A 128,513-nucleotide genomic window follows, 5' to 3' on the forward strand; every position below is an offset into this window, starting at 1 on the left:
GTGAGGAGAAAGCCATTATCTGCCTAACCAACAAGCAAGTGTGACCTCCTTTTGCTGGGCAGAAATTGCAGGATTAATGGCATGCATGCATGAGTGCCTAATCAGTTCATGCATGAGCACCCAGTACTTTTATGCATGAACATCCCATGAAATTATCCATGAGCATCCAATTATTTATTTCACACAAGTGCCCTAGAAGTTTATGCATTAGTACCCAATTAGCTCATTCATGAGTGCCCACTTAATTTATACCTAAGCATACAATTACTTCATGCACATGCACCAAATTTGTTTACGCATGAGCATTGAGATAGCTCACACAAGCATCCAATTAATTCATGCCTGAGTGCTCAATCAGCTCACACATGAGCAGCGATTTCTCATGCATGCCCCATCAGCTCATGCATGAGCACCCGTTTAGTACATGCATGAGTGCTCCGGTGGACAGAAATTGCAGGGTTCAGGTCACTAGGGGCATCACTGCCAAAACACCAGCTGTCGAGAGAAGCTTGTGGACCATCGCTGAGACAGAGTTAAGGAAGAGGGGGAGCTGTGAGATGAGGTGCCACGTGAGGAGCTGTGAGATGAGATATCTGAGGAGGCATGGGGAAGGAGAGACGCCTAGGGAGACGTGCAGCTGGAGGTGTGCTCCTGGACGGAGGCACTCCACATTGCTGGAGGGGTTCATCTCTGGGGGTCTGCAGCTGGTGGAGGACCCCCACTGGAGCAGTGATGGCAGCGTGCAACCCCAACCTCCCGCGCTGCTGACATCTCCCTGAAGGAATGGGGATGCACTGAGGGCAACCTACAGCATTTTTGCCGTAGGAAATGGAGACTAAGGAGGAGGGGAGGAGAGGTGCGTGGCTCGAGTTGAACCCAGTAAAGAGGGGAAGAAAAGTCTTTACTGACATGTTTAATTGGTTATGTTTTCTTTGCCTCAATACCTGAATCAGTGATTAGAAGTCTGTGTTAACTGGCAATTAAGTATCACATTAAGTAAAAATTCAGTGAGTTGGGATCATTGTGCTGACAACACGGAATCACAGAATCACAGAATCAACCAGGTTGGAAGAGACCTCAGGGATCATCAAGTCCAACCATTGTCGACAGGGTGGTATCAGGGCTAGACCATGGCACTAAGTGCCATGTCCAGTCTTGTCTTAAACACATCCAGAGATGGTGACTCCACCACGTCCCTGGGCAGCCCATTCCAATGTCTAATAACCCTTTCTGAAAAGAAATTCTTCCTAATGTCCAACCTGAACCTCCCCTGCCGAAGCTTGAGGCTGTGTCCTCTTGTCCTATCACTAGTTGCCCGGGAGAAGAGGCTGACTCCCACTTCACTACAACCTCCCTTCAGGTAGTTGTAGACAGCAATAAGGTCACCTCTGAGCCTCCTCTCCTCCAGGCTGAACAACCCCAGCTCCCTCAGCCGTTCCTCGTAGGTCAGACCCTCCAGACCCTTCACCAGCTTGGTCGCCCTCCTCTGGACTCGCTCCAACACCTCAACATCTTTCTTGAAGTGCGTTCACCTTGCTGTTCATGTTGCTTGTGCTGAGCCTGATAATCATATCCCTTCCCTACGCCTCATCTTCCCTGGAGCGGCGAGGACTAAAATGCCTCTTTGCTGCCCTGGAGGGATGGAGCTGCCATCTCTGCCCAGGGAGGTGGCAGCAGTGCATCAGTGCCACGGTAAGGCTCCTGCCCCAACTGACTGGAGGACTAAGAGGTAGGCAGGAGGGGAGGAAAAAAACAAACCCCTTCTTTGCTGCAGGCTGAAGACGGATAGCCAGCAAGTGAGCTGCATCTCTGATGCCACATTCCCACCCTCTGCCACTTCTTGGTGCGGGGTCATCTCAGGTGCTTCTCTGCGGAGAAAAGGACTCAGCACATGATCCAATGTGAATCAAGCATAAGCCGTTTATTACAAAAAAAAGCCCCTTTTTATAACATATTTGCTTCCGCACATGCAGCCAGGCACTGTCCATGCAAAACCCGATTGGTTGCCCCGCTTCTGCCACACACTGTCCACGCGCCCCCTGCAACCTCCCATTGGTCAGTCCTTTCACCATCCCCCTGTGCTGTAACATGACCCTGCAGGTGCCAAGTCCAGCACTGTTCACAGTGATGTCTGCGGTCAAGTATGCAGAGGCTCTGTGGGAAGCACACAGGAGATTGGCCTGTGGCCTTGCTTGGAGAGCTTGTTGACTTCAGCTCTTGATTCTTTCCGTTAGCTGCAACAATATCCCCCAACAATTCCCCCTTTTTGTTTTAAAAAGATCATGGATACAGCCATATTTCTTTCATTCCCACCATTTCCTCAGGCATCATTGGATCAGCAGATCCCATAAGTTCTTGAACCATCCATACCTTTTTCACTGCTGATTCTATCATGCCCGAGACACACCGCAACAAACAACATCCAAACAACAATATCAAAAATATTACCCGTGCCCATGTGCTAATAGAAGAAAATTAATAGCAGCCCTATTTTGCAGTGTAGCGTGCCTAACTGACACACTACAGCAAATTACTTAAGGCTGCAGAAGTAGCGTTGTTCTGTTTTGAAAGCCAGCATCCCAACTTATTCAAGGTACTTAACGCTCTAGCAGCAGCTGCTCCAGACACCAGTAAAGAAGCTGCAAAAAATTTTTAATGTGACCCAGACATTGGTTTTCGGTTGAGATGGTATCCATGCTGTAAGGCTTGCTATGAGAGTATATAGAAAACCAGCTATATACAACCCTCCCATCTTCAAGTGACTGTCTCCTGATTCTGAGTTACTTCTTTTTCCTTTCCCACGGTGGGAGTCACACACCTGGCTGGCATCCAAGGTCCTACATCTGTGGAAACACAAGCATAACCCTGTCCCCAGGTTAATAAATCATGTGGTCCCGTCCATTGCCCTGTTTGCAAATCTCGAATAAAGAAAGACTTTAACACCAGGTTCCATCGGCGATCGTCCTTTCATTGATCCAAAATGCATTACAACAGGAGGATCAGTTTTATCAGTTTGAATTTGGAGAAAGTTCAATACATATACTTCCTTGTCCAGTCTAGCTTCAGGTGTCTCACCACTCATTCCCCCTTTTTGTTTTAAAAGCATGCGTTTCAGAGTCTGATGTGCTCGCTCGATGATCGCTTGGCCCGTGGGAGAATGAGGGGTTCCAGTGATATGAGTAACACCCCATGCCAGTAAAAAAGCCTGAACTTTAGTGGATAGATAAGCAGGTCCATTATCAGTCTTTATCTGTTTAGGGATGCCCGCAGTTGCAAAAGCTTTCCGCCAGTGTCGAATGACGTGGCCAGCATGCTCAACTGTTTGCGCTGTAGCAATAATCAAGGAAGAAAAAGTGTCAATCATTACATGAACATATTTTAACCTGCTGAATTCAGCAATGTGAGTTACATCTGTTTGCCAAATGTCCAAGGCCTGCAGTCCACGAGGACTGGTTCCTTGTATCTGCATAGGTTGTGGTAGTTGTTGACAATCAGGACACATAGCCACGATATTCCGAGCATCGCTGTGTGACAAATGAAATTGTCATCATAATGCCCAATATCCTTGATGAAAAAACTCATGTGACATACATGCCTGCTGTTTAATGTCCTGTACCTGTACAGGCACTGCAGTAGAATTTGTGGGATCAGAAACCAAAGAGTCTACTCAGGCGTTGCCTTCTGCAATAAACCCAGGCAAATTAGTATGACTTCTTACACATAGAACATAAAACAATGCAGTTCAGACTTGAATTTCTTGCCACAGAGCTCGCAGCAATTCAAAAACACACTGATTACGTATATGCTCTATAACAGATCTGTCCAATTGTTTTACAATGCCAGCTACAGATGCTGAATCAGTAACCAAATTAAAGGGAGTGAGAAAATTTTGAAATACTTCTAATACAGCTCGTAATTCTACCACCTGAGGTGAACCCTGTTGTTGTACTACTATAGATTCCCATTTGCCCTCAAAATACCAGACAAGGCCCGCCTTACCTGTTTTCCCAGATCCATCTGTAAAAATGGTAATTCCATCCACAGGAGTGTCTGCGCACAACACTCTCGTGGCAATTGGAAGTTCCGCACTCAATTTTACAACAGGATGGGAGGGCAAGTGGTAAACAACCTGTCCCAAGAAATTCTCCATGGCTGTTTGCAAAGCAAAGCTATTAGCCATACACCACTCAAAGTATTGAGCTGCAATAGGAACGGTTAGTGATGCAGGATCTCTGGCCACAAGCTCCCGACATCGCATCCGTCCTTTGATGATAATCTGTGCCAGTAGCTCTGCAATCATGGGGACAGTTTTCTTTGTTTTCGAAGGTAGAAACAACCATTCCAATATGTGTAACGGATCTGACCATTCTGAATTCCATTGACCAACTATTGCATATGGAATTTGCCTGTAAAACAAAGTGATAATTTGTATTTCCTGATTCAAATCAATACGATGTATAAATTTGGAATGTAGTCTGCTTTCTACTTCTGTAATCAGTTGCTGTACCTCTCTCTGCAGTAGTCTGTCCCGGTGCTGTTAAATTTGTGTGCCCTTTTTTTCTACATCCATAACATTGTATCTCCCGAGTTCTAATTGCAGCCATAACTTGAGCCTTATGTTCCACAGTACCCACTTCTGCACATGCCTTTATCATAGCATTCAAATCTGGCTCTCCAGGTAAAGCTTCAATGATTTTTTGACAATCAGCATTATCATTATCCCTAGCTAATTGCGTAACTAGAGTATCTCGTAAACCAACATCAAAAACTTGCTTTTCAACTGCTTCTTGTAGCCTCTCAACAAAGGATAAATAGGGTTCCTTGGGTCCTTGTCTTACGGCAGTATATCTGCGTATTGGGGACGCCAATTGTGCAGTTTTTATAATTGTATTCATACCCAGCGCTTTTATTTGTTCCAGGATAAGAGGGTCCCATTGAGCCTGGTGGCTAGGATTAGCAAATCGACCCTCTCCCATTAAAACATCCACCCCATTACCATACCTAGGGTCATTCTGATTGAATTGAAAATTTATTATGGCTTGTGCTTCACATGCACTTCTCCAATTTGACATAAACACCGAAAATTGCACAGGTTGAAAAATTATCCTCCCTAGTTGCTTAAAATCCCAAGGATTCAAAGTATCCATTGACAAAAACATTAACATTTGCATACATGGGGGAGAATTCACCCCATATCGAGTGACATTTCTTTGTAGATCTTGTACCACCTTCCATGAAAAAGGAACATGTGAATGAGGCTGTCCTGCTGCAGGGTCATTGAAAATCACAGGATAAGCAGAAGGACCAGTACTAAAAGACCCAGATTCACCCGCTGCACCTCCCATGCCTCCCAGTTTCTCTACTACCTCCCACTCCCTGTCGTGAGCTGCCGATGATTTTACAGCCTCCCAGAATTTCCCAGGATCCCGAGGGAACACAGTAATCCCAGGTAAACTAAGTAATTTATCTGGTGTGGGCTGAGGGATTTTAATATTCAGCCGACTAAACGCCTGAGACAGTTCTTCATCGTCAGCAGGTGGCGCAGAAGGAGAAGGATGTGCAGCTCCTTCAGTTATCGTCGGGTTTGCTCCACTGAAGGGTGGCAATCTCGGGTTCGCAGAGGGTGGTCGCTTTATGTGCCGGGGCTTCTGTACTACCCCTTCGTTATCCGATTCTGGGGTGCCCGTGGTCAATAAGTCTTTATAATACTCGGCCACCGCATGAGGAGTGGTAGTTATCAGCAACTTCACCTTAACTGACAGTGCACTTGTAGATTCTTCTGTCATTACCTTCTTTGATTTTTCTTCTCCTGGAACATTTGTCCCTTCATTCTTTGGCGCAGGGGGAGGCACAGAAGTGCTGGGTACTAATACAGGAGGCCCCAAATCCTCCTTCTTTTCCTCTTTGTCTTGCTGTTGCTTTACTTTTTGTACAGTCTCTTTCATTACACGCCATGTCGTTAACAGTTCCACGGCAGCTTTATCTCCCTTTGTCGCTGCCTCAAAAAGGGCAGATCTTAATCCTTCCCATAGCGTTAAACTGAAGGCAGTAGTAGCAGATATATCACATCCATGCTTTTTCCCCCACAACAACATTTTTCACAATGAGGGGTCCGGGACACTTAATCCCCCGTTGTTTCAAGATAAACTGCCACATAGACAAGACCGTACTTTCTTCTTTAGTTATAGTACCCCCCATCGTGCCCCTGGTGGCTCACCAAATCCACGGTGTCCTCTAAGTCCTGGGTAAAGCAGCTCTGCCCGCCGCTGTTCCACCAGTAAAACCTTCTTCTGAACGTGTCTCGCCGGCCGGACGATCACATCGGGGTCACCAGTGGCAGAGAAAAGGACTCAGCACACGATCCAATGTGAATCAAGCATAAGCCGTTTATTACAAAAAAAAGCCCCTTTTTATAACATTTGCTTCCGCACATGCAGCCAGGCACTGTCCATGCAAAACCCGATTGGTCGCCCCGCTTCTGCCACACACTGTCCACGCACCCCCCTGCAACCTCCCATTGGTCAGTCCTTTCACCATCCCCCTGTGCTGTAACATGACCCTGCAGGTGCCAAGTCCAGCACTGTTCACAGTGATGTCTGCGGTCAAGTATGCAGAGGCTCTGTGGGAAGCACACAGGAGATTGGCCTGTGGCCTTGCAGGTGCTAAGTCTGGCAGAGGCTTTGTGGGAAGCACACAGCAGACAGGCCTGTGGCCTTGCTTGGAGAGCTTGTTGACTTCAGCTCTTGATTCTTTCTGTTAGCTGCAACAATATCCCCCAACACTACTCCACTGAAAAACTGGTTCTTTTCGGGACCATCAAAACTACTTTCAAGGTCTTTGTTCTAGCAGAGCAGTCTACAAACACCCCTCCTGGCTCCTCAGAGCACTGAGGGGCTGAGGAGCACAGTCCGTCAGGGGGTCACTGCTTCTGCTCAGTCCTTGGGAAGAGGCAGAAGTGCCTTTCCCTGCCTGTGCATCCAGCGCCTGACTTCATCTATCAGAGTTCAGCACTGACCACATCTCTTGCCATTGCTTTTTTTCAAGGGTTGCACTAGAAGCCGTTTTCTTTATTCCTGCCCACAGGAGTTGGAGAGGTCTCCAGCATGTGCAGTTTCTCTTGCAGCATGGGGCTGCACCAGGTGGCAGCAGGTATTTCTAGGAGGTGACAGGCTTTCATGCCCAGACCTTACAAACCCTTTGCCTTGGCTGATCCAAACAAATAAGGTGCTCACTCTCTTCTCCTGTTCGATTGACTATGCCCTGGGTATTTCCTACCTCTCAAGTGACGGTATACTATGCAAGTTTTAAACTGTGGTTGCAAGCCAAAACTTCCAGGTGAATAAATTGACACAAACTGCATATTACACGACTACTCATGCAATGTACGTAGGCTCTGTGCAACCTCACTGTTGCCATGTGCCTTCCAGCGGTACTTATGCCTCCCAGCTTACGCTTAGGGAAAGGATGTGCACAGCGGAGCATCGTGGAAGATACAGATACATATATAAAAAATACAGGTATGTATTTACATTAGGTCAGCTACTCCATAAAAAACATTCCAAGAAAAGCTCTGGCTTTAATTAAATGCAAAACAGACTTTTCCCTCTTTCAGAGAGCAAAACAAACTGCTTGACTCCCTTGGTGTTTACCAGGAGGTAGGAACATGCAGGCAAGCATCGACCATGCTTCCAAGAGGATCCAGTGCTCGCTTGGACAACAGTCTTTGAGCAGAGACAAGGAGGCTGAGCTCCATCCAGCTGCCCACCTAGCCATGCTTGCAGCATCCTGGGCATCCATAATACCTGCAAGGCAGGGGCAGAAATGACATGGGGTGTGCAGGAAACCCCAGCTCTTCTTGGGCAGCAGTCAAGGGCTGGGTGGGATACCCCCAACACTGACACCAGACAATTTCTAGATGTATGAAGCAGCTAAATGCCAGTCATACTGACTGCCTCCGAGAGGTGGGTGTAGGGTTTTCCAGTACTCGCTTCACTTGCTTACCGGTGAAGTTAAGACATCTCCCCTACTGGCTTAAGTAGGATCAGTTTTAGGTCACCACTAAATTCCTGAATATAATGTTAAGGAAAAAAAAAATACACAAATCTCAAAATATAAAATTAAACAAGTGTACCAGAGTCACACATAATTTCTCACTAGCAGGTAAAAGAGGGTTAATTTTTCCTTACTAGAAAGGTTAAACAGAGCTACAGAGGAACATCGCTTTTCGAGGGTTATTTGGCTGTGAATCTCTATCCACAAGCCCACACTGCTTTTTAAGAAAATGAAGCAGCTTTCACAAAGTGCTCTGCAACCCAGTTACAAAACCACAGCTTTAAGACAGAACTGGTTGTCGTCCAGCAAGGCAATGAATTTCAAGGTTCATCTATGAGACAACCACCCACAGAATAAAATCCTTAAAATACCAGATTACAGGTCTTTTGCAGCAAACGCACTCACATTCAGTGACTAGGAAAATCCCCTCCCCTCCAGTGTCCTCATTCCCCGTGTTTTAATAGAAGGTACTGTATCAAACAGAATAGCATTTATGTGCATATAGTGACTTAAAAAGAATAAGTACATACATACATACATAAATTAACCTACACCAATGGGACATAGCATCAGAGTTTTGGAAGTTCACTCCACACTTAAGGCACTTGCAAAAAACAATTCTCTTCCAAAAGAAAGCAGCAAAGCAATAGCTCTGCCAATTAAATGAGCTCTGCTGTGCATCAGGTCGTAACAACACTAATAATGCAGTTGAAAAAATTAGCTTCTAAGAGAACATTCATGCATGCAAAATGCAATTATTAAAAATGGTCTCTATACACCTGTACTAAGTTCCTGCCCGTGTGAAGGCTAGAAAAAAAGAAAGAGGTCCTTTCACAGCCACGTCACTCAGCAATTACAATCCCATGCTAGTCTCATGCAGACGCAATAAACTGAAGCGATCTCTCAGCCGAAGTGTTGTTGAGGGCTGAAGCTGACAGAAACATCCCCATGTTACTGATTTCAGCTAATCCACAACTGCTGCAAGCAGCACAGGCAACGTTCAACACTTCCAACAACGAAAAGGACACACACATTTTAAAACACACCAAGGCTGGGGGTGTTTGCCAGACCCTGCGACCACAGCACATCCCGCTGTGGCCGAGACAGCTCGTCCTACCCTGAGCCTGCCTCATCCCCTCCCCGCCCAAGTCCAGAGGGAGGACTGTGGGAATAAGGGTGCTCAGCCTGAGCCAGGTACCCTCACTGCGCTGGGCAGAACACACCTTTAGGTTGAAACACACAAAATTTTTACCATTATAGGCCAAAAAGGGTGAAATTAGAGTTCTTTCCCATAGTATGGCTAGCTCTTTTGAACCTGGAGAAATGCAAACAAAGATGTCAGGGCAGATTTGCTGACTAAGCAGATGCTGTGCAGAATTCACCACTTTGCAGATATACAGAAAAGTAGTAAGATTTAAAATAAACCCAAAGTTTATCTCTTTTGGCATTGCTATGCTGGCACCAGTGCTGTTCGGTAACTACCATTTTCAGCCTACGTATCATTTTTTTCATGGCAGGTGTTTTGCTTGGCAGTGTTTACCTTCCTCTGGCACTAGCAGAACTCTAAAAAAATCGGAGCTGCTCAGGTTGCCCGAGCAAAACAGAAAACAGAAGTAGAAAACCCAGCAGTCTATTAATCTGCTTCTGGTTTTATATCTTAGCCCCACAAGCAATTGCTTTGGCATTCAATACAATCATGGGAGTGAAAAAAAGCTCATGCGTGGGAGCAGAAAGAGCAGCTGGGAGTGCATGGGAACTTCCTGACACAGATCTGTCACCAATAAAAAAAAACCAATTTTTCCATGCACCCTTGCAGGGGCCCTGCTTGTCTTGTCCATCCGGATCTTACTGGCTTCCCGTGACCACCTGCTTCCAAGCTCCAGTCCTCCAGCACACGTCACACCAGCTCTCCCTGTGAACGCAGGGCAGCAAAGGGCTGGGGGCACAGCAGCCCTCCCCTCCTTCAGCTGACAGAAAAGACAAACAGCAAGACAAGGAAAACCGCTCTGCTTTTTCTTTCTTTCCTTCCTTCTTTCTTTCTTTTTCCTTTCAGCAGTGCATGGTCTCAGCAGAGGATTTACGTTCACTGGCATGAATAACTTGTGAACTTGAAAACTTAACACAAGCCCCTCTTTCAACCACGGTATTAAAGTGACCTTTTGAATTTTCCCCTTCTCACACATACAAAAGCTATTTTTCTTTGCATTTAAATGCATCAAAGACACATAGCAGACATAAGGGGAGTATTTCTCTCTGTTGCAGGTAGCCATTAGACAACCAAACATACTCACAGCAAAGGGGACAAGGGAGGCATTGACTCAGACAGAACGTAATGAACCTTTTTTTTTTTTTCCAAAACTGTGGGCTGTCTTCATTTAAGCCTTAATGAGATGATGGTGCACTTGGCTTCTCAAGGGCAGGTTGTACTTCATTTCACCTCTTTCAAAATTTGAGATGAGAGGTAGCTGATGGAGCAGTACCTGCTGGGGAGTACTCTTGTCCTGAGAAGGTAAGTACAACTAGGAGTCAAGGGATGCTACAGTTCCTCTCCTACAACACTCAAGCTGAGAGGATTAAAAATCCTTACACCCACAACAAAGAAATTTTGGAAGAGAACTTGAAAGAGCCGCTTGGAAGAACAGACGACCTGCAAACCCTGGTACTCACCCCCCTCCCTTCAAGCCATGGCACTGTTTTTTTCTGACTATTGCATTGTACAATTGCAGGGTGTTTTGCAAAACTGCCTAAATGCTTCTCTTCTAAATCCCAGTTGTTCTTCTACTCCCAATTGCAGAATGTTTTAAAATGTCTCACAGTAGCAACACAGGGAAGTACATGCAAAAAGTTAAGGATTTGACTTGACTGCACACTGTACATCTTACAGCAAACCTCGTACACCCAAAGCCTTGCAGATTATCTGGCGTCCGTTGAGTGCTTATAGCCCATAATCTTACACCAGCAAAGTGAGCTCCCGTTGGTAATAACTCAAACGCTGAAGGCACTGCCTTACTCACACAACTCTAACTTCCCAAACAACCTTATTTTACAGAGGTTGTTCACCCTAACATTTTTGTGAGAATAAATGAGGCGTATTAGGAATCCTTTCATGCCTTTTATTGGATATGTTTAAAATGTTAAAATGCCATAGTTTTGCACCTACAGTCTGACATTTTTCTGAAACCACTGAAGAAGTGGTTGAAACTTAGATCTGATGATCTTAGATAGATGAACTGATGAACTGATAGATGAACTGATGAACTCTGATGAACTTAGATAGATGAAACTTAGTCCTGAAAAACAAAACACCCTGTCACCTCTGTTTATCATGTTGCTCCAGTTACACATTAAAAAAAAAAAAAAATCAGCATGCTATTAGGCTTACTACAGTTTTGCCCGTCTATTCCTGCAGTACATACCCATGAAATGTTACAACTGGCAGAAAGCTGCTGAGGAAATTAAAGCTTTCTTATGAAGCAGTTAGTGCATAGGTTTAAGCGCAAAAGTGGTTCACAGGCTGGTCCTTGTAAAAGAAATACCATATTTTCAGCATTTTTTCTATGCTTAGACTTTCCAAAAAATCAAGGCAGATTTCTACGAAGATGTGGAGGAAACACACCAAAATGATTCATGACTGCTCTAATAGTACTTCTACTTGTTTAAATGTTCATCCTTCTCCTAGTTATGGCAGTAATCCCTTTTAGGACCTCACTGGCTTCCATCTCTTGTGTCGAACAAGTCCTGACAGCTGCTCAGAAAGCCCATTGTCATTTCTCCCCAGGACAAGCACCATGACACAATTGCAGAGATGAAACGATCGTGTTTCACACACTTTTGCCCCCACCCTGCACAAACCCGACATAGGGACAGCTCCTCACTTCTAAGACCCCTTAGGTAAATGAAAGACCATGTGAAGAACCACTAGGCAAACAAAAGACCCCATGCCTGGGCTTGTGCCTGAACCACGCTAGAGGCACCCCCTATTTGACCTGAGCCAGCGGCAGGCAGTGGCAGGTGAGTGATGGGCAAGCGGCACGAAAACCAGGGGAGGGACCGGCAGGCAACCGCAGTGCGCGTATGCGTTGCCACCCCGGACAGCCCGCCAGACATGGTCTGCCCGTGCTGGGGTTGGCTCAATCGCTCTGCCTTGGGCTACAAATAGGGGAGAGTCGAGCCTGGCAACTGGGGACTGGGACCCCAGGAGTAGGGCTGGAAATTTGTCACTCCGCACTGCACCATCCCCCATTGGCTGGATCAACGTACTTCTCCCCCTTCATCGCTGGATCTAGGGAAGGTGATCTTCTTTCCCCTCTGTTTCTCCTTTCCTGCCCCTATCCTACCTTCCTTTTTATTTCCCTTTAGAGATAGTGTTCAAGTGTTAAGACTGAATTACAACGAGACATGAATTTATGCCTGACTTGCCTTTTGCCTTAATACATAAAAAGCCTGGTTATCGTAATAAGAGTTCTCAGTTCATGGTTCCCTAAATGTTGTGGTCCTGGGTGCCTTCCCTCTCTTCCCTGACCCTCCCCTCTAGTTCGAGCAATGAACCAACCGGTGCGCCTCTTTTGCCTGGTACCTAATGTGTCACTATCCTTAGACATAAACCATTGACCCTGGGACTAAGAGCAGATCCAGCTGCACCTAGACTCCTCACTGGGAAGGAGTTTAGAAAGCGAGGGGGTCTGCTCTGATCCTCGTGACCCAACGGGAGGGCCTCCCTAAATACAATCTTCACTTAACAGTCACTTTGGCCAGATTACAACAAATGTCATTATCTTCCAGTTGCTGTACTTCTCTATCAAAAGAGAAATTTTGGGCCAGCCAGTGATGCCGACCTGATTCAAAAACAACTAAGTCATAGAAAAACTCAGAATTCTATCATGTACCTTTGTCCTCAAATGTCCTTAGAGAAGTCCTCCTTTTTTAGACACCTCTACTCCTTAGAACTTAATTTTCAGTTTTGGTATCACACTATTGGAGTGGACACACAATCAAAATGACATTTATGAGAAACCACCTGATCGGTACAACACAGCTCTTTCACAGCTATGAGTACTTTAGCTGCCAGTTACTTCCCTGCCTCTTTGCTTTTCACCAGTGATTTGCATTAACCAGGGCAGAGTTTTGCTGTACCTGCAAGATAATTATCTCCAGCAGATAACAGCCACATTGCTTCCAGTTAAAAAGTGAACGCTCTGGACACATGCACACACAGGATGCTATTTTGTAATTACCTGCAATTATCTGAATGTAAGAGGTGGCTTGCTGAGAACGTAACAGCGCAGCCTCCTTGCACCCATCACAATCCCATTATTTCACAGGAGCTCTAAACATCAGTGGCAAAAGGAATACCCTGCACTTTGTTCAATAAGGAATGCTGAGATGCTCCCATCAAGTATGCCTTCTTGGTGATATATCCATTATAATAATTCAAATCTCAAAATCAAGTCTGACTTGCTGAGCATAAGGGAATGCAAACCCTCTGCTTCTCCCTCGGTAAAGTTGCCCTTTGACTGTGTATTTTCTCCCATTAAGGAGCGCACTGTAGACTTAGGTCCCCAGCTAACTGAACAAATCCTCCGCCAGTTACAGCTAAAACTCATTTAAAAAAAAAAAATTATGTTGCTAGCAGAGTTTCTGGGCAACTAAAACTGCCAGGCCTGTCCATGGAAACACCCTACCCACTAGTTTTATTATCTTGTAAACTGAGACCATCAGCCTGCCCAACAGATGCTGCCTGTTTGTATACACTAAAGTGCTCTTATCCCTCCAGCAAGTAAAGATGCAAGTTCTGTCTCTTACAAATTACTGGTTCTTTTTGAAGAACTACATTGACAATGTTACCTTACAAAAGATGTGCAGGGAATCTTGCGTCTCTAACTTTAAGCACAAAGTTTAAGAGTACTTAGGTGATAGACATTTGAAGCAAAAACTAGCCCTGGGCTTCCAGAGGTGTAGCACAGAGCAGTGACAAACCCAACTCAACTCCCTTTTCTGCTATTCCTAAGCAAGGCAGCATGGTGAGAGCATCACTTGCCAACGGTGACGCCTGGCTGAGAAACTGCAAATTCCAATTACCAGACTGACACCCCAAGGTCACTAGAAAACATTCCTTCTCATTGCTCATGAGAGCTAAAAATGGAGAACCATTTGGGCTTAACTTCCAATACATCTGGAAACCAAACAGCTCAGCTAATAAAACACTTCATTGCTTACGTAGTGAGAAAGCAAAGCTGCGCAGTGACAATGACAGTGCACTGAGAGAAAGCTGACAGCTCTTCTTTCTAGCACATTTGTCAGGGAAGTATTCAGGTGCCCGCTTTCATGAGGCTTCAAAACAGAGCTTTGTTTTTCTAATACAACCAAATTCAATATTTGCATGTTACTTGGTTTCCCTGCTAAGCTGGGTATAGCCGTACCAAACAACCAAGCACTAGCTGGTGTTGTGCAACCTATCCCTACCCAAAAACAAGCCCAAGACGGTATTCAAGGTGTTACCCAGCTGCAGCTTGAGAAACAAAAAGTTACCTAGGTAAGTTCCTTCAATAAGTCTATGCAGCAGAGCTGAGCCTCTTCCCATAAGAAGTTTATGCACAGCCCAGGGTGTTCAGGGACATGGTAAGTAATCAAGAACAGGAGTTGCATTTCACAACCCAGCGTTACACACACCTACTCTAAATTCTTAATTCTCACACAGCATGTGCTGGACATGCCTAGTATGGAAGGGAAACTGGACAAAATTATCAGCTTCACAACATGTCATGGGTGAAGGAACGGAGACTAGGGACAAAAATTACATTCTTATAGTCAAGTGCATTTGAGAACTAGGCAAAGACTGAAAAATATAATATAAACACCAGTTCATTTTCAAGCCAGCTGGCCAGTAACCTTCCCTTCCAGCTCTAGGTTTTGTTACCTCTCAGTTTTTTTCCTATTTGTACCTTATCTTTCACAGCATCAGCAGACACTACTACAACAACTGGGTGTTGCATATCCCAAGAGGTACAACCAGACCATTAGACCACATGCTGATGTTCCCTACAGCTTTGATGGCGTAACGTCTGTTCTTGGCTGGAAACCTTTGACATCCAATTCCAGCTCAGAAGGACCATCAGGATATTATTACAACCTATGCCAACTTGACTAGAAGCAAACCTTAAGCAGGGTACAGGGTAAAACCCCTTCTTAATCTGTGTCTGATACTAGGCAGATTGTGCTCAGTTCCACATCCTTCAGCTGTAACGCAGAAGTGAAGTTACCTTTACAGCTCTACTTCGGGCTAATCATGAATCAGTACTGTATAGAGCAAACCTTTCATGTGTGCAAAAACCAAGTGCAGAAGCATTCAGTCAGATATAAGGAATTTTAAATGTTACTCTGCAGTAAGCCAGCCTGTAAAACTGGCCTAGTACTTTTGCTGCAGAGACAGAATGGCAGCTTAAATGCAGGTCTGCCATCTGGAAAGATGGACAGGCATAGACTCAAGCTCGGTTGCAGCAGCTTGCCCACAACATAACTTGCAGCATTTTCTACTGCTACTTCAACATGTAAGTGATCAACAAGTTCCAAATGTAATTAAAATCCAGGGTGTGCTTACTGATTATCTCAGTTACTCCCATGTCATATGCTGTTGGGAATTTTCTAGGATTATGACAGCTGCTAATGATAAACAGTAGGTACAATTCCTGCATATTTTCTAAATCAGAGTAGCCCAAGATACAAAAAATCATTCCTTGACTTTCACGTGGACCGTTATTCCCACTGAGTCACCCAAGTCTGAGAAATTCCGCAGCCATTAAAGTTCAGAGCATTATTACATGCTTTGATGTAGAGCTAAGTAGCAGACTTGTGCAGAGTGCCCAGGAGGCCGTTCAAAACTCAGAGGCAGGTCACCCATTAACACTGTTCTGTAATTTGTTACCAAAATCACACAGCAACAGAGCACATGAAATAGCAGCCACAGCTCGATCCACCCTGCAGCTTGTAAAACCTTCACTCCTTGCAGACAACCTCCCTCCACTTAAGTAACACATCCAACTCACCCCTTGCTCACTATTGCCCAGGGAAGGTCAGATTCCTTCATTCTGGTCCTTTATCCCTTTCTCCTCTTCCTGCAGCCAGGCTACTATTAAGTGTTCCTTGAAGTTCAGTGTCACTTCTATACTACACTTTAAAAAAAATTATTACATCTTTGTTCTGTAAGGCATTTAGCAAGAAGAGAACTTCCTTTGGAAAACAAGTCTCCTTTATAATCTAGTAGCACTTAACTAACGCCATTCCTTCAATGACACAATACCAATACCCGCTGTAAAACAGAAACTGCTTTTCTGATTCAAAACTTGCATGCATGTCTTTGGTCTTGCAACAAAAAGAGCCAACATACGTTTATACAAAAAGATTTATTAAAAAACCAGTAAGACACTACTACATCATGACACTGTCACACTGGGCTTTTGAACACAAGACTTGCGCTACAGTACTGAGGAAGAGGCATAAAACAAATTGATTCTTAAACATAGCAATTAAGAAATAAGATGGTGAAAGCAATTTTGTCTTAATGAAAACTCAATTAAACTTCAGAGGGACCCAACGTCTTACTTCCAATTCATGGACTTGATACAAAAATTAGTTTGAACTGCTACTAGCAGGTAGCATGTGCCACCTCAAATGAATCTTCAAATGAGAAAATACTGCGTCTCCATCTAGAAAAAAGAAAAGAGAAAAAAGTCATTCTGTGGAAATTGACAGCCAGCAGAAAAGTTGGTTTTTTGTTTTTTGTTTTTTTTTAATTAACAGACAACTGCATTTTAGATACCCCTATTTCCCACTCTATGTAAATATGGTATATCAACATTAATCATGTAAATATATGCTTTTTAAATTAAAGCTGAACAGGAGAGTCCATGAGCTGGAAATCCACATGTGCACCAAGGTTTAAGACAAGTTTTTCATTGTATGCTGTAAATTTACTTAGAAAATACTTCTAGGTTTAGATGTTACAAAACATCTATGATACCCATAACCACCACCAAAACTGTTTTGGTGGATGGACCTTTTGGGCCCAAAATCTGCATTTAAGAATTGTGCCGACCTACTATAGAATATTATTAGCTTATCTGTTAAGAAAATACAACTAAAAGAAAAGGTTACATTAACTACTATAGTAGGATTGTGTTCAGAAGCTAAGGAGAAGTTGACACAGCAGGAATTCAGCTCAAGAACTTCTTGCAATTACTGCTACCATGTCTATAAATGGGAAAAGCAAGCATTAAAATAGATTAATAAAATATAAAATTAAGACTGGAAAATCCAGAGACAAGCTGTATCCTTAGAAGAACAAAGTTAAAATTATTCAGTAAGCTGACGTATTTAACCATTACTGGGCCTGTAAAAAATGCATTAAAATTACATTACATATAGTTTTAAAAGCAAAGAAATAAGTGAAGGCAAAGCTTGAAGTATCCATTTTATTTTATAATGCTGATACAGGATGTTGGAAGAGACCATACCAAACGGCAGCATTCGAGAGCGTGAGCATCTCGTACCCTGTCCGCATTGAGCGGGCCTGTGAGAATCGTGAAGTCAGCGCGACACAGGGCCTGCAATGAAGTTCCCGCTGGCGGGTACAAACAAGGTATAATGTCAGAGTTAGTAGGCAATATTGTTTCGCTGCAATTCCTTAATTTGTACCCATTAGCAGTACTTTACCTGTTAACTTTACTGACTTGTTAATTATAGGGCAAAAGGCAAAAGCTTAAGAGCACCTGTGTTACATATCTTCAAAGTCATTACGTTACATTACGGTAAGCACGTCTGGGTGCTGTGAAATTTTAAAACATTAATCATTAAAATATCTTATGCAGTAGATTTGAAAAATTACTATTAATTACAAAAAAAGCTTGTAAGTATATATTTCGGACATACCTGTTTGGGGTGAGTTGCAAACGGAATAATTTAGTATGGTTTGTAGCTATTTTGATGACCACCTCGCCGAGATACTTTCCCGTAACCACTCTGCTGATCTAAACATAACAGAAAGCTATCAGATGGAAAGCTCCAGAGCCTACAGCATTTCCGAAGGAAACAGCGATGCCACCAGCTCAGGCAGCTTTCAAAGCCAGCTTCCCTCACCCCAACTCCTAAGCAACATGAAACTACTCAAAACTGTTTTCACCCTGCCCACAACTTCAGCTTCTCTAGAACATTAAGATTTATACCCGCCCATTCAACTGCATCTGGGAGAAAAACAACCACATTCACCGAAATCCTAGCTTATTCCAAAATGTCAAGTAGTTTTTGCCATACTGAGGCAGAGCAAATTTACCAGACGACTGGCAGGAAAATGCCCCCAGAAGACAGACTGCCTCCCCTCTGCTACTTTGCATGAGTGTGTAACTGTGCAGCTGCCTGCTGTCCATGTCCAAACTTAGCTTACAGCCTTGTCACCACCGTGGTAACTATAGTCTTTTGTAGATGGGTAGTTTGATCATTTATTACGCAGTCACTGCAGTCCTCAAATTTACGTTCTGATCTTGGCCAAGACGGCCACTTCAGGAACCTAAACAGTCTACAGAGCAAGTTTATAAGGAGACAGCTGAGGTAGGGGCTCTCTCTCTCTCACCAACTAACAGTGCTGTGTAACTAAAGCAGCTGAGGGGCACCTTCCCTTACAAGCAGGAGACATGTCCATGTCCTCATCTCCCAGGGACACGGAGCTTTCCAGCAGTACCACAGCCCCACTACATAACCAGTGTCCATACACACTTGACATAGTGAAGCAGAAAAAGTGGCGGCAGAGGGGTGTTTGAAACCAAGGACCCCATACGTAAGATGAATGCTGTCAAGTCAGCTGAAAGCCTAAACCAGTATGTTTTAAAGCCATCTATCTTTTATATCTGTAGCAGCAATTTTCTTACAAGCAGCAGATTAGGACTTTTTATAGTAAGTTCAGTACTTACTGCTATAGTCACCATATCCATAGTAGTTGTTGTAACCAGTGTAGTCATATCCTCCATAACCTCCATACCCTTGGCTGTTGTAGCCATAGTTCCCATACCCCTGATTCCAGTAGCTGCTGTACCCCTGGTTCCAGTTTTGACTGGGGCCTGCAACACAACATGCCAAAACTCAGAGTTGCAGGAGACTTGTTTTCATTCAAGCAAGCCGTTCATCTTCCAATACCACGGCAGCACAAGCTTACCTCCACCTCTTCCTCGAGCTCTTCCGACAAATCCTCCTCGACTCCCCCACTGCTGCTGCTGCTGGTACTGTTCCTTTGACATGGCTACTTTTATTTCACACTGGAAACAGAAAGTTAAAGTCAGATCCAATTAGCGAAGACAGCCCCCACAAACCATTCTTAAACTTACAGAACACTAAGCAGAAAATAGGATTTGGTCACCCTGGTGCTCTCCCTGAAAAAAAATGGATAGCTTACACTCTCCAAATTGAAAATAGTTGTAAGACACTGGCATTATAAAAACATTTCAAGTTTCCTAATTTTCCGCCAGTAGAACCAATTCTGAAAAGAGTGCTTGTTTCTCTGTACGTCTTTCTGTTTTCCCTTTGAAATAAACCTCTCAGGTCTATTTATGTGGGAAAAGTAAAATCAAATCTGAGTTACAAAAGTATGGTCAACGCTTTCACTCAACTCTGTTCTGAAGCTTCCACTACCTATTCATCCAATGAAGAAGAGGCCAGCCACAATTTGAGTTGTTACTAGGCTGAATTTCAACCAGGTTTCTGAAAGGAATGTAACTTCCACCAGGAAAGCCTAACTTCCCATTTCTTTTCATTTTCAGAAGCACTCTAAGATAAATTGACATTTTGCTTAAAACAACAAAATATTATTAAACACACAAAGATCAAGCTGCCAGGAAACATGGTGCAGCCTGATACAGAGGATCAGTGACACAGCACTCTGACCACACAGCTACAGCATGTGGGAGCTTCACAATGAAGAAACATGCTGCGGCCTGGCCCTCTCCTGGCACGGGGTGCAGTACAGAACATCACAAGAAACCCCTGCAGCTCAGAAGTTTAATATTACAGTAACCTATTCCTGGCATCTATATGAATACTTCATAGGCTTAATGCCTACATGTGAGAAATAATGCTTACAGGTATCTTCAGACTATTATCCCCAAACAGATGCAACAGATAATGTAATTCCCTCTATTGTCACTGTTCAGTTTCTCTAGGAAAAACTGTACCTACTTTACTAAGCCCAACATTGTGGTATTTCTTTTCCATTATTTTCTTCACTGGTTCCTCCTCCTTGAAAGTAATGAAGCAAAATCCACGCCTCTTGTTAGTTTTGTTGTCCATGGGGAGCTCAATCGATTCAACCTGGTAGAAGACAGTGATTTTATCTTTTGTCGTGCCATTCATGCCACTTAAAAATGTTTCTAATAGGTCATATTTGTTAACTGACATTATTTAGACTTGAAGATGATAATATGCCTCCTTCATAGGGCTTTACATCACTAGAAACCATCAACATCACAAACATCACCTTCACTAGAAACAGTGTTCATAGTTGTGTAAGAGATTTTTTTTCCTCTAACTCATAGTATCATTTGTCCATTCAGGAACTCAAACAAAATATGGTGCGCAAAGAATATTTCAGTTGTGCTGGATAAATAGTCTCAGTTTGACTTTCAGTTTTAACTCAGTTAAGACTGAAGTAACTAGGTGTTTCAAACCTTAAGCAGATATAAACCTTCAAGTTTCATATGAAAAAGATGTAGCTTTGTGCAAGTGCATCCACAATGCTGCTAAAATTGTATGTTAAACAGGACAAATTTTACACCTGACTACAAACACAGAGTAAAGTTCTCCTTACCTATGGCACACAAGACTTCAGCCTAGGCTAATAGTAGTTAAAGTCTATAGTCCAGAGTGAACTGTCTGTGAGGTAGTAAGATAGCAGGTATTTGACAACCGAATTCCCTGACAACAGAGTTGGCATGACCTGATGCCGGCAACATCTGAGAACTAATAGGGAAGCAGCAGCTGTACCAAGCTCATACAAGGCCAGCTTTTAAGGACTGCAGTGATATTTTGTTCATCTGCACCACCAAAAACTGGGGACGGAGACTATACCGTTGCACAGAATTTAGGCAAACTGTTTGAATCTGTGCCATAGCAGATCAGCTGGGGTGGCCAAAGAGCATCTCACGCAACTGACCAAAGCAGCATGCTCAAAAACTTTGCCTCCCATGCCTGTCTCAGTCAAGACTGTCAGACATCCCATGAATCAATTCCTGACTTATCCCAGCTCCTCCTTCGATTAACCCAGTTTATGCAACTCAAAGCCTGTAACTAATACCCTTATCATTAAAATTCTACCTACTAAGACACATGGAGCTACACCGGCCATTAAGCTTACAGTAGTGTCCATGCCGGTTGCATTTGGGGGCTGCTTTTTATTACTAAATTTGTGAAGACAGAACAAGTTCCAGAAGTATAAGCAGCTTATTTCACCATGTACCTCACCAAAAGCTCCAAAATATTCCCTTATTTTCTCTTCAGGCGTGTCTGGAGATAAGCCCCCAACAAAAATCTTTTTAACGGGTTCTTTTGTTTTCATGGCTTTAGCTCTTTTTGGATCAATGACCTTTCCATTCAGCTTGTGTTCCTTCTGGTCCATGACCTGTGGAAAATTAAAACACGAACTTACTCATGGTTCAAGTGATGTTTTCAGCAAGGCCCAGTTATTTTACTTAGTTTTTGTTAACGCTATCGCTTCAATTTCAATACTTGATTACAGCAATAATTTGTTGCACAAAACCAAACAGTTCCGTGATTTTGATCACTACCCACTGACATAGACAGTTCTGACAAAGCCTTTCAAGAGTCACCTGGAGCCACGTATCACCCAAGGCAAGCAAGAGTGCCGCATTTCTCAGAAAGTACTCTACAATCCCATCCTCAAACCTTATGAAGTAAAGAATCTGCACTTTAGGTATCACCAAAGGTCAATGAAGTTGAAAACTTTTCAGTGTGCTGTGTCAACAGCATTTTAGAAAGGTTAACAGCTAGTTCTTCCTTGGACAAAGCCCAAATCTATCAAAGCCACTGGCTCTACTCTAGGGCTTCACGTTGCAGCTCTGGAATGCAAAGACTTGAAGTTCTTTGCAAATTACTGCTTTCACAGTAGTAGGCAGCAGGCATTTATATATAGTATTTTTAAAGTGCTCAGGTCTAGCAGCTTGCAGTACACTCTCCTGTAAGTACCCAAAGCCATACTTTGGGAATCACTGCTGGTCCTGGCCACTGCATCACAAGTAAGATAGTTTAGGAAAAAAACATTTCAATAAGCATGTTAAATATACTGTATCCCAGAATCATGTTTAACAGATCACGTACAGACAACTATGCATACAATCATCTGAGTGCTGTATCTTTGCTACCTATAATTGAACATGTTGTTTCATTACATTAATACTACCTTATCTACGCTCTCCGATTCTTTGAAGAGTACAAAGCCGAAGCCTCTTGATCGCCCAGTGATGGGATCTAACTTTAGAGTGCAGTCTACGACTTCACCAAATTTAGAGAAATAGTCCTTCAGATCTTTCTTTGTAGTGTCCCAGCTAAGGCCGCCGATAAACATTTTCCTGTTAAGACAAGATGGTTAATCTGTTAATGTGTCTTACCCAAAATCCTGTACTGTCAAGCTTTATGAGCTCAGCTACCTAATGTAAGGAATAGCAGAATTTTATCAGTGACACAACACACACAGGCCTGCACTTTTTGAGAACTTGCTTAAATGATCCTGGCCAGACTAGATAAAGACTTACATGTACACAGAAGTTTTGCACCATCTTTTGCTGCAGTTGCTTACTCTGCTATCCCACGAAACTACAGAGAGTGACAAAAAGACATTTACTACTTCCTTGCATCCCCACCACTACTGACCCAACACAGGCTTAATTCCTTTTAGTTATCTGCAGAGCCCCCACACAACTGCTTATGAAACAAACACAGGCAGAATAGATTTATAAGGCAGTGCAGTTAAACAGAAGCATTTATGTGCTAGTCTGGACTGGACATATGCCAATATTAGTAAACTAAAACAAATACAGTTTAGTCAAGTCCCCTTCCCCAGAAAGCAGTAAAAAGTGAAGTACTAGATGGTCAAAACTTATCTTTCCTCCCAAAAACGTGATATAAACACCTGGCATAATCCAATACAATCACAAGAACATCTTCCCAATATACTACCTACAGGACCAGTGTTGCTGGGCAAACATGTACAGCAGATAATGCTGATCATGACTTGTATTTTCAAAAGCACACTGAAAGCTTGGAATCAAATCATGACCCTCCCATCACATTAGCAAGCCAAAAAAAAAGAAAAATAAGAAAAATCAAGAACCACTGTGTCTCGAGAGGAAACACTTCATGATTTGCATCAACTAAAAATCAAGCCAATATGCACACAAATGAAACATTCATAGTTATAAGGCATAGCACTTATGCACCTATTCAAAAAATTATTTGATTTGAGAAAAATCTCTTCTAATACTGATACAGAAGATTTTACAGCGAGCTCAAAACAAAAAGTATGATCCACTATGATCTAAAAACGTGCTTTCTACAAAGCTTTGTCCATTTTCACTGCATGAACTTATTCCCAATCACATGCAGTCACCAGAAAACCTGAAAAAACACTGAAGCGTGTTTCCAATTCCTCCACTTTCAACACACGTACAAACATTTCTACCAAACATGTACAATCGTGTTGTACTTCCACAAGTCAAACCCTCTCAAATCAAACGCTGCTCATGTGAACTAACTGTTGAATTAGCTGTGCTCTTACAGAATTAAGAAGAGCATTCAGCTTCTGACAAACATATCCAGGCTCCATACAGATGAGGCGGTTCAGGAGCCTCAGATGTTTCTATAAAAAGTCTTGAAGTCTATAAACAGGAGTACCTATTCCCCATCCCTTTATCCACTTTTCCCATTAGTTCCAGACCTCTCTTCAACAAAGCACCAAAAGCCCTTTCTAGTGTCACATCTTACTGTCTTCAGGACCAATATGGAAAAAATGGTCCACACTGGTAAACGAACAGCCTCATACCAGTACAGATAGTAAGTCGAAGGATACTTTGTGTACTTGTGTTCATCCATCTTTAAGGTTCTTTTTCATTTGTTTGTTTTGTGGGGTTTTTTTGGGGCTGCAAAACAGAACACATACAGAGGATGCAGGATCGTATTTCTGACACACGGGGGACAGTGATACTCTAGCAGTTACTACTGAACATACGCATGTGTATACTTGCTATGTGACACACAAAACACCTGTTTTACAGTTATCAACAAACCATTAACATAAACATACAAAACCTGTTTTATAGTTACTAACAAACAATCAACATTAACATAGGAAACTCTGCTTTATATCACTAGGCACATGACAGAACAAGAACACTAGTTTGAAACTGACAACCCTCTGAAGGTTGTTCTTCCCACCACGCAATAACTGCACAGAGCGGCAAAACATCACTGCTTCAGCTTGCCACTGCAGAAGCTGACAAACTACTGCTGCACTGCAAACTGAGGTCAGATCAAGGCTACAACACTAATGTAAGCACAACAAACAATTAAGGTGCCATGTCACAGTGCTGTCAAAAGCTTGTAGAACATGCACATTTCCCACACCACAGTTTGGCTAGTGTAAGTCACATCAGCACATACAGTTTTTCAAAATAAATTACCAGAAGTGTACTGGGAAAGCTTTCAAACTTCAGACTTAGCTAAACAGAGCATAGGCATCATCACGAGTAGTGGCTTTGGCCTTCCTCCAACAGGCTAGTCAGGAAGTTGCCAACATGTGGATTTCCCAAGTACACAGCTCTCACTGAGGAGATCTGATGGTACAAGAACCTGCGCACTACTTTTTCCTGGGAATACTGTCTCTAATTCCTAGTGCAAAGGAAACACTGATGTACCCACATCCAACAACTACCAAAGATGTGTGTTTTCTCACTACTACCAAGAGAGCTGTCAAAACACTTCATTTCCTGCATGGCATTACCCATAAGAACTGACAACTCAAAAAACGACTGAATTAAACTAAAAGACATGTAATCACTGCCCAATGTCACTGCACTACTCAGTGACAACTTTTTCTAGGCTGTGTTGACTTAAAAGAAGATGAGCTTCCTTATGAAAACCCTTTAACAGGTGTGTATACAAAGCCAACAAGTAAGCTCTCAGCTTCTCCCTGCTCTCAGCAACGTCATGGGTTATTACACAAGGAAGACACTCAGGAAGGTTTCATGCTAAGTCTCTACACGACACAGTAGCTAGTGTTCCTTTATCCAGATTACTTTCTTCCTTGATCAAAAACAGACCTGTTGAGTTTCTTATTGGCCTGACAGGAAACAGCATATAGCAGCAGCCTGTCCTGCAACTGGATTTATTAGACATAAATTTCACCTGCTATATGAAAGTGACACTGCACCATGCCAAGCATCAGGCAGAGAACCTTAGAAGGTTAAAAGCTGCCTTTATTCTTAAGCTGTTACCTAAAGCAATCTTCCTCACAGCAAGTTTCATGAGAAGAGGAGGAACGGTTTAGGGCGGGAAGAAGTCAAGGTGCCTCACGCCTCTCACTGACATGCAACTGACATACCATTTATGTTTGCAACACAGGGCAACACTAAGTGCTTGCAACCTGAGCGTTCAGCTACATTTGAGTTACAGTCCCTAACACATGCGCTGCACATGAACTTTTAGAAAACATAACTTCAAAAAAAAAAAGTTTGTAGGTTGGCAAACATCACACCAGATGTACACCTCAGGACCAGTCACTGCCACCTGCCGTGGAATTTGGGTTGCCGGGGGCGTGAAAATTTCCCCCCTTGGCAGCAGCATTTGGAACTCCGTGACAGCGCTGCTGCTGCTGCTAATTTCGAAACCGACCCAGAGCACGGTATCACCCCTGACTCCCTGCAATGCCGAAAGGCAAACCAGCTACCGACCCGGCTGCACTTTCCAGAGCACGCCAGGTCCCCGGGTCGCGTGTAGGCTGGCAGCCTTCAGGTGAGCCGCCAGCTACCGCCCGAGCCACTCCGCTCCGGGGTGAGCACCGGCCCGCCCCCGCCGCCGCAGCGCGGGTCGGCTCGCCGCGGTCACTGCCGCGCCGCGGGGGCCTCTTGCTCGCTCCTCACGCCTCGGTGCTCCCGGCAAACAGGAAGGCGGAGGTGCGCGACCAGCGCCGCCCGCCCCTGCCCCGCCGGCGGCCCGCCCCCGCCGGCCCGGCCCGGTACGTGACGTCGCCGCGGCGCCAAGTAAACAAACAGGGCGGCAAGCGGGGCCGCGCCGGTCCAGGCCAAGCCAAGGGCCGCCAGACTCCGACGCCCGCCCCAGCAGGACGCCACCAAGGAGACAAAAACCGCGGGGCGCCCGCGCCGCCCCCGCCGCTCACCCCTCGTCCTCCTCGTTCTTGCTGGCGTCGATCTTGGCTCCCTCCGACTCGATCCCGCCGCCGCCGCCTCCCCCGTCGGCGCCCCCCGCCCCAGCCCCCGCCAGCCCCTCAGGCTGCTCCGCCGGCTCCGCTGAGCTGCCTCCGGTGCCTGCCGCCGCCGAGTCCATGGCGAACTGCTGCTCCGACATGGCGCCGCTGCGGCTGACCCACGCCGGCCGGCCGGACAGCCGGCGACTGCCCGCCGCCCCCGGCCCCGCTGCCGCTTCTCCGCCGAGGCCCCGGCCCTGCTCGCAGCCCCGGCGACGGCACAAGCGCACCAAGCCCTTCTCCTTTCGCTCGCTTTTTTTAATGGCGCCGCCACCGACCCAACCTAAGATGGCGGACGGAAGGAGCGCGGCAGGCGCGGTCACGTGACACCGCCTCCCAGGGAGACGGCGCGGGGGGCGCTGCTGGAGCCGTCAGTTGGCGGTCGTTGCCCGTCAGCGCTGCGCCGCTGCCCTCCCGGGCGGCCTGCCGCCAGCCGCAGCGCCCTGGGGTTTTGTGGGAGGCCGCTCCGGAGCAGGGAACGGGGCGAGCAGCGGCTCGTCGTGAGGCCAGGCGGGCCGCCCTCCAACCGGCAGCTGCCGGGCACCTGCTCGACGCGGCTCTCCGAGCCTTGCGGGGACCCGAGTCTGCAGGACCGGCCTGCACCGAGCTCATGGGCACCTCACAACCTGCGGCCACCCCCTGGAGCATCCAGTGCCTGAAGGTACCAAAATGAAGCTTTTACCAACAACAACAACAAAAAAAAAGACAACAAACCAACACGCTTTTAAATTTGCAACATAAATTGCTACAGGTTGAAGTAAAACTTGACTCTTAAACAAGTGGGTTTTTGTATATTAACAAGTGTAATAGCAAAGCTATGTCCTAGTGGCAAAAGTAAAGCAGTGCTTGCAGACACCCAGAGACAGTGCTGGTAAAGCCAGCTTCTGCATCCAGCTGCACTTCAGAAAAGCTGAGTACAAAGTCACCTACGGCTCTGGCTTTTCCCAGCGGTCATGTGCTGTTCTTCTAGTTTGTAACCAATGCCATCAGCAAGTCGTCTCTCATCCAAACTAACTGGTAAGATGACAGAAACTTCCCCAGATCTAGCAACTGCTTAACCCATAGCAGTTATGGTATGCAGCTCTTCTGTATGACAGGAGAAGAAAATAAAAATACCCAGCTGCCTGTGAGAGAAATAAAAGAAACAAACACTGAAAATTATGGTTTGGAAACTTTGAGAAGCCTTTACCCAGACTTCTCCTTTTACAAGTTTGCAAGACCAGTCTCCCCTGTCAATTAGCTACTCACACTTCACTTTACTTTTCTAACAAGCAAGGTTTATTTTTGATGCATGACCAGATACTTGTGCTGAGAAAAAAAAACTTAAGGCAGACTGCTGCAAGCCTTTGGCCTCAAGCAGAATGTGTATGCTCACCTACCCATCCCAGCTGTTCTTTTCAGAAAAAAAGAACCTGCTGGTTGAGTTTCCTTTCGCTGGCAATGATTTGTTCAGACTTCTGTTCTTGCTTGCTAGTATACATAAGATGGGAAACCTGCTTTCTGATCCAGTTAAGAGGAGTCCAGTACAGGATCTAACTTGAAGGAATAGATCCCAACTTGTACAGAAATTAGTTGCAGACCCTAAAGTTCAAGAACTTGTAATCTCCTGCTTGGCGTTGGAATAGACAGGGAGCAAATGCTCTAGGGAAGTAAGTTACAGCCTTGAGCATTCTAGAACTTAAGTGCTTGAAAAACTTTGAAGAGTGATACAGATTTCACTCCTCTTGCTATCAGCACAAAAAAGATGCTGCTGTAGTTCTAGATCCCTCCTTTGATATATATGAAATTGGCAGTATTGTGCCACAGACGACACTCTCCTTTTTTCTGCAGGTGGCAGGAGACAACTCTGCTCTCTTCCACAGGTATGCTAACTCAAGGCACTATGGTGCTCTCTTAAGACGAGGGGGTTGTACTGACCTGTATACACAATAACCTTGTCTTGAGCCATTTATTATCTCCAGAAAGACAGCTGCCCTTCTATACAAGTGGAAGTATAGTTATACCATGTAAGCTGACAGCCAACAGCAAAACTACACGTTCACTTAAGTAAGCATTTATTAGAGAATCCTTTAACATGAAATTATACAAATAAAGTTTGTATAAACGCAAGTCCACACTGTGTCATAACATGAATGGCAAAAAGAAAGTAAAAACCATAAAAGCAAACTAGTTGACTGCTATGTACAGTTGGACACAGTTGTGTCGTACACTAAAAGTCTTTTACAAAATAGTCATTTCCTCTCACGAAGATCACGCTCCATTCACTCACGATGCGCTGCAAGATGGCTTTGTTGCAGTATCTCTACCTAAAAATCAAGACAAAATGTACGTCAGATCTGTGCGAGTTACTACAAGAATCGTTAAAAGGTCCATTTTCATGAACTGCTTTAAGTCTTCTATATATTCCTTTCTTCACTGTTAAAGATCATATGCATATTTATTAAGGTAACATGAGAGGTTTTGTTACCCATCATTAATTTATCTTCCCAAATACAGCCATTCAGCCCATTTAGGAAGCTACTCCAGAACAACACACATCCAATTTAGACTATTAATCAGGCTCTGGATAGTTTTTCTTCCAGTAGAAACACTGCCAAAAGTGTTTCCAAATATTTGTTTATCCATCGGAATGACTGCTGTGCAAACACAAGTCAGGTCAATTTAGTTCAAAAACAGTCCACGTGCATATGATCTTTAATGTTTTTCCAGAATTAAAAGTTCGTTTTGGTTTGCAGATTTCACTATTAGCTATAAAAAGAAAAAAGCAAGCATTAAATCTTAAAAGAATGCACACTTAAAATGAGGTTCCACAATTGAAATACAACACTAAACAGAAGACCAAATGATTAAGCTGTAAAGGCATTTATGTACTTTAACTCCTGTAAAAAACCATTTAAGTTAAGACACTTAATCTCCAAAAAGATTAAAAAAAGAAGCCAAAGTCTGAAGTTTTCCACTTTAATCTTTACGCTGGTACATGAAGTTGGAAGAGACCATACCACAGGACAGCGTTTTCTGGTGTATGCCTTGCGCTCTGCCTGCAACGTGCGACCCCAGAGATAGACGTGGTCAGGGTGACACACGGCCTGCAATGAAGTTCCCGCTGGCGGGTACAAACAAGGTATAATGTCAGAGTTAGAAGACAACATTCTTGCTTTCCTTAAGTTGTACCCATTTCAGTACTTTACCTGTTAATACTTCTAATAAGTTTAATTATTCCTCTAGACCACCTGGTACACAACGCAAAACAGAAAAACTCTTATGTTTTTCTGAGGTACTAAAGAAGATAAAGTCACATTTTTACAAAGTTAAAGATCTATAGACACTGTAGGCAAAGCTGGTTTAAAAAAAAGTATTTTTTTAAGTTAACAAAAGCTTAATTAAAGGAAAAGTCATGCTACACAAGTTTTTACTCTTCATTTGTCTATTGATCTTTAAATTAGATTAGACATACTCAGAGTGGACCTTGCACTAATGTACACACCTGTTTCCTCAAGTACTAGGTACTGCTTTAGTACGGCTGGTAGTTGTTTTGGTGATTGCCGCCACCACGGGATGCCTTTCCATATGTGCTTTGTTGACCTGTAGATAACATGGGGGCGGGGGGAGAAACAACCCAGAAGCATTAAGATTAATGTCTATCACTTCGAAGGAGATTGCTCCCATACAGTACACCACCAGGGCTACTCTTTAGAGCCATGTGTTTTGAGTAAAAGGTGTTACAGAACAAGTTACTAGAAGAGGCCCCCGTTTAAAGATGCATGCTATTATTATCTAGCATGAGACCTAAACCACTTACCACTGTAATCTGTGTATCCTGGCCCATATCCGTAATTGGGATAGTTGTATCCAGAGTAGTCATATCCTCCATAGCCACTGTAGCTTTGATCACTATAAGCGCTATTGTAGTTTCCATATCCTTGATCATAGTAGTTATTATATCCTTGATTCCAGTTTTGTCCCTGACCTGAAACCAAGTATAGCATTTCTAAGTTACAGAACTCAGTATTTCACTTCTCTCCTATACCACTTCATCTAACTTTCTATGGCAATCTTTCTATGCCAGAACTATTACCTGGAAGAATCCCCTTATCTTCCCAAGAACCCAAGAAAAATATTTTTCTAAAAAGAACTGAGGCATCTCATTTAGATATGAGAGATGGGTCATAAGATCTTATCACCCACAATGTTAAAGACAGACAGCAGGTAGTCCTGCTCATAAAAACAGCCAGGGAAAACAAAACAGCACAACACTGAAAGCATGCACTACAGCAGCTCCTGCTGTTTTCCTTTAACTTCCATTTCAGATCACTAATCGCCTGAACACCAAGTTATATACCACAGGATCAGCTTTACTGCACTGTGTTGGTTGCGACTGCTTGACTTTTTAAGACTGACATGCATTAACCTGTAACGTAACAGCTGATTGCTTCTCATCTATTTCTGAAGTGTAGCAAAGTGACTGTCTTCCTCTTTAGCAAACAGCTCATGGTTTCTCGCCCATGACCCAACAGTGTATCCCTTCACATGAAAGGATAACTGCACTATCCATTTAGCTATGCTATCAACTGTGGGTATACAAAAGCACCCTACATCCAACTTGCCACTTCACCACTTGAATGCAGGCAGAGCAATTCTTAAGCTTCCACAAGCAATCGCAACACCAAAATACCACTCACTAACAGGCTACTTTCCACATTCAATTTAAACATGGGGTCTGCACACAGCCCGAAACCTGGAATATCTACAGATACCTTAGTGTTTGATACAGACGCTTAAGCATCTACATTAATTTCAACATCCAAACCACTCACCCCGTCCACGCCCCCTTCCACCTCCTCGTCCACCAGCCGCATTGCTTTTTCCTCCTTTCTGTTGCTGCTGCTGTTGCCTGTATACCTCCTTGGGCTGTGCTACTTTGATCTCACACTGTAAAGACAAAAATTTTTTAGCTCATCAAGAATTTCAAGACCATTTTGTGAGCTGCTTTCAGGGAAGCCTACAGAGATGGTCTATTTCACATGCTAAGAACAAGAGCTTCCGTACCTTGCCTGAACCAATTTGATGGTATCTGCTTTCCAGTAACTTCTTTACTGGCTCTTCATCTGTGTACGTGATAAAACAGAAGCCCCTCCTTTCATTAGTCTTTGTGTCCATGGGAAGCTCAATGTTTTCAATCTGAAATCAAAAGTACCTACCAATAACACACAAAATCCGTAAGCAACTCTTTAAGCTGCCAGAACCATTTGGCAGTCTAATGTCTATGCCAACTGCTTTTGAGAGCTTTAAATCAGTCCATCTCAACACTATAAAATCATTAACATACATATAGTTTCAACAATCCCTAGTTTTACGTAATCCTGAGCCTGCTCTCTCCTCACAAATTCTTCTGTCTTAAGACAGAGGCAATACTGCACTTGAAAACCAGAGCGGTTCTTATATGCCATTATACTATACCTCGCCAAAAGCGCCGAAGTACTCCTTAATCTGTTCTTCAGATGTATCCGGACTCAGTCCACCAACAAACACTTTTTTTGGTGGCTCCTTCCCTTTTAGGGCTTTTGCCCTTTTAGGATCTATTAACTTCCCATCCAGTTTGTGTTCCTTCAGTTCCAGTACCTAAGAAGCACACAAGGAAACAAAGCCTCAGATCACTACAGTGACACAGGCACGCTTTGTACTATTGATCCACAATAAATCCACCCACCTTCTCCACGCTGGCAGCATCCTTGAAAAGCACAAACCCAAAACCCCTCGACCTCCCAGTGACCGGGTCTGTTTTAATCGTACAATCCACAACCTCGCCAAATCGAGAGAGATACTCTGTCAAGTCTTTCTTGCTGGTGTCCCAGCTGAGGCCTCCGATAAACATTTTCCTGAAACGCAATAAGTACGTACGAATACGCGCAAATACACGCGTGTACACACACAGAGCTGGGTGCACATGCACGCGTGGAGCACGGAGCAAGCCCGCTCGTGGCCGCCGCAAGCCAAAGGCGATCAGGAAGTCACCGCCACCCGGCTCGGCTTGCAGGGCTCGACAGCCGCGCCCGCTGTCCCAGGCCGCAGGGGCAGCACCGGGGTAACGGCAGCGGCTGTCCCGGCGCGGCCCCGCCGTTACACGTGGGCCTGGTCTGCGCATCCCCCCCCGCCCCCGAGCCCGGAGCAGCGCGCGCCCCCATAGGCTGCAAGTGACGTCACGCCCCCTGATTGGCAGCTCCCCCTCCCTGCCCCACGGAAAGTGGGTCACCGGCCCGGGACACAAAGGCGGGCGCGGCCATTGGCGTAGGGAGGTGGAGGCCCCACCCCGCCAGGTCCCGTCCCGCCCCGCCCCCCCAGCGCCCGAGCCGCCCCCCCTCCCCCGCGCGGGGCCCAAGAGGGCGGGTGAGGGAGATGGAGGCGCGACCCCCCCGGCCCTACCCGTCGTCCTGCTGGTTCTTGCTGGCGTTGATCTTGGAGCCCTCGGCGAACTCCTCCGGGCCGCCGCTCATCTCGGTCGACTCCTCCATGGCGGGGCGAGGGCGCCGGGGCTACTCAGGAGAGCGGCGGAGACAGCGGAGACCTGCACAGGCGAAAAAATGGCGGCGGAAGAGACCCGGGCACCGCCTGCGCCGCCCTTATATACCCACGCCGGCAGCCAATCAGCACCGCCCTCTCGCCTGGCGCCGCAGCGCCCCTGGCGGCTTCCGGCGGGCCTGCAGCACCCGCCCGCCTCTGGGTGTCCGAGCCGCGGCCCGGCTGCTCCGGGTGCGGCGCCGGTACAGCCGTGCCCTGCCGCGGGTCCCGGGCTGCAGCGTGCGGCCGCCATCCGCGCCTGCCTCGCACCTCCGCGTGCCCAGTACTCCCCGCGCCCTTCCCGCCGCGGGCCCTGGGGCGAGGCGGGGGTCGCTCCCCTGGGCGGGGATGGGGACCGGGACAGGCGGGCTCCGGCGCCGGGGCTGGGGTGGGTGACATGCAACCCAGAAACCCCGTTCAGGAGGCGGCGGGGCGGGGCCGGCGCGGCACTCCCCGCCTCCGGGGCGCCGCCGGCGCTGCACTCACCTCCCGCGATCCGCGGCGGCAAGGCCCCGGCCTGGTGCCCCGCGCAGCCGCAGCCGCAGGGCGGAGCGCCCGCCGCCGCAGCGCTATCTCGGTGCGCCCCGCGCCGCACGTGCCGCCGCCGCCATGGGCGTGCTGCCGGTGCCGGCGGAGGTGCGCGCCATCCTGCTGGACATCGAGGGCACCACCACCCCGATCGCCTTCGTCCAGGTGAGACCCGGCGGGGCGGGCGGCTGCGTCCTCCCCACGCGGCCGGGAGCCCCGCGGGCACCGCCGGGGGCCCCGTTAGCATCGCCGTTATTATCATGATCCCCCCCAGCCCCGGCAGCCGGGTTGGGCATGCCGCGCCGGCCACATTTATGTGACTACAAGTGCCCGTCGCTGGCACGGCCCCGCTGCAGGGGGGAAGCGCCTGTGCCGCGGCTGCGGCCCTGCGGAGGGCAGGCCTGAGTTTCGTCCAGAAGCGTAAAACCGCGAGACATTTTCTATGTTTTTCTGAATAATGCTCACGAGAACATGTGTCTCGTTGTACTGATCGCCTGCCTCTTCTGTGGGCAGGGGAACAGAGAACTGCTCAGATCCAGGGCAGTTCAGTAAATGACCTTTTCATGGATATCGGGCAGTTGGAGCGCGCTCAGCCGCATTTAGGAAGAGCCCTCGAGCCATCACTGTTGCTCAGATGGCTGGAGCTGCAGCACCTCACCCTAGTTTGCAGAGAGCCTGAAGTACTATCTTGGGGTTATCCACTGCCTTTTCCCTTCAAAAGGGTGGTACAGTCAGATGCCTCCAGTGTCACCAGAGATGTATGTCCTTCCTCCAGCATGCACAGGACCAGTATAGGGGGAGGGTAGCACAGAGAGTGCAGCTGTACATGAGGAGAATTGTACTAACAGCGAATATGTATGAGTGGCTTCCCTTGCCTAGGAGAAGGCTTAAGACTGTTGAAAATGTTGGTTTAGGTGCAGGGCACTGGGAAGTCTGCAAGGCCAGCAGGAGCCATCAGGACAAACACTGTAAATGTGCTATTAAAATCTGCAGTTCTCCAACCACTGTGGGTCCCTCCTCTCCAAGAGGTTTTGGTCCCTAACCAGGCTTTTGTGCTTCACAGGAGGGAGCAATTTGCTTCACAGGAGGGAGCAATTTGCTCGTACTTAAAACACCAAGTGGAATTATCCCTGCTCCTGCCATTAACCTGTATTTCCCCAGGAGACACTATAGCTTTTGGTGGATCTTTTTTGCTGGTAGTTTATGAAGGCGCTTTGTGACCCACATGATGTGCAGAGGGGTGAAGGCTCTTGCGAGGGTTTCTAGGTGTTTCTGCTAACACAGTTTAACAAATGAACAACATGACCTACATCTTTCCTGTCCATGTTCTTCCAGTGCTCTTGAAGACACTTCAGGTCTAGGTGGTGTTACAGCTGTCTTCCTCCCCTCATTATCTTTTGATTTCAACAGTTTGAACAGCTCAGATTTCTTACTAACATCTAACAGAGCAGTGAAGCTGGTTATACCCACCTTGAATACGTTTTGCTGTCGTGCAAATAACTTGCAATACGCCTGAGATGGTTTCCTACCCAAAGTCTTTTTGTTGCAGGGAGGCCAAATGAGTTACAGTTCTCAATAAAACTCAGTTTGCTGGAAATCCTGAAAATGCTTGAAACAAGTTATTCCACTTGGACTTTCAGTTAACCTCCTTAATTTCTATTTCCCTTTAAAAGGTCCACTGCTGGTTCTGCAGACATTTTATTCTTTAATATTAAAGGATTTTATTTAATCCTTTCTTTAGTATTAGAATTATTGAATATGCAAAGTAAGGAAAGAGAATGAGCCAGCTGATGAGTGGATTAAGGAAAGATAACAGAAGAGAGAATATTTGGTGGCCCTTAGTTAGAGGTCACCAAGTTTTCTCTTTTGCTAGGTCCACCCTGGCAGAGAAAAGTACATGGTGGGGGAGAGATGTAATTAGATAAACTACATCCCCTGGGATTTGCCACATCTCCTGTAAAAGAGCAGGTTGTCACTGAACTTTGTGACAGTTTGCATGGACATTGAGAGGAAAATTGACTCTGGTTGCTTGAAATCCTACAAGCGCTAATTACAGCATGCAATGTGGGTGTCTACTGATGGTAAAAATACCACCGTTTCTATACTGGGTTTAACATTGCTGTGAGCAGTTGTGAAGGCTTGGGAGGGCTGTCAAGCTGTGTTTGCTGACAGCTGTTTCTCCATCCCGCCAAGCTGTGTTGGGGCAGCCACATCTGGGGCTGGACATCGCCAGGAGCCCGGCGGTGCGGTGATAGCACCATCTCCTCGGCACGCACGGGAGGTGGACAGAGCGATGGGAGCTGTGCACAGGCAGGCTCGGGTCTTCTGCTAGCCAAGATAAAAGAGAAGCGGGTGAACTTATAAAGGTCAGTAACAGCCCCAGTTAAACCCATCAAAGAGTTTGCAGCTGCCAACTTTTGCTGAAGGCTGAAGTCTCGGAGATGGAGGTATTTCCTTGCAGGATGCAAGGAGTCTTTCTTCCGCACAAACTCATGGCCTTTTAAACTTAGTACTTCATTGCCTGGGATCATTCATGACATCCATAAACTGTCCATGACTCCAGCTGTCATATGGATGTCCCCTCTTGGACCACAGACCGATGCATTTGCCAATGGGCCAAGGCTTTTACCCTTTTAAAATCCACTGAATCACAGAATACACTGCACTTTCAGAGCCTGTTTGGAAGTTTTTCTTTGCCAGCACAAGAGCATGAAACACTGCTTTTGGAAAGCAACTGGGACCTTTTGACATCTGAGTCGTAAGGGAGGTTAAACCAAGTCAGTGGGTAGGTTGCATTTCCCAGTGGGTACTCTTTAATTTCCTCCATGGTTTAAAAGACAGTTTGAAAGCAACGAAGCTCAAATAAAGGAAATGAGAGAGTAACTGAGGATATTACAAGGCATGTTGATTTCCGTAGACAAGTTTGTGGTAATTTTCCAGGCATTTAAGAGATGTTCCTTTCCCCTAAATTTACATTGTTTTTAAAATATACAATGTGGGAAATGCAGTGTTGGTGTAATAGAAAATTCTGCACTTCTGCCACCACATCATGCTCTCAGGACCACTGTTTTCTTAATTCAGTAACAAGTTAAAGGTGACATACAGTGAGGAGAAAAATATCACTGGCCATTTTTTGAGGAGAGATGAGCTCAGGTTAGTTTCCTCCCATCTCCTCCCCATCTCAGATTTTTCCCAATTAAGAAAAGCTTGGTTCTGTACCCAAAGGAAGGAGCTCCTTGCCCTTCCCCTTGTCCTGAGGCTCTTCCTGCACCCAGAGATGCCATGGCGGTGGCTGCTTGTGGCTTCTCAGTTGTGAAACACCACTAATGAGAGCAAATTGTAATTATTTCTGGTTGCCCTTGGGATCTCCGGAAAGGTTTGTAATTTTCCTGTGGCACTTTTCCCTAACTCCGTTTCATTTGCAAGACTGTCCTATGAAGCTCAGTGTCACTGGACTAGAGTTTTCTTTTTAAAAAGGTCCTCTGTCTCTGGTGAGAAGCTGAGATGTGTTTTCAGAATGACCTTCATTAGGACAAGCACCCCATTAAAAATAGAGTATTATAACTTGTCAGTTTGGCGTACATACACAGTCAGCCATGTACTCCTCAGCTGATGGGGTCACATCTGCCATTTGAGACATTTTTTGGCAAACCCCAGAAAAGTTATCACCCACCTTTCCATCTTGGGATTTAAAAGTTGCAGCTACATAAGCATTTGTGCAAAAAAAATCCACCTGCACTAATCTTGGCCCAAGGTTGGTTCTGACCTGTAACCAGGCAGACACCCTTGGAAGGTAGTTTCATAAGCTGCGGTACTGTTGGGGAAGCTCGAGTGGGGAGAATAACTGTACATACCAGCATGTGCAAATGGTTGCTTTAAAAGCAAGTCAGCCTTACCTCTGCAAGGTTAAAGGAGCTGCCTGTTTTTCTTGTGTGCTGCTAGGAGACCTTGTTCCCTTACATCAAAGACAATGTGAAGGAGTATCTGCGCACTCACTGGCAGGAGGAGGAGTGCCAGCGGGACGTTGGACTTCTGAGGAAACAGGTTAAGTAACGGAGCTACACCGTGTCTCTCCAGGTTTTCACGGCATGCCTGAGACTTGAGGTCACTAAGACTCCCCTAGTCACCCAACATGAGCCCTACCTCTCTTTGCCCCCCACAGAGGCTGGTTGCCTCGATGGGCTGATTCTCCCCCACCCAAAGCCTGGAGTTGTACTTGGGGAGGGCTGGTCCTTGGTAGGCAGCAGCTCAGCTGCTTCCCTCAGCTCACCTTGGTCTTCATGGCCCCTGAACAGGCATCGAACCATGGCTTTTGAGTTTCATGCCTGCACTGTGCCCTTCTCTTGCTGAAGCCACCACCTGTGGCTTCCAGGTGCCTGTTTGGGAAGCAGCGTGAGGGATAGCAGAGTACTTGTATCACACAGGGCAGCGTATCCTGCCTCTGTACAGGGACATGGCATCAGTTTGAAACCTGTGGCTGTCTGAAGCCAACAGATACGTTTGCTTCTTTGCCTTAATTTCAGTACTTAAATACTTAAGAAAGTTATTTCTCATTAGAGTATTTACAATACAGCTACAGTAGTGCTAATTGTTGGGTTTGGAAAGTACAATCCAAGCAAGTGTTTCTAGACACTACTGATGTCTGAATTTCCCATTGAGAAAAGCATCAAACAATGTTGTAACTCTTCATGTGAAGAGCAGTTCAAGCTGTGTCCTGCACAGAGGCACGTTGCTGCAGGTGTTAGACCCCTTTCCTAAATTGAGATGTTGAGACTGCTCTACCTCTTCCCTCACCTCTTTTTATCATGGGTAATCTTCAGGCTCAGGAGGACTCCAGCTTGGACGGGGCCGTGCCGATCCCTTTGGAGAGCGGAAGCGGGGAAGAGGAGCTGGAGCGGGTCATCCAGGCGGTTGTAGACAATGTGCACTGGCAGATGTCTCTGGACAGGAAGACGACAGCGTTGAAGCAGCTGCAGGGTCACATGTGGAGGGCAGCCTATGCAACTGGGGACGTCAAAGGAGAGTGAGTAATTGTGTGCAAGAGTAATTGTTTGCGAGAGTAATTGTGTGCCCCTTTCCCTGCGGCAGGTATGGGGTGCATCTTTCCTAGATGTCTGTTAGCAGAATAGCTCCATCAGCCATTCCTGGAAACAGCCCCACGTACAAATGCAAATAGGATTACTGCCTCTGTTGGAGAAGCCAATACATTCAGTCGTGACTTAAGCCAGACCACTGCTGTTGTGGAACCAACTCCAGACACTTCATTTCAAACTTGATCCTGCAGTGAGCTTAATCTTTGGATCTAGGGAACCAAAAGCTTACAGTAACCTTGGGGCTGACCAAGTTGTCTCAGTCCCCACTGGGAAGATGACAAGGGGGTGAAAGTGTTTCTGCTTAAGGAATAATCGGCAGGTACATGCTGGGGAACAGCCACTTCCAGCCATCTGGGCAGGGTCCATAAAGGAGACAGGGTCTGAGAAACAGAACAAGGTAATGGGGGCATGACATGGGGCAATTCTGCTCCCATGACTAGTGGAACATTCATCTGGGACAACTATCTTCTGCATTAAAAATTCAGAAAATGTCTCAATATTTCTCTGCAGAGATTACTTGGTAAACCAAGACTCTGGGCAGAAGTATGAACTTCTTACCGTTCTCCATCTTGCATTTTCTATCCCTGAATTGCACTCACATTTTGGAACAAGCCTGAACAAGCCAGGGTTGCAGGGTCAGGTCCTTTCAGTTGTTTCCTCCTGCTTTGTCTCTTACCTGAGCATTTCCTGCCTTTCCACTGCTTTTTGTCTTCAGGCTCCTCTTTATGCTTCAGCCACAACACAAGGGTGCATAAGTAGGGACAACTGGAATTAAGCCTGATTTTCTTATTTAGGTCAAGAGGTGCTTGGTTAAACTATGCATTTCAGGGTCCTAAGGAAGTAAAACAAACCCTTAAGTTCACAAAGTGTTTTGCTAAAGGAAGAATGAGGAAGAAGAAAAAAACCTCACAGAAAAATGTAAACATCCACCAGAGAAAGCAACAAAACCCAAAAGCAAGTCAAGATGGACAGACATCCTGTTGGTTTTCTTTTTAAAAACAGAGCTAATCGTCTTACAGTAGCCCAAAAACTGTAGAGCTAGCCTTGCTGCTTGGCAGCATCCAAGGAGTGAGATTGCTAAAGTCTCCCCCTCACCCAGCTGTATCTGGCACATCAGTGTCTGAAATCCAGGCACTGAACTCAGCCTGTGAAAACATGAAGGTGGCTGGGAGTTTCTGCAGGTACCGTAGAACCTCAAAATATTTTCAGCTGACACCAGAGACATTTAATAAGTAACTATGAAAAAAAGTGAACTTTTTTCAAAAAAATCATAACATAACAAGGCCCTGCGCAGATGGCTGAGACACTGCAGATGAAGAAAGGGCCAGCTGATTGCTACAAGTCTGCAAAACTCAGTCCAACACCTCCTTTTGCATCTATTTGGAGTCCTCTTTCTTCAGGCATTCAGATGCTCAGATCCCCTTTTTGGGGCAGTACCTTTGGGCCTTGGCCCAGGTGGCCACACAGAGCTGTGCAGTGCAAGTGGGAAGGCTGTGATTTGGACTGGGATGAAAACTCATTTCCCTGGGGATCACACCTCCACTCTCCATCCTTTTGCCATATCAAACTCAAACCCCCTTCCTGCCCTTCCGAGGCTGTTTATGGCCTTTCCTTACCAACGATCACACGTATTATTGAGAGACTTATTGTCAGCCTCACTTTGTCCCTCTTGATCATCCTCTAGCCTTCAGTTTCCTCCAGTACATGGGTCATCTTGTAAATGTCTTTTGCATACAAAGAGCTTTTACATACATGTAAGTGCAGCCCTGGAGAGGTTCTGTGGTATAAATGAGTATGAGGGAACCAACAGAAATGTCCATTAGCAGTTATGCAGCAATTGCCTTGGCTTTGATCCTCCTTCCCCCTCTCACAGCTTTGCTCCCTGCTGCTGGGCTTGTCTTCGGTTGGCCACTAACCGGGAGTTAGATGGAGCTCATATTTTGAGACTCATCAGCCCATTGGTGGACCAATATCTTGCCTTCCCAGCACTCTGCAAGGCCAGAAGAATAAGGGGAGGGATGCTGCTGCCTAGTGAACAGGAGCTGGTTCACCCTCTGCAGTGCAGTTAAGCCAGGGACATACCTGGCCCACGGGTAGTACTGTACAACCTGACCAAGTCGCTGAATACCTCTGACCTCAGTCACTTACGGGACAATCCTTTCCCAAGTTGTTGTCTGGCTTCAAACAGTTCTCACAGTGCCGCTCATTTAGCTCCTGCAGCTGTAGCCTCCTCTTAGCTCCTCCCTATGCACAGTCAGAGCCTGAACCTGTGGGATGGGTTTGCCCCATATGGATGCAGCTTGTGGCCATAGCTCTTACCACCAGGGAAACCTTTGTAGCTTGCAAGGCAGGTAGGACTCAGGATACAAGAGCTTGTCTTCTCTGTTCTCTCCCTTATTGCTCCCTCACAGAGAAAAGCGTCGGGATGCCATTTTCCCCAACATTTTCTCCCCTCTCCAAATTGAAGGGGTTGGAGAAACTCCTGCCAAATGTCTGAAACAGCTCATCAAAGCTGCTGTCTGCATAGCAGTCAGTGAGCTGCTCCATTAGCTGGAGCTAAGAATGTATCACCTGCTGCTGAAATAGACTCCCTGGTTGCAGAAGCCCTGAGCAGATTGAGAATGAAGTCCCCTTGCAAACTAATGGGACAATTGTCACAGTGCCTGGCTAAAAATGTCCCTCCAGGTGCCTCTGGGTTTGCCCTTACCTTACCCTGTTTTGCTCCAGAATCTTCGAGGACGTGGTTCCAGCCATCCGGAAGTGGCGGGAAGCGGGGATGAAGGTCTATATCTACTCCTCAGGCAGCATTGAAGCCCAGAAGCTTCTGTTCGGATACTCTACAGAAGGTGATATCCTAGAGGTAGATAACCTTATCACTTTTCTTACAGCTTCTTCCTCTGCAGAGCACTTCCCTCCCACAACTGCCCGTGCCGTAGTGCTTCATGAATAGAGTCTGGTACAGGAAGGTGGGGCAGTGGGTTTGACCTGCGGGAGTTAAGCTCAGCCAGTTGAGTATGCTAGCATGGCTGCATAGGCCCCTTGTTACTGTGGTAGAAAGGAAAGGGGATGTCTCGCTCAGAAACAAGGTTTAGCCCTGCTCTTCAGGTGGCACTCAGCAACTGCCTTTGCTTTTCTCTCTCTTTCAGCTCTTTGATGGCCACTTTGATACCAAAATAGGCCCCAAGGTAGAAAGCGAGAGCTACAGAAGGATTGCCGCCAGTATTGGGTGTGCCACCAACAACATCCTCTTCCTGACGGATGTCCCTCGAGGTAGGTGGCCTGCCAGTCCTGCTGACTCTCACCTGTGCGAGGGAGGCAGGGGCTCTTTAGACACATGCTGCTGACTTGTCACAAGCACCCCAGAAATGCTGCAGCCCACCTTGCCTCAGTGGCATCCCCCTAGCTGCTGCCATGCTCCTTCCTTACACATCCAGGCTCTCACACAGCAGTGGGATATCTGTGAGCAGTACTGCAGTGAGGGAAAATAGGTCAAGTAGAAAACCTACCCTTTCACCAGCAAGCAAGGAGAGACTGTTAAAGCAGAGTGGAGCATTTGCTGAAGCAGTTGGCATGCCCCATTTACAAACAAGGTCAGTGTTTTTCGTGACCTGTGCTCAGGGGAACAGACGATGTCTGCTGTGCTGCTACGTGGCACATGCAGTGGCTGGTTCTTTGTGCCACTTACCATTAGGTTGTGTTCAGCAGCAGGAAAACATTGCTCCTAGTTGCCAAGACTTGACCCCTGGAAAGCCAGGCTTGGGAAGCTAATTTAATTTCCTGCCTTTGCTGGAAACATCTTTCTGGCAGAGATGGCACTGGGTTGTGATCTCAGCCTAAGCCAGCTCAGCCCCCAGGAGTTAGCCCTTACCTCCTCCGCAGCCCTGGCAGCAGAGCTGGTGGGAGCTTGCAGTTACCTCCTTTTCCCTGTGTCATCTTCCTGCAGTGTCTTGCTGTGCTTGAGGAACAAAGGAAGCCTGTGAGAAGTGACTCCCAGTGGGGGGTGTTGGACTTGCCAACACCACAGCCTGACCACAGCCCAGCTTCTTCATTACAGGAATTGAGCTGCCGGTGCGTGCTGCCTGCATGGTGCCTTGGACAGCCATCAGCTGGGAGAGGGGAGGAGGTGGCAAGGCAGCCAGCTCCCATCCACTCACGTTACATGGCAGCTACAGGTCTGCTAGGAGCTGGTCCCTCTCTAGAGCCCTGCAACGCCACGTGCAAACACTGCTCTCTCAGTGTCAACCTCTAAAAGCACTTTAGTGCTTTGGGGCGTCTTCAAGCCTTAAAGACCCTCATGTGGAGAGGTTGGTAAGCACATCTCATCTCCACTCTCCCCACCTTTGTTTGTTTCAGAAGCAAATGCAGCTGAGGAAGCGGATACTCACGTGGCTGTGGTGATCAGACCAGGCAACGCAGGACTGACGGACGATGAGAAATCATATTACAGCCTCATCTCATCTTTCACCGAACTTTTCCTGCCTTCCTCCACTTAGGGAAAGCAGTGCACGCACAAAAGACTGTGCTTCACCTCAATTGTCCTTGTGTAACGTTAGGTAATTTTGTCCGTAATCAGAATTTAAAACCAAACCCACATCATGTCTTGGACCTGCAACTAGGGCAGGCAGGTATGGATGGAAAGTATGGTTCCTTATGCAGTAGGACAGAGGTCTGCAGCAGCCAGCTGGAGCTGGGAACAGGGTGAGGAGCAGCACCCGTGAGCCCTGCTGTTCCTCCCTTTTCCCAGCTAGCAATTAGCTCAGGGAATGCTTCCTTCAGACTCACCCAGTGAAATCTGGTATTGAGATGCCCACCACATGCTCCATCATTTTTAGAAACAGTCTGCAAACAAGGTGTCCCAGAGGGACATGAGGGGATATGAGCTTCTCCCTGCAGATGGGGTTGCTGGCTAAGTCAAAACTTTCAAAGTTAGGGGGGGTTAGGATGCCCAAAGGAAAATGCCAAATGTGGGCTATAATATGTGGTTTGGGCTGCCACAGAAAAAGCCAGCTCTTGCTGCAGGCAAGCTCTTTAGACCAGGAACAACTTAAATCTTGGGTATATCCACAGCATGTCTAGGTACAAAACAGTACAACTTGCATACGGAAGCTGCTTGGAGCCACACAGCCAGCCTAGCAGAATGAAGTAGAGTCAATATAAATATAGCTTTAAAAATTAAATTCTAGACCCACCTCACTGGTGCATCGTGATGCTGGGCTATGAGATCCAACTGGCCAAACACCAAAGTCAGCTTGGCCAGGAACCCGTGGAGCTTCTCAGTAGCCAACATCACCCTGTCACAGTCATAGCACTGGTCAGCTGTGAGCAAACCTTGACAAACAACTGCTTCTGAGGGACACATCCTGCTGCATTTAATGAGAAATAAAACCCTGACCTTTTCACCCACCCTACCTAAATTGTGCCAGTTTATATCAGATGGTCATAGAGCTTTTCCTAATGTAGTAAATAAAAACACAACTTTGCTTTCATTGTGTTCACTCCATCCCAGTATTTAGCCTTCCTGTCTATCACCAGTGATCTCAGCACCTAAAGGCAAATCTTTTTTTTTTTTTTTAAACCTCTGAATACTTTTTTTCCTGCTTTTGCCATCTGTGGTCCTTTCTTTTAGGCAGACAACCCTGTCCTGCCAAGGAAGCTGTGTCACCTCCCCTACCATCTTACGATTTCAATAGGGGCTCGGGGTGCAGAAGTGAGAGCCACAGCTAGGTTATACCTAGTAATAGTGGAGGCAGAGGCAGTCTGAAACCCCAGTTCCCTGCTGCTGGCACTTCATGCATGGGTGTCACTTGCTACTTAACTCATTTCTGCACGGCTGCGTTTGAGCTTGCCCTCACAGACAGCCGAAACAGAATACTAACGCGCACGTTGCCTTCCTGAGCTCTGATTTACACCTACAGGCTTCCCTGTTGAGGGAGGCTGCTGTGTAGACAACAAGCAAGAGACAGGCATTTGCCAGCATTGCCCTTTTAAAACTTAGATGGTAGCAGGTAAGGCTGTGAGGCAGCTAGTCTGGATGCCTTTCTGAGCTGTGGTATGAGTGTGATCCTCCTAGAAAGAGCCTGATAATTAGCACTGTTACAGTAAGTGTATCTGCATGGCTGAATAGTCCCTGGCTTCTTTAAGTGTTAATTTTAATCATGACACTGTAAATACCTTTTGTTTTGCCTTTGCCATCAGAAAGCTATGGATGGGGTAGGGGACAAAAATAAAACTCACTTTCTTCATAAAAGCACTTTATTTAGTGGTCATATTTCAGTGTATATCAGTTGTCATTTAGTTGTACTGAAATGTGCTGTTAGAAATACACTAAGAAATGTACAGTTATCACTAAAAACCTGAAGTTCAGTTTGGATTGCATATAGGAAAAGGAGAAAAAAAAATTCACAAACACTTTTTTTTCCTTTGATAAAATTACAAAATATAAAATGATAAACTGAAAGTATTAATTTATTTTAAAAAAAAGTCACAGTGGACTATTTGCAGTAAAACACTCTTAAAACGGATCGCTATTTTGTGCTCGATATACACTGAATATGTGTGCCCATGTGAGAGGATCCCCACCTGCATCTTCTCCAGGCTGTCCCCTCCTGCCCTCACCTAGGAGGAGCTCCCCAGATGGGCTGCTGGGAGCCCTGCGCCTTACGCTCCTGTGTCCTTGGGCCACCCTCAGCACGTCCCTCCAGGAAAGCTGCCCACTAATGACACAACTACAAGGAAGAGGCCTTCAGCAGTCCAATGACAACCCTCTGTTGGCTGGAGATGATCTGGATTTATAACACTGGATTTATTCTCTGCCTGAGAACAGATTTTGGCCCACAGAAGAAAAAGTAAAGGGCTGGCTGAAAGCTTTCTACTTACGCTAGGTTTGGACAGAAGTTTTTCTCAACTGTTTCTCCTTTCAGGAGAGGCCTCTGACCTTTGCAGAAGACTGAATGCCCTCGTCCCTTTTCCCTCTCTGTCACAAATGTCACGGTACGGTACGAGTTCCCCTTCAAATGCCTTCTGCCACTGTTTTAATTTTTGCTTATTTTCCTGCAGCTCAGACAAGATGCAAACCTAAGCTGAGCCTGACTCGTGGACAAAAACAGGAGCCATGGTAATGAGAAGCAACTCCCATTGCTCCTGTCCCCAGCCAATACAGCAGCCTTCCCAAAATCAAGTTTTCAAACAGGGGCTTTGAGCTCCTACTTTTTCTTTGAAAACAGACCTTCTGTTTGAAAACCCCCCTTCAGGGAGGGAGAAGCCCATCTGGTTTTGCTGTTCCCTTCCTGCACCTCCAGCCCTCTGGCCACATCACCCAACCTCCGGGGCAGAACTGTTTCCCTGTAACTTGGAAGCCCACTTAAACCTGTGGCAGACTCCACTCAGGACAGCTGGCCACACTGAGGGGTCCAGAGGCCAGGCGTAGTGTCAGCATGTCTGAAGTTTGACTTCTACATGCTCAAGGAGCAAAACCAAACCCTATGCCAGAACCATCTACAACGGTTCTGTTCACATTGTAGATGAGCCCAGTGTCTCTAACATAATGTTTTCCCCCTCAGTGAACAAAAAAAAAAAGCTTTTGAAACATTACACATGATATGTGGTGGAAGCACTACACACCTACAAAGAGCAGCCTTTTCTGGATCATCTTCAGAGCACACAGGCATTCCCATCTTAATTCAGCACCTCACTTGCACCAGTCCCCATGGTTGAGTCTCAAACATGAAACTGAGCACAGCACTCCGCTGTGCCATCTCCTCTGGCCTGGGGATGGTCAGCCCAGCTACAAGGCAGCATCAGCCAAGTCTCACTTCCTGATCACAGCACAGCTTCTCCCAAACCCGGCTTTACCGTCGGCTGCTTTCCAGGCTGGAAGAAATGCCTGCTTTCTCGCCATAAAAGCCAGCCAGTTGGGGTCTTCCACTGCCCAATTCCAAGTCCAGAAGAAACAGCTGTTCTTACCCTACCAAGTTACACCAGTTGGCAGCAAAGAAAACAAGGCAAGAAATACACAAAAGATGCAGTCTGGTGACTCGGGAACTGGCGACTCCTGAAGACTCTTGGTGCCCAGAGAAGTCTGTTTCCTTCATCTCCTCCTCTGCAGAACAGGCTGAGGAGAGCCTGTCTCAGAGGGGCGCTGCAAGGACTGGCTGTTGAATGTTTTGAACAACAGAAGTGTGACAGAGCCACACAGAAAGTGTCACTGGTAGCACAAACTAAACAGCTTGTGCTCTCTCATGCTGTCCCTGAGAAGGATCCACTCTTCTTCAGCAGACAGCTATTTTTGTTTGGCTCTTAATGAGACGGCCACCCTCAGAGCCCTTTGGCAATGCGATCATGATTGCACATGAAAACAAACTCATCAAAAAAGTGTAAATGAGGTCATGTTTAACCCACGAGACCACACCTGCCCTCCTCCCCCCCTGCCAGAGGACAGGCTACACCTGATCTGTCTGGTACTCGGAGGCTTCCGATAAGCTTTCGGAAAAGCTCAGAAAGTTTTCCTGGTACTCAGAGCAAATTATCTCAAATCTGTAGTGCCTGAACTCCACTGCAAAGGTGCCAAAGTAGCACAGAAAGCACATCACCAGGCCCCACTGGATTCTGGAAGCATGCATGTGGATGCCCTGCGCCATGAGGATGAAATCTGGAAGAGGAAAGTCAAGGAGAACTAGTGGGAGCAGAGACACTGACAAGAATGAGGGACAGGGAAGACAATAAAATCTTAACAATCAAAGTCACCCAGATGACAGTCAACAGCCATCATCAGGAGAGCACGAATGTGGTGCCAGAGATTGAAGCGATATCAGCTGTCCAACAATGCCCATGGAGCACAGCAGCTCTCCTATATGGACCAGGGCTTCTTGATCCCAATTCAGGCTCATAAACATTTACAGAGGGAAAGACTTAGGCACAGAGAAGTCAATGACTTGCATGAACATCCAACTAGCCAGTGACAAAGCCAGCAAGCTGGGGATCTGGCTGTGGGCCTCTATCTGCCAGGCGCCTCATAGGGGGAACTGGATCACATCTCTGCACCGCAGGCAATGGGAACACCTTTCAACCTACACTGTGCAATCTTTCATTCCCTTAGATCACCTGCAAAATCATCCCTTTCTGTGAAATCCAGAAGCATCAGTCTATACAGTTGTTATACTGAAAGGAAAAAGAACGCTGTCAGAGCCAGAAGCTGCCCCTCCAGGCTCATGTACGCATGTGCTTGGACTGGCATCAGGGTCTCACTGCTGTGCCTCGAGTTGTGTTGGAGTACTCCATAAAAGCAATTCTCAGCTCCTTAATGCAGAGGACACCTTCCTGAGCTGGGGACCTGCCCTTGCCCAACACACATCTCTAAACCTACTGACTCTCCTGTCTCTCAGGATTTCCTCTGCACTCCAAGAATGAAGGATCACACACCTTCACAGGTAAAACAAACAAGCAGCCTCTCCCATGCTTTAACTACACAAAGCAGGTAATCCGAGACTTTTCATCTTGGGCTTAGTGTAAGCAACCAAAGCTTCATTTCAGCAAACAACATTCTGTGTCTGGCTTTAAGGATCTACTGCTTTCCTTTAGTGCAAGGGTTATGCACAAGCTGCATGGGATGGGGAGCCAGCCCCAAGCCTTTGCAAAGCCATTGAGGCAGGGGGACAGGGAATGGGACTCCTGCCTCAGCCTTCCCCCCTCCACAGAGAGCCCAAGGCCTTCAGTGCCAAGCAGCCAGCTGGGAAGGACTGGGCTGGGAGCACCCAGCATGTCAGTACAGGAGCAGCTACGCCCCGGCTTACCCAGCTGCTCCTGCTCCCAGCCTGGCAGAAACCTCCAAAGACGGCAGCACAGCAGAAGCCTGGCCCAGCTCCTCACATGCAGCCTTACCCCAGACGCGCTCTGGGCGAGCTATGGGCTTGGGGCAAGGGGAGGAGGGGAGCACCACAAGAACCAGGCAAACTCCCACGTTACATACACCAAAGCATGATGCTCAGCTACAAATTTTTCCAAGGAAGCTTAAAAGGCAACTGACAGTACATCTTCACACCAATCTGCTGTTCCTCTGGACACTGGCTGAAAGTTCAAAACCAGCCAAGTGACTAAGGAGTTGTTTTGAGAACAGGCTGTTCCCTGAAGAGGGAGATTAGCTTATTCCTCACCATTTATTCCTGCCCTCTTGCTTATCCCAGCACTAATGTAGATGCAACTATGCAGTGAATGGATCCACCCTAAATAAACACGCATGGCACATAAGTGCTGCTGTGAACAGAAGAGCTGGAGTGGGGCTGAAAAGCACAAGGTGGAGAGGAAGCCACATGTACATCCAGTCTGAGCGACCACAGACCCCACAGCCCGAATCCCATTTGTAAAGCACCTAGTCTTACCCAAAGTCCACATAACCCAGCAGCTCTCGACTGTGATAACCATCTTAAAAGGCAGAACTGGATATAGCACCCTGGAGCATTTCAACAAACACATCAATATCTTCTCATCTTCAGAAACCTGATTTCTTCCCTTGTTCCTTTGGGAATTTTTATCTCTCTTTTGCATAACCTTAAATGCTACTGTGTAGGTAAGCAGTGCTGCCATTAAATCGCACAGATACTGTTCAATATTGTAACCACTTCGGATATCACTAAGAAGTTTTAGAAACATTTATGAAAGAAGTGAGCCCATCTGTGAAGCAGTACATCCTGGTAAAACACAAGTAGCAAAATGAGCCAATCACAGGATCATGCCATGAACACAAGCTGAGCAGCATTCCTAAATGCTTTGAGATCCTAGGATGGATGTTAGAAGAGCCAATGTTCCCTGATGCAGGGAGTGTCAGACACATATGATACCTGGCTTCCCAGGGAGCGGGACAAAAGGATACAGAGCACCACACAGAGGGTGATGGTGGCCGACAGGGTGACTCGTGGAATCCCGACTTTCCGTCCCTCATTCTTCAGGTTGATCTTGAGGGTGAGGGCAGACTGGATCCAGCAAGCCAAGGTCCCAAAGCCAAAGGTCAGTGACGTGCCCACATTGTGGATCTCTTCATCGTTGGAAAGCTAGGAAGAAACAAAATGGTGATTGTTTTGACGCAACAGGAATCATCTGCTAGCTACCATGGATTGCTGCTGGGGTAGGATAGAGGAAAGTGGGAATCACTGGGGCATGAGACAGAGATGCTGTATCATTTCTTCTGGCAGAGATGTAAGGTGTAACATAACCAAGATGAGCTGACAGCTGTTACAGTCAAGCAGATCTTCTGCCCAAAGCCCAAGCACAGTGGAAAATGCAGTTGCTTGGGGACTGCCTCCACAGCTCCCTGACAACTCACCAATGCAGAGCTCAGAAATAAATTCTTCCCTGGGTCGATGTGATGGCCAGGGCAGGCAAGGACAACCCACTGGGGTCTTGTACAGCTCCCTGTAATGGAAGCAAACTGTGCAGCCTTCAATGCCAGCTACATGAAGCAGTGCTGCCTGGGGCAGAGGGTAGCCAGAGCCCTGACACCTCCGTTGAGCTACCACAAACCAAAACACAAGACACATGCTCCTGGTTGGGCAAGGTTCTCCCACCAAAAAGCTTGACTGCCTGTTCCCTCTCCTGCCCATCCTTGACCATTGGGGTTCGAGGCAATATGAACCCAAGCTCTCTGGACTGCAAGTGCTTCTCTGTTCCTTGGGCTCCCATAACTCACGGGGCTCAGCAACTGTGCAATATTGCAAGGCAAAAGGACAGCCAGGTTCAATGAGCAAGAATCTGCAAAGAGATCCCTTGAGGCTGCAAATCCATTCAGAAAGCCCAGCATGGACAAGACTTAAGCCAAACAATTTACTTTTCCCCTCTGCCTCTGCGTTTTTTCTAGAAAAGAAACAAGCAGTCTTTAATTCCTCCCAGCAGCCTTGATTCCTGTTCGGTCATTTAACAAATTCCCATCAAACACGACACAATCTACAAGATAACAGTCTACTTACTGTGCCTCCACTGATCTCTCCCCAATCCTCCCTACCCTGAGGTGTTTTTCAAGTGTAGGTCCAAATCATAGTACAGGCAAAAATGGGATTGAGCTGCCTTTCCCAAGGTAGCCTGCACTGCAAGGGCCTCACAGACATAATGTCCATCTAACACACCCAATCTGTAATTTTCCAGAAATATGATTTAATGCCACATTCAGCTTAGCAGACAGGCAGGGAAAATCATGGACTAAGGCTCATTACCACACACTTTCACGATTTGGTAAAAGATCAAAGCAAGGATACAGGTAACTAAGAATGAGTGGATAATTAGTTCAGAAATTATAACCAGGCATGATTCAAAGTATCTACTTTTAAATAACAATCATTTGCTCTAAGGAGCAAAAAAAGAAATGAGAGGTTGAAACTGCTTCCTAGTGCCTGCCCTTTACAAGAAATACTCTTCTCACACCTAGACAAGGCTCTTACAAAAGCATCGTAGTTCCTCACTGGGAAGCTCTCACGAAAAAACAAGACTCCAAGTTTTTGGCTTGTGCTGTGGATTTAGGAAGACCGGGTCCAAAACAGTCAAATTATCTCACACCTCATTCAATTAAAAAAAAAAAAAAAAATGACTGTAAAGGACACAAAGTTCCTGCAATTTCTCCACAACCCAACCAGGTACTCACCCTTCACAAAACAAGTACCTTTTCTGTATCGGCAGGAAAAACAGCTCCCTGCCTGACAAGCCAGGAAAGAAGCCAGCCTATGCTGACCTTTCTCAGTTCCTGCCATTATTGGGGGTCATTACTTGCACCCCAGTGAGAGGCAGAGCATCAGAGACAGCAAAGGGATGGGGAAACCCAAGTGCCACTGACTCTAATGCCTTGATTTTCACTGTAGACCTAACAGACACACTTGTGATCACAATAGATACACAACCGTACAGAGCCACATTGTGGCACTGGCAGCTTGTTTGTTTGTATAATGTTGCAGAACAGATCGAGAATTGGAGGGACCTCATCCAGGCACCAGTCACATAAGGAGAAGTCACAGCACTCCTCTGCTGCGTCCCTCTCGTAGCCAGTCTGAGGACAAGCAGGAGGTAGATTTAAACAACATGTTTTAAAAGGACACTGAACTGTCTGCTAAATCTGCATGGGCAGCTCTGCATCTGTTCGCACAGATGCATACACAAACTTCCAGCTCAGTCCTTTTACCCAAGACCATCTGTGCCAACCCCCAGGACTCAAAAGATTCAATAGGTTCCCTGCTCTGGCTCTCGGAAGGTCAAGTGTGAGCATGCAGGTGCAAATCCTGCTGGCAATACGTGAAAAATAATTGTGGCCCTTCATCTCAGCATGTCACTGGAGCCACATAAGCCGCAGACAGAGGTGGCAGAGCAGGTACAAGGAGGGCTGGGGCACAGCCAGACACGTTATTTCCTGAGCTTACATCACAGGTAGTTCAAAGACCTAAGCAGATCTGCTAGAAAAGCAGGAACCTCACAGCACGGACACAGCGGTCCAAGCCTGGTCTGCATTACCTGAAAGTTGCCGAGTAGGGTCATCCCAAACGAGGCCAAGCATAATGCCACCAGGCCGCTGACGTTCAGCCAAGGGTTTAGTACCTTCGGCTTCAGCTGAATGAAGCGCAGGACAGCCACGACAAGTGCTGAGAAGGAAACAGAATGCAAGGTGTGTCGTTAGGGAAAACATGCTGCAGTAACCACCTGGCCCCTCACCCTCTTTCTACCATGAGGAGAGAGTTCACTGCAGGCCAGCTAGCTTAGTGCTTCTGCATGGCCCCTCCCACTTAGTCATGGACAAGACTCAGCACAAGAAGTATTTCTCTTGTAATCCAGTTACGCCGAGCTCCCACGCTTCCTTTTCTCATGACGTTTTATCTAGAAGCTGGGTTGCAAATGTTCTGGGGGAAAGGACAGCACCTTCCCATTTGCCTGTGAAGCTCCCAGCACACAGTCTATGACATACACAACATGCATGCACATTTCGGCAGCTGGGCTTGCATCAAGTTTCACTCCACTCACGAGCACTGAGCTCTTTTGGAGGAGGTACGTCAAACCCCACCTGTATTAGAAAATGTATGAATGGCACATACATATTTCTGCAGGTTTTTCCGTAATGCCCACTGCCTCTTCTCCTCCTCTGGAACAAGTTGCTGATGCCACAAACATAAGCCAAAATATTGCACTGATTTTTCACAAAGACTGGAAGAGCAGTCCTTCCATGCTTACAATTAGCCCAAGCGCTATAATATGATATATGATACATTATATATATAATGCATGATGTATCATACGATGTGACATAATCCCAGGAGATATTCACATTGTATATTCTTGCTCTCCATAGGGAATGCTGCATGGAATAACACAGAAAGCCAGTCAATCAGTTGGCTTTCAGATGGGATTCAAACCAGACGACTAAAAAGCAATTTAGTTGAACAGGGAAATTCGCTGGTTGCTGCCGAACACCTTCTTATGCTTAAACAGATAGCATGCAGGTCATACTGTTGTAAATTGTCAGCGTTAGCAAATTAGATCTATATTTTCCACAAAACTCCTGGTATAATACCAAAAACATGGTTTAGAAAAATAAGGGCCCTCTAAATGAAAAATACCCACTTTTATCCAAATTGCAAAAGATGTTGGAATTTACTCTCTCACAATTTGCCCTAATGAATCAATCCACTCCAAATCCTTGAAAGAAAGAGAACTTTGTTCCCCAAAAAAGATAATTTCTGTTTTTCATCCCAAGGTAATTGTTTGGAACACCGCTCTGTGACTACTTGAGCTCACATGCAGGAACTTTTTAATTTCTGTTTCTACAGGACAGGATCTTGAATTCATGTGATCTTTTCCTAAAACACTGATGGGAATGACTGAAAGGGAATTAAAAGGTCACCTTCCAGCATTACCAACTTCTGGTGAAGTTCCCACCGACTGGAAAAGGGGAAACATAACCCCCATCTTCAAGAAGGGGAAAAAGGAAGACCTGGGGAACTACAGGCCAGTCAGTCTCACCTCTGTGCCTGGCAAGATCATGGAGCAGATCCTCCTGGAAACTATGCTAAGGCACATGGAAAACAAGGAGGTGATTGGTGACAGCCAACATGGCTTCACCAAGGGCAAATCATGCCTGACAAATTTGGTGGCCTTCTATGATGGGGTTACAGCAATGGTGGATAGGGGAAGAGCAACTGATGTCATCTACCTGGACTTGTACAAAGCATTTGATACTGTCCTGCATGACATCCTTGTCTCTAAATTGGAGAGACATGGATTTGACGGATGGACCACTCCATGGATAAAGAATTGGCTGGATGGTCGCACTCAAAGAGTTATGGTCAATGGCTCAATACCCAAGTGGACACCAGTGATGAGTGGCATTCCTCAGGGGTCGGTATTGGGACCGGTCCTGTTTAACATCTTTGTTGGCGACATGGACAGTGGGATTGAGTGCGCCCTCAGCAAGTTTGCCGACAACACCAAGCTGTGTGGTGTGGTCAACACGCTGGAGGGAAGGGATGCCATTCAGAGGGACCTTGACAGGCTTGAAAGCTGGGCCTGTGCAAACCGCATCAAGTCCAACAAGGCCAAGTGCAAGGTCCTGCATGTGGGTCAGGGCAATCCCAAGCACAAATACAGGCTGGGCGAAGAATGGATTGAGAGCAGCCCTGAGGAGAAGGACTTGGGGGTGGTGGTTGATGAGAAGCTCAACATGAGCCGGCAGTGCGTGCTTGCAGTCCAGAAGGCCAACCATACCCTGGGCTGAATCAAAAGCAGCGTGGCCAGCAGGTCGAGGGAGGTGATTCTGCCCCTCTACTCCTCTCTCATGAGACCCCACCTGGAGTACTGCATTCAGCTCTGGGGCCCCCGACATAAGAAGGACATGGAGCTGTTGGAGCGAGTCCAGAGGAGGGCCACGAAGATGATCAGAGGGCTGGAGGACCTCTCCTGTGAAGACAAGCTGAGAGAGTTGGGGTTATTCAGCCTGGAGAAGAGAAGGCTCTGGGAAGACCTTATAGCAGCCTTCCAGTATCTGAAGGGGGCCTACAGGAAAGTGGGAGAGGGGCTTTTTACAAGGATGGGTAGTGACAGGACGAGGGGGAATGGTTTTAAACTGAGAGAGGGTAGATTTAGATTGGATATTAGGAAGAAATTCTTTACTGTGAGTGTGGCGAGACACTGGAACAGGTTGCCCAGAGAAGTTGTGGATGCCCCCTCCCTGGCCATGTTTAAGGCCAGGTTGGATGAGGCTTTGAGCAGCCTGATCTAGAGGAAAGGTGTCCCTGCCCGTGGCACGGAGGTTGGAACTAGATGATCTTTAAGGTCCCTTCTAACCCAAACCATTCTATGATTCTATGATTACATGCAAAACAATGGCATTTTCAGTATTCAGTAATGCCTATGTTTCTAGCAGGTTTCTGTAGTTTTCCTCTCCTATAGCAAGGGCTCTGACACAACTAAGGTGGCCAGAGGTACAAGTTAAAAGCAGCTCTCAGAAGCACCCAATACGACAGAGGAAAGCTCGGCTTTATCCACAAAGCAGAGATAGGATAGAATAGAGTATTTCAGTTGGAAGGGACCTACAAGATCATCTAGTCCAACTGCCTGACCACTTCAGGGCTGACCAAAAGTTGAAGCATATTATTGAGGGCATTGTCCAAATGCCTCTTAAACACTGGCAGACTTGGGGCATCGACAACCTCTCTAGAAATCCCGTTTCAGTGTTTGACCACCCTCTTCTCAGTAAAGAAATGCTTCCTAATGTCTCCTGGTGCAGCTTTGAACCATTCCTAAGTGTTCTATCACTGGATACTAGGGAGAAGAGATCAGCACCTCCCTCTCCTCTCCCCCTCCTCAGGAAGCTGTAGAGGGCATTGATGTCACCCCTCAGCCTCCTTCTCTCCAAACTAGACTGTCCTGGTTTCACTGGGATAGAATCAATTTTCTGTTCAGAAAAGCTGCACTTTTGAGAAGACTGCCCCACCCGATATGGCAGGAACAAAGGTGATAAAACACTTTGTTTTGGCTTGTGGCCAGTCATGGTATGCGGTTTCCCATAGTGATCAAGGCAATTTTCGAGTTAGCCAGGTGCTAAAGCTAGGAGAAGCAAAAGCCAGGGCAGCTGACCCAGGCTGGCCCACAGGTGTACTCTATACCATACACATCATGCTCTCTATAGATTGGGAAGTTTGCTGAGGACAGGCCTCCTCCCCAATGGTCGCCATCCCTGGAGGGGCTTGCCCATCATTCTACTCCTGAGGCCTGCTCTCCTGTTTGTTGTGAACATTGCACAGTGTTCGACACCCAGCACTCATTGGTCTGAGTACACCTCTGCATACTTATTATTAGCACTAGTATTAATATTAGTTTTGTTATTTTATTAAATCTGTTTCTATTTCAACCCACAGGTTTCCTTTCCTTTTCCCGATTCCCCTTCTCGTCTGGGGAGGGGTCATTGGGTGATAGAACAGCTGGTTATTGTTTAGCCCCAGATGTGGGCTAAACGGAGACATAGACAAACCCAAAATCCTTAGCCACTCCTCATTGGACATACCTTCCAACCCTTCCACCAGCTTTGTTGCTGTCCTCTGGACACATTCAAGGACCTTAACATCCTTCTTAAATTGTGGGGCCCAGAACTGCACAAAGCATTCAAGGTGAGGCTGCACCAACGCTGAATTCAGTGGGATAATCACCTCTTTTGACCAACTAGTTATGCTGTGTTTGATGCACCCCAGGATGCAGTTTGCCCTCTTCGCTGCCAGGGCACACTGCTAACTCATTTTGAGCCTGCTGTCGGCCAGCACCACCAGATCCCTTTCTGCAGGGATGCTCTCCAGCCACTGCTCTCCCAATTTGTACTGGTGCCCAGCGTTACTCCATCCAAGGTGCAGAATTCGGTACTTGGACTTGTTAGATTTCATGTCATTAATGATTACACAATGCTCCAATCAATCTAGATCCCTCTGCAAGGCCTCTCATCCCTCAAAAGAGTCAACAGCACCTCCCAGTTTGGTATCATCAGCAAACTTGCTAATGGTGCATCCAACTCCTGCATCCAGATCATTGATAAATACATTGAACAGAACCACCCCTAGGACTGAGACCTAAGGAACACTGCTGGTGACTGGTCACCAGCCAGATGTAGCCCTGTTGACTACAACCCTTTGAACCCTGCCCTTCAGCCAGTTCTTCACCCAGCACACTGCGTACCTGCTCATCCCACAGCTGGACAACTTGTCCAGAAGGATGCTGTGAGGGACAGTATCAAAAGCCTTACTAAAATCCAGAAAAACTACATCCACTGCCTTCCCTTCATCCACTAGGCATGTGACCTTATCATAGAAGGACATCAAATTAGCCAAACAGGACTTTCCCTTTGTGAACACATGTTGACTGTGCCCAATGATTGCATTGTTCTTCAAATGCCTTTCAGTAGTACCCAGTATAATCTTCTCCATAATTTTCCCAGAACCTGAGGTTAGACTAACAGGTCTGTAGTTCCCTGGGTCTTCCCTCACACCCTTTTTGTAGATTGGAATAACATTGGCTAGCTTCCAGTCAGCAGGGACCTCCCCAGACTTCCAAGACCTTTAGCAGATGATTGAGTGGGGTCACAGAATCACAGAATCACAGAATGTTAGGGATTGGAAGGGACCTCGAAAGATCATCCAGTCCAATCCCCCTGCTGGAGCAGGATTACCTAGATCATATCACACAGGAACGTGTCCAGGCGGGTTTTGAATGTCTCCAGAGAAGGAGACTCCACAACCTCTCTGGGCAGCCTGTTCCAGTGTTCGGTCACCCTCACCGTAAAGAAGTTTTTCCTCATATTTATGTGGAACCTCCTGTGTTCCAGCTTGCACCCATTGCCCCTTGTCCTGTCAAGGGATGTCACTGAGAAGAGCCTGGCTCCATCCTCATGACACTTGCCCTTTACATATTTATAAACATTAATGAGGTCACCCCTCAGTCTCCTCTTCTCCAAGCTAAAGAGACCCAGCTCCCTCAGCCTCTCCTCATAAGGGAGATGTTCCACCCCCTTAATCATCTTCGTGGCTCTGCGCTGGACTCTCTCTAGCAGTTCCCTGTCCTTCTTGAACTGAGGGGCCCAGAACTGGACACAATATTCCAGATGCGGCCTCACCAGGGCAGAGTACAGGGGGAGGAGAACCTCTCTTGACCTACTAACCACACCCCTTCTAATATACCCCAGGATGCCATTGGCCTTCTTGGCCACAAGGGCACACTGCTGGCTCATGGTCATCCTGTTGTCCACTAGGACCCCCAGGTCCCTTTCCTCTACACTGCTCTCCAACAGGTCTGTCCCCAACTTGTACTCATACATGGGGTTGTTCTTGCCCAGATGCAGGACTCTACACTTGCCCTTGTTATATTTCATTAAATTTCTCCCCGCCCAACTCTCCAGCCTGTCTAGGTCTCTCTGAATGGCTGCGCAGCCTTCCAGTGTGTCAGCCACTCCTCCCAGTTTAGTCCTGCCATAACATCCACTAGCTCTGGGATGAATCCCATCAGGCCCCAGGGACTTGTGAATGTTCACCTGATACGGCTGGACCCTTACAATTTCAGTGGCCACAAATGGAAAGTCACTGTTCCCACACTCGTGGTCCTCCAACTCAGGGGACCAGGCAGCCCAAGGTCTATCAGTATTATTAAAGACTGAGGCAAAAAAAAGCATTGAATGTCTCTGCTTTATCCTTAATCTCTATTAGTCAGGTGACAGTCTTCAAGAAGTACCAGTCCAATGTTTTCTTTAGACCTCCTTTTGCTATTGGCATACTTAAAAAAGCCTTTCTTGTTGTCTGACACAACACCGGCCAGTTTCAGCTCTAATTGAGATTTGGCCTTTCCTGTCTTCTCTCTGAATATACGAACCACAGCTCTGTAATCCTGCTGAGAAGCCTGACCTCGCTTCCCAGAGATCATACAATTTCTTTTTCCTCTTGAGCTCCATGAGGAGTCCCCTGTTCAGCCAAGCTGGTCTTCTGACCCGCTTGCTTGACTTAAGACACAGTGGGATTGCCTGCTCCTGTGCTTTTAAAAGGTGGTTCTTAAAAACTGACCAGCACTTGTGGACTCCTAAGCCCTCAAAAGCAGATTCCCAGGGTACTCTGCTAAGTAGCTCCCTGAATAGCTTAAAGTTTGCTTTGTTGAAATCAAGGGTAGTAACTCTGCTGTCCTTTGTTCTCATTACACCAAAAATTCTAAACTCAACCATCTCATGACCATCATGGCCAAGACAGCCACCTACCATTGTATCTCCCACAACACATTTGCAGTCTGGAGGTTCCCTGGTTATATTTCTTCTTGCAATGGGAAGAAGCATCATCGGAAGCATACAGTACAGCTTAGCTTCAAAAAGCTGCATGTCTTTTGTCTGCCTGTTCTTCTTCACACCAGCTGCTCCCCTCACACTCACACAACTGCTATCCTCACGTCCACCCATATCACACGGTGAGTGAGCACCAAGCCCATTCTTGCCCTTTCATAAAGCCCTCAGACTCACTGGGACTTGGTGCAGGTCCAGAGAGGCTACTGAACGAGTGGTCTGCAGAAACGGGGCCTTACCTGGAAGCAGGTGAAAAGGCAGGCATGTATTCACTTCTGTCAAACAGCCACGTTAACATAAGGAGTAGCATGCTATGCACATGTTGTTTTAAGTGATTTTGGGGTCAGAAGTTTAAATCATATCTTCATAATCACATTGCACTGGCTGTCAAGCATATAAATAAAATGTGTGCAAGACCCTGCCTTAGCACAAACTGGAGCCAGAATTATTTCTACTAATTGAGACCCTGGCTCAATATGTGAATTAAGATCTAAACTTGAAACTAAGCCATACATAGAAACAAAGTGTAAGGATGCTTAAACTCCACCCTGAAATGATACCTGAAAATAAGAAAGTTCATGTCAAAGTTCAGGATTAAACATATTTTACCAGGTTTTACATCCTGAGCCTCGTTTTCATTCTGTCAGACTGTTACTGCACATAAAGGTCTGGATTAATTTCAAAGCTCGACTCAACTGAATTTCAGGTTTCTGAAAAGAAACATCATGCCTTTCACAGGCAGCAGGGGTGGAACCCCCACTTTGAGAGAATAGCTCAGAGCAAAACTGAAAGCACAATAAATCACCCCATATAGGAAAAGATAAACACAAGTATTACTGAAGAAGAGCAAATCAAGGTTAAAATAATGAATCATTTGCCATTTAAGTTTGGGATGATTTCTTCAAAATACATACAAGTGAAGGTAACAAACAGTTTTAAGAACCAAACACAGGCATCTTTTTTCAAGCTCTTTTCAGATATTTCTTCTCTTTGTTCTGTTTCCCTCTTTCTTCCACTGCTGAAAAATGCCAGTAAACTTCCATAGATTTAGTAATGGAATTTAGAAAGGGGTGGGGTTGGGGGGACTTCAGCATGGATGATATTTTGCATAATCAGTTGCTGCATTTGCCAATATTCCCATGCAGTTATCTCACATTCACAGCATAGAACAAAAACCCACCGTAAAATGAAAAAAAGTCAACAGATTCAAGGTTAAGATGAGACAATTAAAAACATGAGAATAAATCAGAAACCAATAAAGTTCAAATGCATCCAGCTTCATTCTTTCTACAAATGAAGACAAAATAATACTATCTTAATCAGTAGTAATAGCAGTTTAAATGATTTCACATCAACAGATTCAAGAACTATACGTATGGGATATTACTTATGTTTCAGTGACTTCTTAAAACAAATTATGAAAGAGAAAGAAACATTCCCCTTGTGGTTCCTACCTAGAAATGCCGCCATGTTCATGACTTGGCTAAACACACAGCTTGCAGGAGGTACATCACCTGCAATACTTGGAAAATATAGTGTATCATTGTAACTCCAGGATGCCAAAGACACATAAATAACAACTACTAATCAGAACAGTAATTGGAAGAAAATAATTCACTTACCTTATATAAGGTGGTCTTTTGGAACCAGGTTTCCTAAGAGACACAAATGCATAGGAACAAACATTCAACATTTTCTTTCCCATTTAGCTTTCATTGTTTTATTCTTTTAAAGAAACAAGTGACTGAACGTAAAGCTCACAGCCAGCTCTTACCTATCTGGTACATTTAGTGGGAGAATCTTGTTATCTTCCACTGCTATAAAGTACCTGTCAAAAAAAAAAAGAAAAAAAAAAAGATGAAAACAATGTCAAACCTCATCCTGGCTTCTATTCCAAATATCACTCCACACATGAAGTGTCTCAAAGCCCACTGGCAGGATCTGCTGGAGGCACCCTGTGTTTCTCTGCTCAAGCAGGCAGTTTTGCTCACTTCTCAGCCTATGTGCCTTCCGTTGTGTTGCATCTGTTTTGCATGGTCAGGTAGACAAACAGGGTTACTGAACTGAGCTGCCTTAAAAATAACCAACCAGGGGAATGTTTTCATTTTTAATCTGAATCATTTGATTCATCCGGTTTACCATGTCCCCTGTTCTGCAAAAGCCGTTTTAATACAAAGAGAGAGGATGGGACAAGAAGAACAACAAGCAATAGGGGTCAGAAAAATGGCTTAAGCTGCCCCTGCTGTTGAAAAACAACATCCACAAGCCATGGCCAAAGCCATATCCTACAATATAACTGCTTCTCAGGCTGAGCATAGCTGCTGATCGTGCATTTATCGCTCCCAAATTCGTGCTGCAGTTGTCTGCCTGCATGCTTGAAGAGAGCCCAGCTCAGGGAAATGCATGTCTCGTGTGCATTTTGATAAGAAGTGTTAGTGAGAAAGTGAGGTGTCAGCATTAAGCCGCTGGTGGGTTGTCAGTGCATTGCTGGACACTGCGGATTCTGAGTTTGCACCCCAAAGCAGGGCCTAAGTGCTTCTCCAAGAGCTCTGCTGGGTCATGCAAGGAAAACTTGATGAAAGGAAATTTTTGCATTTTTGTCTGTCTTTTCAGGCAGCTCCCAGCAACATGTGCCAGGAAGAAGGCAAGGTCAGAAACTTGGCCTGGGGAGAACAGAAACTCAGGGATAAATGTGATCATCTAAGTCATGAACTGGCACGGACTGGCCCCTGCCCCTATCATGTGCCTTCCCAGCCCCACAGTAACTCAAGGATAGAGAATCCCCAAAAGATTCTCCATACTGAGATGCAGCCCACACCACAGTGGTACTTCCAACTGCCCCAGCCTAAGTGCCTCTCCCAAATAACCAGCAGGAGATAACTTACACTATCCATAATCCAGCTGATGTAAACAGGGTAAACACAAGAGGTAAAAACAGCCATGCACTGCATTTCTTCCCATCCATACCTGCTAGAAACAAAGAACAAAGTAAAAACAAAAGAAAGAGGGCAGAGGTACCCACTTGCCTCAGCCCCCCTCTCTTTAAAAGCAGGAAAAGCATCCACACAGCAGGTGCTGAAGCATCCCAAGATCAAGCTCCTAACGGCCAGGCAGCAGGCGCTGCAAACCTTTCATACTGACATAAGGGGTTAAGCTGCTGCACATAGGCAGCATCATCCACACTGTGCATAAAAACCAAGCCACAGAGAGCCCGGAGTTGTGAAGGGGGAGACTTTTCAGACACACCTACAGAATTTGGGTGGTTTTTCAAAGTATTTTTCTTAAGCACTTTGCACAAGGTGACAGACACCTCAAGATCCACAGCCTTAATTCCCTGCTACTTCCCACAGGCACAAAGCAAGGCAGCCTCCTTCCCAGGATCATTACCAATTCCACACACGCTGCCTCAGCAAAGCCCGCAGCATGAAGGGAGAAGAATGCATGTGCTGTCTCCTCATCTCCACAAAGCACACAACCAGCTCCCATCCTGGCCACAGCAATCAGCTAGAAATAGCATTCGGCCACACCCAGAGTAGAGCCAAGCTTGAATGCCAGCACCCAGAGTACTGTCAAGACGAGGCATTACAAACAGGATCAGCTCTTGACACGAAGGCACTGTGAAATCCTGCACGGGGTGTAAGGATGCTGCGTACACCACCTCCTGAGGAAGCATTTGTCCTCCAGGCAAGATCACGCTGGATGAGCATCTGAGATGCCAGGGCTGTTCCTGTAACACGCGCAATTCAGAAACGCTGCTGTGCTGTGGACACACAGAGTCCTGTGTCTCCCTGCAAGTCCTTTGACAACGGATCAAATATTTCCTCATGCTCTGTCCTCCTCCATAAATGTTCCTTTAGGCATCGTCACAGCCAAGAGACACAGAGAGTGAACAGCGCCAGGCTCATGGCTCCAGTGCCTGCTTTACTTTCACCAGGGCAGCAGCACCTGCGCCCCTTCACTCTGCCTCCTCCTCCCTCCTATAGCCTGCTGCAGGGCAGGCATTTCCTGGGGTCACCGAGGTCCCCACGGGACAGCGAGGCACCCTGGGGTGCCACGGCAGCTCAGACATGATGGCCTTTCACTAGAACTTACTTGTATTTGCAGCTCAGTTACCTCATTCAGGTCCTTAGAGCAATGACTCTTCCCTTTGCTCCAGAGAAGAAAGTGTCCATGTTGTCGTCCTCCTCTCAGCTCCCCTGGCCTTCCTGCATCAGCAGCACAGGAGCCATGGTCTCTCTGGGCTGCTGCCCTGCTCTCTCCCTGCTGTGAGGACCCACAGAAGACAGTAAGCACCCTCACCATGCCACAGCCAGTCCCCAGCTCAGCACTCCCACAAGACAGCCCCTGGCTGCAAAGGCAACTCTGGCTGGACACTGCTTGGGGCCCCAGCCACCAATTCTTGCCGTGTCCCATAGCAGCAGATGCTGAAGGAGTTGAGGTGAGGCTCCCCAGACCCTGAAGAAGGGGAGCCAAGCCTCCTGCTTGCCCTACAGATCAACTGTCCTGTCTCCTCTGCACATTGCCTGGCAGGGGTACAAAACAACACCCTTGCAGTACCCTGAGCCACACCACACTTGCACAAAACCATGAGGCCATGATTTGGTGCTCTCTGTACAGACAGCCTCGAGTGAGGCTGAATTGCAAACCTTAAAAGACAGAAAAGCAATCAGATAAGGTCTCTTCCCTGACCTGGGAGCAGAGAGAACTGCAGACAGGGAGCATGAAACAACACAAGTATTAAGTACCTCAATTTAAAAGGCAGTCAGCTCCAGCACACATACAGATCTTTGGCACAGTGTAACAGATCGGAAGAAATTACCAATGAGGATGGACTAGATTTCCCCACCCATCTCATCTCTACTCCTTTCCTCCTGCACAGGAGACAAAAGCGTCTCACAGCTCTGTTCCCCACACAGCTCCTGCTGTAGCAGTTGCAACTATTCTGTGAAGCACTGCCCTTGCCTTTTTCTCCTGCAGCCCGTCAACATGTAGCAGCATCCCTTAGGTGGTGTTGGTGGTTGGTCTGGTACTGGGAGACCCTTACTGGCAATGTCAAGGACTGCTTCCAGGTGGCAGCTGCCTCACCTGCAGCAGGGCCAGATCCTTGCCAGATGCTGGCAGCACAGTGCCCAAATGCCGGCCCCCCATGCAAGGGAGCCATAGCTGTAGCCAGGTTGCCTGCTCCTGTCTTGGCTGAAGGGGAGCAGGCAGGTAACGTCACCTCCTATCACAGCCCATGTTTCCTCTGCAAGGTAATTACTGCTAACGCAGTGCTCAACTCTCTTCTTTTCTCCGGTGATGGCTGGATTAAGCCAAGGTAACACAATTCTTTCAGGTCAGGGGATGGCAGATCGTATTATTTACCCTTCCCCTTTGGAAAGGTACAAAGGATTCATTTACGCAATAAAAGCAAATACTAGCCATAACACACTTGTCTTCATTAACGGGTTGCCACAGCTCCTCTGCCTTCCAGCATGCCTCCCAGCCAAGAAATAGCAGCATTTGCAAGCTATTTCAGCATTGTCTGTCGACAATGTGTGCAGTTCTGGGCCCTCCAGTTCAAGAAAGACAAGAAACTACTGCAGAAAGTCCAGCGGAAGGCTACAAGGATGATCAGAGGACTGGAGCATCTCTCATACAAGGAGAGGCTGAGAGAGCTGGGTCTCTTTAGCCTGGAGAAGAGAAGACTGAGAGGGGATCTTACAGTCAGTGCTTCCAAATGCCTTAGGGGTGGGTGTCAAGAGGATGGGGCCAGACTGTCGCAGTGGTGCCCAGTGACAGGACAAGGGGCAACGGGCACAAACTGAAACAAGGGAAGTCCCATCTGAATATGAGGAAAAACTTCTTTACTTTGAGGGTGAGAGAGCACTGGAACAGGCTGCCCAGGGAGGCTGTAGAGTCTCCTTCTCTGGAGATGTTCAAAACCCACCTGGACACGACCCTGTGCAACGTGCTGTAGGTGAACCTGCTTTAGCAGGGGGTTGGACTAGCTGATCTCCAGAGGTCCCTTCCAACCCTAACCATTCTGTGATTCTGTGCAGAGAGGGAGGCAACCAGGGCTTTTCCCCCAGGCAGAGCAGTGAGGCAGTGCACAGGGACAGGGACTCCACACCAGGATGAGGTGGGGAAATGCAAAAATGCTGTCCAGATAACCATTACTCTGTGCTGAGCTCTGCTACGGAGTTGGGGCAGTACTGGTGCCCAACCTCATCAAAGTCAGTGCGAGAGAGCTACAGATTCACTCCCTTGGAAAACAGTGCTGTGTTTAATATTCACTGTACCATACAGAGTCCGCTTCTATCAACCACTAACAGAAAATGACATCCGAAATCATTGCATATTAAATGTATGACTAGCGCAGAGTGCAGCATCTCGATGGGAAGCCAGGTCCGTAGTTCAGAGAAACACATTCATTTCAGCCAGTTAAAAAGAAACATCTAGAAAACATACCCCCCCCACACCTCTCATCACGGCCTGTTGGGCACCGAGGAGGAAGGACAGCACTCCCAAGGAGTACAACAATGACCTGCATGGGGTCAAGTCTTCTCCAGAGCTCAGTGCAGCCACGGCTGGGCCTTTTGGAAAATAAGCACCCCACATCAGGCTGGCTGGCCTCATAGGGTGCCAAGCTCTATGCAAGCTTGCCTCTCACGGCAGGCAGCAAGAATTGACCGGGAAAGGATGTTGCCACTATGCACCCTCCTCTGACAGGCTCCAGGCCGAGGCATGGGTACGGGACAGCATGCGCAAGTACTGTCTGGCACACCCTTGGAAGAAGAGCAGGAAGGCAATGGCTGGACGAGTGGCATTGCTGGCCCCTGCCAGCCCACACAGGAGGACCCAGCTGCCTACACCTGATGGATGAAATACCAAAAGCAGGAAAGAAGGGTCCCTTTCCCCCATGTCCCCAAATGGCAACACCTTTTAATGCTGTCCATTGGCACACTCCACACATGCTTGAAGATGTTTCAGCATCCTCATGTGAGCAGAGGATGGTTTAAAACCAGGACTCAGCTTCTGCACATTTCTCATTTACTCCCTGCTGTGTTATTCAGGTGCCAGGAACAAAATTACTTGTAACCTCACTTCCTTCCAAAGGAGAAACGCCAAGCATGTGCCAAACCTGCCTAGCTTTTCACTAGTGTTCAGTGGATATCACTCTCAGCAGTTGCCTTTGGGTTAACCTGTCCTCTTCAGGGATGGCCCTGATGTTCATGTCTTCAAGCCAGGAGACCTCCATGCACACTAAGACCAGCACCTCTAACAGCAGCCAGGAACAAGAGAATGAGAAATCCAAATGACAGGCTCCCCTGCAGCACCACAGCAGTTTAGCCAAAATAAAATGCCAAGAGCAACAGGAAAAATAACCTAAATTCTCTGTGGGAAATGTAGAAACAATTTCTTTGACAGCTAATTGCTCCACAGGGATGACATAAAGCCAACCTTCATCTCCACAGCTCTGTTCTGCATTGCTGCCGTGACCAGTGATGCCAAATCTGAGCAGTCGACTCCAGCTGGTGACAATAGCCATCTTCGCCGGCCCGTGTTTTCTCACATAAACACTCTGTGTCCAGGAGGCAGTTGGTAATTGCACACACCCGTTTGTCTTCCGTTTTTAAGGCTTGCACAGGAAGGCCTTCAGCAACAGAAAGCCCTCATGATGCAATGGATTCACAAGGCTAATAAAAACACATTTTCAGCTTCGCAGCTGACTCCAGGCAGAGTCAGCCCACCTTTCCAAAAGCACACGCTGTGGCTTTCCAGTCCCTCTTGACTCATGGTCTCACACTAGCATTGCAAAAACCCCGTCGAGGTGCGCTCCTGCTGCCAGCTATAACGGGTCAGGGTGCAGAACTGCAAAAGGTTTCACATTAGCACTGCCACAGGGTGTATCTTGAGAATTTCTCTCAATGTAGGCTTACTCCCTTATCTCCATACCCATTTTTATGTCTAAATCTGCTCAGACTGTCAGCTGTTCGCTCTGCTTTTATTACCATTGCCCCGCTACACCCCCTCAGCCAATTAAGCTTCCATTCCTCTAATGTACACACTTCAATTACAGCAGGCAGCTCACCAAACATACACTGCTGCTTACTCAAGGTTCATTTAACGTGGGCATCTTAATTTCATCTGCCAAGCAAAGTTCCTGAAGTTGCTTTTGCCAGAGAACATGAATGTAAGGAAGGACAAAATCACCACATTAAGAGAGCTGTACATCTTTTTTAAGACTAGAGCATGTAGATGCATTTCAAGGGCCCATACACAAGCTGTATAATAAGCCAGAGCAACGCTCCTGCATTTCACAGTGCTAGGCCATTGAGTCATGGCAGTGAATAGCTACAGAGCCAGAAGCAATGGAAGGGGGACACTGTTCAAAACATAAGGCAAGTCATAAAAAATTGCTGCCAGTCAGCAACAAAGGGGAACAAACACAATTTGTCTTTTGGGGGAGCCCACTATAGCGCTCTGTTGCTTTTAAAAGCAAAAACCACAGTCACTTGATACCTAATCACTGCAACCGAGCAGATACAAACCAGCACATGACATAACCTACCACCCACAAGCCACAAATGCCAACGTAACAAAGCAGAGCGTTTTCAGGTTTATCCCAAGGTTCCCAGCCTAAGCACACAGTAAGAGAGATAAGGCCTGCCAGAGACTTGTAAATACATAACAAAATAGTGGGGTAACAGGAAAAGAAGCGATCCACTCCATCAACAGGGTATGATGCTCTCCTTGCTCCAGGTACCCACATACTATCTCAAGGGTGTGCAGAAATGCCATTTCCATTTATTTATATAAGAGAGGAATGGAAAAAGGTAAAGACATCTCCGGACTGCACATGGAAGAAGCAGGAGATGCTTTAGTAATCCTGCAACTATGTTGAGAGGCAACGCTTTCACCCACAGAAATATCCGTACATATTTCTTGTCTCATTTCACACACTGTAAATGCATTCAGGGTGCTAACAAAACGCTCTGCCCAACACAAACCTAACAGAGATGGGCAAAGTGCACCAAAGGAATGAAACCTTCTAGTCACCAAAAAAACAGGAGCAGAAAAGGCTGTATTAGCATCCACTTGCCCCCATCATCCCTCCAAGTTTCCCCAGGAAGCTTTCTCCTGGGGTTGTGTAAAATTAATTTGTTATCAATTATGTAAAAAAAAAAAATAAATATATATATATATATTCAGCCTTTCCTGAGTGCCTTGGTAAGAAGACCATGCCACTGACAGCATGTCCTACCCAGAGATACTCCTGCTGCACCACTGGGTCCTGAGGCCAGCGTCACCCCTCTGCACCCTACTGTCCTTCAAAGAGTGCCCTTGGTATGCTGCTTCCTGCGGCTGCACAACCTTCACCCTCAATCACACATGAGTACTTACAGGCCATTTAGGAACTGGTGTTACAGCCAGAGACACTGACTGTAAACTCTTCTGGGCTCAGTCTGCCTTTCTCGCATTTGGTGGTGTACAAACCAGGTACGTCCTGCTTCAAGACCAGGCTCCTGGATGTTATAAAAGAAAAATTATATTAATTTGCCACCTTAGGACCAAAGGGGTGTTTTGCAGGCTTGACAGCGCTATGCTCTGACCCATGCACCTACATCGGCCCGCACTGACTTCCATGAGGTCCCACTCACACCATGAGCAGGGCTTGGGCAGTTGTGGCCTTCAGCCTGCAACAGACAAAGGAGGCAGAGGCAGGAGCTGGGTAAGGCGGAAGGTACACATCCAGTTCAGACAGAAAGAGCTGGGTCAGCAGGTGGTGAAACCAGCCGGGAGCAGCCAGGGCTTAGAGCAAAACTCATAGCGAGCTGAGAAGCACTGCATTTTGCAGGTGCTGTGTGTTTGTTTGCCCCAAGGACCCCCATTCTGCTCGGGAGCGCCCACTGCAAGATTCAGCCCTCCTGGCTCCTTGTGACCTCAGGAGCTGCGCCAGCCAGGTGGCAACCAGCCCCCAGCAAGTCCTTGCACTGCGAGTGTGTTGGACTGCCCACACCCCAGGGCAGATGCCTTACCGCATCTCCAAGAGCAGAGGTGCTCAAGACGAGGGCCACTTTAGCCAGACCCCTCCTGAGACTCAAGGGAAGTCTCTAGCAGAGAGTCTCAACACAGACCCAACCCCAGTCCCACACCGTCACCACAAGGGCATATTTTCCCCTTGCACGATTAGCCAGCCCTTTGGTCTGGGATGCTTGTGAGCACGGCATTTACCTCAAAGTCCGAGCCAAACCCCAAAGAGAAGAGTTGCTGGAAAATGAGGAGGGATATTTATCTCCTCATAAAAGACAGCAAAGCTCTCCCCGCTTCAGCTGTGCTGTGAGGAAAGAGTCCCTGAAACCTCCTCCTTGCTCTGCAAGTAATACAAAAATGCAGGCTGATGTTGTGGCAAAGCCCAGAAAGTCTGAGGCACCGTGCAGACAGGCTGTCCAGTGATCATCCTCTACCTTAACCAACCCAATCTAATGACTGCTGCCTGAACCAGCAACAAGCAGAATGGGTGTTTCTCCTCCCATAAGGTAGAGTGATCTTGACAGTGTATTAATAGATTGACAGAGGTCTGCAGAGGTGTTTTATTCGCTCCTCAGTTCCAAAAACATGAATGCTTTCAAGCATTTCCAGTGTGCCTGAGCAAGGAAAGCCAAGACACACATTACAATGGAAGGGGGTAGGAAATCTGCCTGAAAGGTTTGTCCCATTATCGGGAAAACAATGTAAGTGTTGGGAGTGGCAAAGAACACACAACAGGGATGCAAAACCTGCCAAAGAAAGAGACAGATATGTCATACCAACTTACAGATAGCTTTGAAGGTAAGGAAAGGGCTGCCCAGGGAGGTGGTGGAGTCACCATCTCTGGATGTGTTTAAGAAAAGACTGGACATGGCACTTAGTGCCATGATCTAGTTGACAGGGTGGTGTCAGGGCAACGGTTGGACTCGATGATCCCTGAGGTCTCTTTCAACCTGGTTGATTCTGTGATTCTGTGAAAGACAGACTAAGCCCAGAAGAGCAGACCGCAGAGCAGTTATTCCTGGTTATATTGTCTCCTTCTCCTGTGGTTTATGGATGAGAGAGTGAATGTCCTGGAAGGTCAAAACAGTTCCAGGTTTCCCTCCCTTTGCTTACCTTGCCACTGTTTTTTTCCCCAACAAACACAAAACATACATTCAAGCTACAGAGCTTCCCACACAGTGTAAGCAGGGCTTTTGCCACCTGTTCACCTCATTTTTCACCTCTCTTGTCCCCTCTACCCCTCTTTTATCCACTCTTTGGAAGCACTTTCTTCACTGCACGTTGCAGCTCTACACTTCTGAAGAGATGTGCAGTCCCCAAAGCAGCATTTCCTTCGGTTACACCAGTGGACACCACCAGCACAAGCCTAAGTACCAAGCAGCCTGCACTTGTCAGCCACTGGGAAAACACCCAAGGCTTGTGAGCTTTTAGGGAGTGTGGCATAGCACATGAAGCTTTGTTAGGACAGTTTCCCCTCACCAACCTCTTCAGCCTGACGATTCGTGCCTCCTCCGCATGGCAAACTGAGGTCCTCTTCCCCTCATATTAACCACTAAAGACCCAGAGAAGCAGCAATGAGATGATGGGCCGGAGTGTGAGCTACAAGGAATGGAGGTGCACTACCCATGACCTGGCTTTTGTCATTACTCTAAGGTAGCCCTCTCTGGTACAGAGATTGTCAAGGGTACAAACTACCACTCTGTCTTTTGGCTCCGTTTAGACCTGTGGAAATCATTTGCCCTGAAACAAGTACAAGGTAAGCAATTATACATAGGCATTTCTGTGGTGTTCATCACTGCCTCACCAGCATTCCTTATTTGTAGGAATCAGTTATGTTTATTTACTAGTCTCCCAGGCTGCTGCAACCCTAAATTGTTGTTTGCAGGGTACTTGGGTGAGCTACAGGAGGAAGGTGCCATGCAGTGTTTCACTTCACGCAAACCTGTTGCAAACACAACAGAGGGGACCAGGGAACAGCTTCCACTTGTTAAACAGGGGCCAAGCCTGCAAGCTCGCTGTGACCAGCCTCTCCATCATATCCAGAGGGCTTAAAACTTCTGCTGTCTTTTGAAATATTTTCAGAGACAGACTTTCCTGTAGTGCAAGAGACCACATTAAACAACCTCTAAGAGCATTCAGCTGGGCCAAGACCACACTGGGAAGGCTCACCCTGACAAAGCTGTGGCCATCTCCAGTGGCTTGGCCAGGCAAAGTCCACTCCTGCAGTCTTGTGATGGGCCACTGGCTCTTCTGGCTCCAGCAGCCACCACTACTAGTCCCAGCAGTTCCTCATGGGGAGCAGGAAATAAGACAGGGAGGGCAGAATTTCTCTCCCCAACTACCTGGATCTGCCCCAGCTCAGGAAATGGAGAGGAGGATGCCAGGCACTCCCCCCACCATTGCAGCAGACTGGCCCAAGTCCCCCAGGCTTTTCCTCCCTTCCCGCTGCTCCCCACAGAAGCAGCAGCCCGGACCTCTCCTAATGGCACCAGGGAGCACCTCAGCCTCCCTTCCCACCAGACTTGCCAAACACGCCACCTGTTCCACAGGGAAGCACAGCTCAGCAGCTCCTGGGTGCTGGGGAGGAGGCCTCTGCTTTTCTGTGCAGCAGGCAGCATGGAGAGCAGGCTTCCCTCCTGTCTTGCACACAGGAGCAGCCCTCCCTGAGGGAGCCAGGTCTGCATGCCTGCCAAAGGCAAACACTTCTCAACTGAGCAAACAGCACTCTTACAGAGAGACTGCTGCTCTAGCAGGCACCTCTTCCTTGCAGGCACGACCATCCAGGGGCAACCTCAGCATTAAAAATTCACATTAAAACCCATGCAAGGTAATCTATAGCTGTTTTAACAGTTCCTTTCATGGCTTTTGAAGCTTCCATCAGTCATCTTTTCCTCTCCTCCCTCCTCCCATTCACTCCACCCTTCTCTCTCCAACAGTTCCCAATGTGCTTTGCTTCCCTTTCACCCCTCTCATCCCACCTTCATCCCCTCACCTCAGGTGACCGCTTCTGCAACCTGCAAGGACCCAAGGCAAGACACCTAGAGACCTTTGCAAGTCGTCTTGAGACAGCAAAAAATATCATTATTCCCATTTTAGACAACAGGGCCAGGGCTCACTGAGAGGTCACACGGGAAATTGGTGGCACAGAGGAACGTGCATGCAGAGTCCTGGTCCAAGCCCTCTACCACAGCAGCAGCCTCCTCACCTGCCAGCCATCCCCCCTCACGGTTTATTCCTCTCAATATATTGCTCAGGATCATCTCTCTCATTTCCCACAGACCTTTCTCTGCTTCTTCACTCCCACTTATCCTGCAATCAGAGCTCATTGTTTCAGCTTGGACTACAGGATCAGGACCTTAAAGTGTCTTTGTTGGGCCAAACCACAATCTTGCAATCTCAGGCTGCCCGGAAATGGCTGGGGGAGGAGAGGAAATCGTGGACATGACATTTCTTCCAAGAAAAAACAATTGAAAGTGTTGGTGTTCATACCAGCACACATTCCTGCTCTGCATCTGAAAAGCAAACACTGCAGCACAAAGAATCTTAAAAGGGGAAATGAAACAACTGCACTGATTTCCACCACCCAGGCTCAGAAAATGCTGACAGCTGGGCACAAAGAACAGCACAAGAAAATAATCTGACTTTTAACAGTACAAGAGTGAAAATGGGAGCCAGATGTTTGTCAAGCAAATATATGTCCCCATTCTTTACCCTGTTACCCAAAGGCAGAAGGTCAGCAAGAATCAAGTCTCTTTCTTTTAGGCAGTTTTATCCATTCGGCAGTCTCTGCGTTGGGATATACCTTTCACACACTTCCCTCCTCCATATTGAGTTGCTATTCATAATTAACCATACATGTGTACGTTGCTATGGTGTAAGGACTGTGCGAATGTTGATCAGACAGTCCTTAAGGTCACTTTCCCGAGAAGCTTTGTATAAAAAAAAAAAAAAAACCAAAAAAAAAAACAGAAAGAAAGATTAGCTCGGAATTTCTTCAACCTTTATTAGCCCGAGGGCTCTGAATCAAAGGTCTGGCACAAGCATGCTGCTGTAAGAAAAAGCTAGGACTGAGATCCCAAGCGACCCCATCATCACCCTGGGACATTAACACCCAGTGTCGGCTTTTCTATCACTCAGAGGCAGAATCTCGCCCTTCCTTCCCCGAGGGACCACAGCAGGGCCGAACGGCCTTTCTTGAAACCTCTTCCCCTCCCGGGAATTTAACTGCACACAGCCTGCATGTCAGGCATCCGGGTAGGATCTGGGGAAGGCAGGGCCTGTCCCACCCCACAGCCTCCACCCAGGTGAGTTTCTCCACAGACCCCTGTGCGAAGAGGTCCTGGGAGCAGGCTGGCAGATGGCTCTGCTGAGCTCCATCATCATCACACCCCTCAACCCCGAAAGGATGCCACAGAGGGGCTCATGGGCAAGAGGGATGCCAAAACCATGACCTAGTAGATCTCTTCCATAGCTGGGTCCTTCAGGCCCTAGGTCAAGCGGCTCTAGTCATCTTATCTACCCTGCACCCACGTGCCGTAAATCAGCAAGCTCCAGCACAGCCAGCGCTGGGATTTCAGCTCCTCCCGAGCGCTGCAGCACCTGCGGTGCCCCACGCCAGGCCAGCCCCTCCTGCCAGCCCCTCGGGGAGGGCAGCGCTCGCCACCTGCAGCCTCTCGGCACGCCGCCTGCTCCCCACGGCCGGGGTCGCTCTCCGCGGGGCTCCCCGACCGCCGTCTCCCGCCGGTGACGCGGGCGACTGGGCAGGGGGAGTGACGATTCTAGGGACGGTGCGACAGGGAGGCGACAGCGCGACAGGAAGGGGTGGGGGGTCTCACGCTCCCAACGGTCGTTCCCAGCCTCAGCGGGGGCGGCTCCTACCTGCGGGCGGCTCCGGCGGTGGCTTTAGCCCCGGCAGCGAAGGCGAGCGGGGGGCGGGCTAGGCAGAGGGGCCGAGCTGGGGCCGGGGAGGTGGCCCAGCAGCGCGCTCAGCATCGCCCCGCCCCGGAGGGCGGGGCCTGCAGCCGCCGCCAGGGCAGCGCCCGGCACCGTCCCGGAGGGCGGGGCCTGCAGCCGCCGCCACGGCGGCTCGGAGCGGCTTTTGGCGGTCGGGGCGGTGCGCGGAGTCGGCTGGTGGTGAAAGCGCGGCGCCCTGACCACCGGTTTGGGGTGTTGGGGCGCGACCACAGCCTCTGCTGGAACCTCAGAGCCCCCCTCGGGCACGGCTGGTCCTTGGCGGCCCAATCTCCGCCAAAAACAAGCCCCGTGCTCAGCCCCAGCACCGTGCATGCGCCCTCTGGCTGCGCGCTGTCCCTGGCACATCCGTGAGATGGGCTGTAAATCGGTTCCTTCTCTGTCCCCTTCCCTGCCTTCGCGCCCCAGTCTCAGCAGCACCTACACAGCCTGCAGCTCTGGGTGCACTTTCTGCTCCAAAGCTCCCAGAGGCACTGAAGAGAGCTCACCACCCAAAAACGGCAGCAACTTTTTTGCAGTCCTCCTGCAAAGTGGTGCATATTTGCTAAGTATTTTGGAAGACCTGAAAGAAGCAGCCACCCAGTAGCAAGAGACCCGAGGAAGAGCCTGGGCCAGGCTGTCCTCTTCCACCCCCTTACCCTTTCCTACCGGATGGTGGGCTTTGCCGTCTCTGTAAAGCATCTTTGCGGTTGGAATTTTGAGAGGAAACATTCCCAGCGAAACAGCTCAGTGATAACATTTAGGAACGTTTCCTGAGGTGGAGGGATCCATTTGCTGTCTAACCTTCGTGGGATTAAGTTAACATGAATGTTACCACTTTTTTTTCTCCCCTCTGTCCCCTCTCTCTCTTCCAAGATGCACTATAACTGTTGTTATTTATTGACTGTCTTGTTTCTTCTCCTAAAACCCAAAGAAGGTGGCACTTGTTCAAAGTTTTGCCCTGGTGCTATCACTTACAAACCAACATAAGACAGCCACCTGCCTAAATCCGCACCAGCCCCCAGAAATGAGCTGAGTTATACATCAACAGTTTATCAGTATTTTTTATACTGTCTTTCTAGCAGCCAAGCAACGCTCCTTTGCCCTGCAGCTTTGGCCCTCATGGCATGCCCTGGAGAGATTTCATCTCTTTGATCCCCAGGGATTACGAACTCCTCAAAGCACAGGTCCTCAGAGAAAGTGCAGCACCAGCAGGTCCCCTGAGCCCTTACCAAAGTGGCCACATCTCTGCGGCAGCAGCACTGCCAAGGGAGAGGATAGCTGCTCTCACAGAAAGGTAACCACTGTGTACGCTTCTCGGTATTTTTAGAGCTGAAATAATATTCTTCCTGCTCTACGATTTCAAATCCTGTTATCCTGGACTAATAAATGGCTCCTCACAGCATTTGCTTTTTGCAACCCCGCAAAATCCAGAGGTCTTGGCCAGGTTTTCCCTCTGCATGCACCTGACACTGCCCCATGGCACCTGCCGCACTAAGGAGCTGCAGGCCGTGACAAGTGACTGCCGGTCACGGCTTTCCTTGGGCAAGGAGGTGCTATTGATCCCATGTCACCAAGATAGGCTCCAAAATAAGATGCCTAGAAAAAAGTATGCTGTAAGTATCAGCATTAACCACATCCCTGACTGCAAGGCTTCCTGCGACAGCAAAAGTCAAGCAAGCTCACTTTAAGAGTAACAGAGGGGTCGTCTTTGAGTTCAATAACCTCTGGCTTTCAGCACAAGACTGAAGAAAACCTTCTGTCAAACAGGCGAGAAGTGACAGTGCTCAGCCCCAGAGATTTTGGCCAGAAAGGAAAATGCAGTGACTAATCAGAAACCGCCTTAGTCACTTCACCTCTGCTGTCAGCCAAAGCTGGAAGGAAAACAATGCAGCATATGGGATTTTAAAGCAATTTCATTTTTGGTAAACTCTTGAGCATCTGAGACATTTTGTTCACAGCTCTTTTTTGAGCAGATGGTGTCCCTTCGAGTGCTGGAAAATGCACGATGCTGACAGGCCCACCAAAGATGTCTCACAAATTAAAAAAATCATGGCTTAAAAAAAGGGCACAGCCTGGGGACAGCAAGCCGGTGCTGGAGCCCACCTGGTGCAGGACACACTAGAGGTGCAAGGAGGCACCAGACGTCAAGGGGTTGTGTTATGTGGGCCCACGGGGATATTTCCTACAATTGCTTCTTCATAGGACACCAGTCTCATGGGAAGGGCAGCCTCTCTCCTATGAACCTCATCCTGCAGCATCCCCCTGCCAAGGGGTGTGCAGGTGAAAAGGTAGGTAGGGAGGCAGGGCATGTGGGCACATTGCTTTTGAACTGCATCCCACAGTAACACATCACCCACCTCCTTTGCAGGAACGCTGTGAGTCCCAAAGCCCGCTGCAAGCTCACCTTGACCTGTGGAAAGAGTCTGTCCTCTCACGTCTTCACCAACACTACCTTGGCAAAGATGAGTAGCCACAAGTACGTTCCCCTGTCTCGCTTGGGGTTACACCTGGCTTTCCCATGGTGTGCCAGGGGCTGACACTGCTGTCCCTACCTGCTCAGCCCAAGTCTTTGAAGATGCAATTGCGATGATGCTGGTGCACAGAAGTGACAATGCTCCTGGGACACTGTGAGCAGCACATGACTTCTGCCCCACTCCTCACTAGGTTTTCCTACTGGGCCACTGAGACCCACTGGGGATCTGCCTGGCAATTTGCCTGGCCTGGAAAGGGGACCTGCCCCAACGCAAGCAAATGTTCAAAATTATGGCTTTGCTTTGCTGTCTGTGGGTTTGCTTTCCTCCCATCGATGCCTTACAGCCCGCGCATGTTCCCTGTCCAAATTTCAACACATCAGTGTTCTTCATGGGGACCGAACTGCATGCCACATTCACATCCACTTTCTTCCAGCAACAGAGAAGTAAGAAGGCTGAACCCTCATGTCCTGACATCAAGTAGCAGGATCAGGCCTTGGAGGACTACCGCAGAGCTAACCCCTGCACTTGCAGATCTCAGTTGCAGCTCAGGAAGAAACAAAGCAACCTTGCTCCCCTCTAATTGCAGCCCTCCCCAGGGTGATATTACCACTGAAGACTCGTTACGGTTTTTCTGGGCTGTTTTTTCGGGGGTGGGGGGAAAGGTACACAGAGGTGAGGAAAGTTGAATTGCTTTGAGTTTGCTTTAATTTCTGGGAGATACATGTCTTCTGAAAATAGATTTACCACCTGTTTTTCTTGTTCTGCTCCTTTCTGCTCCAAAGCTGTAGCGAGGCCTGGCAAGAAACATCACCCACCCAGAAAGTGGAGCGGCAGGGGAAAGGGGCCAGGGATGGCTCAGCAGTGGCCCTCAGAGCTGCTCTGTACCCTGATGCATAGGCTAAATACAGTGCCTAAGCAACTGTTTCTCAGTTTAAGTGTTAACCCTCATTTCATTAGCCAGATCATCTCTCATCAAAGCCATCTGTTCCTTTAATCAGCTTTTAAAATATTGTGATAGACTTCATTTCTCCAAATGCCCTGCTGCTAAACAGACACCGTCTGAGCCTGCACATCCTTGGCTTGGCATTACAGGTGTACTCAGGATTTGCTGGAGAGGCAGTCACCTGCAAAGTGCTCTCTCTCACCCTAAGAAATATCCCCAGGTCCCAAGCCTCCAAGATCAAGCACTCCCTCTCCCCAGCTCACCCACATGATTCCAACTGAGAAAAATTCACCTGCATTTTGGGACCGGAACAGCAAATTGAACTGACCCACCCCAAACCGCTGCAATAAAATGACACCATTTAAATGGTAGGAAGGGAAATGGAGAAAATGGATACAAAATTTCAACATTATTCCCATAAAAACAGAAGTCAAAGAAATTACTGCTGTGATGGCAAATACATGGGATAAGCAGGACTTGCCGGTGAGATGGTCAGGGTCTGAACTCTGTGGAGGAAACCTTGAAGTGCAGGTGTGTGCAGGTGTCTGCAGGCTGATGTGCCCTGGCCCCAACGGGTGCACGCTCTGGCCTGGCAGGAGGACAGTCCTACATGAAGCAGAGAAAATGCTGTAAAAAAAAAAAAGACAATTTTTTTTTCAAGAATAATGAGATTTAGTAAAAGAATGATTTCCTTTTATTATGCTATAAACACTAATGGAATTATGTCAGCCAGGAAAAATTAGTACCCCCGGTTAATATCAAGGTTAGGCATTATCGTGCAGAGCTGGTAGGCACTGTTTCACCTACAGTTTTTATCTGTGCTGCTCACTGGAACTTTTCTCCCGGGCATTTTCCAAGGCCCGCAAAAGGGGATTTTTTTTTTTTTTTTTTTTGGTCCTGCTTGCAGGCTTTGCTGCTCATTTGCTTCTCTTGGGCAGTGGATTTATCTCTACAGATGCAGCTGGCGTGGGGCAGGGCCCCACCTTTACCTGCTCTGGGGCCATACCTTTGCTCTTTGCCCTTTTGGCTTTAATCCTGGCTTGTCCATAGCTGGTGCAGGAAGTGGGAGGCAGCGGCACAGCTCCTGGCACGAGGCTGCAAACCGCTCACCTCCCTGGGACTTGCTATGGCTGTACCAAAGCCAGCAGGACGGGATAGGCACGGTGAGCAGTGGCTGGACAGGCCTGCTGGGGTCAGCTGGCTGCAGATTCACAAAACCAGGGTGGGAATTCTGCTATCATTTTCTCAGAAAAAGCCTAAATCAGGATTTAAGTCTCCAGGAAGCAGGACAGCAGAAGATGCACTCAGTAAGCACAATGCTCCCCACATGCGAAGAGTGATTGAAACAGCAAGAGCCTCCAAACCATCAGGTTGGCAGCTCTGCCCATGCAGGGGCACCCCTCGCTCCTCCACAAACTCAGCACTTTGCTAGGTTTCAGGGATTTTGTTTTTTTCCCCCTATTCCCCGCTGTCTAGTGGGGCTAGCGTTGCTGGATGTATGCCCATGGATGCCAGAGGTTTCAGCTCCCGGGCTGGGCACATCTGAGCCAGAGCCATTGCAGGAGCTGGGGCACGTGGGCACATGTTAGCAAATGTCTCCTTTCCTACTGGGCTTTGCTTTTGTTTTTTTCTTTTCATTCTTCTTTTAAAAGAAGATCTGAAGGGAAATCATACTTTGATTCCCAGAAGCTCCCCAGAAGGTGGTGAAAAGGAGCCCCATAACTCCCCGTGTGACCCTTCCTACATAAGGGTACAGCTATAAAGCAGTCCAGGAGCAAAAATATCGAGGTAATACAAGTCCAGCCTGCCCACGCTTTTGGGGCCGCAGTCTGGGAGCTGATACATCATCAACTGTTAAAAATCCCTCCAAACTGAGAGCCCTCCCAGGTGCAAACACCCCAGACTTCGGCTGACCAGAGCCCGTAGGTCTGTCACCATGTTTCCAGGCTGGCATGGACTCCCAGGCTCACATGGACACAGGAGACTTTTCAGAAGACCTATTTTTTTTCCTGGGAGCCTCCCACCCCAACAGCTCGATGCAATATCTGAAGTCAGGCCGCATTTCCCATCTGCTGGGCTTATTTCCAGGAAGCCGTGTTCTGGCTGCTGATTTCTGGGCCTGAAAAATTATCAACACCAGCCAGAGGACAGCAGTCACCTTGCACTTGCAAGCTGTGGAGGAAGATAGGGACGCAGACATCACCCGGGGTTACAAGGGAACAGCAGAGCCACTGGAGCGAGGGCAGAAATCTGCCCCTGACTCCCCAAGCAGCCTCCTCTGCATCCCTGCACACCCCCCCTAGCAATCCCTAACTTTCACCAGCTATTTTTAAACTGGCTCAGGGATATTGTGACCAGCACAGGGCTGATCACGCACCCTTTTCCCACCCCAGGCCCCCATACTAAAGCTCTGCATCCAAGTGCCAAAGGGCTAAGTGAAATTTTGGTGCTGCTGTGCAGAACCCTGGCACAGCCCCTGGCCCGATGGCGCATAGCAGGGCTGCCAGTAGCTTTCCTGAGTGTGGCAGTGGGGCTGCCAGGCAGGAGATGGCACAGGAGATGCCTGCTCCACTTGGCTCCTTTTCAGGGACTGCAAACCCTGGCGCATTTCTTCAGTGCCAGCACTCACCCTCTCACCACCACCCCTTTCTTGAGGCATAACTCCAGCACCAGCAGGTTTCACTCATGCTTGCCTCCTGCTCCAGGGGATTACTTGAACACAGCCCAGCCCGTGTGCCTGGCCGTGTCAGAGATGGGGTTAGATGGAGCTTGGAAGCTCCTCTGTAGACAGCTATCATAACTTTGGCCTCATGCCACACCCTGACGGTCATGTTTGTACCCCTGATGGGTACAAAACGTTTGTTTGAAGCCCTGATGGGGTTTTATCAATATTTGTATAGCTGTAAGTTACAGCTGAAATCCTCCTTTAGTGATTGTGTCAAGTCCCGGGGCAGGCGTAGCCTTTCCTCGAGCCACCCCACGACAGAAATCAGGTGACCTGCTCGAGGGTTTCTGCTGTGGAAGGAGCACACGACTCCCGCGGCAACACTGCATTTCCTAATGGCCTCACCAGTTCTGGGAAAAAAGGTAAAAAAGATCCAGTCCCTGCTGTGTGCCAAAGCTGAGAGCCTGGAAACACTCAGTGCAATGCTGCATGGGACAGCATACAAATACCTCTTGTTCTCAGACCTACATGGTGTTATTCCAGATGGTTCAACGTGCTGAGAACAGTTAAGAGACAACAGAAAACCAGGCACTGTCAGACCATCAGGTCTTAGAAAAGTTTGATGGTCACTGTATCCTTGGTTTAGCCCAGCCTACAGCCAGCCACCCATTGACCAGCAGTCCCTCAATGCTTTCGCACTGCTCGAAAAGCACTAGCAGGGTCCTTGAACTACCACATCAGTAGGAGAGGTGCCAAACGAGTGCAGCTCATGCCTTGGTACCCACCTTACCGAGGCTGCACGACTCCCCCGCATCACTGCATGCAGCTGCGGGTGGATCCAGTAGTTGCCCTGGGAGGCGGCTGGAGCCCTTCCTGCCTCCCAGAGACCCAACAACTTCTTGAGGAAGGGTAGACTAGAGAATATGGCCAAAATGATTTCCAAACCAAAACCAAATCAAAACAAACAAGCAAAAAATCCAAAGCAAACATGCAAAAAAAATCAAAACAAATAAGGAAATGCATGGAAGTATTCCTTGTTTCACCAAAATTCAAGGCATTCTCTTAAATAATCTAGTTTTCCTGCAAAGGCTAACTGTCATTTTTTGATCAACTCCACCACATGGAGAAGTTAATCTACAGAAACGGGAATTCAGGTGGTACAAGCTCCAAGACAGGACATTTGATGGAGGAGCTTTTCCTTTTCTGAATGTTGTTTCTTTACTTACAGTTTTTCAAAACCATGGGTAACTTGCTAGTGGTTTCAAAATCTTAGATCCCTGAAACCCACTGGAACTGCTGTTGCTGCTGAAGTCTTACACCCTCAGGGGAAAAAAAACCTACATTGTTGTCATTTCAGGTAGTCAAGAGAGGTTCATAACAGCATGTACCTCTTTGCAAGTTATTATTCTTACACCATGTACTTGACAGGAATCAGCTTAAGGAAGTCCAAGTAACAGCAGTACAAAAGAAAAAAAAAAAAGATCTAAAGCATGAAAAAGATCAACAGGAAGATGTATATCTAGGTGCCTGTAAAGTGCATGCACTGCAGCTCCCCAGCCAGAAAATTGCAGAGACGAAACAGGAGCACCAGTCAGATTAGGCATTTGTGCATCTTCCCAGCTGCACTCCTACACTCAAACATCAAGTCCAAACCCATTGCCCACATAATTTTGAAGGTGGGTTCCCAATGATTTTTGCCGCTCTCCAACTGCCCGTCGACCGCATGAAGAAGGAAGCAGCAGTGCTATCTTTATAACCAGCAGGTCAGAAACCTCCCAGTTCAGGGAGCCCATTTCCACCCCCTCCTGCAGGCACTGTAGGGAGTGGTGGGGAGACATCTCCTACTCTGTGAGAGTAATTCCCATGTCTGCCTAACAGCCGCGACACTGGATGAATGCACATCAAGACACAACTTCTGGCACACCCAGGTCTTCAGGCACATCTCAGCAGAAACAAAGAGAACTTATAGCAAAATCTAAACAAAATATTTAATATTTTTTGGTCAAAGTATTGTCCTGCAGTCACATTGGGCTGATATTTTGATATTAAAGTGGGATTTTCACATGCAAGAACTTGCCATGGTCTCCTTTCAAGCTTATGTCAGGTCGAATTTTCTTTTTCCACTCTATCAGCTTGGCCACTAAGCCCGAAGTAATCAAATCTCTTGGTGCCCTTCCATTTGACAACAATCTTCTTCCACTGATGAGGAAACCAGAAATGCTGAGGGAAATGCTGCACCAAGTGAAGAGCTGGAAACACCAAGTGAAATACTGCTGTAATTCTGATATGAGATGCACAAAGCCCTTCGCTTTGGGAGACATTTCAAAATAAAACACAGTGGCCATTCTAACTCATAACTGTTTATTGTAAATCACTCAAGAGTTTACACATCATTAATGGCAAAGTAAACACTGTTAAAACACCTGTTGGATGAAATACAGAATGAAGACAGCTCTTATATGGCATAATTTAAAAAACAAGAAACAGAACAAAAAAGAAACCATTTGAACTTTTTTTTTTCCAGTTTTACATCTTCCTGAAAATATCTGGGCCTGAGCCTCAGTTATCTCAAGATCCCTGCCTTGCCCAGGGCGTGGGGCCGTGCAGCTGGGAAACAGGCACTCCCTCTCCAAAGGGCAAGGCGGTGACCTTCTTTATAAATGAAAATCATGCTCTCTATCTTCAAAAGTGCTCCAGTGCTGACAGTACAAAGCCTCTCTCCTGCACTGGCTAACATCTAACAGAAAGGGCTATATGTCCCATTAATTCCACATGCCTTTTTTTTTTTTTTAATATTTTTTCTTTTTTTCTTTTTTTAAAACAAGACAACTGTTAAAATTCAGAAGCTACATAACTGTCTTTATATTTTGCTCAGAAACCAATGGGTGTCGCATGCAACTGAAATATTAGTAGAGACTCTGACTTAGATAAAGGTCAGTTTTCTAAGACACACTAGTCAAAGGCAGAAAAAGAAATTAAGAGGCCTCTTGTGCAAAAGGAGCTAAAATACGCATGCATCGATGGCCGTGACCAATTAGAATATAACTTAGGTCTCCAAACATTGAAACTGAAGCTTTATTTGGCCTAAGACATGGTTGAGCTCTATACCTTTACAAATTACAATGTATATGCGACAACAAAGGAATCATCTCAACATAGCATCAGTTGGTATTTTGGCCTGTATAGAGACTAATCTTCAACACAAAAGCCTGCTCAGCAATAAATGGTTTTCATATTTAGCAAAGACAACAGCACACTGGGCTGGCTAACAGGGCTAACAAAAAGAAGAAAGCAGGTTTTCAAACTAACGTCTAACTAAATTTTAGGCCGATTTTTCCCCTTGGACATCCTGTTTTTCATCAGTGCTTGTTACTGTCATTTTCATTAGTCTGTAGTTGAAACAGTACATTGGGCGCTGCCCCACCCTCTCCGAGAGATGCATCTCAAAAGCATATTTGATTAATAGCAGAAACAAAAATCTCCCCTAACTGCACTTGGAAAGGATAGTTAGTTCCTTCAACTTCCCAACATTTACCATGAACAAGCAAATTAGAATGCATTTCAGACATGACCTACAGTGACTAAAATCAAATCTCTCTCCTATTTACCTATAATATTAAATAATATATAACATTTTTACACTTAATAGTCTGAAGTTTGGACATAAGACCGCTAATAAGGAAATAAAGCTGGGGCCAAATCTGTTCCTGGGGAATTAATTTGGCCCAACTGATCTGAAAAAACTAATTTTACCTTGAGAAAAAGAAATCCACCACAGGCACAGGGGTGTGCCCACACCCACCCACCCACTTGTACAACAAACAGAGCTGGCACAGCGAAGCGTTACTTTTCAAGCACTGCCATCTCCCGTCCTTTCCTTGCGAGCCTGGATCATCTCCTTCGGAGCCTGCTTGCGGTCAGTGACCAACCCCAACCAAAACATGAAGTCAATGAACCAGGTGGTAGGGTTGAACTTCAGGCCCAGCTCGCTGGCTGAGTAGTCGAATGGGAAGGTGTGGTGGTAGTTGTGGAAACCCTCACCTGAAAAACAGAGAAAGACTTTAAAGGCCACATGGCCGGCACATTTATGAACTTAGAAACACGCTCGGGTGGGACATCCCAATGCCTGTTTCCCAAGTCCTGAATCCAGCGCAGGTTATGTTCTACCCCTGGCTATGGGAGACCTCTGGGGCAGACCCACAACAGACTCCATTTCAGTGCTTTGGGCCTTCCTCCCCAGTAGGAAGGGGCATGTCCCACCCCTTGTGCTCAGGGAAGAAAACCATTAAGTGCTTCAAGAGAGGAGACACACAACCGAGTTAAGAGTCACTTAATTCTGCTGCGCTGTCCCCAGCTGACGGCTGAGGAGAGGAGAGGATTGCTACTGTGAACACATCTCTTCCCAGAGAGATGTGTTATGGCATTATTTCAATGTGGGCACCATCAGCAGAACAAGAGAGCCTTCCTCTAGGATAAGCAAGCTTCAGTCTCCTCCAAGCCCTGGCTCCAAGCGGTGTCCAGTTGCAGGTGCGCAAAGCCCTGACCAGGGTGAAATAGGATGGGATGTCGCTCTGAGTTTGCAAAGCTCTACCCAGGGCTACAGCACTTACCAATGGCTCCCAGATTGACCAAAGCGTTCTGCCTGGGGCTGATGTACTTGTCGTAAGGGCGGTTGCCGTACATGTGAGCAGCACTGTTGACCAGCCAGCTGACATTGAGGGAGATGGTGTACCGGAGGATGGAGGCAAGGAAGAAGGCATTCCACAGACTCTCGCCCCAGAGGTACCATGGTACAAATGTAGGGATCACAAAGCACATCAGCACAACCGAACTCTTGTAATACCTGCAGGGAAAGAAAAGGACACCATTACCATGGTGGGAATGACAGCTGGGCTGAAGGGGAGCTGGATCTCTGGAGGCATGGCTCTATCAGAAACCCCTGGCATAACCTGGGCCAGCCCCATAACTGGGGCAGAACATTTCAGACATCCACAATCATTACATCATGTAATTTTTCCAAGTACAATCCAAAATGCAAAGACAACCCAAAACCCCGAAGCAGCAGGTAACACTGGAGCTGAACAGCTGAGACTCAGTCCCAAAGCACCTTTAAACCTGGGGAAGCACAGAGCTGGCTGCAAACCCTGCGCCTAGGGTCTGGCTCTGGGACTGGAAAAGCCTGGGGCTTGGCATGGCATCGGCAGAGCTGTGTCAGAAACACATTCACTGCTAAGAGCAGGCAAAGACTTCCCCTGTGTTCAGATCAGAAAGGAACCTGCAGCACAGGGCAGGAGAGGAGTTCCTTTCTATGCCACTGCTGCTGCGTGAGCTCCAACAGCAGCGGCAGACCCAAAGCAGCTGCTGAGAGACCATGGGCACTCTGCCAAGGGTGAGGAGAAAGATGCATCTTGGCCCAGGGGCCAGGATTACTGCTGCTGTCACAGCCCACTGGCTGGCACAAACCTTGCCACTTCTTCATATATTGGACAAAATCAGTGTGCAGTGCAAAACGGGAAGGGAGGAAGCCGAACAGTCTGAGAACAAAGAGGAAAGCTTTCCAAAGGAGGCTAAAGCCACATGCCCAGGCAAGGCAGGGAAGAGAGAGCGTAGGATGCAGGGAGCACAGAGGTGAAGAGCAGAGACCATAGCAGGAGAAACAAAGAGAAAAATCATGCTGGGGGAATTAATCCAAGGCAAGTAGAGAAAGGGAGCAGCTCAGCAAGAAGTGGGGAAGCAAAGCCAAAAGTGAGATAGGAAATCAGTTAATTCTAAATGAAGAACGGGCTAATGGCGCTCAGAAGTGGAGAGCAGTAAGACAGTGCAGCTTGGGAGCTGTAAGACCCGTTAGGTAAATGAAAGACCATATGAAGACCCATTAGGCAAACAAAAGACCCCATGCCTGGGCTTATGCCTGAACCACCCTAGAGGCACCCCCTATTTGACCTGAGCCAGCGGCAGGCAGTGGCAGGTGAGTGATGGGCAAGAGGCACGAAAACCAGGCGAGGGACCGGCAGGCGACCGCAGTGCGCGTGTGCGTTGCCACCCTGGACAGATCGCCGGACATGGTCTGCCCGTGCTGGGGTTGGATCAATCGCTCTGCCTTGGGCTACAAATAAGGGAGAGTCGGGCCTGGCAACTGGGGACTGGGACCCCGGGAGTAGGGCTGGAAATTTGTCACTCCGCACTGCACCATCCCCCATTGGCTGGATCAACGTACTTCTCCCCCTTCATCGCTGGATCTAGGGAAGGTGATCTTCTTTCCCCTCTGTTTCTCCTTTCCTGCCCCTATCCTACCTTCCTTTTTATTTCCCTTTAGAGATAGCGTTCAAGTGTTAATACTGAATTACACCGAGACATGAATTTATGCCTGACTTGCCTTTTGCCTTAATACATAAAAAGCCTGGTTATCATAATAAGAGTTCTCAGTTCATGGTTCCCTAAATGTTGTGGTTCTGGGTGCCTTCCCTCTCTTCCCTGACCCTCCCCTCTAGTTCGAGCAATGAACCAACTGGTGTGTCCCTTTTCCCCGGTCCCTAACATGTCGCTAACCTTAGACATAAACCATTGACCAGGTGTGGGACTAGGAGCAGATCCAGCCACACCTAGACTCCTCCCTGGGAAGGAGTTTAGAAAGCAAGGGGGTCTGCTCTGATCCTTGTGACCCAACGGGAGGCCCTCCCTAAATACCATCTGCACGCGACATTTTAATTGGCGTAGTCGGCAGGATTAGCTCAGCAGGAAAGAGAAAAGACAAAGACATGCTTGGAACAAGAGCATCTCAGGCAAGAGACAACCCGCTGAAGTGTTTCAGCCAGTTAAAGGCTAGGAGATGGCTCAATAGGTTGCGCTGCCCACAAAAGGTCAGGAGCCACCAGGGGCCAACCGGGGCAGTGTCGATCCGCTAGGGCTGATCTGCTCGATAAAACCCAGGAGTGGCCGTGGGACAACCCAACAGGTTGCTACAACCTGTCACTGGCGGGGTCCACTGCTTATCCCTTGTGGGGGACAGGAGCAGGCGGACTGAGGTTGCTCAACCGATTAGCGATTAGGAGCAACCCAGCAATGGCGAATGTACGGACGACCCGGGAGAAGTCCACGTTCGATCTCTCCATCTCGAGGGAGAAGCTAGAGGAGTTTAAAGCATGTCTGTCTCCCTCTGGAGGGTTGTGGGCCAAGGAACACTGGCAGGATCCAGGTGATTTGGTTAAAAGAACTGAATATTTGAGAAAAGAGCAGAAATGTAGGAAAGGCAAGGGCAAGGTGGTGATATGCGCCATACTGGGTGCTGCTCTTATGGCCGCCCAGGAAAAGGAATTCAGGCAGTCGCAGGAAAAGGCCGTGGTGATAACAGAATTGGAACAAGCATGTGCCCAAATGAAGTTGTTACAAGAATATGTAGCACAGCAACAAGAGGCCAATCACAGGCTCACCAGGGCTCTGTCAGCTGCCCCTGAAGGAGAGTGTGTGCTTGCAACTGAATTGGCCGAGGAGCAAGCAGCAAGTCTTGACGCTGACTCTGAGGCTGGATTTTCAAGGCTAGCCAAAATGGTGGAGTTGTGACATTCAGATTTAGCTAGAATAACAGAGTCATCTAAAATGGCAGGATATCCCATTGCTGACTTACAAGGGCTAAAAGAAAATCACTATCCAGAGGAGAGCTTGATAGACATGAGGCCACTGATCAAGACAGAGACAATGGGTAATGGACAGCGGGGAGCGGCCCAGCTAACAAGACGAGTCACTCCATTTTCCCCAATAGAACCGGGCAAATTACAAGAAAAATATTCACGCACTGCCTCAGAGTTGGAGTGTGAATATGTATGGCGTGTGTCCCTAACTGGAGGGGATAGAATCGCTTTAAGCGAAGAGGAAGCACGAGGATATTGGGGCCCAGGTGTGTTTTTAACCACAAACAATCCCACCGAAAACTGGTCACTAACCCAAAGAGAAGCTTACTGGGCAGGGGGATTAGACCCCATGGAAAGGGGAGACCCAATTGCCATCAAAGCACCAGCAGTCTCCCAGTTAATGGAATCTGTACAAAAAGGTGCTTGTATACAAGTGTCCTGGTTTCACTGGGATTTGGTTTCAGTTTGTGGCCAGCCATGGTGATCAAGGCCCTTAGCAGTTAAATCTGGGGCAGCTGACCCTGGCTGGCCCACAGGTGTATTCTATATCATTGACATCAGCTCACTATAAAAGAGAGGGTTTGCTGGGAAGAGCTGGGGGCTTTTTCCTACTCTCCTTGCCTCTCCTCCCTTCTCCCTGTCTGTTGCTGCAATTCCTGGAGCAACCCACCAGTGATCTGTGGATGAGTATACTGTTGTCTGTCTTGTGTTGTCATTTATATTGATTTTCTTAATTTCATTAAATCTGGTCAACTTCATCCCACAAGTCTCCCTCTTTTTTTTCCCCAATTCCCTTCCTCATTTGGGGAAGGGACATTGGGTGATAGAAAAACTGCTATTGTTTAGCCCCGGGTGGGGGCTAAACAAAGACAGTAAGCAATATACGATCACAGGCTAGGGCCTCAGCACCCCTCGCCCATGCAGGCTACCATAAATCCCAAACACCTGGCTGTATTAATTCTAGGTCTCCTGGACACATTAAAATTATATGCTGTCCAGTTACAAGACCAGCTCAGAGATGCCCCTCCTTGACAGGGAAAAACCAGAACCGTCGAACTGGCATGACTTGGGGGGAGGTGGCTCAAGAACTTACTAATTACGGCCGCAGAATGGGATGGATGTCCAGAGGGACAGATAAGCCCAGAACCACAGTATGAACCCTAGAAAGACAAGGCTGCTTGAAGGGTCACCTGGAGAAATGGGAACCTTTGCGTCCTGACCAGGACCAGCTTATGTCTAGGCGAAATCTGCTATGGACCGAAGGGCTGGAAAATGGAATTCCACAGGAGGTGATGTATGGGTTGCCCACTTCTAATTAAAAAAAAATAATAAAAGCATGGCAAGGGGTAGGAAAAGACTCGGAGCTTGGAGAGGGCAATGGTGTGCAATCTGGGACAGTGATAACCACCTCTGCTCCTGCTGGAAACTTCATGAACTTAGATCCGGGAAACAGCCCGTGCTGTCCCCAGTAAGCAGGCTGGGGACGGCACCTGGACAGAATTACATAGGCTCACATTAAACAAAAGGGACGATCTTACTCCACCATCCCAACATGCCCCCAGAAAACCCCAATTTCATTCTTGGTGGATACAGGAGTCCAAATGTCAGCACTCCAAACCAAGGTCGCTGACCATAATGGGATCATATGTGATGGCCTCTGGCTAGTGCCGTAAAACGCAATAAAAAATGTTTCTATAAATACATTAGCCACAAGAGGAGGGCTAAGGAGAATTTCCATCCTTTACTGGATGTGGGAGGAAACATAGTGACAAAGGATGAGGAAAAGGCCGAGGTGCTTAATGCCTTCTTTGCCTCAGTCTTTAGTAGTAAGACCAGTTGTTCTCCAGGTACCCAGCCTCATGAGCTGGAGGACAGGGTCAGGGAGCAGAATGAAGCCCCCGTTATCCAAGGGGAAACGGTCAGCGACCTGCTATACCACTTAGACACACACAAGTCTATGGGGCTGGATGGGATCCACCCAAGGGTATTGAGAGGGCTAGCAGAAGTGGTCACCAAGCCACTTTCCATCATTCATCAGCATTCCTGGCTAATCAAGGAGATCCCAGGTGACTGGAAATTAGCAAATGTGACACCCATCTATAAGCAGGGCTGGAAGGAGGATCCAGGGAACTACAGGCCTCAGTCCTACCTCAGTGCCAGTGAAGGCTACGGAGCAGGTCATCAGGTCATCTTGAGTGCCATCATGGGGCACGTAGAGGACAACCAGACAATCATGCCCAGCCAGCATGGGTTTATGAAAGGCAGGTCCTGCTTGACTAACCTCATCTCCTTCTATGACAAGGTGAGCTGCTTACTGGATGAGGGAAAGGCTGTGGATGTTGTCTACCTGGACTTTAGTAAAGCCTTTGACACTGTCTCCCACAGCATTCTCCTGGAGAAACTGGCTGCTCATGGCTTGGATGGGTGCACTCTTCACTAGGTAAAAACTGGCTGTATGGCCAGGCCCAAAGAGTTGTGGTGAATGGAGTTCAATCCAGTTGGTGGCCAGTCACAAGTGGTGTTCCCCAGGGCTCAGTACTGGGGCCAGTTCTGTTCAATATCTTTATCAACGATCTGGACGACGGGATCACGTGCACCCTCGGTAAGTTTGCAGATGACACCAAACTGGGCGGGACTGTTGATGTGCTTGAGGGTAGGAAGGCTCTGCAGAGGAATCTGGACAGGCTGACTCAGAGGGACAGGAAAGCAAGGGGGTCTGCTCTGAACCTCGTGACCCAATGGGAGGGCCTCCCTAAATACCATCTGCAAGTGACAGGAGCCACCTACAGCGTGTCCACAGCTCGAGAGGAAATGAGGCCCTGTCTTCCCCATTGAGCCCTTCCACCTCCCCTAGGCCCAGATTTACCACAGCCCACAGTGATCCCAGGGTATCATCATCAAAGCAAGCTGCCACATGAAACTGGAGCAGTAGGCTGAGGTGACAGGATTTTGAAGGGTGCAGAAAGAAAAGAAACACAAAGTAAGACCCATCTTATTTGTGCCCATATGACAGGTTTAAAATAGACCCCTGCTTTTGTTGCATTTTCTGGAAGGGATAAGGAAGAAGACAGTTTGGATTTATTAAACAGTTATTAAAACTTCCCATTTGCTGACTGTTTCTCCAGCAACACCAACCATGGTGAAAAGAGAGCATCTCCTCAGCTCTCTCACAGAACTCTATCTTCACTTACCTGAGCCAATGCTCTCCAAAGGAAACAGTCCCCATTCTTTGCTCCACCAAAGATAACAGATAATTTCCTGCTCATCTAACTGACTTCTGAACCAGGCTGTGGATAAGGTTTGCAAACCTCATCAATTCAAGGCCAGGATTTAAGCAGAGCTGGAGGAGAAAAATATTTTCCAGTCCAGAAAACTCCTTCAAAGTTCAAAGACTCTTCCACTCCAGGAAAATAAAATAAAATATGAAAATAGCTTATCAGGCACCAACTAAAACCATTCTGTGAGATGCAAGAAGCCTACACTGAAGTCTTTGATGAAGACGTGACATCTAACATCCGAACATCTGACGACGTTTTCTCTGTCTCCCTTTGACTGAAACATCCACCCTGGAACGAGAAACCTCCTTACCTGGAGTTCAGGGGAACCAATGCCTTGATACATGCTTGGGGAACAGCGCTGCTTTCACTACATGAAAACTTTGTCATCATGACACTTCACCTGTGAGCCTCTCTTTCACATCACATGCAGGATTATTGCTCTGTTACTCACAGAGGTTAAATTCTGCTGTCAGTCATGCCAGGAGCAGTACTGTGATTTCAGCTGAAGTGATGTGGTTTTAAACTGATTGAGTGGTACCTCATCCACAGCTCACGAGCAGCACTAAATTCAGCAAAGCTAACAATCTGGCTTTAAAAAACCCATGATAAAGAAGGGTTTATTATGTTCTTACTGACCTGACCTGCCAGGTTTTCCATGCTGTCAAAAAAAAAAAAAATTATAGAAAGAAGAAACCTGAATTTTTCTTCCCAGATATGGGAAGGTAAACTTCAAAGTCCTAAATTCAAATCCAGAGCAGAGACATTTGCTAAGACATAACTTCCCTGCAGAAAACATACTTCTTCACTACACATGTGCAGCATAACCAAAGCAGCAGAGCCTGCTTCTCATGGGATGCTGTTGTCTTGGAAAAGGTAATAACACAACCAAGAGGAGCTGCAGCAAACTGCAAGGGAGCCTTTGCAAACAGGCACTGCTGACTGAGGAACCAGTAAAAGCAACAATACGTGGAGGGTAGTGAATTCCTCACTCCTGGAACTGCTCTGATGCAGGGGTAATTCTGCTAGTGCATGGATTTCTCTAATGCAAAAAAAGAAACTGATTCCTGGACTCAGAAATCTGATTTCTGAGACTGCTCCTCTCACCCATAGAACACTCAGAAATAAGCTTATGTGGTTTGCCGAAGTACCTGGACCAAATGCTTGCAGGCAGAGAGAGTCATCTTGTGCCTAAAATAAAAGTACTCACATAGAGGACAAAGCATGTTGCTCAATTCCCACATTTCGCAGAGTGTGTAGCAAACTGAACTAGGTCTGTGCTAATTCTCAAGGGAGATAATTAATCCTGTGAAGAATGACAGTCTTGGGAGAGGAAGTGCTTGGTCTGCGCTGGCCCACAGGTTCCAAAGATGAGTTTGCAGAGTGAAATGTGCACTTTTGCATTAAGGCAGTTAGTGATCACAGCATTTGCTCCAATGATCAGAGAAGGCCAAGATCCCAGCAGCTTCTGCTGTGGCTGTTTTCACAGCCAGCCCTGGCTTTTTGGAAAAGCAAAGGGACAAGGACATGGCTCACTGCTTGCGCAGCAGAGCCTGCAAGCATCAGCCACATGGCAATAGCAAGGCCCAGAGGGACACAGTCCTAATGCCTGCAATCAAGGTGGCAGGGATATCTTGAAGGAGAAAAGGGAAAGATAAAAATAAAGAATGAGTCACAACTAGACAACCAGGCAGAGGGCCCTCTCCACCCCACCTCACAAGAGGGCCCAGCGCCCCCACTTACTTTCTTTGAAACATGACGACAGGGTCATCCAGCAGGTCAGTGAAATCCAGTTTCCTCCCCTTCTCTATGACGTCCCGGTGCTTGCGCATGAACAGCCAGCCGATGTGGGAGAAGAAAAAGCCACGGCGGGCGTTGTGTGGGTCCGCATCCGTCTCTGAGTACTTGTGGTGCACACGGTGGTCTCGGCTCCACTCGTAGATGTCGTTCTGCACAGAAAGCATGGCAGGGTGAGAGGCTGGGTACTGCTCCAGCACTACCACCTCCAGCTCCTTCTCCACCTAGTAAGAGCAACAAGCCCCTCTCTGATGCTCCTCAAAAAATGTTATCAACTAAACACATCCTGAGGGACTCCAGCTCTGCAGCCAGCCAGCCCATCACACTGCTCTTGTCAGTGCCCACACAGAATGGGACATGCTCTGGGAACCAGTGACACAGATTGGACACATCCCAAGGCTTAAAGATGGCTGGAAGCCAACAACCTCTTGGGAGTTACCATCATCAGTCTGCCCTGGTCCTGTGTCCTCCCTGGGTGTTCGCTGTCCGAGGATGGACACTGGGCTGGAGGGATCAGGTACATACATGTTCACATTGTTATTTTATGACCCTTGCTTGTATATTTATTTTCAGGGAACTACTGTGCAGTGACACTTAGTTCTGGCATCCTTTTTCTAAGCTGGTTGTGGCTGGTTACCACTGACACCCTTCAGGCACAAACACAGCACTGAAAATGGGACAGAGCTTGTGGAACACTACCCGTGCCTTTTCCTGACCTGAACTTGCTCAGCCTTTTGGAGAGATGTATCTTCCACAGTAAAACCAGAATCTCCATTTAAATTACTGCTCTGTCTGCAGGGATGTGTACAAGAACACAGCCTTCCAGCACCTAAAGGGGGCCTACAGGAAACATGGAGAAGGAGTCTATCAGGGAGTGTAGTGACAGGATGAGGGGTAGTGGTTTTCAACTGAAAGAGGGTAGATTTAGATTAGATCTTAGCAAGAAATTATTTCCTGAGAGGGTGATGAGACACTGGAACAGATGGCCCAGAGAAGCTGTGGCTGCCCCCTCCCTGGCAGTGTTCAAGGCCAGGTTGGACGGGGCTTTGAGCAACCTGGTCTAGTGGAAGGTGTCCCTGCCCAGGGCAGCGGGGTTGGAACTAGATGATCCTTAAGGTCACTTCCAACCCAAAGCATTCCACGATTCTATGATTAAGATATCAAAAGAGATGTGCCTATTTTATGGGAAATCAAGTCTTGCGTTTGCAGCCAGGCTTGGAATAAAAGTCTCAGACCCATAACATCAGCTCAGCATTGGATCCAGATCAGATAAAAAGCAAGTTCAGTCCTGTCTCTTTTCAAGCTCTCAGCAGATATGGGTCACCGAAATGCCTTATGGCTGTAAATGGGACTATGCAGGGAGGAAGGGATGCACCACAATTTCAGACTTAGATATGTAAAGTGAGTCTTTCTGAGTTTACTCAGCCCAAGGGATTTCAGCCTCACAGTTTGCTCTGCAGGATGCACTGGCTACTGGACTAAACTGGTAGTTTTTGCAGTGGTGCTGAGCTATTAATGCAGGACACTGTAAGCATGTACAACACTTGCAAAACTCAGGCCACACACTCATCTGTGAATTGAATTGCCTGACACCAGCATCAAAACATGGAAATGTTAGTTAATGCCCAGATCCACAACAGTGTGAACTTTAATCAGAGAATGCTTAGTGGAGTGTGCTTTCCTCTGCTGTTTCCATCTTTGCACAGCCAGGGAGGTACCCAAGCAGTAATACCCAAAGGAAGGGCTTAGGTTACTTTTAGGAACAGAAGTAGCACCCACAACCACCAACCACAGCAGCTTTGCTCCCAGAAGAACTGAGCAAACCATTTGCGGTGTCTGTGAAGTAACCACCGTGCAGCAGCCATCATGACGCTGAATATACTGCAGGACACAGTAAGCACACGCTAATGATAACTGGCTATATCTATATTTTGTGAGACAAAAGCCCTATGCTGAAAGCATCGCAGAAATCCTTGCTCTTTCTCTCAGCTGCCAACATTTGAGAAAAAGCACTGAGGCCACCCATGCTGCTGAAGGGACGCCAGGAACAACTGCAAAGAGCAGCTAAAGAATCCAGGTGAAATGCCTCAGTGTCCAATTTCAGCCTTGCAAAGATGCTCTCTGTCTGCAAGAGCCCACAAGAGACAAGCGAAGAACAAAAGCCCCGAAAAGATTTCGGCTCCATTGCACTCATTTGTTCTCAGCCCTGTACTGTTGTCACACCATGGCCACAGTGACGCCAGGAGTGGGCTGGGGATGCGGGGAACATTTTTCTGCAGCACTGACTCATCTAAGCCATGGAGAGGAGGCAGTAAAGATCAGGCCCTACCAGCGCTCCAGTATGTCGCACCTTAACTATCCCATTGCACAAGAGAACAAAGTACACTGAGTGAAGCAAAGGAAGTCACCAAACTCCTCGGTGAGAACACGGGGAGATCTTTACCTTGCTGCCGTCTTATTTTTTTCCTGCAGAGAAATCAAAGGGAATGAAAGCCCACACTGCTTCAAGTGACTTCAGCAGGAATATCCAGAAGACTGGAAAATGCCAAGATTAAGTCATTTAAAAATAAAACAGGGTTATGCAAGAAGCACACCTAGGAAAGGTCCTCCTTCTTAACCAGAAATAATTTTTCAAGTGAGACTATTGATCAGTTTGTCATAAGAGTACTTGATAAAATTATTTGTGGGACCACAGATAACCAGGGTCAAAGCAATGATACTGTGAGAAATTAACTTGACTTTTCGTACCAGAGCAAACACCTGCAGGGCTGGCAAAAAACACGATTCCCCAGATGAAAGGGTTAGGAAGCTGTGAAACAACTGAATTGCATCTAATTAAAAACCACAAAGGCTAAGAGGAAATAAAGGCCAGAGGCCAGAACTGTTGGCAATAAATACCCCAAGAACTGGAGCATAGCACGTGTAAATATGCTCCGAGTGTATTAATAGCAACAATTTTTCAGGAACACATTACTCTTGATCAAGTCTCAGGTAAACACAGGAGTGAAATCCCTTCCAAAGCAGAGCGCAACAGCATCATGCTGTGACAGTGATGCAGACCTGAGGTTTCATTAGCAGGTCCCTTAATAAACCTACAGACTGAAACATGACAACGAATTGGGCTATGTAACAACCTCAGTGTGCTGACACGAATTTCCATACAACCACTGTTGCTGTGTGCAAATGCTCACAGCACAACCTCAGCTGAACAACACAGCTTCACAGCTTGTTTCAGAGATGGCCAGGAGCAACAGTACAATGTAGCTAGCAGAGACACCAGCATGTCCCAATTGAGATGCTGAAACTTAAACACTAGGAGATGAAGTAGACATAAGCCAGATATTACCTATTTCTAAAACAGACATGTGACAGCAAGAAGCACAGTCTTTCAAAGTTGCGAGAACTTCACTCTAGAGGGAGAGAAGAAACACAGCTCAGCATGCTCCAATCATAAAAAAAATGCACCAGGCAACAGGACAAAAATGGCTGCATCTGATGGTATTTCAGAGGAAGTACAGCATGTCACAGCCCATGCAGCATCAAAGTAAAACTCTTCAGCAGAGTTTCCACTGCCCTTCAAGAAGACTGAATAGTTCCTCAATATTCAGCATCCAGGGATGCTGCAGGTATCTCCAATGCTATCCTTTTCCTCCCAAAGCCAACATGAGGGAGATGGACCTGAAAACTCATTCACCGTCTGCTTGTGGTGGTGAAAACAGCCTTTAGCAGGCAATGGATGTCACAGTAATTAGGAGCAGGCTTCAGACTACTGAAAACTTAAGAGTGTATGATATGGCCTTTCGCTTTCTTTCCGATATGAAGAGCACGAAGGTGGCTTGAAGCTACTTTGAAGTACTTCCCTGCCTCAGAATCACACCATGTCCTCAGCCAAAAGCAGTGATGAGGCCAACACAGCTGACAGCAAAAACCATAGCAACAGGGGAGCAGAATGCAATGAAATCCCAACATGCACGTTCACTGCAACCAGCTCGACACATTCATTTAAATTACTTATGAAAGATAAGATTGGCTGTAAAACAGGAGGACAGTACCAGGGGTTCTCAAAATTCAGTAGTTTAACACGCTGAGCAAAGGGCTTGTAAAGCTCTGCAAGGAACCGAGCAGCACAAAGCAGCTGGAATATGGCTCAGAACAAAGGAAGGTTGTAGTAAAAATGGACACATTCCCATATTCAAGCGAAACATTGTGCTCTTTGTAATGTCTAGAGGGATTAACAAGATTAATTCTTTCTACCTTAAAAAAAAAAAGATAAATCAAAGATGATAAATGAACGGTACAGAAGTGGATAAATGGATTCTTTTCATCCTCTGTCAAGGTACACGAACGAGAAGTCAACCAAACAGACTGAAGGGAAAAAGCTGAAAACCCAAGGCACAACACACACGTGGTACTTGGTGCCATAAGGGGTCATGGCAGTCAAGCTTGCTACACACGTGGTACTTGCAAGTTTAACGTTAGTACAGGTTCATAACTCTATTTTGAACAGCCAAAGGAGTAACTAAGTTCACATCGAGAAGATCCTGATTCTGGGCTAACTCCTACCATCAGCTGGCTGTTACAAAAACATTTTTGAGTTCAAAGATTGCTTATCAGTAAGTACAGAGCTAGTAATATGCTTCTTTGCAAATGTATTTGAATTTTACTGGTGAAAAATGCTGCATAAAACAGAGATAAATTAAGATTGTGAAAGGATGCCTGCTCTCCTTTCTGGGCACATCAAAATCTCCAACTGCCTGGATGGACAAAGAGACTTGATTACACAGACATATTTGCATGACGTTGGCCCTTAGAAAAGTTTCCACGTTGTCCTGTGAAGTGTGGTGCCTGACCTGTGCCACAGATAAGCTGCTGGGGTGCTGAGCCCCTGATCTGGGCTTGTTCAACTTGGTCCTTAAGTAATTACTGCTCCTGGACTGTCTAATGCATACTGTTACATGGGTGGTGAGAGAAGCTCTGCATCCCCTGAGCCAGCAACGTGTGTTATCAGCAAATGTCTTTCTGCCAATATTTTTTTTTTCTTTTGCTGTCTCTAAGCTGAGGGGATCCCTGCAGAGGAGAGAAAGCTGCCTGGAGGTCAAGAATATGGACAGGCAACCACGACCCCACCTGGAAAGCCATGGAGTTAGCTGCAGCCAGAAAGATCCGCAAAGGCAGCTTAGCTTTGTAGGAACGGTGGCTCCACAAGCGATGCGCACCAGCCGTCACGCCCAAAGCCGTCATCAGGAAACAGAAATATGCTGAAAGACACAAAAACAAAACACAGGATGTGCCAGGGGCCAACTGCCATTATTTTTGCTTTCCTTGATGTAAAGATGATCCTTGCCCCTGCCTGCCAGCACCTGCAGGGTCACTTAGAAGATGACACTGGGCGGGCAGGAGGCGAGGTTCTCAGCCCACCTCTGCCCAGTGTCCCCATGGACATGTTGTTCCACTTCCCACCTCTCCCCATTTAGCCAGTGCATTGTTCATGAGAGTTTGGCAGCACTGAAGCACCATGCCATGACATGTTTATGCAGTGTGCCTTCACCAAGTACAGCAGAGTTCATCACTTGTGTCAGAAGAGTAGCAACAACTCTTCTAATAGGACACTGCTAGCTCCTCCAGACAGGTCTTTGCTCAAGTCTGATCTGTCAACTAGTTTAAGACAATTACGTCCCACTCCTGGGATAAGATACAAGCTTTGTCAGAGTTTCCACAATAAAAACTTCTCTTATCATTGGGAGCTCATGACTCAGTGATAAAAATGCACCAGGCAATGGAGCATTCACCATCTCCCTCAGTTTCAGGAACTGCTTTTCCTTCCCTTAATTAAAAAATTGGCCAATAAACTTGTTTTGAGCATTTTTTCAGATGGCCAACACAGCACAGGAGCAGGTCTGTTCCTTACTCGCCCACATTGGCTCCAGGATAGACACATAGCCCAAGCACATGCATCCCCCAGTGTACACCCCATGCTTAAAATAACACCATCACAGCATTGGTACATCTCTGGTTGTCCTTTCAGCAGGGGCCACGCTCATACATGCTCTGGCTGGTTAACCTCGCATTTTCAGGGGCAGGGGGAATGGCTGGCTGGGGCAGCAGAACGAGACAGTGGACCCGGGCCCGCCTGCTTGAGCCATGCTTCGGTGCACTGATTACTTCTCCTTTGACGTGCTCACTATTGTTGTCTCTAGTGTCTTTGAATTTGATGGATGATCCATAGCCTGAGTTGTTTTGACTTGCGACAAAAGAGGACACTATGGGAAAGGGCTGGAAGAACAGTCCATTAGAGCTGCTCCTCCTTTTGGAGAAAGACTGGAGGGAAAATGGGAACAGTTACAAGGAAAATATTATAGAAGTTCCAAATAAACTGGACCACTTAAAACTACTCAAATTCAAGCTACCCAGCTGTCATGATATATAGACTCTTACGTCTCCCTCCCATAGGTATTGATTTCTCATACTATGCCTAAAGAGTACAGTCTCATTTTACAAGTGTAAAATTAAAACAAGAGTGGATTCAAACAAAAGAATATTATAGGACACCCTCAAATGAGTTTACATGGTCTGAAGCGACGTGCTGTTTAGCCAGGTCTCCCTGCCACCCTATATACACAAGCATGTTTTGGTTAAAACAGCCTATTTCTAAGACCTAAATAGAGTTACTGGAACAAAAAGGGAAAACCCTATTCCCAAAAGGGTTTTCTGCTTGTGTCTGTGTCTACACAACAGTCTGTCCAGCAGGAAACCCTGTTAGACATGCAGTGGCTAGAAAGGAATTCACAATCAGCTTTTCCCAGTATGTAATGTAAAACATTTATGTTTGCCAAAAGAAAACAAAAATATGTATACGTAGGTGGGTGTCTACTGTGTCCCTCTATCAACTCCCAACTCACAGTGCTTGAAATCAGCGCATCTAGAGAAAACATAATTGAAAGATATTTGGTAAAATAACAGCAACCATATTTCATGTTGATTGTCACCCCTGCAGAATGAAGGAGTAAATGGACCTTATCCACTCCGCTGGTGGAGTCATCAAAAACAGATTTACCCAAACAGTTTCACATTATGTACATGGCCCAAATTCCTGTCATCTCCCGCACAGCAAACAAAATGCAACAGACAAATGGAGTCAGAATGGTCCTAGTAAAGATGACACATCTCTAAAACCTGCTTTGGACACCATCACCAAAGATGCAATTCTCCTTTTCAGCAGACTGCAGTGTTCAAGCTACTCCCAGAAAAAGCTCGTCTGTGCAGCTAAGTCCAGTGTGCTGAAGTCTGTCAACCAAATTCTGACTTCTGCCTGCTTCCTGAAGGGAGGTACAGAAATGAACTGAAGATCATGCATTCTCTCTACACATAATTTCCAGATTTTGTTGAATTTACAGATTACTCTCAGATCAGTAAAAATGCTGACACCACAACAACTCACACTCATCTCTGCTGCAGTCTTGCAGTTCTTGCACATGCCTTGTCAGTGCAAGGACTCAGACTTCTATAAAATTAGGGAAAACCTATCCTGTTATTTACTGTACATGATGTTGAGCTGTGCAGAAAGATCACTAAATAAGGCCTTCCAAATCGCTCAAATGATTGTAATTGTGGGAACAGATCTGTGACACACAGAATGCTGACATTATGCAGCCAACATAAAACTATTAAGTTATAGTCCTGAATCATTACAAGAACACATTGTCTGTGGGCTTTATGACTGGTTAAACTCATGATAGTCACAGGGGCTGAAATCTCCCATCTTCAGCAGTCTCTTTGCTTCCTTAAAGCACAAAGAAAGACTCTCCTCCCACTTCAAAGCAACAGATCATTTAGTTGACCAATTGCTTCTCAAGGCATCCATCCATCTTAATCATGATCAATTGCTTCAAACCAGAATTAAAGATAAGTGGGTAGAACAAGACACATGCAACATTAAGGTTGGTTTCACTTTCCTTCTCTGTTAGAGAGGCTGAGTGGTAGGTAACATACAGACCACATGAAATAGCTGCACTGAATACAAGGGATTTATGCCACTTGAAGATTCAGCTCTTCTAGAGCTCAGCTTAACAGAGACCCTTTCACTCAGCCCACTCCAAGCCACCAGAATTGCAGGAGAATGGAGAACAGTATTTTGGGAGTCTGGGGGCTGCCTTAGGGTCTAGGTGCCACCCTGTGTCCATACCTTTGAACAGCGCTTCCCAGCCCAGGCCCCCTCCAAGCATCATTCCTGATTCACACTTCCCCGGAAGCCCCAGACACTACCTCAGTGATCAAGCTAAAATGGCTGAGGCTTATACCCAAGGAACATGCCTATATTTTGGCTTTGCAGAGGAGGAATCATAAGAGGAGGAATTCTCCTCATATAAATCCTGAGGGCTGAAACATCCCCAGAAACAAACAAACAGACAAACAAACAAAGTTACTCACAAATTTGGTAACCAGAGAAGAAACAAATCCTGTCAGGCAAACACACTGTACAGTGATATCAGATTTCTGTGGTTCTTACAAGAATTAGGGTGCCTGAAGATATTATTACTTGGCCACTAATTCTCAATGTATAAATAGCCAAGACAACAAATATTTGCTGTGTAAAGATAGGTCTGAACCTTTCCTTTGCAGAATAAATTATGAACTCAAACCAAAAATCAGACTATAACCCATTTGATTTTACATTAATTATGCACAGTTACAGTAATTACATGAGAAGAGAGCCACTACTTACCTACATGGCTCATTTTTGTGGGGTGGGGAGTGTGTGTGGGGAGTGAACATCTCCATGAAACACAAAAGGATTACACTGTGGAGCAAAGCAGCTCCCCTTATTCTGAAAACTCCCTCTTAGACCGGTAACTAAACAGGTCTCCTAAGTAATAAAGAGTAAAAAACACAGTTATTGAAGAAAAAGGGAAAAAAAAAGAAAAACCCAAGAAAAGTACCAATAAACAACCTGGAATTCAAACAGTTAACAATATAGTTCTTTTTAATTTAGTGAGGAACTTAATGTACAAAGAGGTGTTAAGAACTGTTAGGATTAATAGCCTTGCTTAGCATTAGTAGCTAAATTTGCTGAAGCCTTAGGCCGCAAGCTGTGGACTTTCACGTAGATATGCTTCTGCCTGGGATAGAGTTCACTTTCTTCCTAGTAGCTGGTACAGTGCTGTGTTTTGGATTTAGTAGAGAATAATGTTGATAACACACTGATGTTTTTAGTTGTTGCTAAATAGTGTTTATCCTAAGTCTAGGAGTTTTCAGTTTCCCATACTCTACTGGCGAGCAGGTGAATGAGAAGTGCAAGACAAGGAGGCCACAACTGCCAGCAAAAGCTGCAACAAGACAATAACAGTTAACAGGCCTGCCTGGAGACAGAGAAATAATCCAATAAGGTGTTAGAAGACCCCAGACCAGAAATCACCATTGGACCAAAAAGGCACGTGAAGAGTGTGTGAGGGGCAGGTGCATAGATTGTAAGGGTATGACTGCCCAGGGAATTTCTTTGTCTGGGGTCTCTCTCCGGAGGCACCCAGCCTGAACTGGTGTTTTTTTTCTGGCTGTACCATCTGAATAATTTTTTTTCATATATAAGATTCGATGTCTGAAACTCTGCTACGGGAAACCTAGGGTCAAGCCTGAAGGAAGAAGTGCCCAAGAGTGAATGTGTGTGTGTACGAGCAAGGATTCTGCTCACTGGAGTCAACCCCTGTGAAGGGACTCCAGTCCTCGCAGTTAAAGTCTTGGGTGGTGTGTGTGCGACTCCTTGAATGGTGTGTGAATGAATGCTCGGGCAGCAGCTTCTCCCTTAACAGAGGAAGTTGCTAAAATAGCCAGATTAGTCTCCTGCATGTTTTAGTGAGCTAACTCTGAAACTGGGCTGACTTATCAACGAAAAAATCACACTCACAAGGAAATGGCAGCATTTCAATCCTAACCTATAGACTGAAGACTGAGCTGTGCTATCCATATATATTGGTTTCACACATGATCATAGACCACCACAAGTACCAGAGACTCTGAATTCAGAGCACAGATGACCATCTTGTTGAGGAAGAATAATGTACTGCTTTTCCTTCCCTCAACCTGTGCTGCAGAGCTGGCAGGAATGCAGCTTGGGAGGGGGCTGTGTTGGAGCGTGGCAGAGGAGGTTGTCAGCAGCCATTGATGACAGATGTGAAGGTAGAACAGCAATCTGGCAGCATCCCCACCTCCCCAAAATCCCCAGCTATGAGGCCAAGAGGCAGTTCCACAGGGCTGTCCTCTCCAGGAGGCCCCAGCACTGACTGCAGAGAGAGGGCTGCTTGTGAAAACGAGAGATGCTTGAGGAATAACAAAGATGGAGCTAGAAAAGGGCTGAGTGAGGACTTGCTAGCCACAAGCCTGGGGATGAAGAACACAGAGCTGCCAGGCAGGGAGGGCCAGCGTCTAAGAGAGCCAGGGCATGGGAGTTCCACCAACAGTACAGCAGCCTGAGCAGGAGCTCTAAAGCCACGTGACAAAAGGTTGTGTCATGCTAATACCAAAGTAAAAGAAAGAAAGAAAAAAAAAACCACCACAAACCAGAAAATAGTGGAATGAGGACTTCAAGAGGGGTAAAAATGAAAAACAAAAGCTAACATGACAGAAAAAGCTGTCTGGAGAGACCTGGGAAGAGAGAGGAAATAGAGCAGCCAATGAACAGATCTGTGAAAGACAGTGGGTTTAAGGCTGGTATTTCTGATGTGGTGAAAAGCAAACTAGAGCTGTGCAACTCACAGTTTCATACTAAAGCCAGAGGGAGAGGTGGAAGATCCTTTCAAGCCATTTTCTGATCATTTATTCAGTTTTGCCTCACTCATGGACTGAAGGCAGCGTGGAGCATCTGCTTCACTGAGCCGCTGTCAGGGAGCCATCTGCCTGGCACGGAGCTGAAGCGTGCCATTGGGCTGGGAACGCATCCCAGCACTGACTCCACGGCTCTGCGGTCCACCTCACTCCTGTAGTAGGGTTCTCCTGCCACACGCGGGACCCAAAAGCAGCTCCTTCTCAGCATCAGCTCCCAATGACTGTGTTCAGTGTGAGAGTTCAGATCTACTCTGTTAATGCAGAAACCCATGTTATTAGGCATGTGTCATCCTCACATACCTCTGCACCTTTTGGACGCAAGGTATGGCAAGATGCTCCATAGGTCTGCAGGGCCCTCTTGGGTCTTTACTCCTGCTTCTGCTACTGTAGAATTGTTTGAGAATTTACTCAGCACAAGAGCTGAATTATCTTCCCTAGCCCCTAGGATGGTGTGGGAATGTGGTGTGCCATGCCTGCTGCTCCCCAGAGCAATAGCTAGCTTGGCCTGGACAGCTGGTGGAGCCCCAACTTTACATAGTTTTAGAGGATTTCAGCTGGCTATGGTTTGCTTTGAATCACTGTCTGCTCAAAATAATGATTACATGAACTTTAGCTTTGGTCAAGCCCACTTTTCTCCCATTTATCTGAACATGCTGGCTTCAGGATAATTCCCCAGAAATGTAGCCTCTGGATCTCCTTTTACAGTAATGGTCAGAGACATGCCCACAGCTGTCCTCAGCTATGCCCATCCAGGTGCCCATCACAGCCGCGAGAGTGCCCACAGCTGTACAGAAAGGCCCAGGAGGCGGCTCTGATCCCATCGCCCCACCAGCTGGATCCTTGAGCACAGGCAGCAGGTCAGCAGCAGAGGCCAGAGCCCTCTGCCAGGGCCAGAGCTCTACCCCCAATACATGCAAAACAATTGTCCCCATCCAACAGCTCTAACTTCCATCCCAATTAACACTCCAAACTCTGCAGGGAGGTTTAGGGCTTGCTTTAGGAGTTTAGGTCTGCGAGAAGTCTGAGACCTGGGTGCAAGTACCCAAAACAGCAGAGCCTGTGCCAAGAGCCCTGGGCTCCGCACAACTCCAACACCAAGCCCAGAGCTGCCTTTGACTGGATGGTAAACCAGGATCTGTTTCAAAGAAGGATGATTTAATTCAGCAGAGAGTTTAAGTGGGTTCCTCCTTGTTTCTCTCTACTCTCTCTCAAGACCTCAAGGCAGAATTACTCTCAAACATAGGAATTTTACTTCCTTCTTCCATTGTCTCTGACACCCTCCCTGCAAGCTCTGCAATACACAAACCACGGGTTAATGGAGTAACTGGTGGGAAATGCCTCCATGGTGAGCGGGACCCCAACACACCACCCCCTGGGCAGGTAGCACGCTCTCCCCCCTGGAGCCCTGCAGCAGCTTAAGGTCTGACAGGAGCATTTCCAACCGTGAGCTCACTCGATAGAGCACAGCAGAAGCAAAATGCTTTTGAACTGGGGCAGTGGAAGAAGTATTTAAGAGAGCGAGTAAAGAGGAAGAGGGGGAAGAGAAAACAACAAGTAAGCCTGTGCAAAAGGACAAAAGAGAGAACCATTGCATGGGGACAGGGAGAGGATGCAAGAGAGACAAGATACACAAGGTTAAACTACCGTGCAAATGGGGAGCCAGCGGGTTGCTAGGCTTCCAAGTTCACCGTGCCTGTGCACAGATGCTATTTATGGGAACATGCCAGAATCAATAGGCAGAAGATTTTTTTTCAACATCCTTATTAATGACCTGAAACAAAGGCAAACAGCGTATTAATTACAGCTGCAGATGATGCTAAATTTGGAGCAGCAGTGAGAGAGCTAAGAAACACAAAAGGATCCATGCAGAAACAGGGAAAGTAAGGCTCAAAATAAAGATCTGCCTGGATAGAAAAAGCAAAGTAATGTAGTTCAGGGGGCAATAACTGCACACAAGGATCTGCAACGAGGATGAGATGCTTGGGGAAGCAGGAGCCTGCAAGAAGGATCACCAACAGCTCATAAAATATTCTCAGTGTGCAATATGATAAGCCAGCAAGACATCAGTGTGATTTTGAACAGCAGGCACGTAAGTATCATCTCACTGTCAGAGAAAAGCAATGAAAACTATACCAGGCAAACCGTTTAAAAATGGATGGGATGGGAGATCAACAGCATAAAATATTTCAGCCATCTTTTTCAGAACAACCCATGGCTGGATTTCCAGAAAACCTTTACTACGCCTGGTGCCAAACTCTTCTGAAAACCTGAGTGTCCAGGGGGCTGTCCTCTTATGAAGATATGGAAAGATATTGTCACAGTCTGTAGCTCCTTCACAGGCATCAGGAAATCATCCTCTGCTCTAAGTTGTTGCTTAAATTGAAGCAGATCGCCCCACCAAAAAATTTCAACTCTGTTGTATGCTGAATATCAAAATTAGAACCTCTTCCGTTTCTGAAACCTGGGACCACGTTAGAAACATGATACGTATTTACTATTTGTGAATCCAGCAGATTCCTGATTGCTTTTGACTTTTATCTGGTTATAAAAAAAACCCCAATCAACCAAAATAAGAAGCCCAACAAGCACTGGGTTCGCTCTGCACATCTGTACAGACAATGGTGGCTCCTGAAAGAGATGAAATGACTGGACATCATTCTTAGGCACAGATTACAAGGCGACACTGTGTCGGATAGCAACTATCCGCATGTTACCAACATCAAACGTAACCTAGTCACATGGAGCAAATCGCAATTATCTCTGAGGGACAAAACACCAGACACAAATATAGCAGCAGTGAAACAAAATCAATTGTACATTCACAATGGCACTACTGTCAATACATAGAACATCTTTAAAATACAGAATAATGTCACACGACTGTTCCCGTGGGGTGGCGACACGCGGAGCCTGGCACCGACTCACGCCTAGTGCCTGCCACCTCTGCCTGCGCAGGGTTGGCTAGGAGAGGAGGGATAGCAGGGTTAGAAGCAGGGAAGAGAATCAGTGCTTGCCAGTCCCACTGCTGGCATCTTTCTCATAGACAGCTAAAAAACCTCACAGTGCTTTGCAGAAGTAAGGGATTTGGACACTACATTCAGCCACAGCAAGGTGACTACTTTGAACCTGACACAAGCCTGGAGAGCCATCATCCTCACAGTTTGGTCTAGGAGAGTTGTACCAAATACAGATCCCACCACAGCCCCATTTTCTGAACAGACTTTGGGACTAGGCAAGTTTTGTGAACATTTGACCTTTTTTGTGTGTTACAAAATGCAACAAATGTTTTTCTGGTCCTGATGCAGCAAATCACTGACTAAGTTTTAAGTCAAGTGATTACAAATCTTAGGTCAGCCAGCATGGGGATGTACTACATCAAGAGCCAGGAAGCAGGGCAGGAACTCCTAGACCACCTCTGTCTCACCAGTACCAACCATGGGGAAAAACGCATGGGGGAAAGTGCTGGCCACTCCAAACAAAACAGATGACATGCCTTATGAGATCAGAACAGTGGCTCACGTAGCCCAATACTTTTTCCCAAGGGGATAAGAGGAGTTGCTATTCAGAGAAGAAAAAAAAAAAAAAATTAAAAGGGGAAAAAAGACAACACAGCCCAGTTACTGTTGCACTAGGGCCTGCACACTTGTGGTCTTCAAGATGTGGCATTTTGCACAGAGTATGTTGAAAGCAATTACCAAGGCTGGAGGCTGTCCCAGGGTTGTTATCACGCTTGCTCTTACCAGACGGGTGACAGATCTTGGATCAAGATAGCCACCAAGGGTCAGGGCCTTGGTTTTATGTCTCATTCTGAGGACATCAGCCCCATTTACTCCTGTGCTGGTACAAAGCCCAGTACAGAGAGCTCAGAAGAAGCTGCATGAGCATTGCTTTCTCCTAGGACTGGCCACTATTACTGACAGCTACAGCCCCAACACAGATTTTGTCAGCTGCTGTTCCCATGGCCTCAAGCCAGCAGGTAGGGGATCCCCAGTTGGGGCTGCCAGATCCCTCTTCAGACTGCTGAGCGCTTCCTCTGTCTCCCCATGGCATCCCACTCAGCGGGGGCTCTGGCAGACGGAAAGATCACAAACCAGCAAAGAAAGCCAGGAGCACCAACAATGAAACATGGACTAGAAAAACATCCACTGCACTCACCGTGGTGAGAAACAGGGTAGGAGAAATCCACATAATCCATGCCACAAAAACACACCGTTTGAACCTCTTGTCAGAGTCCATCTGATTTCTGGTTGTGGTTGCCTTTCTCCCAAGCTCTGTCCCACAGCCTCTGCCCACGGCCACTTCCTGCCAGCCCCCTGACGCCAAGCCCCGCTCACAGCCAACCTGCACTGTTATTTTATATCTGCTCAGGGAGCTGCTCCTTGAGTGGCATCTTCGGCTTTCAGTTGCTATTGTGGAAAAACCTTAGCTCTCCTACTGCCATCATTTTGAGGCCAGCTTCAGAAGCATACAGCACCCTGGTTCTGCTGGAGATCTCACTGCTGGGCGATGACATTCACAACACTGTTTAGCCTACACGATCTGACGCGTCCCCAGCCTGGACTGCTTGAAGTTACATTCAGCAAAGGCTTATACATTTTTGCACACACACTGTGTGTGTGCAAAAGAACTGTGTCTTTAGCAGTTCAAGGAGCAGGAGGCAAGATCCCATGGACACGGGAGGGAGTAATTTAAGAAGACGTGAATTCTAGTGACACTAATGGCCGAGAAAGCACATCTTTTGCTTGGGGAAGAAAATTAACAAACACAAGGCCTGTGCTTCACCTGTTGACATCTGTTACCTCTTCAACAACAGGGCAGCTGAAAACAACTGACCTTAAAAATGCTGTTGCATGAAGAAGACATCTTGTGACATTACATCATTTGGTGGAAGTACTCTCTCCACAGCTGGAGTAGCCAGCAAAGTCTCAGGCAAACCTCTGTATGACAAAGCCTGGCAAAAAATTTTCATCACAGCACAGGTAATTTTTTTTTTTTTTTCACAACTTGTCTTATTTGTATAAGTAACTATTTGAGGATTAAAAATAACAGGGATGGACATGCAATATTTGTCCATTTCAACACCAGCATTTTACCTCTGCTTATTCAGCCAGATCAAAATTGCTTGCTAGGGAATTTTAATAACTGAACACATAAAACCCAAGTTCTTCCATCAGGCTACAAGAACTGCAGGAGGAATACAAACAGCGAGTTGCTCAAGCACAAAGTGAGCATTGCAAAGCTGACTGATCGCCATAAATATGTAACACTTCCGTATCTTACAGTTAGGATTTTTTCCTTTCTAAAAATTAAATTACATCTGCATATCCTGCATCTGCCTTCTCTTCCTCACTTGTGGGTTTTTGCTGTTATTCAGTGGCAGATTTAGGACTAATGAACCACATCTGCTAATCTGACCAAACCAGGGAAAGCACTTCCAGCAGTGTTGAGTGGTGCCTAACTCCACTCCCACTGAAATTCAGGGCAGCACTGCCATCCATTTCAGTAGCTGCACCATGCTTGGCCTCTTCTGAACACCTCAGAGATCGTCCACTTCACTATGCACACAGACAGCAGTATAAGATTCTCTCCTGATCCAACATCAGGGCTCAGACCAGAGATGTAGCCAATAATTTCATGGTGCCTGGTACCACAACATTTTTTTTGCACTGTCATTACAGAACACCAAGTTTTGGGATATACTTTCTTAAAATGCCGTGTCTGCCCTTAGACAGGAAAGTTTTCCTATGCCAAATTAGACCTTGGTCTACCCAAACATCTCATTTAAAAATGCTGGTTGATGTCACATACTGCATTGGTGGGAGGGCCAGGGTCAACACGCAGCATTATTAGATCTATATTAGATACCAAGTCTCTTACTTCTGTCACCCTCCAGGGCAACCTTGGAGATCTCTTCCTCCACAGCAGAGAGTCGGGAAGAACAGTAACACAGCACTTAATCCACATCAACTTACCAAAAAAAGCCTCATTTCCTGACCTGGAACTACATTTACTAAAGAGGGAGAAATTTTCCACCTTAGTCCCTAAATTGCTGCCAAGAAGAAATGCTGAATTAGTGCTCTCGCCCTGGGGTCTCTGGGAAACAAACACTTCTCTGCTAGCAGACGGAGTCAATTGACCAACCCACTGTTTGCTGAGCCCTGCTAACTGTCAAAGGCTGGCATCAAAAGCACCTTGGGCTGGATTCAAACTAGCAACTGAGAATTAAAAAGCACCAGCATGCAGCAGCACCAGTTCTCTGAGCCGCCCACCGTACAGCACATGCCAGCTCTCACAGGGAGCTGTGCATTCCTGTGAAGACCAAACATGTGAAATCTCAGGCCAGAACTGGGTTCATCTAAAATTAGATCTACACATTCTCTGAGCTACTCTAAACTGAATCAAGAGAGAAAGAGATAAGAGGAAGTACATCAAAGGCAAAGGGACAGCCGAGTTTTAGAGCTGCAGAGAAGATGAGTTCAGATGAGGCCCTTCTCCTGCCCCTCTGCACCTCAGCAGAGGAGCTCTACGAGAAGCCATCTGTCGCATCCTTTGGCCCTGCCATCACCAGCTCATGAAATCCAGGCTGTATCTGCCTGGATGCACATGACTGCCTATGCATTTTCAGGAACATTCCCCAGAGCCAGCCCTTTTGGCTGAGTATACAAAAGACTTTATTCCGGTTGGAATAGCAGAAACATTCACATTGACAACTGCAGCCAACGTGATATAAATAAAAGCCAACAGAGCAATGGAAATCGCAGCTGACAGCAAGTATTCCAGCGAATGCTAAAATTCCCCTAGGAAGCAAATACAGATTCCCTGAACTCACCAGCAACTGAAGATTGCCTTAAGATGCTGAACAGTTTATATATATTTTTAGATCAAAAGAGAAAGCTGGAAGATGCTCTGGTTTCTCTGAAATTTTTCCATGCTTATGTGTAGCCACTCAGCTCAGCCGAATCCCGTGTCATCACAAAACCCTGGGCAGATTTCACTTGTCTCCCAGTGACCTCACTGCTGTCCTCAATCTGCATGCTGGCTAGGGCTCTGGTGGTTTTTATGTGCTCTATAAATGCCAAGAAAGAATTAATGACAATTTTGTCTCTCTTTTCAAGGACGAAGCAAAGAAATAGTGCAGTTAAGCCATTAGCACGGCACTCCAGAGCCCTGCATACAGCAGACAGCTCTGCCTCAAGGAAGAAGGCTTAATTATTTAGCACCCCTGCCCATCACCAGCTAAAGCCTGACCCATATGCAGCTGGGTACGTGGCGAGGGAATAGCTTCATCCCACCGCTCACGCTGTGCACGCTGGCAAGACCACCCAAAGCACAGAGCCAGGGAACAGCAGTTTCTCAGCTATTAGAAACAAAGACGTGTTGTGCTACATACTTGTGATTTGGGCAATCCGAAAGCTTTCGCCTTTTACAGTCTCTAGGCATGGGGCACAGGAAAGGAACAGGGCTCATCCAGGCACAGTTCCCTGGGGAGGCAGCAGCACCTTTGTCCCAGCTCCCCGCTGAACAGGATCCATTGCACAGGACAGACCCTGCTTCGACCCGGTGCCCTCCCAGGCCAGCCAGCAGCTGCTGAAGCAGAGTTGTGATGGTTTTGACCTCTCAGGACTTCAGACTCTGGATGATGTTGCCATCCCTCTGTATCAGTGCATCTTGCCCAGATGCTTTGTGCCTACTTCACTTGTATGCTGTCAGCTCCTACACCTTTTCCTCCCCTTTCCAAAACCAAACAGAGCTCAGAGAAAAACCTGTTGCAAAAATGGCGTTTCCCAGTTTTCTCTCCTTCTGGCACTTTGAGCCTCAGAGCAAGCACTACACCTCATTAAAATTAGAAGGCACAAGCCTCTTGCATCCAGCCAAACATGCAGTAGGCAGGTCAGTTACCCAGAGCCATCAGGTTAGAGGATGGTGCCAGAGAAGAGAAGGACACCTTTGTTTCCAGCGCAGTGGGCAGGCTGATGCTGTCAGCTCTCCGGGGGCACTCACCGGATGATTGCTCACTACGCTCCCTGAATGACTACTCACTGTGTCCGTCCAGCCCAAATAGTGAGCTCTGGCACAGGGAGAAGGCCCACACACTGGGTCTCTGCCTCCACCTACCCAGCAAGATGTTTTTTGTATTCCCCACACACACACACACACTTCCCCACCACCACCTGTGTATACACTGCATAAGGAGGGCAGCTTTCATCTGCCTGCTGAATAGTGGCCAGGCAGTTTTCGGCCAACTCAAGCACACAAGTCTATCCCTCTGCATCAAAAGTAAGAGCCAAAGCCAATGGAAAACAAGGAGAGCCTTGCTATGGCTCCTGCGAGGAGGTCTGGCCACACTTGCACGCCCGCCTCACTGCAGCCGAGTCCAACTGACTGCAGCAGGGAAAGAAACAGCTCAGAATGAAAACAGTCATCTACAACCACCATTACAACTGATTGCTTCAGTTGACTATACAGGTCTTATTTTCCACACCTACAGTCAAATACATTCTGGAAAGAAGTTATAACCTCATGGTACTGGCTAAAAAAATTATTAAAAGGCAAAACATCTTTTTAAACCCTCAATCCCCTATAAAATACAGATTTTGTGACATTTTCGTAAGACATGCTGCGATTTCCAACCTGCGCTGTTACCCAACACCCATACATTTCACTTCTTCAGTGCTCTGGTACTGACCCTGCCTGAACGATCACCCAAAGAGAGCAACAGGCACCAAGTGTGAGCCCAGGACCGCTCTCCCTCCACCCCACATGCTGCCAGAGCTCAGAGAACCTATTTCCAGTCTTTCCCATCAGGACCCGCTTTTGCTGCTCTGCCCTAACACTTCTCTACACAAGCTGCAGCCCTTCTGCATCCCAACTCCTCCCCCTCCGTTTATGAAGAACATGAAATAAGCCTCAGAAACACCTCATCTCACCCTGGCCTCCACCTTCTCTCCAAGCTCTCAGGTGTCCAGGAGGGCACAGCAAGCTTGTATATCCACCCCAGCCTTGGACTGCAGCAACTGCTGGTTAGAGCAGTGCAAACCCCTTCCAGGTGCCTTCTTCCTTGCTTCCGAAATGCCACCTAAGCGCCTGGGCAGAAGTCCCTTCACAGATCCAGCTGTGTGGCCATGATAGGAGACATCCTGTGAACCACTCCAGATGACACTGCAACCCCTTCCACTGACACAGTGGGATCCCACAGACACAGAAGGCATTACAGTGAGGCTGGGTTGGGGAGGATATGAAACACTTAAAAATACAAAGTCAGCCAAAGAACAGAGCCAAAGAGCCAGGCAAAGAAAGGAGTCCAGTCAGGAAGAGCTCCCTGATTTGCCAAGGCCAGGTTATTTCATTCTGAGCTGCTCAGAACACCATCTGAGAAGCCAGTGGACAAAAATGGGTCGACAAAGATCCGCATTTCAGTCTCCCTTCAGAAATCCCCATCCTCCTGGTGCTGAGGTCCTTGCACAAGAGGGATGGCACACAGGATTCCTGACACCAGCATCTGACAAACAGCCCTCCCCTCTCTTTCATACCAGCCTTGCTTTACTTAGCACAGTAATTGTTAATGTATCAGCTCTCCAACGGGGCAGCACTATTGTTAGCCTACACAGTAAAAATAAAATCTGATTGCAAGAAATTGTTTGACTTCAATTATAACATCAGTGTTAATTACAAGTGCAACTGTAATTGCAGAGAGGAAAGGCAGAGTGGCAGTGATGAGGATGCATACTAAGTTCTGGTGGGGGAGCTGACATTTTCCATCCCAGCCCTCCCAGGGGAGAGAGCAATGCTTTTGCCTCCTTGACAGCAGTTGCAGCAATCCCAGAGAAGCAGGTCTGCATGGCTCACAGTGCTCTGCCTGGTGGCATCTCCTGGAGAAGAGGCATCTGATCTCCTCCCAGCCCCTTGAGACTTCCTCTGATGCTGACACAACTCTGACCACTGCAAAACTACTTGGAGCAAAGTCCGTTCCGACTCATCCATGGAAACTCTTCCGTGCCCATATACTGCCATCCCCACCTCCACATGTAACCAAAGACAAAAAGCTAGAGCCACAAACCTCTGTTGCCTCCCCAGAGCCTGCCTGCACCAGCTCAGGAGCTGGTGGGCCACGGCTGGAGGAGGCATCTCACACTTTCATGGCCCTTGACTGGGCTTCTGTGTGTTTGACACAGCCAGCTCTGGGGGTGCCAACAAACCTCCCCTGCTCCTTCCTTCACAGGGCTGCTTCAGAGGGATGCTTCTCCCAGTGCCCCGAGGGGCAGCCTGGAAGCCAACAATCCCTGTCAAATTCAGGAGAAGTAGAGACAGGGATTTCTGCCTTTGCTGGATCCAGCTCTTATCTCTGGGTCAAAGGGAAAGAGTATTTGAGATTCTTCTGGTTTGCCTGGAGCATGGCTCAGAGCAGCTAAGAGCCCAGCAGTGCTTTGTGCCAGGTGAACATCCAAGTATCTAAACATGAACAGCTTCACTACTCACTCACCCATTCACTCTGTCCAACTGCAAGAACTTGTTAGGAGTGCCTCGAACCCATCTCCTGAGAACCAAAGGGCCATCACATGCATCCAGGGCACAGCACACACATGCTCTGCCCCCAGATAGGCATTAGATTTTTTTCTCTCCATTCCTTTATCATGTTCACAGTGACCATGTGACGTGCAGCACGCAAAACAGAGGGAAACAAAACAGAGCACCACCAATGCACTGGGGATGAAATCAAGATGGGGAACAAAAATACGCACTCATGGCTGAACATCATGAAGTTCACAGACAAGGCCTTAAGGAATAATCTCCAGCAATAGTTAAGAAAGGAGTGAATGCTGGGGAAGGGAAAACATCTGATGGGCAGGAGTTTCCTCTACAGTAGAGCATCTCAGAGCGGGATCCGGAACAGGCCCAGGGCCACTCTCATGTCTGTGCATTGCTAGGTAGAGGGCGTATTCCCCAGCTCTACAGTGGACACAGAGCTCAGACCATTTCCAGATGGGAAAGGCTAGGGAACAGCATGTTACAGCCACCCCCAGCTCCAGGGCACTTGCCATTTTTAAGGAGAGAAGTACTGCTTGAGAAAAGAGACTGTTCCCATCAGAGATAACGCTACCTCTTGACTCTAGGCAGGAAGGAATAAGCCAACAACCTGACTATGAAGAGACAGCTGTAATACAACGCTTTCAAACAGGGCAGGGGAGGAAAAGCCACTCCAAACCTGCCCTGGAGATAAGCAGGACTATTCCCTGGTGCTGATGTGCACCTCAGAGGTGCAATTCCCATCTGAAGGTCCACCTCTTCTCTGCCCATCTAGTGGACCCCCTGCTGTCTTGAACTGCTGAAAGCATGGCAGAGCTAGGGGCTGATGGACAACAAGGCTGGCCTCCAGTATGCCACAGAAACCTCCCAGAGCTGCTCACTGCTCACAGCCGGGACCGTTCTGTAAGCCAGCAGACAGGAGATCTCTCCTGGGAGTAAGGTGAGGTAAGGTCCTTCTGTTCATTACGCCCCTCTCGCCAAGGTGGCCACAGACACCTCCATAGAGGTATCTAAGAGGAAAGCATTTACTACATGCTTCCTAACCCAAAACCTTGCCTACAGAAATCATCTGAGCATAACCACTTCGCAGGACCCGGAGGGTGCTCCTGCCAGAGTGGCAGCAGGAGTGACAGTAAGAGAAGTTTTAATCAAATGTCTCCATTTCACGTTTGTGAAACGGAGACAATATTTCCACTCCCCTTCATCAACAGAGGTCTCAGAGGTACCTAGTGGAACTTCCTTGGAGCCAGGATTTTTTATTTACAGCCAACTGTGCAGAGTTTCTAACACTGTGCGTAGAAATGGTTAACGACAAAAACCAGTTAATAACGAAAAAGCCAGCAGATGGCACTCAAGAATATGCAAGACTTCTGAAATGTGTAAGACCAATAAAACTTGTATCTGCAGTGCACAACAGCAACACGTGCCTCATTACATAGACACACTACAAGAAGGCCTGAGAAAGAGGTGATAATCTTGGTGGTGCACCATAGTAACCCAAAGTGCTAAGACCACAATTGCTTTAGTCTTTCTTATCGAAGGGATCCAGGCAGGATTTGGATCCAGACCCATGCCTGGGAGCAGCTCGCATTTTGGTGGGAACGCAGCTGAGCAGTACTGCTGCTCCGTCTGTGCTCTCAGCCAGCCAGCGCTTGAGCACAGGGGAAAGCTGTGGGTAAGCACGGCATGGGGCCCGCCACGGCTGAACATGATCTGGCATTCTCAAGTGCACTAAAACGTCTCCTAAACGCTGCTAAAACACCAGCAACAAGCCTCCCCTCCTATATGAGCACCATTAGAGCAAGGCCATCCTCCTCCCCGATCCCAGGCTCTGGCAAGGCGTAGCAGTGTGTGAACGGACATCCACTCGGCTATCAGGCAGCTCTGTGAAACACATCCAGATGATACAGGGTTTCTGGGTGGCTGTGCCTGTTCTAGTTTTTAAAGTTATTAGTACTAGTAATGCTCGTCAGCTTGAAAGAAAAGACTTTAAAGCAGGTAAACAGCTTAATCTTTTGTGGGGTTTTTCTATTCCCTAGAATCATAGAATCCTTTTGGTTGGAAAGGACCTTTAAGATCATTGAGTCCAACCGTTAACCTAACACTACCAAGTCCACCACTAAACCATATCCCTAAAACACCACATCTACTCGTCTTTTAAATACCTTCAGGGATGGCGACTCCACCACTTCCCTGCGCAGCCTGTTCCACTGTTTGACAACCCTTTCAGTGAAGAAATTTTTCCTGATATCCAATCTAAACCTCCCCTGGTGCAACTTGAGACCATTTCCTCTCGTCCTATTGCTTGTTACCTGGGAGAAGAGACTAACACCCACCTTACTACAACCTCCTTTCAGGTAGTTGTAGACATAATGCATTTGGCTACTTTAAATGCTTCCTCACACGCCTCGTGCGAAGGCTAAAAAGCACCTTCTTCCAAACAAAATCTGAGACCCGTACACATCACATGTCACCCAGAATGGAGTCTTGACGAAAAAGAAGCTGTCATGAGCCCATCACAAACAACCGTTAGCAGCAGAAACATTGGGCCCTGCAGTGAAACATGCTGGTAATTTTCTCTGTACAGGGATTTCAGAGTTCTTTGCTTTACTTTCCTAACCCAAACAGATAACCTGGGATGCAATATGATGGAGCTGGCTGGAGTAAAGAAGTTCCTGGTTAAGAAGCATCATTTAATGGCATGTTACAAACTCAGGGAATGAGCCGCACACAGTTTCCTACCAAGTGGCATGTTGAAGGAGGTGCAGCATGTCCAGCCCAAAAGAGGCCATCAGTGAACCACAGCCACATCCACAGGCCCAGCTGGCCACAAGGTCCCCTTTGCACGAGTTCATTCCTGGGGAACCTGCATGCCTAGCCCAGCCAGCAGACCCATCACACCACTCCCTGGTTTCTGGCCCCCTAACAGCAAGGTGCTTCCACCCTGCTTCAGTTCCTGATGCAAGTCTGCAGAGAATGGTGATCCCTCCCCTTCAAACACCTCTAGAGGGGGTGCTAAGCACCAGGAGCCCAAAGCCCTGCAAAAGCATGTGGACAAAGAGAGACTTGAAGGGGAAAGTCCATGTGCCAGCTCTCCGGGGCCTGGGATGCATCATGCTCTGGGCTTTGCAGGATGGCCAGTGAACCCTGCCAAACCTGCCGGCTGTGCCCAGCAAGCCTACTGGTGGGACTGGGGGCAGACAAGACTCAAGGCACGTTTCTTCAACAGTTCTCATCCCTTTCCAAGGCTGGGAACCTGGATTGCAGGGATGCCCCAAAGCAGAAGCTGTCAGCTACGAAACAGCATGGATGCAGACAGCAAAGCATCAAGAAGAAGGAGGGACCACATATCACAAGCTGCCTGGCTCTGGATCAGGAGGGAAAGGGGAAGGCAACAGGGTCTTCTCCACACACCCCTGCACCAAACCACAAGTCAGGCTGGAAAAGAGCAAGGCAAGAGGGCTCCCAGTGAGCTCCGTCGGGCTGGCAGAGCAGGGGACATTTCAAAGGCACAGTGCCAGCGGGATCTTCTGGGACAGCTACATGGCTGTCCCATGGGCACAGCCCAAGGCTGCTTGATGCCTCGCACGTATCATCGGCTGCCTCTCGGGTCAAGGCAGTTTCCAGCTCATGGACTAATTTTATTGTTTTTGTTCAGCTTGGACTGAAACCAAATTCCGCGGAAACACTGGGATGGCCCTGAAAGCCTATGTTTTAACCAGTTTAACTGTACATCCCTTGGAAGATAACCCAATTCCCAGTCCTCCCTGGGCGAGGTGGCTGCACCACCCAGAATGCTGGTTTGGGATCCCTTGTGCAACCCCGGCTCCATGGGGGGTGCGGGAAGCTGTAACGTGGGCCTCAAGGTGTTAGTGTGGGACAGAATGGAAACAGGGGAGCACAGATAATCCGGAGTAAACAACCAGTTTAGCAGCATTTTTCCATTGTCTATTATGTACAGCTGGACGAATGTCAATAAATTGCCAACAGAAATGAGCCCTGCTGAGCAGGCAGTTTGGCTTGAAGAGCTGTTTTCTAGGCGGCACAGTGGCGTTTCAGCTTCGCTTAGCAAGTAGCGGGAATGAGGGATTACCAACTGCCTTCAGGGGTGGGAAGGAGGAAAACAGACCCCGCACAGAGGGAGGGAAGCAGCTGGTCTGCCCTAGCCGAAAGCCCACTGAGACACGGGTGTCTCGGAGGAGAAGAAAGTAAAAAGCCACACAGGCAGTGGTGAGTCATGGGAAGCTGCCTGCTTCCTGCCAGGCACCATGGTGGTCACACCCAGCACCAGCGACCCACTCTCTGCACACTTGCTCCTGCAGCTTACCCACGGGGGAGTGGTGGTGGGGAGCACGGGACAGAGCAATGCAAGGGCTTGCATAAAATCACTGGGAAGCTTCCCAAGTCCCAGGCAAGCTTGGGAAAAAAAACACAGATGGATGCAATGAGGGCTACAGCTTCTCCATCCGCACATCTCTGCACTGCCCAACACTACACCCTTACCTACCACCCAACTTCTTTGCCATGACAGGCCTGCTACAAAGGCTGGCTGGCAGCCACTGCCCACAGCAAGGCAGTCTCACAGCTGGTCTGCACAGGAAAGGAGATGTGGAGAACTGGGGAGGGCAAGGGACACATCTGATTGACACTTCTTTCTGACACAACTTTACTGGTTGGCTCCTTCCAGAGTGAAACGAGGTGAGTTTGTTAACTTAGGCAACAGCAACCTTGCTTTTGTCTACCCTGAGAGAGTCTCTCAGAGGGACCTTGGACACAGGTCTCCAGCATGACAGCAAGCTACTTTTGTCTGACATATTCTGCAGGAGATCCTGTATTTTCACCTTTCCCACCACCTCTGAGGGGGGCCAGACCCCGCAGCAGCCAGCCGCAAGAGTGGCACGCAGTGTCCAGCTGGCCAGGACAGCTGGAGCCAATGCACTCACTCCCTGCTGTGGAGCCCCTGTAAAAACCACCTGGCAAACTCCCATAAAAGCTTTGTGGTCTGCTTTAGGGTGGCTGTCAAAAATAATGATGTTGAGAAATGGGAGACTTTCAGAAAGAAAGGCATTAAGTTGCAAAGTCGCTGAGACTTGTCTATTATTCAGCATCTGTTTAATTTAAACTAGGAAAAAATACCTTGGACAATGGAGGGCTGAAATTGGTAATTCAATCCTTTGGCCCCAGCCTTAGGGAGTTTTGTAATTAAGACACAGTGAAATCAGAGATTATTTCAACTTGTCTTCTTGGAAAGGCAAAACATAAAAAGAAAGCCCACCTGCCCGCATGCTACAGGACCTAAAAGGGTTGAAAGCAGACCACGGGCTGTGTATTCTGGCCACACAGCTCCCACAGGCTCTCCTGGTCTCCCCAACCATCAAGCTACAGCCAAGGTAAACCATGAAATCAGCCTGAACACGACCAGGAATAGGGATGGGAGAGGAGTAGCACTCACAGAAGGAAACTAAGCAAAACACAACCACCCTGCAAACCTTCTCTGATCCGAGTGAGACAGGTAGTGGTTTAAGTAAACCAGGCAGCCAGTCAAATGTCAGGTCCCCACCAGGGACTCAGAAACAGTTTCTCAATTAAGAACTTGTCAGAGGACAGCAAGTGACAGAAGGGTTCATTTCTGCAAACAGGAACGGTGGCTATTTCTAAGGGTTTAAGACAGACTGAGTATCAAAAGCTGAACCAGTGAAAAACAGATTTAGGAATTCCTCAAACAGAAGAAATAAACCTGATCTCTAAAGAATTTGGCTGGGGCTTTTTGAGTCACCTCAACACTACTGATAGCAGTCTGACAACCCAAATTCCCTGTTTGTGAGTTCCCTGCAGCAGAGACCCTTCTTTCCTCTATTATACAAGTCCCGGGCCATTATGTTCTCCATTCACTCAAAAGCTCCCCAAAGCAGGTCTTTTACCCAAGAAATCACACCATCTCTAAGCAGCATTCGAGTTTTTATCTTCTTGGCCACCCACATTTACACGACTCCATACACAATGCTGCCTAGTGAAGTATGGCGCTGACATCCACCATCTATTAGTCTCACAAACCCTGAGAAACCTTGTACAATACTGCAGTGCCTCTATGTAGCTCTTCCCCAAGCATCATTCTTTTGTGGAGAAAAGAGGACCTCACTGTAGGATGGAAGTAAAGGCACCGTATTTCATATTCTCTTTCCCAACCCAAATCCTCAGCTTTTCATGGCTAGCAAAAGACAGACGCAGCAAGCCCCCTCACCTCGGAAAGCACAGCTGGGCTTATCTTCTCCTTGCCAGCGTCTTACAGCTCTTCCTCGACTTTTAAATCTTCCCTAATGAGATGTATCACCTTCCCCAAGAGACAAAGGACCGGGTGATTTTCTACTCCCAACCGGACCAGAAAGACGTGGATGTTCATAAAGCAACACGAGGAAGCAGCAAAGGGAAGACAAACGCGTTCTCTATCAGACTTTTAAACCGAAATACCAGCTGCTTGACTCTTTTTTTCTTTTTTTTTTTTAACTGAAAAACCTGATAAATGTAACCGGAGGCGGAGAGCCTCCTGTTTCTACGGCAACCGAGGGCCCAGCGCGGCGCTGGCAATGGCATCCCGGGAGCGGCCGGCGGGCACGGGAACAAAGGCGGCGGTGGCGGCTGCCGGGCAGCGCGGGGTGCCGGCCCCCCTCGGCGCCCAGCGGAGCACCCGGCCCGCGCCTGCCCGCGAACACACGCGACCCGCCACGCCAACCGCAGCGAAGTGACCGCACAAATAAACAGGGTCTAAAGACACAGAAAACACGACGCGGCTTAGCTTCCCCACCACGGGACCCGCGGAGGAAACCTTCCTTCCCGGACGGGAGCGGGGCCGGGCTGGGGCCGCGCCCGGGTCCCGGCCGCCGCGCAGCCGACCCCTCGTCCCCCGCCCCACCTGTGGCGCAGCGCAGCCCCGCGCCGCCCCCGCACTCACCCCAGAGGAGGGTGAGGAGCTGCGCCCGCGGCACCAGGCTGAGCGCGTAGACGGCGCCCAGGTGCAGCAGCCCCATCAGCACCACGTTGCGCCAGACGATGGCCTGCCCGCGGCCCGCCGTGCCCGCCTCGCCGCTCGCCTCCCGCCGGGACCCGGCCATCTCGCCGAGCCGCGCCGCCGCATCTGTTGCTGCCGCCGCCTCCATTCAGCTCCCGCGCCCCCGGCTGCGCCCCGCACCGCGGGTGGGGGACGGGCAGGGGGGGCGGCCGCCGGCCCTGCATAGCGACAGCCAATGGCAGCCGCGGACCGCCTCGCCCCGCCCCCGCCCCCGGCATCGGCGAGCGGCCGCCCCTCGGGGCGCCTTAACGGCCGCGGGGTCGCTCGCGGCGGTGTCACCAATGGCAAGCCGCGCGCGGCGGCGTGTCCCCAGCGGGCCCCCGCGGGCTCGGCCCCGGCCCGCCGCAGGGACAGCGGGGAGGCTGGCGGGCGTCAGACGGGGCCCGCGCTTGATGGCCGAGAGGTACAGGCCTCCGCCCGCCGTGCCTGCGGCCGTGTGGGCGGCTGCCCTTGGAGAACGGCGGGCAGCCACCTGCCGGTGCCGGGGAGTGTGCGGAGGTGAATGCTCCCCGAGAGAGACATTACAGAGACGTTTGATTTTGGAAGCCTGTGAAACCGGAGTAAAAGATGGCACTGGTGCTAGGGAGGAGCAGGTATTCAGGAGCAAGTTAATAAAGTTTATCTGACTGGGAGTAACAAGATGGGTATTGAAAACAAAAAAAAAACAACAAGCTTTTCATCAGCAGCGAGTACCCGAGTGAAGAGCGCGCCACGCTTTCTGTTTACTCCGTCCCACCACGGATGGAGCATTGTTTTGGTGTTCAGATGTGGTTTCCTGGGGATTCTGTTCCCCATGCTGCCACGGCCTCCCGCTGCAAGCTGCTGCGGGAGAGGAAGGGCCCCCCCATTACTCGGGATGCCAGGGTGGGGTTTGGAATGGCGAGTTCACCGGTGTCAAGGATGACCCAGATACGTGGAGGAGCGGCAGGCAGAAAGTAGTTCACTGTTACTAGTGAGGCGCTTCACCTGCTATGGAGCAGGAAGCATCTTGCACAAGCAGCGTATGGAGGGTTTAAGTCATTAGGTGGGAACCAGATGCTAAGTCCAGATAAAACATTTGCCCGCGATGCATTTTGTTTAGTTCGGATGTTTCTGGGAGGACAGGAGGGAAGGAGGGAGCAACACAGGCATGTCAGCAGCCCTCCACCCTGGCTGGGGCTGGCTCCCCCATGAGTTATAGCCTGCGATGTCTTCCCATCACTGCACCACGTCCACAGAAGGGGGTGATTTAACTTGCAGTGTGCTTTCCTGCTCTGACTTCCTCTGGGTGCCCAAGGCCAACCGTTAGGGTAAGTTCAAGTGTACCTGCTACCAGTTTAATATGTGATATTCGCTTTCCTTTTAGGACTCTGACATATGATGTTGGGGGCAGGCAGGAGGGACGACTCTGTCCTTTAATGACTTTTCCATCTCTCAGTGTCTGAGAGCAGAAAGAAGCTCCCATCCCTTACACACCAGCTGCTCCCGGGCTTGTGCTGGGTGCACTACGCCGTGGGTGACCCTTGGGATTATAGGAGCAAACTGCACAGCCCAAGCTCACCTCCGCACACTGCGGCTCACGCAGGTATGCTGCCCTGAGTATTTAATGGAGGAAGGTCAGGGCTCGGGCGAGTGAAATGGGAGTGCTACCAGGCAGCAAGGAAATACGGACACCGGGGAGCATGTCTCTTTGGAAAGGCAGGATGAAAGCACTCATCCTGACCTGCCTTCTGCAGGCTATTAAAGCATGGCACAGGATAGATGTTAGTGTTGTATGCTCACACAAATGTAAGTGGCACTGAAACCTAGCAGCTGACTTCCACAAACATTCCTGCCACCTTGGCAAGAGGCAAACACATGGAAACTGCTTTATGAGATTTCCAACTAATCTGAGTCACTGATGAATGCATCCGTGAAGGCTCTCTCTGCCACCAGTGTGCATTACTGCGATGTTATCTTTGCACACCATACTGTATGTTTCATATCTTACTTTTATCTCCAGTTCATAGCAGTTTGTTTACACAATAGCCAAAACACCACAGAACACAGGTGAACAAAGATGACATGACAAATGCTTTGTTGTGGCCAGATGTCCTCTGGGTGTGGGGAGTGCTGATGCTTAGGGTGACACTGTTGGGTATCTTCTGTGAAGGAAAAGGCCTCATGCCCCTGTCCTAGCAAAGCCGGTCGCATGCAGAGAAAGCTTGTCAAGTGCAGCAGCAGAACTGGAAGGGGGACACCATGCTGTACCCAGCCCACCTGGGACCAGAGGGGTCCCTCCTGCTCATGGAATTGCTGGTCCTGGTGGAGGAGCAGATGAAGCCCAAACGAGACCAAAGTCAACTCTTTGAGAGTGTCATTGCACAGTGTCATTCCTCATGAGTGGAGCCCATCACTGTTACTCTGACCCCAGAAATCACCACTCAGGCAGTCGTGCTTCAGTGTCAGCATCAGTGTTTGTCCCAGAATCACTGCAGTGGCTGAGGGCAGCAGCACGTTTTGGTATGTGATGCTGTGAAAACATCTCCTCTCTTTTAAAAAGCTATCTGGCTACATAGATCACGATGTCAGGACTACATGCCACAGACAGAGATCTGGACTGCCAGGCTAAGATCTTGCTAGTACCCAGAGACGCAAAGAAAAGACTTTGCAAATCTTTCTCCTATTTCCCATGGTAAAAAATAATATTGGAAAACATCCAGTCACCCAGAATCACCTAGAGAAGAAACCTGTGGAGCTGCAACTGAAACAGCAACAAACGCAAAAGGAAATTTCTCACTAAACACTCCAGGGTTCATATTTTTAAAAGCAAAGGATGTGCAAGTCTGAAAAAAAATGCCTGAGTAGTTTAGAAATCTGGAAACTGCTTGGTTCTGCTTGCTGCACTTAATGGTGAAGGTGTAGTGACTGCAGACATGCTGGAAATTAGAAGTCAAGGCAGTGTTTGGAGAGAAAGGTTATAGCCTCCCTCTCCTCTTCACATCTTGCCTTTGCTGACAATCCCAGCTGGACTTGCCGCTGTCGTGCATGTCCGTCTGCTCGCTGAGTTTGGCCTCCTCTGCTGCAATAATGCCTTTTCTGTGCAGGTGAAAGAGGCACCTGACATTTAGCTGTGGTCTGTATGTAGCCCTCAGGGCTATCTTATGAGCTAACTAACTTCAAGTCACACTCTGTTGTCTGTCTCAGCACAGCTCTTGCTTAAATCTCATTGATGGGTGAGGGGACTGACTATGGGCTCAAATCTGCTCGCAGGCAGCATGCAAGCGTGTGATTCCCCGGGACAGAGTGTGCCTTTCTGAACCTGGCTGAAATGCTGCACCAGGTTGCTTAACAGATAGGCATAGGCTTCGAGTATTGCTTCGGCACACCCCGCAAGTGAATGCACAACCTCTTGCAGCCTTGCCAGTGAGAGAGGGCTCGTCCGTCATCTGCACTGAGGTGAGAATAGCTGCCCATGACATGAATCTGTAAATATCTCACTGGCAAATTCCTACCACTGATGGGGACAGGTGTCTCTGTGCCACAGAGACACTTCTGTCTTGCTGGGAGGAAGGAGGTTACAGGTTACTCTCTGCCAACACAACCGTGTGTCAGATAACCAATGCAGGAACAAAGGACAAAGACCTAAATCTCGTGGGTTTTCCTATTCTGGTTGAAAACATCGTGGACCTGCAGGGATCCAGAGCTGCTGCTGGAGTTAGGTACTGCCGCACAGAGAAAGCGTGTTTTTATTTCTCGCTTTCCAGAAGGCAGCACTGGGGGATCCACTAAAAACCTTCAACCGGCCCCTGCCTGTTGTGCTGTGCTCCGCATGGCAGCGCTCAGGCGGGCAGCAGCCACTGTCAGGGTGATGCCTATCCCACCAAAAAGCCTTCCTGCCAAATAACATGAGACTCAGAGGCTCTTTGCCTTACTGAGGTGAGTTAGGCTGGGATGGTACTTTCAAGCTGAGGCTGCAAAGGGCTCAAAAGGCTTTCCAATGTCTTAGAGTTTTACAATTTTTTATTATCACAAAGGTTTAAGAAACATAGCAAAACCTGAGCTCTAACATTGCATAGCTCCAGAATTTACTTGTCCTTCCTTAGTTATTTGACCTAAAAGCATTACCCCTTTCGGCCTTCAGAAAGCCACGCAAAGGAGTTCAGAGGGAGGCTCTTGTCAGAGTTCGAGAGTGGCGTGGCAGGGGGAGGCAGGCAGGCACCAGCTCACCTCCACCCCAAAGGGCTCCTGGCGCAGCACTGGCCTCGACTCCTGATGGGCGATTGCTAGAGACATGGGCCTGGACCCAGGGGAGAGAGGCTTTATGAGTGATATGGGTACAAAGCACATTAGTCTGCTGTGCTAATTAATTACTAACTACAGCTCCTGAGGCAAGTGAATCAGCAGAGAGTATATAATTAAACCCAAGATTGTTTTTGATATATTTTAAACATTCTTCTAGAATTCTCCACCTAGAAGAAAGAGGGCAGCGATGATGAAAGGTGGTGAACAGTTCATGAGAACACAGTGAGTATCATTTTACTGCTACTGCTGCCTGCTACCATCACATTTCAGCACAGGGCTATTTAAAATGTGGACAAAAGTGCCTTTTTTTTTTCTTTTCTCTTGCCATGAAAAATGAAGTAATGACCCCAAAGCATTGTTCAAATGAAGGCCTTAAGTGGTAAAGAAGGAAACAAAGCCTAAAATATCAGAGGAACGAGAAATATGTGCTCAATGTCTATGTATTGAAGTGCTTCTCATGTACGAGGCAAATAAGTTGAGCAAAAGGTTCCCAAGAAGTCTCCCTTGTGCTGTCCAGGCAGGTATGGACTTACTGGTGAGGTCAGCTGCAGTTGCCTTTTTAGGGTGCTCCTTAATAAATCCTCTCTTAATTAGACTCTCTTCTGGCTAACGTGCAGCTCTAAAGCTCATAGGAATATTAATCAGTTTAGCCTCTTTTGAGTGAGGGTTGCATTAAATGTATCCATAGATCCCACCTGGCCATTTGGTGATGTATCTGTCTGATCTGCAGGACTGGCAGAGGAAACATGGGAATGACCAACTCAGCATACAGTGAGTCAAGGCTGGGAGATTACCCTGAGCTTCCCCATTTAAGATTGGATGTGTTGAAACTGTTCCTGGTATCAGTACGTTATTTATTACACTCCTCAGTATGCTCTGACAGTGGCCTTGGCTCTTGGTTCAAGGCTGAGCGTCTCACCTTGGCGCCAGGCACCGCAACGGCTCTATAGATGCTGCCCTGTCTTTACAATGGATGCTTAACAGGGCTCAGAACAATGAACTTTTGTGAGTGCGGAGCCAGTGGGATCGCAGATATGTTTGTGGTGACAGGGCAGGGATACATCTGACCCAGGGACTCCTTTTTTTTCCCCCTCTCAGGCATAACAGAGTCTCCAGCCAGGCTAACAACACGGTGGGGTTTGTGCTGCTGAACCAAAAGATCAGCATGGTGGTGAGGGTGAGGACAAAGTGGGGGAGTGGTGCAACTGCTCTGCATCTATCTCTGCCATGCTTCCCTTCACCTCCATAGTTTTTGGGGGAAACAGCTATGGCAGCAAGAGCCCCTCCATTCTCTCTCCATAGCCCAGTCAGTCTAGCATATGCTCCCTTCTGGGCAGAGAAAACATGGTTACTAAACAGTAAACCCACATTCCCAATCTGTATGTTAGGGAACTCTGTTTTCCAAAAGGCACAACACAGAACAAATCTGATGTAAACATTGCACAGGCTAGAAATGGCTGCAGTGATGAAAAGACAATCTCCAACATTCATGTCTAATGCTGACCTTGGACTTCTGCCAGAAAAAAACAAGGTAAATCCATCACAGAGCTTTACAGGCAGAAAAAGGTTTTCACTCAAGTACTTAATTTAGACGTTCTACCCATAGTCAGCCTGCTCTGCAGTACTGCCCCTGTTACATCCCCACCTATTTACCTCAGCAGCAGGAGAACAGCATCAATGCTGCCCTTTCCCACAGACTCTCCTACTGGTGCTTTTGCCTGGACGGTGATAGCTGAAGTAGCAAGATACCTCTTCGTGTCAGCTGCCACTGGACAACACTCATGCTGCTGCAGATTACATATTTGAATTTCCTTCCATCCCTTTTTCTTATAATTCTGCAGCCTTGGGGGGCTGCAAAGAGTAGCTTGGTTGGTGTAAATGCCATGGTATACATCTCTTCTCACTCAATGAGATCAAAATTAGGCTATTTGGGGCCAAATTCTTTTACCAGCATAAACTGGCAGGGCTTCATTGCCTTCTGTAAACAAAGATGGCCATTTGCATTTATAACATCAGATGGGTGGCTAATTGCTTGGCATTCCTTGAAAATACAAACAGATGGCAGCATAACTGATTAACTATTATTATTCATCTCAGCTGCTCTCAGGAGAGAAGTAGCAGATTCTCACTTCCACTCCTGCTATGCACTTGGGCAGTGCAGTTTTCTGGTACTGAGCTCCTGAGGACAGCCAAGGTGCAGGACAGCTTTCCTTTCAGCGAGGAGAGAGAGATTACTCCATTGCTGATGTACAGTGTCCAGGCTGGTGGAGCAAAACCACAGTACCCAAAGATACTATCACCTCAAAAAGCCCCCGTGTTTCTCTTACCTGGTGGTCTCATTTTTGACCACTTCAATTTCCAGACCAAGCTCACTCATGGCCAGCTCATACTACATTTGTTCTCGTGCTAACACTGCTCTTTAGTTCCACTCAACCCGATTCCCTTGTGCTTTTCACTAGGTGAACAAGCAAAGTTTACTTAGTCTCCTCCTGTTAAACAAACTCTTCAGTCCTCAACACCTGCATGCCTCATTGAGTCCCTTCTCACTTAGCATCTTCTTTTACATGGATGGAAGTCTCATGAAGGCTCGTGCAATGCCACTAAACGTTCCTTGGCTTTTACAAAGCCACATCATACTGAGGAGCTGTTCCCAGCTAATCCTCTCAGGTCCTGCTGCTCCTGTTATTCCTGACTTATGGGCTTCCAATTTACAGTAACGCTTTTGCCCACAACCCTGCACACTGCACCTACTGGAGTGCATCCCACTTCTGCCACCACCATCAGTCTCCGCAGTTGGTCCTGCCAGAAACTGCCAGCTTCACAAACAAACTGCGGACCATCTGCATGGCCTTCACAAGTGCCATTTGCCACCACTCCTGCTTCTTGTCTAGGAGTACTCCCAAAAACACTCAGTAAGAGCTCATGCAAGACCTGTTTCTGAATTCCCCTCCTAGCCTTCTTGCAGCACCTCCCATCTGCCAGTTTGGTCTTGAAGTACTGAGATTCTCTTGCTTTCCTTTCC

The 128,513-nt window shown here is 47.6% G+C and overlaps 5 protein-coding genes across 11 annotated transcripts; 1 reads left to right on the plus strand and 4 right to left on the minus strand.

The window, feature by feature from the left end:
* Positions 1–16,436: 16,436 nt before the first annotated feature.
* Positions 16,437–26,887, minus strand: HNRNPD (heterogeneous nuclear ribonucleoprotein D). 2 transcript variants are annotated; one of them, XR_011048413.1, is made up of 9 exons: positions 26,495–26,887; positions 22,505–22,673; positions 21,545–21,706; positions 20,269–20,400; positions 19,253–19,352; positions 19,011–19,157; positions 17,977–18,074; positions 17,562–17,668; positions 16,437–16,754 (listed from the first exon to the last, which is right to left on the minus strand). XR_011048413.1 is itself a non-coding variant. In XM_068403579.1 (8 exons), the coding sequence occupies exons 1-7, from the start codon at positions 26,680–26,682 to the stop codon at positions 18,007–18,009; spliced, it is 966 nt and encodes a 321-aa protein (XP_068259680.1). In that variant the 5' UTR covers positions 26,683–26,887; the 3' UTR covers positions 16,437–16,754; positions 17,977–18,006. The 2 variants fall into 2 exon arrangements, 1 of the variants encoding a protein (XP_068259680.1); XM_068403579.1 differs by lacking the exon at positions 17,562–17,668.
* A 1,731-nt stretch (positions 26,888–28,618) lies between these two features.
* HNRNPDL (heterogeneous nuclear ribonucleoprotein D like) lies at positions 28,619–33,180 on the minus strand. 2 transcript variants are annotated; one of them, XR_011048498.1, is made up of 9 exons: positions 33,002–33,180; positions 32,289–32,457; positions 32,039–32,200; positions 31,628–31,759; positions 31,396–31,510; positions 30,381–30,548; positions 30,066–30,163; positions 29,581–29,684; positions 28,619–28,887 (listed from the first exon to the last, which is right to left on the minus strand). XR_011048498.1 is itself a non-coding variant. In XM_068404294.1 (8 exons), the coding sequence occupies exons 1-7, from the start codon at positions 33,088–33,090 to the stop codon at positions 30,093–30,095; spliced, it is 906 nt and encodes a 301-aa protein (XP_068260395.1). In that variant the 5' UTR covers positions 33,091–33,180; the 3' UTR covers positions 28,619–28,887; positions 30,066–30,092. The 2 variants fall into 2 exon arrangements, 1 of the variants encoding a protein (XP_068260395.1); XM_068404294.1 differs by lacking the exon at positions 29,581–29,684.
* A 503-nt stretch (positions 33,181–33,683) lies between these two features.
* On the plus strand, positions 33,684–45,007 carry ENOPH1 (enolase-phosphatase 1). The gene is made up of 6 exons (XM_068404296.1): positions 33,684–33,829; positions 37,607–37,708; positions 38,485–38,687; positions 41,485–41,617; positions 41,904–42,027; positions 43,111–45,007. Exons 1-6 carry the CDS (start codon positions 33,746–33,748, stop codon positions 43,248–43,250), a joined length of 786 nt encoding a protein of 261 aa, XP_068260397.1. The 5' UTR covers positions 33,684–33,745; the 3' UTR covers positions 43,251–45,007.
* Positions 44,864–74,056, minus strand: TMEM150C (transmembrane protein 150C). Of its 5 annotated transcripts, none has more exons than XM_068404300.1 (9): positions 73,967–74,056; positions 68,459–68,580; positions 61,957–62,038; positions 60,846–60,899; positions 60,694–60,726; positions 60,526–60,593; positions 52,237–52,364; positions 49,622–49,799; positions 44,864–47,404 (listed from the first exon to the last, which is right to left on the minus strand). In XM_068404300.1, the coding sequence occupies exons 2-9, from the start codon at positions 68,463–68,465 to the stop codon at positions 47,196–47,198; spliced, it is 759 nt and encodes a 252-aa protein (XP_068260401.1). In that variant the 5' UTR covers positions 68,466–68,580; positions 73,967–74,056; the 3' UTR covers positions 44,864–47,195. The 5 variants fall into 5 exon arrangements, with proteins under 5 accessions (XP_068260401.1, XP_068260398.1, XP_068260399.1 ...); XM_068404297.1 differs by having other exon boundaries at positions 61,957–62,041; XM_068404298.1 differs by lacking the exon at positions 73,967–74,056 and adding an exon at positions 73,619–73,955 and having other exon boundaries at positions 61,957–62,041.
* Positions 74,057–83,941: 9,885 nt separating this feature from the next.
* On the minus strand, positions 83,942–121,333 carry SCD5 (stearoyl-CoA desaturase 5). The gene is made up of 5 exons (XM_068403764.1): positions 121,112–121,333; positions 97,951–98,081; positions 92,770–92,975; positions 84,734–84,966; positions 83,942–84,164 (listed from the first exon to the last, which is right to left on the minus strand). The coding sequence occupies exons 1-5, from the start codon at positions 121,314–121,316 to the stop codon at positions 83,974–83,976; spliced, it is 966 nt and encodes a 321-aa protein (XP_068259865.1). The 5' UTR covers positions 121,317–121,333; the 3' UTR covers positions 83,942–83,973.
* Between the last annotated feature and the right edge of the window lie 7,180 nt (positions 121,334–128,513).

This window comes from Nyctibius grandis, chromosome 6 (assembly GCF_013368605.1).
Source record: "Nyctibius grandis isolate bNycGra1 chromosome 6, bNycGra1.pri, whole genome shotgun sequence".
Classification (NCBI taxonomy): domain Eukaryota; kingdom Metazoa; phylum Chordata; class Aves; order Nyctibiiformes; family Nyctibiidae; genus Nyctibius; species Nyctibius grandis.

Excerpts from the sequence above, each read along its gene's own strand:
- HNRNPDL (XM_068404294.1), bottom strand. The coding sequence starts at position 33,090 with ATGGAGGAGTCGACCGAGATGAGCGGCGGCCCGGAGGAGTTCGCCGAG. Across the intron at positions 32,458-33,001 it reads AAGAACCAGCAGGACGACGG|GAAAATGTTTATCGGAGGCC; the intron begins GTAGGGCCGGGG and ends ATTGCGTTTCAG. Across the intron at positions 31,511-31,627 it reads ATCAAATTGGTTCAGGCAAG|TGTGAGATCAAAGTAGCACA; the intron begins GTACGGAAGCTC and ends TTGTCTTTACAG.
- SCD5 (XM_068403764.1), bottom strand. The coding sequence starts at position 121,316 with ATGGAGGCGGCGGCAGCAACAGATGCGGCGGCGCGGCTCGGCGAGATG. Across the intron at positions 98,082-121,111 it reads GCTCCTCACCCTCCTCTGGG|CATATTTCTGTTTCCTGATG; the intron begins GTGAGTGCGGGG and ends TGTGTCTTTCAG. Across the intron at positions 84,967-92,769 it reads GTCGTCATGTTTCAAAGAAA|GTATTACAAGAGTTCGGTTG; the intron begins GTAAGTGGGGGC and ends CTTTCCCTGCAG.
- HNRNPD (XM_068403579.1), bottom strand. The coding sequence starts at position 26,682 with ATGTCGGAGCAGCAGTTCGCCATGGACTCGGCGGCGGCAGGCACCGGA. Across the intron at positions 21,707-22,504 it reads AATCGGAGAGCGTAGATAAG|GTCATGGACCAGAAGGAACA; the intron begins GTAGTATTAATG and ends AATTTTCCACAG. Across the intron at positions 20,401-21,544 it reads ATTTTGGAGCTTTTGGTGAG|GTTGAATCGATTGAGCTCCC; the intron begins GTACATGGTGAA and ends GTCTTCTACCAG.
- ENOPH1 (XM_068404296.1), top strand. The coding sequence starts at position 33,746 with ATGGGCGTGCTGCCGGTGCCGGCGGAGGTGCGCGCCATCCTGCTGGAC. Across the intron at positions 37,709-38,484 it reads TTGGACTTCTGAGGAAACAG|GCTCAGGAGGACTCCAGCTT; the intron begins GTTAAGTAACGG and ends GGTAATCTTCAG. Across the intron at positions 38,688-41,484 it reads ACTGGGGACGTCAAAGGAGA|AATCTTCGAGGACGTGGTTC; the intron begins GTGAGTAATTGT and ends GTTTTGCTCCAG.
- TMEM150C (XM_068404297.1), bottom strand. Across the intron at positions 60,900-61,956 it reads TCAGCTGGATTATGGATAGT|GTACTTTATAGCAGTGGAAG; the intron begins GTAAGTTATCTC and ends TTTTTTTGACAG. Across the intron at positions 60,727-60,845 it reads CCACTAAATGTACCAGATAG|GAAACCTGGTTCCAAAAGAC; the intron begins GTAAGAGCTGGC and ends TGTGTCTCTTAG.